The sequence below is a fragment of the Scyliorhinus torazame genome, chromosome 20, assembly GCF_047496885.1.
Source record: "Scyliorhinus torazame isolate Kashiwa2021f chromosome 20, sScyTor2.1, whole genome shotgun sequence".
NCBI lineage: Eukaryota > Metazoa > Chordata > Chondrichthyes > Carcharhiniformes > Scyliorhinidae > Scyliorhinus > Scyliorhinus torazame.
The window spans coordinates 31,342,532-31,447,058 of NC_092726.1; the positions used below are offsets into that span (position 1 = coordinate 31,342,532).

At 49.4% G+C, this 104,527-nt stretch overlaps 31 non-coding genes and 5 pseudogenes across 31 annotated transcripts; all 36 read left to right on the forward strand.

The window, feature by feature from the left end:
• Window positions 1-17,947: 17,947 nt before the first annotated feature.
• Window positions 17,948-18,137, forward strand: LOC140397899 (U2 spliceosomal RNA). The gene has a single exon (XR_011937321.1). It is a non-coding gene; the product is annotated as a U2 spliceosomal RNA (small nuclear RNA).
• Window positions 18,138-24,283: 6,146 nt separating this feature from the next.
• On the forward strand, window positions 24,284-24,472 carry LOC140397215 (U2 spliceosomal RNA). Its single transcript, XR_011936764.1, has one exon. It is a non-coding gene; the product is annotated as a U2 spliceosomal RNA (small nuclear RNA).
• A 787-nt stretch (window positions 24,473-25,259) lies between these two features.
• LOC140397641 (U2 spliceosomal RNA) lies at window positions 25,260-25,450 on the forward strand. Its single transcript, XR_011937074.1, has one exon. It is a non-coding gene; the product is annotated as a U2 spliceosomal RNA (small nuclear RNA).
• Window positions 25,451-26,232: 782 nt separating this feature from the next.
• Window positions 26,233-26,423, forward strand: LOC140397757 (U2 spliceosomal RNA). Its single transcript, XR_011937185.1, has one exon. It is a non-coding gene; the product is annotated as a U2 spliceosomal RNA (small nuclear RNA).
• A 784-nt stretch (window positions 26,424-27,207) lies between these two features.
• LOC140397455 (U2 spliceosomal RNA) lies at window positions 27,208-27,398 on the forward strand. The gene has a single exon (XR_011936892.1). It is a non-coding gene; the product is annotated as a U2 spliceosomal RNA (small nuclear RNA).
• Window positions 27,399-33,461: 6,063 nt separating this feature from the next.
• On the forward strand, window positions 33,462-33,643 carry LOC140397310 (U2 spliceosomal RNA). Its single transcript, XR_011936812.1, has one exon. It is a non-coding gene; the product is annotated as a U2 spliceosomal RNA (small nuclear RNA).
• A 784-nt stretch (window positions 33,644-34,427) lies between these two features.
• LOC140397628 (U2 spliceosomal RNA) lies at window positions 34,428-34,618 on the forward strand. The gene has a single exon (XR_011937061.1). It is a non-coding gene; the product is annotated as a U2 spliceosomal RNA (small nuclear RNA).
• Window positions 34,619-36,246: 1,628 nt separating this feature from the next.
• On the forward strand, window positions 36,247-36,429 carry LOC140397271 (U2 spliceosomal RNA). Its single transcript, XR_011936796.1, has one exon. It is a non-coding gene; the product is annotated as a U2 spliceosomal RNA (small nuclear RNA).
• Window positions 36,430-37,214: 785 nt separating this feature from the next.
• LOC140397796 (U2 spliceosomal RNA) lies at window positions 37,215-37,405 on the forward strand. Its single transcript, XR_011937224.1, has one exon. It is a non-coding gene; the product is annotated as a U2 spliceosomal RNA (small nuclear RNA).
• Window positions 37,406-43,546: 6,141 nt separating this feature from the next.
• On the forward strand, window positions 43,547-43,723 carry LOC140397185 (U2 spliceosomal RNA; annotated as a pseudogene).
• Window positions 43,724-44,508: 785 nt separating this feature from the next.
• Window positions 44,509-44,699, forward strand: LOC140397529 (U2 spliceosomal RNA). The gene has a single exon (XR_011936964.1). It is a non-coding gene; the product is annotated as a U2 spliceosomal RNA (small nuclear RNA).
• Window positions 44,700-45,484: 785 nt separating this feature from the next.
• On the forward strand, window positions 45,485-45,675 carry LOC140397458 (U2 spliceosomal RNA). The gene has a single exon (XR_011936895.1). It is a non-coding gene; the product is annotated as a U2 spliceosomal RNA (small nuclear RNA).
• A 6,143-nt stretch (window positions 45,676-51,818) lies between these two features.
• On the forward strand, window positions 51,819-52,002 carry LOC140397209 (U2 spliceosomal RNA). Its single transcript, XR_011936761.1, has one exon. It is a non-coding gene; the product is annotated as a U2 spliceosomal RNA (small nuclear RNA).
• A 5,809-nt stretch (window positions 52,003-57,811) lies between these two features.
• LOC140397900 (U2 spliceosomal RNA) lies at window positions 57,812-58,001 on the forward strand. The gene has a single exon (XR_011937322.1). It is a non-coding gene; the product is annotated as a U2 spliceosomal RNA (small nuclear RNA).
• Window positions 58,002-64,111: 6,110 nt separating this feature from the next.
• On the forward strand, window positions 64,112-64,286 carry LOC140397177 (U2 spliceosomal RNA; annotated as a pseudogene).
• A 785-nt stretch (window positions 64,287-65,071) lies between these two features.
• On the forward strand, window positions 65,072-65,262 carry LOC140397788 (U2 spliceosomal RNA). Its single transcript, XR_011937216.1, has one exon. It is a non-coding gene; the product is annotated as a U2 spliceosomal RNA (small nuclear RNA).
• A 6,143-nt stretch (window positions 65,263-71,405) lies between these two features.
• On the forward strand, window positions 71,406-71,584 carry LOC140397196 (U2 spliceosomal RNA; annotated as a pseudogene).
• A 785-nt stretch (window positions 71,585-72,369) lies between these two features.
• On the forward strand, window positions 72,370-72,560 carry LOC140397491 (U2 spliceosomal RNA). The gene has a single exon (XR_011936927.1). It is a non-coding gene; the product is annotated as a U2 spliceosomal RNA (small nuclear RNA).
• Window positions 72,561-73,346: 786 nt separating this feature from the next.
• LOC140397583 (U2 spliceosomal RNA) lies at window positions 73,347-73,537 on the forward strand. Its single transcript, XR_011937016.1, has one exon. It is a non-coding gene; the product is annotated as a U2 spliceosomal RNA (small nuclear RNA).
• Window positions 73,538-74,322: 785 nt separating this feature from the next.
• Window positions 74,323-74,513, forward strand: LOC140397311 (U2 spliceosomal RNA). The gene has a single exon (XR_011936813.1). It is a non-coding gene; the product is annotated as a U2 spliceosomal RNA (small nuclear RNA).
• A 786-nt stretch (window positions 74,514-75,299) lies between these two features.
• On the forward strand, window positions 75,300-75,490 carry LOC140397841 (U2 spliceosomal RNA). Its single transcript, XR_011937266.1, has one exon. It is a non-coding gene; the product is annotated as a U2 spliceosomal RNA (small nuclear RNA).
• A 785-nt stretch (window positions 75,491-76,275) lies between these two features.
• Window positions 76,276-76,466, forward strand: LOC140397446 (U2 spliceosomal RNA). Its single transcript, XR_011936884.1, has one exon. It is a non-coding gene; the product is annotated as a U2 spliceosomal RNA (small nuclear RNA).
• A 785-nt stretch (window positions 76,467-77,251) lies between these two features.
• Window positions 77,252-77,442, forward strand: LOC140397602 (U2 spliceosomal RNA). Its single transcript, XR_011937035.1, has one exon. It is a non-coding gene; the product is annotated as a U2 spliceosomal RNA (small nuclear RNA).
• A 786-nt stretch (window positions 77,443-78,228) lies between these two features.
• Window positions 78,229-78,419, forward strand: LOC140397584 (U2 spliceosomal RNA). Its single transcript, XR_011937017.1, has one exon. It is a non-coding gene; the product is annotated as a U2 spliceosomal RNA (small nuclear RNA).
• Window positions 78,420-79,204: 785 nt separating this feature from the next.
• LOC140397322 (U2 spliceosomal RNA) lies at window positions 79,205-79,395 on the forward strand. The gene has a single exon (XR_011936819.1). It is a non-coding gene; the product is annotated as a U2 spliceosomal RNA (small nuclear RNA).
• Window positions 79,396-80,181: 786 nt separating this feature from the next.
• Window positions 80,182-80,372, forward strand: LOC140397818 (U2 spliceosomal RNA). The gene has a single exon (XR_011937246.1). It is a non-coding gene; the product is annotated as a U2 spliceosomal RNA (small nuclear RNA).
• A 6,142-nt stretch (window positions 80,373-86,514) lies between these two features.
• Window positions 86,515-86,698, forward strand: LOC140397206 (U2 spliceosomal RNA). Its single transcript, XR_011936759.1, has one exon. It is a non-coding gene; the product is annotated as a U2 spliceosomal RNA (small nuclear RNA).
• A 786-nt stretch (window positions 86,699-87,484) lies between these two features.
• Window positions 87,485-87,675, forward strand: LOC140397537 (U2 spliceosomal RNA). Its single transcript, XR_011936972.1, has one exon. It is a non-coding gene; the product is annotated as a U2 spliceosomal RNA (small nuclear RNA).
• Window positions 87,676-88,460: 785 nt separating this feature from the next.
• Window positions 88,461-88,651, forward strand: LOC140397535 (U2 spliceosomal RNA). The gene has a single exon (XR_011936970.1). It is a non-coding gene; the product is annotated as a U2 spliceosomal RNA (small nuclear RNA).
• A 6,143-nt stretch (window positions 88,652-94,794) lies between these two features.
• On the forward strand, window positions 94,795-94,973 carry LOC140397197 (U2 spliceosomal RNA; annotated as a pseudogene).
• A 786-nt stretch (window positions 94,974-95,759) lies between these two features.
• LOC140397720 (U2 spliceosomal RNA) lies at window positions 95,760-95,950 on the forward strand. Its single transcript, XR_011937149.1, has one exon. It is a non-coding gene; the product is annotated as a U2 spliceosomal RNA (small nuclear RNA).
• A 785-nt stretch (window positions 95,951-96,735) lies between these two features.
• Window positions 96,736-96,926, forward strand: LOC140397833 (U2 spliceosomal RNA). The gene has a single exon (XR_011937260.1). It is a non-coding gene; the product is annotated as a U2 spliceosomal RNA (small nuclear RNA).
• Window positions 96,927-97,712: 786 nt separating this feature from the next.
• On the forward strand, window positions 97,713-97,903 carry LOC140397572 (U2 spliceosomal RNA). The gene has a single exon (XR_011937006.1). It is a non-coding gene; the product is annotated as a U2 spliceosomal RNA (small nuclear RNA).
• Window positions 97,904-98,688: 785 nt separating this feature from the next.
• On the forward strand, window positions 98,689-98,879 carry LOC140397357 (U2 spliceosomal RNA). The gene has a single exon (XR_011936828.1). It is a non-coding gene; the product is annotated as a U2 spliceosomal RNA (small nuclear RNA).
• Window positions 98,880-99,665: 786 nt separating this feature from the next.
• On the forward strand, window positions 99,666-99,866 carry LOC140397857 (U2 spliceosomal RNA; annotated as a pseudogene).
• A 784-nt stretch (window positions 99,867-100,650) lies between these two features.
• On the forward strand, window positions 100,651-100,841 carry LOC140397792 (U2 spliceosomal RNA). Its single transcript, XR_011937220.1, has one exon. It is a non-coding gene; the product is annotated as a U2 spliceosomal RNA (small nuclear RNA).
• Window positions 100,842-104,527: the final 3,686 nt, after the last annotated feature.

Consider the following 104,527-nt stretch of genomic DNA (forward strand, 5'->3'; position numbering starts at 1 on the left):
GGTCTGTTCCTGTGCTGTACGTGTCTTTATTCTTTTTCCTTATAAACAGTGCCCTAAAGTAAACGAAAGGCATTTGAACAGGGCCCTCCAGTAAATCATTACATTTAAACCGTGTCCTCCAGCAAACAAAATGTATTTAAACAGTACCCGACATAAATCAAGTGCATTTAAACAGTGCACCTACAGTGAATCAAATGTATTTAAACAGTGCCCTACAGTAACTCAAATGTATTTATACCGGAGCCTAAAGTAAATCAATCACATTTAAACAGTTCCCGACAGTAAACCAAATGTATTTAAACAGTGCTGTATAGTAAATCAAATGCATTTAAACAGTGCGCTACAGTAAATCAAATGTATTTCAACGGTGCCCGACACGAAAGCAAATGCATTTAAACAGTGCCCTACAGTAAATAAAATGCAGTTAAAGTGCCCTACTGAAAATCAAATGCATTTAAACAGTGTCCAACAGTAAACTAAAGACAGTTAAACAGTGCCTGTCACTAAATCTAATGCATTTAAACAGTACCCTACAGTAAATAAAATGCTGTTAAAGTACCCTACAGAAAATCAAATGCATTTAAACAGTGTCCAACAGTAAACTAAAGGCAGTTAAACAGTGCCCGTCACTAAATCTAATGTATTTAAACAGTGTCCTATCGGAAATCAAGTGCATTTAAACAGTGCCCAAATGGAAACCAAATGAATTTGAACAATGCGCTACATTAAAGAAAATGCTTTTAAACAGTGCTCGACAGTAAATCAAAGGCATTTAAACAGTGCGCTACAGAAAATCAAATACTTTAAAATAGTGCGCTACAGTGAACCAAATGCCTTCAAACAGTGCCTGACAGGAAACAAATAGCATTAACAGCGCATTACAGGAATTCAAATGTACTTAAAGAGGGTCCTGAAGTAAATTAAATGCATTTAAACAGTGCTCTACTGTAAATTAAATTTATTTAAACAGTGCCCTCCAGTAAATCAAACGTATTTAAACAGTGTCCTACAGCAAATCAGATGCATTTGAACAGTGCCCTACCGTAACCCAAATGCATTTAAACAGTGCCCTACGTTAAGTCAAATGCATTTAAACAGAACCCTACAGTAAAGAAAATGCATTTAAACAGTGTCCTGCAGTAACTCAAATGCATTTGAACAGTGTCCTACTGTAAATAAAATGCACTGAAGCAGTGCCCTACAGTAAATCAAATGCATTTAAACAGTGCCCTACCGTAACCCAAATGCGTTTGAACAGTGATCTACGTCAAATCAAATGCATTTAAACTGGACCCTCCAGTAAATAAAATGTATTTAAACAGTGCCCGACAGTAAATCAAAGATAGTTAAACAGGGCCCTGCAGAAAATCAAATGCATTTGAACAGTGCCCCCGAGTAAATCCAATGTATTTAAACAGTGTCCTACAGTAAGTCAAACACATTTAAACAGTGTCCTACAGTAAGTCAAACACATTTAAACAGTGCCCTACAGTAAATCAAGTGCTTTTAAATAGTGCCCGACAAAAACCAAATGCCCTTGAAGTGTCTTCCAGTAAATCAAACAAATTTAAACAGTGAAATAAAATGAAAATCGCTTATTGTCATACGTAGGCTTCAAAGGAAGTTACTGTGAAAAGCCCCTCGTCGCCACATTCCAATGCCTGTTCAGGGAGTCGTTACGGGAAATACGGAAAACAGTGCCCTGAAGGAAACCAAATGCATTCAACAGTGCACAACAAAAAATCAAATGTATTTAAACAGTGCCCTGCAGTCAATCAAATGCAGTTAAACAGCGCCTCAGAGTAAATAAATGCATTTCAACAGTGGCCTACAATAAACCAAATACGTTTATCCAGTGCACTACAGTAAATCAAATGCATTTAAACAGTGCCCTACAGTAAATCAAAAGCATTTAAACAGTGCCCTACAGTCAACCAAAGACATTTATACAGTGCACCACAGTAAATCAAATGTATTAAAAAAGTGCCCGACACTCAAGCAAATGCATTTAATCAGGGCCCTACAGCAAGCCAAACGTATTTAACCAGTGCCCTAATGTAAAATCACTTGGATTTAAACAGTGCCCTGAAGTAAATCAAATGCATTTAATAAGTGCCCTATAGCAACTCATATACATTTAAACAGTGCCCGACAGTTAACTGAGGCAGTTAAACAGTGCCCGTCACTAAATCTAATGTATTTAAACAGTGTCCTACAGGAAATGAAGTGCATTTAAACAGTGCCCAATTGGAAACCAAATGCCTTTAAACAGTGCCTTACAGTAAACAAATAGCATTAACAGCGCATTACAGGAATTCAAATGTACTTAAAGAGGGTCCTAGAGTAAATTAAATGCATTTAAACAGTGCTCGACTCTAAATCAAATGTCTTGAAACAGTTCTCTACTGTAAATCAAATTTATTTAAACAGTGCCCTCCAGTAAATCAAACGTATTTAAACAGTGTCCTACAGCAAATCAGATGCATTTAAACAGTGCCCTACCGTAACCCAAATGCATTTAAACAGTGCCCTACGTTAAGTCAAATGAATTTAACCAGAACCCTACAGTAAAGAAAATGCATTTAAACAGTGTCCTGCAGTAACTCAAATGCATTTAAACAGTGTCCTACTGTAAATAAAATGCACTGAAGCAGTGCCCTACAGTAAATCAAATGCATTTAAACAGTGTCCTACTGTAAATAAAATGCACTGAAGCAGTGCCCTACAGAAAATCAAATGCATTTAAACAGTGCCCTACCGTTACCCAAATGCGTTTGAACAGTGATCCACGTCAAATCAAATGCATTTAAACTGGACCCTCCAGTAAATAAAATGTATTTAAACAGTGCCCGACAGTAAATCAAAGATAGTTAAACAGGGCCCTGCAGAAATACAAATGCATTTGAACAGTGCCCCCGAGTAAATCAAATGTATTGAAACAGTGTCCTACAGTAAGTCAAACACATTTAAACAGTGTCCTACAGTAAGTCAAATGGTTTTAAATAGTGCCCGGCAAAAACCAAATGCCCTTGAAGTGTCTTACAGTAAATCAGACAAATTTAAACAGTGAAATGAAATGAAAATCGCTTATTGTCATAAGTAGGCTTCAAAGGAAGTTACTGTGAAAAGCCCCTCGTCGCCACATTCCGATGCCTGTTCGGGGAGTCGGTACGGGAAATACGGAAAACAGTGCCCTGAAGTAAACCAAATGCATTCAACAGTGCACAACAAAAAATCAAATGTATTTAAACAGTGCCCTAAGATAAACCAAATGCATTTAAACAGTGCCCTACAGTAAGTCAAATGCATTTAAACAGCGCCATGCAGAAAATCAAATGTATTTAAACAGTGCCCTGCGGAAAGTCAAATACATTTAAACAGCGCCCTACAGCAAATAAAATGCATTTAAACAGTGACCTACAGTATATCAATCGCATTTACAAAGTGCCCTCCAGTAAACCAAATGCTCTTAAATAGTGCCCTACAGTTTTTCAATCGCATATAAACCGTGCCTCAAAGTAAATAAATCACATTTAAACAGTTCCATGCAGTGTACCAAATGTTTTTAAACAGTGTTTTATAGTAAATCAAATGCATTTACAGTGCCCTGCAGTAAACCAAATGCATTTCAACTGTGCCCCACAGTAAATTAAATGTGCTTAAACAGTGCCATGCACAACACAAATGCAGTTGAACAGTGGCCCACACTCAATCAAATGCATTTAGAAAGTGCCCTGCAGTCAATCAAATGCAGTTAAACAGCGCCTCAGAGGAAATAAATGCATTTCAACAGTGGCCTACAATAAACCAAATACGTTTATCCAGTGCACTACAGTAAATCAAATGCATTTAAACAGTGCCCTACAGTCAACCAAAGACATTTATACAGTGCACCACAGTAAATCAAATGTATTAAAAAAGTGCCCGACACTAAAGCAAATGCATTTAATCAGGGCCCTACAGCAAGCCAAACGTATTTAACCAGTGCCCTAATGTAAAATCACTTGGATTTAAACAGTGCCCTGAAGTAAATCAAATGCATTTAAAAAGTGCCCTACAGTAAATCATATACATTTAAACAGTGCCCGACAGTTAACTGAGGCAGTTAAACAGTGCCCGTCACTAAATCTAATGTATTTAAACAGTGTCCTACAGGAAATGAAGTGCATTTAAACAGTGCCCAATTGGAAACCAAATGCCTTTAAACAGTGCCTGACAGTAAACAAATAGCATTAACAGCGCATTACAGGAATTCAAATGTACTTAAGGAGGGTCCTAGAGTAAATTAAATGCATTTAAACAGTGCTCGACTCTAAATCAAATGTCTTGAAACAGTGCTCTACTGTAAATCAGATTTATTTAAACAGTGTCCTGCAGCAAATCAGATGCATTTAAACAGTGCCCAACCGTAATCCAAATGCTTTTAAACAGTGCCCTACGTTAAGTCAAATGCATTTAAACAGAACCCTACAGTAAATAAAAAGCATTTAAACAGTGTCCTGCAGTAACTCAAATGCATTTAAACAGTGTCCTACAGTAACTCAAATGCATTCAAACAGTGCCCTACCGTAACCCAAATGCGTTTGAACAGTGATCTACGTACCCTCCAGTAAATAAAATGTATTTAAACAGTGTCCGACAGTAAATCAAAGATAGTTAAACAGGGCCCTGCAGAAAATCAAATGCATTTAAACAGTGCCCCCGAGTAAATCCAATGTATTTAAACAGTGTCCTACAGTAAGTCAAACACATTTAAACGGTGAACTGCAGTAAATCAAATGCATTTAAACAGTGCCCTACAGTAAATCAAATGCATTTAAACAGTGCCCTACAGTAAATCAAATGCATTTAAACAGTGCCCTATAGTAAATCAAATGCTTTTAAACAGTGCCCTAGAGAAAATCAAACGCATTTAAACAGTGCCCTACAGTAAATCAAATGCATTTAAACAGTGCCCTGCAGTAAATCAAATGCATTTAAACAGTGCCCTACAGTAAATCAAATGATTTTAAACAGTGCCCTACAGAAAATCAAACGCATTTAAACAGTGTCCTACAGTAAATCAAACACATTTAAACAGTGCCCTACAGTAAATCAAATGCTTTTAACCAGTGCCCTACAGTAAACCAAACGCATTTAAACAGTGCCCTACAGTAAATCAAATGCATTTAAACAGTGTCCTACAGTAAATCAAATGCATTTAAACAGTGCCCTCCAGTAAATCAAATGCTTTTAAACAGTGGCCTAGAGTAAATCAAACGCATTTAAACAGTGCCCTGCAGTAAATCAAACGCATTTAAACAGTGCCCTACAGTAAATCAAATGCTTTTAAACAGTGTCCTACAGTAAATCAAACGCATTTAAACAGTGCCCTGCAGGAAATCAAATGCTTTTAAACAGTGTCCTACAGTAAATCAAACGCATTTAAACAGTGCCCTCCGGTAAACCAAATGCATTTAAACAGTGCCCGACAGTAAATCAAATGTATTTAAACAGTGCCCTGCAGTAAATCAAATGCATTTAAACAGATTCCTGTAGTAAATCCAATGCATTTAAACAGTGCCCTGCAGTAAATCAAACGCGTTTAAACAGTGTCCTGCAGTAAATCAAACGCATTTAAACAGTGCCCTGCAGTAAATCAAACGCATTTAAACAGTGCCCTGCAGTAAATCAAATGCTTTTAAACAGTGTCCTACAGTAAATCAATCGCATTTAAACAGTGCCCTACAGTAAATCAAATGCTTTTAAACAGTGTCCTACAGTAAATCAAACGCATTTAAACAGTGCCCTGCAGGAAATCAAATGCTTTTAAACAGTGTCCTACAGTAAATCAAACGCATTTAAACAGTGCCCTACAGTAAATCAAACGCATTTAAACAGTGCCCTCCGGTAAATCAAATGCATTTAAACAGTGCCCTGCAGTAAATCAAACGCATTTAAACAGTGCCCTACAGTAAATCAAATGCTTTTAAACAGTGTCCTACAGTAAATCAAACGCATTTAAACAGTGCCCTGCAGGAAATCAAATGCTTTTAAACAGTGACCTACAGTAAATCAGACGCATTTAAACAGTGCCCTACAGTAAATCAAACGCATTTATACAGTGCACCACAGTAAATCAAATGTATTTAAAAAGTGCCCGACACTAAAGCAAATGCATTTAAACTGTGCTCTGAAGAAAATCAAATGCATTTAAACAGTGCCCTACAGTAAATCAAATGCTTTTAAACAGTGGCCTACAGTAAATCAAACGCATTTAAACAGTGCCCTGCAGTAAATCAAATGCATTTAAACAGTGCCCTGCAGGAAATCAAATGCTTTTAAACAGTGCCCTGCAGTAAATCAAACGCATTTAAACAGTGCCCTACAGTAAATTAAATGCTTTTAAACAGTGTCCTACAGTAAATCAATCGCATTTAAACAGTGCCCTGCAGTAAATCAAATGCATTTAAACAGTGCCCTACCGTAAATCAAATGCTTTTAAACAGTGTCCTACAGTAAATCAAACGCATTTAAACAGTGCCCTGCAGGAAATCAAATGCTTTTAAACAGTGTCCCACAGTAAATCAAACGCATTTAAACAATGCCCTACAGTAAATCAAACGCATTTAAACAGTGCCCTCCGGTAAATCAAATGCATTTAAACAGTGCCCGACAGTAAATCAAATGTTTAAACAGTGCCCTGCAGTAAATCAAATGCATTTAAACAGTGTCCTGCAGTAAATCAAATGCATTTAAACAGTGCCCTGCAGTAAATCAAATGCATTTAAACAGTGCCCTACAGTAAATCAAATGCATTTAAACAGTGCCCGACAGTAAATCAAATGTATTTAAACAGTGCCCTGCAGTAAATCAAACACATTTCAACAGTGCCCTACAGTAAATCAAATGCATTTAAACAGTGCCCTACGGTAAATAAAATGCTTTTAAATAGTGCCCGACAAAAACCAAATGCCTTTGAAGTGCATTACAGTAAATCAGACAAATTTAAACAGTGAAATGAAATGAAAATCGCTTATTGTCATAAGTAGGCTTCAAAGGAAGTTACTGTGAAATGCCCCTCGTCGCCACATTCCGATGCCTGTTCGGGGAGTCGGTACGGGAAATACGGGAAACAGTGCCCTGAAGTAAACCAAATGCATTTCAACAGTGCACAACAAAAAATGTAATGTATTTAAACAGTGCCCGACAGAAAATCCAATGTATTTAAACAGTGCCCTACAGTAAATCAAATGCATTTAAACAGTGCCCTACAGTAAACCAAATGCATTAAACCGCGCGCCAGAGTAAATAAAATGCATGAAAACAGCGGCCTACAATAAACCAAATACGTTTATCCAGTGCACTACAGTAAATCAAATGCATTTATACAGTGCACCACAGTAAATCAAATGTATTTAAAAAGTGCCCGACACTAAAGCAAATGCATTTAAACTGTGCTCTGAAGAAAATCAAATGCATTTAATCAGTGCCCTACAGCAAACCAAACGTATTTAACCAGTGCGCTGATGCAAAATCACTTGGAATTAAACAGTGCCCTGCAGTAAATCAAATGCATTTAAACAGTGCCCTACAGTAAATCAAATGCATTTAAACAGTGCCCTACAGTAAATCAAATACATTTAAACAGTGCCCGACAGTTAAATGAAGGTAATTAAACAGTGCCCGACATTAAATCAAATGTATTTAAACAGTGTACTACAGTAAATCAAAGGCACTTAAACAGTACTTTACAGTAAACCAAAGGCATTTAATCAGTGCCCTACTGTACATCAATCGCATTTAAACAGTGTCCTACAATAAACCAAATGCACTTAAATAGTGCCTACAGTACATCAATCTTATTTGTTCTGGGCCAGGGTTTAGAGATTCCCAAAGTGTATCATGAAGTTCACCTCACGCCCCTGACCCAGAACTTTTAATAGACTGTGGTATGGGGAGCACACGGCCCACTCTACAGGAGTGGTACAACAGAAATGGAAAATATATTTTAAATAACAAATCGATGTTTATTCTATGAATTTAAGTTAACCTTTTTAAAACATACAGTGAACTTCTTAGCAACCATTAATTCAACTACAACCCCCAAAGAATACAACACTAAGTAATGCTTACGCTGTCCTTTTAACATCCAGAAGACTTACAAAAAACAGAACCTTTAACAGAAGCACATCTGGTTAACGTCACTCCTGAAAACGTTTATAATTCTGACTTCACCAAATGATCAAGAGATAGACACTTCATGGCAGAGAGATCAAGAGTACACCTGCTCTGTCTGGCTTCTGCTCCAACACTGAAACTAAAACACACCCTGCAGCAAACAGCCTAAAACGAAAGTAAAAAGCTGCCAGACATCCCAGCTCCACCCATACTCTGACATCACTGATAAACACCCGTTTCTTAAAGGTTCATTTCTTAAACACCCATTTCTTAAAGGTACTCTCACATGACACCTCCGCCCAAGAAAAAATATAAACCATCAACTTCAAGATGGTTTCATTTTTCACCTTGTCACTATCCTTTAAGAAATGCACGAAGTAAACACACTTTTGCGTTTCTAAAAACAACACACGCAAACAGGGATAATAATATAGTCCATTTGTGTTCTTCTTCCTTCAACTGAAGCCCTTCTCGATTGACAGTCACTTTCAACATGAAATTTTACTTAAATGTTTAATGAAATTCACTCATGCCAAGAAATCGCATTATTTCCCTACGTTTGAGGGTATCGGAAACTTCGCAATGAAAGTGACTTGGGTTTTTCCAAATTCACTTTTGGCTAGGTTTATCACCAAACCCGCCTCCTGAAGTCGATCGAATAATTCCATCAGACGTTTCAACTGTTCTTTCCATGTCTGGCTGAAAACTATCAGATCGTCGATGTATACCACACGATTGGGTAATCCTGAAACAACTTTGTTAGTTAACCATTTAAACGTGGTTCGGCGTTTTTCATGCCAAATGGCATAACTTTGAATTGTTATATACCATCTGGAGTCACAAAAGCTGAAATCTCCTTCGCCCTTTCGGATAAAGGTACCTGCCAGCAACCCTTAAGTAAATCCAGTTTGGAAATAAAAGCTGATTGTCCCACTTTCTCAATGCAATTCTTCAAACGTGGGATAGGGTAAGAGCCCGTTCTTGTAACTGCATTAACCTTTCTATTGTCTACTCACAACTGTTGGGTACCGTCTGGTATTGGTATCATCACTATGGGCGAGCTCCATTGGCTGCAACCCACTTCAATTATGCCATTTTAAAGCATAATCACCATCTCTTTGTTAACCTGTGCCAATTTTAAAGGATTAAGTCTACATGGATGTCGTTTGATTGGAACAGCATTTCCCACATCTACATCATGTATAGCCATTTTAGTACTTCCCAATTTATGTCCACAAACTTGCCCATGTGATAACTTTCAGGTCAGTCCGTTTTTCCTCTGGAAGGTAACTCTACAATTTATCCCAATTTTTAAGAACATCCCCGTTTTACAATTTAATTTGAGGTGTGTCAAATTCACAGTCATCTGGATTTGGTTGGTCATTTTGAGTTAGAATCATTAAAACCTTTTTCTCTCCTTCCCTTTCCAAGCACCTTTTAAGCATATTCACATGACACACTCGGTGAGTCTTCCTTTTATCTGGTGTTGTTACCACGTAATTCATTTCACTTAATTTCCTTTCAATCTGATATGGTCCACAAAGCCTAGCTTTTAAAAGTTCACCTCCCACTTGGAACAATACTAAAGCTTGATCTCCACAGGCGAAACAACAAACTTTGGATTTCTTGTCCGCTACCCGTTTCATCGCATTTTGTGCAACTTTTAAATGTTGTCTAGCCAATTGACCTGCTCTATTTAATAGTTCCCTAAAATTTGCCACGTAATCCAATAATGTAATTTCTGATTACTCACGCACCAATTTTTCCTTACTCAATTTAAGTGACCCTCGTACCTCATGACGAAAGGTTAGTTCAAAAGACTAAATTTGGTTGACTCAGTAGGTGCATCCATAATTGCAAACAGTACGAATGGAATTTCGTTATCACAATCCTCTCAATTATCGTGACACTAAGCCCTCAACACTGTCTTTAATTTCTGACATTTACCTTTCTAATACTCCCTGCGATTCTGGGTGGACGCAGTTGATTTAAATTGTTTTATTCCGAAACTATCCATAACTTCTTTGATAATCAGGAGGTAAAATTTGACCCTTGATCCGGCTGTATTTCTGTGGGTCGTCTATTGCTAGTAAATAATTCAAGTAATTCCTCCAGAATCTTTTCAGCTGTAATATTACTGGATGGCCTCCGGAAACCTAGTAGACACCTCCATTATCGCCAAAAGATATTGATTCCAACATTTTGTTTTAGGAAGTTGTCCTACGCAATCAATTAGGACCCTTGGAAAAGGTTCCTCAAATGCTGCAACGGGTATTAAGGGCGCTGCTTTTATCACTGCTTGAGGTTTCCCTATCATTTGACATGTGTGACATGACTGACAACATTTAATTACATCTTTCTGGCGTACAGGCCAATAAAATTGTTTTTGTATTTTAGCTTAAGTTTTCCTTATTCCCAAATGACCTCCCACTGGAACCTCATGTGAAACTCGCAACACCTCCTTTCCATATCCAACGGCAATACTACTTGATGAACTTCTGCCCACTTTTCATCAGCCTGCATATGTAAAGGTCTCCATTTTCTCATCAAGCCATTACTTTTACGGTAATAAAACTCTGTTATACACTCTTCCGTGTATGTTTCTGATACATCCGTTTTATTTCTACACCTTTCTGTTGTAACTCTGCCAATTTTCCTGAACTAAAAATATCCGCCTCATCCTCCACCTTTGTCAACCATCTGATCAAAAATCCTTTCTGATAATTGCACTTCAACTTCATCTTCACTCTCTGAATTCCCCTCCTGTCTTAACCTGTGACTTTGCGACCTTGTAACTACAGAATCGGGAAAAATACTTCAACACTTCAGTTGTCTGATTTTCCTCTGGATTATCAACCACCGTGGGCATCACTCCCACCTGCGATTCAGCTATATCATTACCCAAGATAAACTGTAATCCTGGACAAGATAGTTTCTCTATTACTCCCACTAACACCTCACGCCTCTTCACTGGACTTTCCAACCTTACCTTATATAATTGAACACTACTCCTCTCACCCTGAATTCCACATATTACCACCTTTTCTGGCAGCATTCTTCCCAAACTACATAACTCCTCATCTCCTACCATTAAAGATTGATTAGCTCCCGTATCTCTTAAAATTGTGACTTCTTTACCTACTCCTCATGATACACATGAGTAACCTTTACCAACACAAGTAAATTCTTTAAAGAGATCTGGCACCATTTGATAAATCACCTCTTGATCAGGTGTACAATCTTTTGCAACTCCTTCGCTTCATTTGGGCTTTCCTTTACCACTTTAACTACCCCCACTGTCTTATCCTGTTTTACCACATCAGCCTTCCCAGCGCTTTTCTTCAAGCACCAACACTGTGACTTTACATGGCCAATTCATTGCAGTGAAAACATTTGAACCTTTTCATGTCTCTTCCACCCTCCTGGATTTTTACTCTGAGGTACACTCTCCTTATTATATCCCATCACATCACCTTTACTTTTACCACTTGAGTATTTCTCATGTCCCCAGTTTCTATCCCTCACAGGCTGAAACTGATGTCGGAAACCAAGCTTTGATTTATGAACTAATTCATAATCATCTGCCATTTTGCTGCTAATCTCGCAATTTTAACGCTCTGTTCATGCACATGAGTGCATACTGCATCAGGAATTCAATGTTAAACTCCTCCAAAAGTATAATTTCTCTGAGAGCTTTGTACGTTTGGTCTATTTTCAAATCCCTTATCCACCTATCAAAATTAATTTGTTTGAACCTTTCAAACTCCATGTATGTATGACCAAATTGTTTCTTTAATTTTCTAAACCTTTGTCAGTGAGCTTCGTGCCCGAGTTCATATGCACCGAAGATGGATTTTGTCACATCCTCATACGTCCCAGATACCTCCTGCGGTAGTGATGCAAACACTTCACTGGCTCTACCTTCCAGCTTTGTTTGAATCAGTAATACCCACATGTCCTGGGGCCATTTTATTTGTTTAGCCACCTTATCAAATTAAATGAAAAAGGCTTCTACCTCCTTCTCGTCAAACCTTGGCACTGCTTGGACATATTAAATAAAAATTCCACCAAGCCTTCAACTTTGACGCTCTTTCTCACTATCCTCATCACTATCATCCAACTGTACGTTTCCCTTTGCGTCTACCAATTTTAACTGACTGTCATGTTTCATGGCTATTTTCTGAAGTTCAAACTCTCTCTCTTTATTTTTTCCCCTGATCTGTATCTCCCTTTCTCTTTCTCTTTGTTCTGCTGGGGCTATTCTTCCTTTTCTACTTTCTTCTCTCACCTTTTCTATTTCTTCTCTCTCTCTCATTTATTTCCGTCTCTCTCCCTTTCTTATTCCTCTCTATCTCTTTCTTTCTCCCTTTCTTTTTCCTACAGCAAACTAAAGGCATTTAATCAGTGCCCTACAGTAAATCAAATGTACAGAAACAGTGCCCCAGAATAAATCCAAAGTATTTAAACAGTGCACTGCAGTAAATCAAATATTATTAAATAGCGCACAACAGTCCATCAATTGTATTTAAACAGTGCCCTCGAGTCAACTAAATGCATTTCAACAGTGCCCGACTGTAAATCAAATACATTTAAACAGTGCCCTAAGTTAAATCAAATGCATTTAAACAATGCCCTACAGTAAACCAAACGTTTTTGAACAGTGCTTTATAGTCAATCAAATGCATTTAAATAGTGCCCTGCAGTAAATGAAATGCATTTAAACAGTGACACAGTAAATCAAATGTATTTAAACAGGCGCTGCAATAAATCAAATGCGTTTAAACAGTGCCCTACCGGAAACTAAATGCATTTAAAAAGTGCCATGAAGTAAATCAAATGCATTCAAACAGTGCCCCACAGTGAGCCAAATATATTTAAATCGTGATTTATAGTAAATTAATTGCATTTAAACAGTACCTGACAGTCAATCAAAAGTAGTTAAATTTGCGCCCTAGAATAAATTAAATGCGTTTACACAGTGTCCGACACGAAATCAAACGCATTGAAACAATGCCCTACAGTAAGTCAAGTGCATTTAAACAGTGCCCGACAGCAAACTAAAGGCATTTAAACAGTGCCCTGCAGTAAATCAAATGCATTTAAACTGCCCGACAGTAAATCAAATGTATTTAAACAGTGCCCCAGAATAAATCCAAAGTATTTAAACAGTGTCCTGCAGTAAATCAAATATAATTAAATAACGCACAACAGTCCATCAAATGCATTTAAACAGTGCCCTCGAGTCAATTAAATGCATTTAAACAGTGCCCTACAGTAAATCAAATACATTTGAACAGTGGCCTAAAATAAATCAATTATATCTAAACGGTGCCAAATGTATTTAAACAGTTCTTTATAGTAAATTAAATGCATTTAAACAGTGCCGACAATAAATCAAATGTATTTAAACAGTGCCCCGACAGTCAATCAAATGCGTTTAAACACTGTGCAAGAGTAAAACAAATACTTTTAAACAGTGCACCACAGTAAATCAAATGCATTTAAACAGTGCCCTACAGTAAATCAAATGCATTTAAACAGTGCCCTCCAGTAAATCAAATGCATTTAAACAGTGCCCAACAGTAAATCAAATGCATTTTGTTCCCTACTGTAAACTAATTGAATTTAAACAGTGCCCGATATTCAAATGCATTTAAACATTGCCCTCCTGTAAATCAAAAGCATTTAAACAGTGTTCTACGTTAAATCAAATGCATTTAAACAGTGCCCTACAGTAAACCAAATGCATTTAAACAGTGACATAATAAATCAAATGTTTTTAAACAGGCGCTACAATAAATCAAATGCATTTAAACAGTATCCTACAGTAAATCAAATGCATTTAAACAGTGCCCTACAGTAAATCAAATGCATTTAAACAGTGCCCAGCAGTAAATCAAATGCATTTTGTTCCCTACAGTAAACTAATTGCATTTAAACAGCGCCTGATACTCAAATGCATTTAAACATTGCCCTCCTGTAAATCAAAAGCATTTAAACAGTGTTGTACGTTAAATCAAATGCATTTAAACAGTGCCCTATAGTAAACCAAATGCATTTAAACAGTGACATAGTAAATCAAATGTTTTTAAACAGGCGCTACAATAAATCAAATGCATTTTAACAGTATCCTACAGTGAACTAAATGCATTTTAAAAATGCCCTGCAGTGAATCAAATGCATTCAAACAGTGCCCTACAGTATACGAAATGCTTTTAAACAGTTTCTGACAGTTAACTAAATGTATTTAAAGAGTGCCCAACACTCAAATGCATATAAGAAGTGCCCTGCAGTAAATTACATGAATTTAAACAGTGCCCTGTTGTAAACCAAATGCGTTTAAATAGTGCGGTGAAGTAAATGAAATGCATTTAAACTGTGCCCTACAATAAATCAAACGCATTTTAACAGTGCCAATAGTAAATCAATGCATTTAAACAGTGCCCTACAGGAAATCAAATGCATTAATACAGTGCCCGACAGTAAACCAAATGCATTCAAACAGTGCCCTATAGTCAATCAAATGTATTTAAACAGTGGCCTACAGTCAAACGGACCTTATTTAAACAGAGCCTTACAGTAACACACCAATTAAAAGTGCCCTACTGTAATCGGACTTAAAATGTGCCCGATAATAAATCATGTTTTTAAACATTAAACATGTTTATGTAAAGCGAATTGCTTTGGAGACCTAAAAAACAACTTTCCCGAGGCCAGTATATGCCCTTCCAAAAACTGAACGGGATCCAGCCAAAATAATACTGTTCCATATTTCTATACAGCATATTAATTCTGCTCCATTTTAATATGCAGCCATATTAAAACGGCTCCATATTAATACTGTTCCATATTAATACTCTTCCACATTAATACTGTTCCATATTACTACTGTTCCATATTCGTGCTGCTTGATTTTAAGACCGTTACAAATGAGTACTGTTCCATATTAATGTCCAGCATATAAACATTGTTCCATATTAATAATCGCTCATATTATAACTTTTCCATATTAGTAGTGTTCCATATTAATACTGTTCTATATGATCACTGTTACATATTAATATCCAGCCATGTTAACGCTGTTCCATATTAGTACTGTTCCATATTAATATCTGGCCATTTTAATATCCGGCTATATTAACACTGTTCCATAGTAATACAGTTCCATATTAACATCCAGCCACATTCCATATTAATAATAATAATCTTTGTCACAAGTAGTCTTACATTAACACAACAACGAAGTTACTGTGAAAAGCCCTTCGTCGCCACATTCTGGCGCCTGTTCGGGTACACAGAGGGAGAATTCAGAATGTCCAATTCACCTAACAAGCACGTCTTTCTGGCCTTGTGGGAGGAAACCGGAGCACCCGCAGGAAATGCACGCAGACACCAGGAGAACATGCAGGCTCCGCAAAGAGAGTGACCCAAGCTAGGAATCAAATTTGGGACCCTGGAGCTGTGAAGATATGGTTCCATATTAATACTGTTCCATATTAGTACTGTTCCATATTAATATTCAGCCATATTAATACTATTCCATATTAATACGGTTCCAAGTTAATATGCAGCCATATTAATACTGCTCCATGTGAATAATGTTCCATATTAATATCCAGCCACATTAATGCTGTTCCATATCAATATGGTTCCATATTAATATGCAGCCAGATTAATACGTTTTGCTCAATGCCTGCTACCACGCCCCCCACATGGAGGTTGGACATGGCCCGACTTGCCCAGAATGCTTTGTGCAAGAAAATATCACAGGCCACAGATGACTATATTATTAATAACTAAAAGTCCCGCCCTTCACGCTCTGGGAGGCCACGAAGGCTGTGATCAGGAGTGAGATCATGGCCAAGAACGCACGTAGAGACAAGGTAGAGAGGGCGGCTAGGCGACAGTTGTGGACTCCATACTGGAGGTCGACAGGCGATACTCTGAGGGCCCGACCAAAGAACTCCTGGCGGAGAGGAAAAAGCTACAAATGGACTTTGATCTGCTCTCCACGAGGGAAGCATTGCAGCAACTCCGCCAGGTACGGGAGACCCTTTACGAACACGGAGATAAAGCCAGCCACTGCTGGTTCGCCAGCTGAGAAAGCAGGCAGCCACGGGGGTAATAGCTCAGATTAGAAGCAGCAGACCGAATCCAGTGGCAGAGCCAAAAAATGTCTACGAGGCATTTGAGACGTTCTACCGGGGGCTATTCACCTACAAGCCCTCAGCTTAGGGATGAAACAGTTCATCGATGGACGGGACACGCCAGTTGTGAGACAGGCTGAAAATGGGACTGGAAGCACCAGTAAAACTGGGAGAAGGATAGCGCAGTGGTGAGCCGTCGTTCCTCATGGTCCCGCCCGCCCCAAACATCCCTGTGACGATGGATGTGGCTGTCCTGCAACCCAGTTGTGTGTAGAAGCTGGGATTCGTCTTTCTGGAGCGCAGGAGGTTAGGGGGAATTTAAGCAAGTCTTCAACGTCATAAAGATTTTTTTTTAATGATAGAAATGGATAGATCCTCTGCCCCCAATTGCTCGACTGCATAAATCCCACCTTAGTTAGTGTCCCAATCCACCGGACTTTCCACAATACCATATCCAGCAATGCTCAGGAAGAATAATTGTTTTCCTATCCAGCCGACTGTTCTATATTGAAGAAGCTGGTGAACTTTAGAAGGACAATTCTGCCTTCCTATCCACACTGCTGTTCACACATCAGTGCACTACGTCGAGATATACTTTGGACTGACTTTTCTGTGTCATTTTTGGCTCTATTATTCATAAAAACAGATCAAGCTGAGCTGGACGAGATCTGCGTGTTCCCAGTGCACTCTGCTGAACACATCCAGATATCGTCTGGAGTAATATTTCGCTCTTCCGTTCTAACCTGGTGCTCCAACGGACACATGCACCTGCCCTGCAGCCGAACATGTATGTGTTTCATTTCCCAACCACTGTCCACACCCACTGACCCAAGCTGTACTTCAGAAGCCAATCTGCCTGTGCCATTCGCCTTGGATTGTTTCGAAATCCCACGTCAGGCTCGAATGCAGGTTACGATTCTTTATAGAATCATAGAATCCCTACAGAGCGGAAGGCGGGTCATTCGGCGCAACGCGTCTGCACCAGCCCTTAGAAAGAGCAACCTATTTAAGCCCACACCGCCACCCTATCCACATTCCCGCAACCCAAACTAACCTAAAGGGCAATTTAGCACGGCGAATCCACCTGACTTGCACATATTTGGACTCTGGGAGGAAAACAGAGAACCCAGAGGAAACCGTGTCAGAGAAAGTGCAAACTCCACATGGACAGACATCCGAGGCTGGAATTGAACCTGGGTTGCTGGCGCGCTGAGGCAAGCGTGCAAACTACTGTGACACCGGATTGCAGCCTCCTGGACTCTGCACTGCACAGATTCACCGTGTAGGACAATCTCTGGGGTCTCTGACATCCTCTTTTTTGTTTTACAATGAAATACACAGTTTTTAAAATTTAGAGTGGTCAATAATTTTTCCAATTTATGGTGGCTAATCCACCTACCTCTCACATCTTTGAGTTGTGGGGTGAGACTCACGCAGAACCGGGGAGAATGTGCAAACTCCACGCGGCCAGTGACCCGGGGCCGGGGTCGCAATGTGGACTGGGAACTTCAGGAAATTAGGAGAGCAAAAACGGTACATGAAAGGATACAGGCAGGTAAAATGAACGAACGTCCTAAGTAATTTTACCAGCTCATTAAGGGTAAAAGGACAACTCGGGAAATAGCCGGAAAACATGGGCTAACGCTTCTCGGCCTTTTGGTTCAGATCAAGTGTAGTATCTGTTCTTATCAGTTTAATATCTGGAATGTCCCCTTCGGGGGACCGAATATTAAATTGATTTTTGGGACACGGAGATGGTTCAGGGGCTTTCTTGCTCCGCTCCAGGCATCAACCTGGTCTTGCAATGTTTCCAGGAATGGTGCCTTCACCCCGCTTTGGGCACAAATAGTGCAAAAGCAGAAAATGGCGCAAAACCTGGCTTCCCCTCTCCTGTCTTGTCCAGTTGTCTCATCCTGACCAATTAAAAAATTTTCAGGCTCCAGAGCATTGCTAGCTTTTCTGCTGGCGGGCGCTTCGCGCACTAATGTCGTGAGCCTATGGGCTCGCGGACTTGCGGCAGCCAGGCTCCGTTTTCAGCTGATATGCCAAACAGATTTCCTGCTGCTTTTTACAGGCCACTCACCCTCACCCTCGGATGCCGACTTGCCTTCTCCTCACTTCAGTTACCACATCCCTTCATCCTGCACAACGGGGAAGTGTGGCGACAGACTGAACGGCATCCTGATTTGGATGTAGGTATACCTTCACGGCGTCTCTTTTCGTTCTCGTGACTCCACGACCAACACGCCAGGGTGGAGCTCAGGGAGACTAGACATTTCCCCCTGTTGGATTCCGCCAGTACTTGCTGCTTGCACGGATTGCCCTTTGTTCGGCAAAGGTGGAGATTTCTTCGACTCCCTCCGTTGGGTGTCACTGGGCCTTCACAGCGTCTCCATTTAATCTGGTGACGGCAGGGGGTGGCTTGCCAGACGATGCCTTCCTGTTGTGTTTTACTGGTTCTGCATGCACAGACTCCACCGTGCTCGGCCAAGCTGGAGGTCCCTTGACCAACAGTGACCGTAGACTAAAAGTTCCAAAGCACGGTCGAGCGCAGCAAGGTGCTCCTGAATGTCGGTGGACGAGGAGGACAAGAGCCATAGCCGGAAAATATTGGCTATCGCTTCTCGGCCTTCTGGCTGAGATCAAGTGTAGTCTCATTTGATCGAGGGAAGCTGAGGATCTCGATGACGATCGTGGATTGGAGAACTCGGAGGGATTGAAGTCGTTAAAAAGGAAACGTTTGGAGCCCGGCTGCTATTGGTGGATCTACACACTGGCCTAAACTTCTGGTTTAGGCCTAACGCCGATACAGTTCAGACCCAACGTACGAGCTATGGATGCAGCTGCATCCCGACCACCAGGCTGGGGAGTGCGAAACACTGTCCGAGTCACAGTGAAGAAAACGGAAGGAGAGTCACCTGTGGACAGGAAACATTTCGTGAAGAGGGTGCTGCTCGAGTGTTGAGGGTTTAAAGCAACAGAGATCTTCTGCTTGCAAAACTTCCCCAACAATGTTTGTTTTGATGTCACCTTCAAGAGCGTCGCAGCGTGCATCAAATTCTTGATTGTCTTCAAGGAAAATGGTAACCAGAGTCCCTTGTCGATCCTGACAGCGGATCCTCTGTTTACGCTACCGTCGCAGCGAAATCGGGTTGTTACACTGCACACGTACAACCCCCACGTCCCTGTGTCTGATGTGCCTACGTTCCTCGCCAGGTACGCTGAACTGAAAAGTGACAGCGTGCAAGTGAAAGACACCTTCGGCATCTGGACAAGTGAGCACCAGATCAAGGTGACTCTATGAACAGACAGCAAATGAACCATCCTGCATCCCCCCTCCAATTTCGCTATTGGAGTAAATCGTGGCTACCTCGACTACGTGGGACAGCCACGAGTATGCCACACCTGTGGCAAAACGGGGCATGTTGCAGCAAACTGCAGTGTGACCTTCTGCAAAAACTGCAGGCAGGAGTGACACATGATTAAGGAATGCAAGGAAGACAAGTACTGCAACCTGTGTGAGGAGGCCGGCCATCTTTTACAGGGCCTGCCCGAAACGCGGGGCGACATACGCTCAAATCATCAGCAGCAGAGTTAAAAAGGCGACCAGAGAGGAGGAGCATACAACCTCCGCCGAAAAAGACAGCACGGCTCAGAATGAGGAAAAGCAACAGAAGGGCCCCCAACAAAAAGAGGAGGCCCCAGCACCTCCTGACAACCCAGCCCCAGCCCCATCTGATGAGGAACACTCAATGGAAGAGGAAGAGGATGGGACAAAGAATAAAGAGCCCTGGGAAACAGTGAACAGGGACAAACGAAAGCGGAAACAAAAAAACAAACTGAAGAACCCCCCGAGGGGTAGTGGCAAAAAGCGACACCTCTCAGCCGGCGCACTTAGCGCCGACACCTCATCCGATGAGTGAAAACAGGACAAGAATCGGCCTCAAATAAACAGACAAAGCACCAACGTGGAACGGGAGGCACAGACCCCCCAGACCACCGACCGGGAAGAAAACAAGGTCACAGACCAACCCCCGATAGTAACGAGCAGCAACAACCCGGGTGAAGAACAGCCTGCAACCCCAACACCTACTGACTGCCACGACGAACCCCAGGGCTACACCCCCCCCGCCAATGCATCTGCATCAAAATCACGGGGCCAGTACGGACCAGAACAGCTTTCTCAGCCCTGCAACTGTGCTAAAGTTTGCGAGCACCACCGGCATGCTGGGGAACATCGAACAGCTGGAACAGCCAACTGTATAGACTCTGGACTCTTGAGACTGGTAAATCTATCTTTTTTATAATGGGTTTAAAAATTGCATCCATAAATGTGCGAAGCATCAAAGATACTTCGCGGTGTGTAGCCACACTCAACTATTTGGCAAATGTAAAAGCTGACCTACTGTTCCTGCAGGAGTGCGGAATTCCGCACCTCAGCAACTACAGGCGCTGGTCGAGCTGGTGGTCCCACGGGCCATCCATCTGGTCAGGAGGAAACGACTGCCGCTCCTCCGGCCTGGGTATTCTGCTGCGGGGAGGCAACTTCACCATCTCCGACGTTAAGGAGGTGGTGGGCGGGCGCCTCCTCGTAGCAGACGTGAAATACAAAAACACCCCTCTCAGACTTATTAATGTGTACGCCCCGGCCGTAAAAAGTGAGCGGCTGGCAGTTCTTCAGCAACTCCCACTGCTGTTGGCCACCTCCAAGCCGGTCATCCTGGGTGGTGACTTCAACTGCATCATCGATGCGGCTGGACGATCCAGCAAAGCCGACAGCAAACTGGACGCTACGTCCAGACTCCTGATGGAAACGGTAAAAGACGCCAAGCTGCTCGACGTCTGCAGCAACCCTGCAGACGGCGCGCAGCGTAGATACACGTGGTCACGGCCAGACGGGTCCGTCCGCTCCAGGATAGACTTCTTTTTTGTGTCCCGAGCTTTCACCGTCAGGTCCACCGACGTAACGCCGGTGTTCTTCTCTGACCACTGCCTCCTACTGGCCGACTGCCACCTGCAGGAAGACCAGGGGGTAGGCAGGTGGACGTGGAAGCTAAATGTAAAACTGCTGACCCCTGAGAACATCGAGGAACTCAGGAGGGATTACAAAGGTTGGAGAACCGTGAAACCCCTCTTTGAGGCCCCACATCTCTGGTGGGAAGCAATCAAGGGGAATATCAAGAGGTTTTTCATCCTCAAGGGCGTTCAAAAGGTGAGAGAGAGACGAGGGGTCATGTCCAGGCTCCAGAAAAGTATGCAAAATTTGCTCCAGCTGCTGTCGATGGGGGTGGATGTCAAGGAGGATCTCCAAGAGGTGAAGAGCCAGCAAGCCTCGCTCTAAACCTCGGAGGCCTCCAAGGTTATCTTCCGCTCCAGAGTCCGCTCCGTGGAGCAGGACGAAAAGTGCTCACGCTTCTTCTTCCAAAAGGTGCACAGAGACACCTCTGTGATCAGCAGCCTGAAGGAAGAAGATGGCTCTGAAAAGTCATCGCAGTCTGACATCCTGAGGATCAGCCAATCCTTTTATGCCGGACTGTATGACCTGAAGCCAACAGATAGCACTGTTTCCCAGACCTTCCTGTCGACTATCACGGAGGTCATAGGCGACAGCGAGCTGGAAAACCTGGACAAACCACTAACTCTGGACGAGCTGACAAAGGCCGCCAAGTCCTTCGAGACGAGTAAAACTCCCGGAAGCGACGGCTTACCGGTTGAGTTGTATTCGGCTCTGTGGGACTGGATGGGCCCAGACCTGCTGGAAGTGTACGAGAGTATGCTTCTGGAGGGCAGCATGTCAGAGTCCATGAGGAAAGGCATCATCACCCTCATCTACAAACAGAAGGGGGAAAGGGAAGAAATTCGAAATTGGCGACCCATTTCACTGTTGAATGTGGACTACAAAATTCTAGCAAAGGTCATCGCCAATCGGGTCAGGTCTGCTCTGGAGTCGGTGATCCACCCTGACCAGACCTGTGCTGTACCCGGCAGGAAGATCTCTGATAGCCTCGCGCTACTCAGGGATACGATCGCCTACGTGCAGGACAGGGGGGTGGACACTTGCCTCATCAGCCTTGACCAGGAGAAGGCTTTTGACAGAATATCGCACACCTACATGATGGATGTGCTCTCCAAAATGGGGTTTGGGGAGGGAATCCGCAATTGGATCAAACTGCTCTACACAAATATCTATAGCGCAGTCTCAATCAATGGGTGGGAATCAGAAAAGTTCCAGATCAGATCTGGAGTCAGGCAGGGCTGCCCTCTCTCCTCTGCCCTTTTTGTGTGCTGCATAGAACCTTTTGCCGAGTCCATCAGGAGGGATCCGGGTATAAGAGGAGTGACGATCCCAGGCAGTGGAGGCATGCAAGTCAAGGCCTCCCTGTACATGGACGACGTTGCCGTCTTCTGCTCAGATCCTGCGTCTGTACGCAGGCTCTTAACCACCTGCGACCAGTTTGAACTGGCCTCTGGAGCCAAGGTAAACCGGGGCAAGAGCGAGGCCATGTTCTTTGGGAACTGGGCCGACCGGTCCTTTGTCCCCTTCACTGTCAGGTCAGATTACCTGAAGGTGCTGGGGATATGGTTCGGAGCTGCTGGGGCGTGCACCAAAAACTGGGAGGAGCGCATAGGAAAGGTAAGACAGAAACTGGGCTGGTGGGAGCAACGCTCCCTCTCCATTGCGGGCAAAACCCTGGTCATCAGGTGTGAGGTACTCTCGGTGCTACTGTACGTGGCGCAGGTCTGGCCCATAACCCGACCCTACGCCACAGCAGTCACCCGGGCCATCTTCAAATTTACCTGGCGATCCAAGATGGACCGTGTCCGAAGGGACACCATGTACAAACCTCTGGAGAAGGGAGGGCGGAACGTACCCAACGCCTCCCTCATCCTGTTGGCCACCTTTGTGTCCAGCTGCATCAAGCTGTGCGTGGACCCCCAGTATGCAAACACCAAGTGTCACTACATACTGAGGTTCTACCTGTCCCCGGTGTTGCGAAGGATGGGCCTGGCCTCATTGCCGCGGAACGCTCCAAGTAGTTGGACCGTACCGTACCACCTGTCCTTTGTGGAAAAGTTTTTGAAAGAAAACACCTTTGACCACAAGGCAATGAAGCAGTGGTCAGCACGTAATGTCCTCGAGGCCCTCAGGGAAAAAGAGACCGTGGAGGACGTTGGATGGTTCCCTGAGCAGACTGCCAGAGTCATCTGGCAGAACACCTCATCACCAGAACTTTCAAACAAGCACCAAGACCTAGCTTGGCTGGTGGTGAGAAGGGCCCTCCCTGTCAGATTCTTCATGCACACCCGAAGGCTCTACACCAATGCACGCTGCCCTCGGAGTGGCTGTGGGGGAAATGAGACGGTCACACACCTCCTTGTGGAATGTGCCTTTGCAAAGAAGGTCTGGAGAGAGATGCAGTGGTATTTGTCAAGGTTTATCCCAAACAGATCTGTGACACAGGACTCTGTGCTCTACGGACTGTTTCCAGGGACACACATCGAGACAAATATCAACTGCTGCTGGAAGGTCATCAACTCGGTAAAAGACGCTCTTTGGTCTGCCCGAAACTTGCTGATCTTCCAGTGCAAAGAATTGTCCTCGACCGAGTGTTGCAGACTGGCACATTCCAAGGTCCAGGACTACGTGCTGAGGGACGCACTCAAGCTTGGGGAAGCTGCCGCCAAGGCGCAATGGGGAAAGACCACTGTGTAAAGTCTTTCCAGCAAATGTACACCGAGGGGCGGGTAACAGTGTAAAGCCCCTCGGTCGGGGCAACCAACACTACAATGTATAAAACAAACATGCCACTGTAAATATTTAAGAAGGAATGGTAATGTAAAGAGTGATATGTGTACGACAATATCAAAATTGAATGGAAGAAAGTCAAGGCAACATGTAACCCTGCCGGAAATGTACAGTCAAGACAATTTGAAATGTTTCTGTAACGCTCATGATAAATTTTTATGAATAAAGTATATTTTTTTGAATAAAAAAAAAAAAAAAAAAAAAATCTGTTCTTATCAGTTTAATATCTGATATGTCCTCAATCTGGGGACCGAATATTAAATTGATTTTTAGGACTCGGAGATGGTTCCGGGGCTTGCTCCTTCTGCTCCACGCATCAATCTGGTCTTGCAGTGCTTCCAGTAATGGTGCCCTCTCCCCGCTTTGGGGCGCAAAATGTATAAAAGCAGAAAATGCCGCAAAACCTGGCTTCTCCTTTTTCTCTCTTGTCCAGTTGTCTCATCCTGACCAATTTAAAGCCTTTCAGGCTCCAAAGCATTGCTAGCTTTTCTGCTGGCGGGAGCTTCGTGCACGAATGTTGCGAGCCGATGGACTCGCGGACTTGCGGCAGCCAGGCTCCGTTTTCAGCTGATATGCCACACAGATTTCCTGCTGCTTTTTACAGGCCACTCACCTTCACACTCGGATGCCGACTTGCCTACTCGTCACTTCAGTTACCACATACCTTCATCCTGCACAACGGGGAAGTGTGGCGACAGACTGAACGGCATCCAGTTTGGATGTAGGTATACCTTCACGGCGTCTCTTTTAGTTCTCCTGACTCCACGACCAACACGCCAGGGTGGAGCTCAGGGAGACTAGACATTGCCCTCTGTTGGATTCCGCCAGTAGTTGCTGTTTGCACGGATTGCCCTTTGTTCGGCAAAGGTGGAGATGACTTCGACTCCCTCTGTTGAGTGTCACTGGGCCTTCACAGCGTCTCCATTTCATCTGGTGACGACAGGGGACGGCTTGCCAGATGATGTCTTCGTGTTGTGTTTTACTGGTTCTGCATGCACAGACTCCACCGTGCTCGGCCAAGCTGGAGGTTTCTTGACCAACAGTGAGCGTAGACTAAAAGTTCCAAAGCACAGTCGAGCGCAGCAAGGTGCACCTGAATGTCGGTGGAAGAGGAGGACAAGAGCCATTGCCGGAAAATATGGGCTATCGCTTCTCGGCCTTTTGGCTCAGATCAAGTGTAGAATCTGTTCTTATCAGTTTAATATCTGATATGTCGTCAATCTGGGGACCGAATATTAAATTGATTTTTAGGACTCGGAGATGGTTCAGGGGCTTGCTCCTTCCGCTCCACGCATCAACCTGGTCTTGCAGTGCTTCCGGGAATGGTGCTCTCTCCCCGCTTTGGGGCGCAAAATGTATAATAGCAGAAAATGCCGCAAAACCTGGCTTACCCTTTTCTCTCTTGTCCAGTTGTCTCATCCTGACCAATTTAAGGCCTTTCAGGCTCCAAAGCATTGCTAGCTTTTCTGCAGGCGGGAGCTTCGTGCACGAATGTTGTGAGCCGATGGACTCGCGGACTTGCGGCAGCCAGGCTCCGTTTTCAGCTGATGTGCCACACAGATTTCCTGCTGCTCTTTACAGGCCACTCACCTTCACACTCGGATGCCGACTTGCCTTCTCCTCACTTCAGTTACCACATCCCTTCATCCTGCACAACGGGGAAGTGTCGCGACAGACTGAACGGCATCCTGTTTGGATGTAGGTATACCTTCACGGCGTCTCTTTTCGTTCTCCTGACTCCACGACCAACACGCTAGGGTGTAGCTCAGGGAGACTAGACATTGCCCCCTGTTGGATACCGCCAGTACTTGCTGCTTGCACGGATTGTCCTTTGTTCGGCAAACGTGGAGATTTCTTCCACTCCCTCCGTTGGGTGTCACTGGCCTTCACAGCGTCTCCATTTCATCTGGTGACGACAGGGGACGGCTTGCCAGACGATGTCTTCGTGTTGTGTTTTACTGGTTCTGCATGCACAGACTCCACCGTGCTCGGCCAAGCTGGAGGTTTCTTGACCAACAGTGAGCGTAGACTAAAAGTTCCAAAGCACAGTCGAGCGCAGCAAGGTGCACCTGAATGTCGGTGGATGAGGACAAGAGCCATTGCCGGAAAATATGGGCTATCGCTTCTCGGCCTTTTGGCTCAGATCAAGTGTAGTATCTGTTCTTATCAGTTTAATATCTGATATGTCCTCAATATGGAGACCGAATATTAAATTGATTTTTAGGACTCGGAGATGGTTCAGCGGCTTGCTCCTTCCGCTCCACGCATCAACCCGGGCTTGCAGTGCTTCCAGGAATGGTGCCTTCACCCCGCTTTGGGGCGAAAATGTATAAAAGCAGAAAATGCCGCAAAACCTGCCTACCCCTTTTCTCTGTTGTCCAGTTGCCTCATCTTGACCAATTTAAGGCATTTCAAGCTCCAAAGCATTGCTAGCTTTTCTGCTGGCGGGAGCTTCGTGCACTAATGTTGCGAGTCGATGGACTCGAGGACTTTCGGCAGCCAGGCTCCGTTTACAGCTGATATGCCGCACAGATTTCCTGCTGCTTTTTACAGGCCACTCACCCTCACCCTCGGATGCCGACTTGCCTTCTCCTCACTTCAGTTACCACATCCCTTCATCCTGCACAACGGGGAAGTGTGGCGACAGACTGAACGGCATCCTGTTTGGATGTAGGTATACCTTCACGGCGTCTCTTTTAGTTCTCCTGACTCCACGACCAACACGCCAGGGTGGAGCTCAGGGAGACTAGACATTGCCCTCTGTTGGATTCCGCCAGTACTTGCTGTTTGCACGGATTGCCCTTTGTTCGGCAAAGGTGGAGATGACTTCGACTCCCTCTGTTGGGTGTCACTGGGCCTTCACAGCGTCTCCATTTCATCTGGTGACGACAGGGGACGGCTTGCCAGACGATGTCTTCCTGTTGTGTTTACTGGTTCTGCATGCACAGACTCCACCGTGCTCGGCCAAGCTGGATGTCTCTTGACCAACAGTGAGCGTAGACTAAAAGTTCCAAAGCACAGTCGAGCGCAGCAAGGTGCACCTGAATGTCGGTGGATGAGGAGGACAAGAGCCATTGCCGGGAAATATGGGTTATCGCTTCTCGGCCTTTTGGCTCAGATCAAGTGTAGTATCTGTTCTTATCAGTTTAATATCTGATATGTCCTCAATCTGTGGACCGAATATTAAATTGATTTTTAGGAGTCGGAGATGGTTCAGGGGCTTGCTCCTTCCGCTCCACGCATCAACCTGGTCTTGCAGTGCTTCCAGGGATGGTGCCCTCACCCCGCTTTGGGGCGCAAAATGTATAAAAGCAGAAAATGCCGCAAAACCTGGCTTCTCCTTTTCTCTCTTGTCCAGTTGTCTCATCCTGACCAATTTAAGGCCTTTCAGGCTCCAAAGCATTGCTAGCTTTTCTGCTGGCGGGAGCTTCGTGCACGAATGTTGCGAGCCGATGGACTCGTGGACTTGCGGCAGCCAGGTTCCGTTTTCAGCTGATATGCCACGCAGATTTCCTGCTGCTTTTTACAGGCCACTCACCTTCACACTCGGATGCCGACTTGCCTTCTCCTCACTTCAGTTACCACATCCCTTCATCCTGCACAACGGGGAAGTGTGGCGACAGACTGAACGGCATCCTGTTTGGATGTAGGTACACCTTCACGGCGTCTCTTTTCGTTCTCCTGACTCCACGACCAACACGCCAGGGTGGAGCTCAGGGAGACTAGACATTGCCCTCTGTTGGATTCCGCCAGTACTTGCTGCTTGCACGGATTGCCCTTTGTTCGGCAAAGGTGGAGATTACTTCGACTCCCTCCGTTGGGTGTCACTGGGCCTTCACAGCGTCTCCATTTCATCTGGTGACGACAGGGGACGGCTTGCCAGACGATGTCTTCGTGTTGTGTTTACTGGTTCTGCATGCACAGACTCCACCGTGCTCGGCCAAGCTGGATGTCTCTTGACCAACAGTGAGCGTAGACTAAAAGTTCCAAAGCACAGTCGAGCGCAGCAAGGTGCACCTGAATGTCGGTGGACGAGGAGGACAAGAGACATTGCCGGAGAATATGGGCTATCGCTTCTCGGCCTTTTGGCTAAGATCAAGTGTAGTCACATTTGATCGAGAGAAGCTGAGGATTTCGATGTCGATTGGAGAACTCGGAGGGATTGAAGTCGTTAAAGAGGAAACGTTTGGAGCTTGGCTGCTATTGGTGGATCTACATGCTGGCCTAAACCTCGGGTTTATGCCTAACGCCAATACAGTTTCACACCCAACGTACGAGCTATGGATGCAGCTGCATCACGACCACCAGGCTGGGGAGTGCGAAACACTGTCCGAGTCACAGTAAAGAAAACGGAGGGAGAGTCACCTTTGGACCGGAAACACTTCGTGAAGCGGGTGCTGCTAGAGTGTTGTGGGTTTAAAGCAACAGAGATCTTCTGCTTGCAAAACTTCCCCAAGAATGGTTTCTTTGATGTCACCTTCAAGAGCGTAGCAGCGTGCATCAAATTCTTGAACGTCTTCAAGGAAAAAGGTAACCAGAGTCCCCTGTCGATCCTGACCGCGGAGCCTCTGTTTACGCTACCGGCGCAGCGAAACCGGGTTGTTACACTGCACACGTACAACCCCCACGTCCCTGTGTCTGATGTGCTCACGTTCCTCGCCAGGTACGCTGATCTGAAAAGTGACAGCGTGCAAGTGAAAGACACCTTCGGCATCTGGACAAGTGAGCACCAGGTCAAGGTGACCCTAAGAACGGACAGCAACGGAGCCATCCTGCATCCCCCCTCCAATTTCGCTATTGGAGTAAATCGTGGCTACCTCTACTACGTGGGACAGCCACGAGTATGCCACACCTGTGGCAAAACGGGGCATGTTGCCGCAAACTGCAGTGTGACCTTCTGCAAGAACTGCAGGCAGGAGGGACACATGACTAAGGACTGCAAGGAAGACAAGTGCTGCAACCTGTGTGGGGAGGCCGGCCATCTTTACAGGGCCTGCCCGAAACGCGGGGCGACATACGCTCAAATCATCAGCAGCGGAGTTAAAAATGCGACCAGAGAGGAGGTGCATACACCCTCCACCGAAAAAGACACCACGGTTCAGAATGAGGAAAAGCAACAGAAGGGCCCCCAACAAAAAGAGGAGGCCCCAGCACCTCCTGACAACCCAACCCCAGCCCCATCTGATGAGGAACACTCAATGGAAGAGGAAGAGGATGGGACAAAGAATAAAGAGCCCTGGGAAACCGTGAACAGGGACAAACGTAAGAGGAAACAAAAAAACAAACTGAAGAACCCCCTGAGGGGTAGTGGCAAAAAGCGACACCTCTCAGCCGGCGCACTTAGTGCCGACACCTCATCCGATGAGGGAAAACAGGACAAGAATCGGCCTCAGATAAAGAGGCAAAGCACCAACGTGGAACGGAAGGCACAGAACCCCCAGACCACCGACCGGGAAGAAAACAAGGTCACAGACCAACCCCCGATAGCAACGAGCAGCAACAACCCAGGTGAAGACCGGCCTGCAACCCCAACACCTACTGACTGCCACGACGAACCCCAGGGCTACACCCCCCCCCCCCCAATGCATCTGCATCAAAATCACGGGGCCAGTACGGACCAGAACAGTTTTCTCAGCCCTGCAACTGTGCTAAAGTTTGCGAACACCACCGGCATGCTGGGGAACATTCAACAGCTGGAACAGCCAACTGTATAGACTCTGGACTCTTGAGACTGGTACATCTATCTTTTTATAATGGGTTTAAAAATTGCATCCATAAATGTGCTAAGCATCAAAGATACTTCGCGGTGTGTAGCCACACTCAACTATTTGGCAAATGTAAAAGCTGACCTACTGTTCCTGCAGGAGTGCGGAATTCCGCACCTCAGCAACTACAGGCGCTGGTCGAGCTGGTGGTCCCACGGGCCATCCATCTGGTCAGGAGGAAACGACTGCCGCTCCTCCGGCCTGGGTATTCTGCTGCGGGGAGGCAACTTCACCATCTCCGACGTTAAGGAGGTGGTGGGCGGGCGCCTCCTCGTAGCAGACGTGAAATACAAAAACACCCCTCTCAGACTTATTAATGTCTACGCCCCGGCCGTAAAAAGTGAGCGGCTGGCAGTTCTTCAGCAACTCCCAATGCTGTTGGCCACCTCCAAGCCGGTCACCCTGGGTGGTGACTTCAACTGCATCATCGATGCGGCTGGACGATCCAGCAAAGCCGACAGCAAACTAGGCGCCACGTCCAGACTCCTGATGGAAACCGTAAAAGACGCCAAGCTGCTCGACGTCTGCAGCAACCCTGCAGACGGCGCGCAGCGTAGATACACATGGTCACGGCCAGACGGGTCCGTCCGCTCCAGGATAGACTTCTTTTTTGTGTCCCGAGCTTTCACGGTCAGGTCCACCGACGTAACGCCGGTGTTCTTCTCTGACCACTGCCTCCTACTGGCCGACTGCCACCTGCAGGAAGACCAGGGGGTAGGCAGGGGGACGTGGAAGCTAAATGTAAAACTGCTGACCCCTGAGAACATCGAGGAACTCAGGAGGGATTACAAAGGTTGGAGAACCGTGAAACCCCTCTTTGAGGCCCAACATCTCTGGTGGGAAGCAATCAAGGGGAATATCAAGAGGTTTTTCATCCTCAAGGGCGTTCAAAAGGTGAGAGAGAGACGAGGGGTCATGTCCAGGCTCCAGAAAAGTATGAAAAATTTGCTCCAGGTGCAGTCGATGGGGGTGGGTGTCAAGGAGGATCTCCAAGAGGTGAAGAGCCAGCAAGCCTCGCTCTAAACCTCGGAGGCCTCCAAGGTTATCTTCCGTTCCAGAGTCCGCTCTGTGGAGCAGGACGAAAAGTGCTCACGCTTCTTCTTCCAAAAGGTGCACAGAGAGACCTCTGTGATCAGCAGCCTGAAGGAAGAAGATGGCTCTGAAAAGTCATCGCAGTCTGACATCCTGAGGATCAGCCAATCCTTTTATGCCGGACTGTATGACCTGAAGCCAACAGATAGCACTGTTTCCCAGACCTTCCTGTCGACTATCACGGAGGTCATAGGCGACAGCGAGCTGGAAAACCTGGACAAACCACTAACTCTGGACGAGCTGACAAAGGCCGCCAAGTCCTTCGAGACGAGTAAAACTCCCGGAAGCGACGGCTTACCGGTTGAGTTGTATTCGGCTCTGTGGGACTGGATGGGCCCAGACCTGCTGGAAGTGTACGAGAGTATGCTTCTGGAAGGCAGCATGTCAGAGTCCATGAGGAAAGGCATCATCACCCTCATCTACAAGCAGAAGGGGGAAAGGGAAGAAATTCGAAATTGGCGACCCATTTCACTGTTGAATGTGGACTACAAAATTCTAGCAAAGGTCATCGCCAATCGGGTCAGGTCTGCTCTGGAGTCGGTGATCCACCCTGACCAGACCTGTGCTGTACCCGGCAGGAAGATCTCTGATAGCCTCGCGCTACTCAGGGATACGATCGCCTACGTGCAGGACAGGGGGGTGGACACTTGCCTCATCAGCCTTGACCAGGAGAAGGCTTTTGACAGAATATCGCACACCTACATGATGGATGTGCTCTCCAAAATGGGGTTTGGGGAGGGAATTCGCAATTGGATCAAACTGCTCTACACAAACATCTATAGCGCAGTCTCAATCAATGGGTGGGAATCAGAAAAGTTCCAGATCAGATCTGGAGTCAGGTATAAGAGGAGTGACGATCCCAGGCAGTGGAGGCATGCAAGTCAAGGCCTCCCTGTACATGGACGATGTTGCCGTCTTCTGCTCGGATCCTGCGTCTGTACGCAGGCTCTTGACCACCTGCGACCAGTTTGAACTGGCCTCTGGAGCCAAGGTAAACCGGGGCAAGAGCGAGGCCATGTTCTTTGGGAACTGGGCCGACCGGTCCTTTGTCCCCTTCACTGTCAGGTCAGATTACCTGAAGGTGCTGGGGATATGGTTCGGAGCTGCTGGGGCGTGCACCAAAAACTGGGAGGAGCGCATAGGAAAGGTAAGACAGAAACTGGGCTGGTGGGAGCAACGCTCCCTCTCCATTGCGGGCAAAACCCTGGTCATCAGGTGTGAGGTACTCTCGGTGCTACTGTACGTGGCGCAGGTCTGGCCCATAACCCGACCCTACGCCACAGCAGTCACCCGGGCCATCTTCAAATTTATCTGGCGATCCAAGATGGACCGTGTCCGAAGGTACACCATGTACAAACCTCTGGAGAAGGCGAGGGCGGAACGTACCCAACGCCTCCCTCATCCTGTTGGCCACCTTTGTGTCCAGCTGCATCAAGCTGAGCGTGGACCCCCAGTAAGCAAACACCAAGTGTCACTACATACTGAGGTTCTACCTGTCCCCGGTGTTGCGAAGGATGGGCCTGGCCTCATTGCCGCGGAACGCTCCAGGTAGTTGGACCGTACCGTACCACCTGTCCTTTGTGGAAAAGTTTTTGAAGGAAAACACCTTTGACCACAAGGCAATGAAGCAGTGGTCAGCACGTAATGTCCTCGAGGCCCTCAGGGAAAAAGAGACCGTGGAGGACGTTGGATGGTTCCCTGAGCAGACTGCCAGAGTCATCTGGCAGAACGCCTCATCACCAGAACTTTCAAACAAGCACCAAGACCTAGCTTGGCTGGTGGTGAGAAGGGCCCTCCCTGTCAGATTCTTCATGCACACCCGAAGGCTCTGCACCAATGCACGCTGCCCTCGGAGTGGCTGTGGGGGAAATGAGACGGTCACACACCTCCTTGTGGAATGTGCCTTTGCAAAGAAGGTCTGGAGAGAGATGCAGTGGTATTTGTCAAGGTTTATCCCAAACAGATCTGTGACACAGGACTCTGTGCTCTACGGACTGTTTCCAGGGACACACACCAAGACAAATATCAACTGCTGCTGGAAGGTCATCAACTCGGTAAAAGACGCTCTTTGGTCTGCCCGAAACTTGCTGATCTTCCAGTGCAAAGAATTGTCCTCGACCGAGTGTTGCAGACTGGCACATTCCAAGGTCCAGGACTACGTGCTGAGGGACGCACTCAAGCTTGGGGCAGCTGCCGCCAAGGCGCAATGGGGAAAGACCACTGTGTAAAGTCTTTCCAGCAAATGTACACCGAGGGGCGCGTAACAGTGTAAAGCCCCTCGGTCGGGGCAACCAACACTCCAATGTATAAAACCAACATGCCACTGTAAATATTTAAGAAGGAATGGTAATGTAAAGAGTGATATGTATACGACAATATCAAAATTGAATGGAAGAAAGTCAAGGCAACATGTAACCCTGCCGGAAATGTACAGTCAAGACAATTTGAAATGTTTCTGTAATGCTCATGACAAATTTTTATGAATAAAGTATATTTTTTTGAAAAAAAAAAAAAAAAAATCTGTTCTTATCAGTTTAATATCTGATATGTCCTCAATATGGAGACCGAATATTAAATTGATTTTTAGGACTCGGAGATGGTTCAGAGGCTTGCTCCTTCCGCTCCACGCATCAACCTGGGCTTGCAGTGCTTCCAGGAATGGTGCCTTCACCCCGCTTTGGGGCGGAAATGTATAAAAGCAGAAAATGCCGCAAAACCTGCCTACCCCTTTTCTCTGTTGTCCAGTTGCCTCATCTTGACCAATTTAAGGCATTTCAAGCTCCAAAGCATTGCTAGCTTTTCTGCTGGCGGGAGCTTCGTGCACTAATGTTGCGAGTCGATGGACTCCAGGACTTTTGGCAGCCAGGCTCCGTTTTCAGCTGATATGCCGCACAGATTTCCTGCTGCTTTTTACAGGCCACTCACCCTCACCCTCGGATGCCGACTTGCCTTCTCCTCACTTCAGTTACCACATCCCTTCATCCTGCACAACGGGATACTGTTGCGACAGACTGAACGGCATCCTGTTTGGATGTCGGTATACCTTCACGGCGACTCTTTTCGTTCTCCTGACTCCACGACCAACACGCCAGGGTGGAGCTCAGGGAGACTAGACATTGCCCTCTGTTGGATTCCGCCAGTACTTGCTGCTTGCACGGATTGCCCTTTGTTCGGCAAAGGTGGAGATTACTTCGACTCCCTCCGTTGGGTGTCACTGGGCCTTCACAGCGTCTCCATTTCATCTGGTGACGACAGGGGACGGCTTGCCAGACGATGTCTTCGTGTTGTGTTTACTGGTTCTGCATGCACAGACTCCACCGTGCTCGGCCAAGCTGGATGTCTCTTGACCAACAGTGAGCGTAGACTAAAAGTTCCAAAGCACAGTCGAGCGCAGCAAGGTGCACCTGAATGTCGGTGGACGAGGAGGACAAGAGCCATTGCCGGAAAATATGGGCTCTCGCTTCTCGGCCTTTTGGCTCAGATCAAGTGTAGTATCTGTTCTTATCAGTTTAATATCTGATATGTCATCAATCTGGGGACCGAATATTAAATTGATTTTTAGGACTCGGAGATGGTTCAGGGGCTTGCTCCTTCCACTCCACGCATCAACCTGGTCTTGCCGTGCTTCCAGGAATGGTGCCCTCTCCCCGCTTTGGGGCGCAAAATGTATGATAGCAGAAAATGCCGCAAAACCTGGCTTACCCTTTTCTCTCTTGTCCAGTTGTCTCATCCTGACCAATTTAAGGCCTTTCAGGCTCCAAAGCATTGCTAGCTTTTCTGCTGGCGGGAGCTTCGTGCACGAATGTTGTGAGCCGATGGACTTGCGGCAGCCAGGCTCCGTTTTCAGCTGATATGCCACACAGATGTCCTGCTGCTCTTTACAGGCCACTCACCTTCACACTCGGATGCCGACTTCCCTTCTCCTCACTTCAGTTACCACATCCCTTCATCCTGCACAACGGGGAAGTGTGGCGACAGACTGAACGGCATTCTCTTTGGATGTAGGTATACCTTCACGGCGTCTCTTTTCGTTCTCCTGACTCCACGACCAACACGCTAGGGTGGAGCTCAGGGAGACTAGACATTGCCCCCTGTTGGATACCGCCAGTACTTGCTGCTTGCACGGATTGTCCTTTGTTCGGCAAAGGTGGAGATTTCTTCCACTCCCTCCGTTGGGTGCCACTGGCCTTCACAGCGTCTCCATTTCATCTGGTGACGACAGGGGACGGCTTGCCAGACGATGTATGCAAACACCAAGTGTCACTACACACTGAGGTTCTACCTGTCCCCGGTGTTACGATGGGCCTGGCCTCATTGCCGCGGAACGCTCCAAGTAGTTGGACCGTTCCGTACCACCTGTCCTTCGTGGAAATGTTTTTGAAGAAAAACACCTTTGACCACAAGGCAATGAAGCAGTGGTCAGCACGTAATGTCCTCGAGGCCCTCAGGGAAAAAGAGACCGTGGAGGACGTTGGATGGTTCCCTGAGCAGACTGCCAGAGTCATCTGGCAGAACGCCTCATCACCAGAACTTTCAAACAAGCACCAAGACCTAGCTTGGCTGGTGGTGAGAAGGGCCCTCCCTGTCAGATTCTTCATGCACACCCGAAGGCTCTGCACCAATGCACGCTGCCCTCGGAGTGGCTGTGGGGGAAATGAGACGGTCACACACCTCCTTGTGGAATGTGCCTTTGCAAAGAAGGTCTGGAGAGAGATGCAGTGGTATTTGTCAAGGTTTATCCCAAACAGATCTGTGACACAGGACTCTGTGCTCTACGGACTGTTTCCAGGGACACACACCGAGACAAATATCAACTGCTGCTGGAAGGTCATCAACTCGGTAAAAGACGCTCTTTGGTCTGCCCGAAACTTGCTGATCTTCCAGTGCAAAGAATTGTCCTCGACCGAGTGTTGCAGACTGGCACATTCCAAGGTCCAGGACTACGTGCTGAGGGACGCACTCACGCTTGGGGCAGCTGCCGCCAAGGCGCAATGGGGAAAGACCACTGTGTAAAGTCTTTCCAGCAAATGTACACCGAGGGGCGGGTAACAGTGTAAAGCCCCTCGGTCGGGGCAACCAACACTCCAATGTATAAAACAAACATGCCACTGTAAATATTTAAGAAGGAATGGTAATGTAAAGAGTGATATGTGTACGACAATATCAAAATTGAATGGAAGAAAGTCAAGGCAACATGTAACCCTGCCGGAAATGTACAGTCAAGACAACTTGAAATGTTTCTGTAATGCTCATGACAAATTTTTATGAATAAAGTATATTTTTTTGAAAAAAAAAAAAAAAAAAATCTGTTCTTATCAGTTTAATATCTGATATGTCCTCAATATGGAGACCGAATATTAAATTGATTTTTAGGACTCGGAGATGGTTCAGGGGCTTGCTCCTTCCGCTCCACGCATCAACCTGGGCTTGCAGTGCTTCCAGGAATGGTGCCTTCACCCCGCTTTGGGGCGGAAATGTATAAAAGCAGAAAATGCCGCAAAACCTGCCTACCCCTTTTCTCTGTTGTCCAGTTGCCTCATCTTGACCAATTTAAGGCATTTCAAGCTCCAAAGCATTGCTAGCTTTTCTGCTGGCGGGAGCTTCGTGCACTAATGTTGCGAGTCGATGGACTCGAGGACTTTTGGCAGCCAGGCTCCGTTTTCAGCTGATATGCCGCACAGATTTCCTGCTGCTTTTTACAGGCCACTCACCCTCACCCTCGGATGCCGACTTGCCTTCTCCTCACTTCAGTTACCACATCCCTTCATCCTGCACAACGGGATACTGTTGCGACAGACTGAACGGCATCCTGTTTGGATGTCGGTATACCTTCACGGCGACTCTTTTCGTTCTCCTGACTCCACGACCAACACGCCAGGGTGGAGCTCAGGGAGACTAGACATTGCCCTCTGTTGGATTCCGCCAGTACTTGCTGTTTGCACGGATTGCCCTTTGTTCGGCAAAGGTGGAGATGACTTCGACTCCCTCTGTTGGGTGTCACTGGGCCTTCACAGCGTCTCCATTTCATCTGGTGACGACAGGGGACGGCTTGCCAGACGATGTCTTCGTGTTGTGTTTTACTGGTTCTGCATGCACAGACTCCACCGTGCTCGGCCAAGCTGGAGGTTTCTTGACCAACAGTGAGCGTAGACTAAAAGTTCCAAAGCACAGTCGAGCGCAGCAAGGTGCACCTGAATGTCGGTGGATGAGGAGGACAATAGCCATTGCCGGAAAATATGGGCTATCGCTTTTCGGCCTTTTGGCTCAGATCAAGTGTAGTATCTGTTCTTATCTGTTTAATATCTGATATGTCCTCAATATGGAGACCGAATATTAAATTGATTTTTAGGACTCGGAGATGGTTCAGGGGCTTGCTCCTTCCGCTCCATGCATCAACCTGGGCTTGCAGTGCTTCCAGGAATGGTGCCTTCACCCCGCTTTGGGGCGGAAATGTATAAAAGCAGAAAATGCCGCAAAACCTAGCTTCCCCTTTTCTCTCTTGTCCAGTTGTCTCACCCTGACCAATTTAAGGCCTTTCAGGCTCCAAAGCATTGCTAGCTTTTCTGCTGGCGGGAGCTTCGTGCACGAATGTTGCTAGCCGATGGACTCGCGGACTTGCGGCAGCCAGGCTCCGTTTTCAGCTGATATGCCACACAGATTTCCTGCTCCTTTTTACAGGCCACTCACCCTCACCCTCGGATGCCGACTTGCCTTCTCCTCACTTCAGTTACCACATCCCTTCATCCTGCACAACGGGGAAGTGTGGCGACAGACTGAACGGCATCCTGTTTGGATGTAGGTACACCTTCACGGCGTCTCTTTTCGTTCTCCTGACTCCACGACCAACACGCCAGGGTGGAGCTCAGGGAGACTAGACATTGCCCTCTGTTGGATTCCGCCAGTACTTGCTGCTTGCACGGATTGCCCTTTGTTCGGCAAAGGTGGAGATTACTTCGACTCCCTCCGTTGGGTGTCACTGGGCCTTCACAGCGTCTCCATTTCATCTGGTGACGACAGGGGACGGCTTGCCAGACGATGTCTTCGTGTTGTGTTTACTGGTTCTGCATGCACAGACTCCACCGTGCTCGGCCAAGCTGGATGTCTCTTGACCAACAGTGAGCGTAGACTAAAAGTTCCAAAGCACAATCGAGCGCAGCAAGGTGCACCTGAATGTCGGTGGACGAGGAGGACAAGAGACATTGCCGGAGAATATGGGCTATCGCTTCTCGGCCTTTTGGCTAAGATCAAGTGTAGTCTCATTTGATCAAGAGAAGCTGAGGATTTCGATGACGATCGTGGATTGGAGAACTCGGAGGGATTGAAGTCGTCAACGAAGAAACGTTTGGAGCTTGGCTGCTATTGGTGGATCTACATGCTGGCCTAAACCTCGGGTTTAGGCCTAACGCCGATACAGTTTCACACCCAACGTACGAGCTATGGATGCAGCTGCATCCCGACCACCAGGCTGGGGCGTGCGAAACACTGTCCGAGTCACAGTGAAGAAAACGGATGGAGAGTCACCTTTGGACCGGAAACACTTCGTGAAGAAGGTGCTGCTCGAGTGCTGTGGGTTTAAAGCAACAGAGATCTTCTGCTTGCAAAACTTCCCCAAGAATGGTTTCTTTGATGTCACCTTCAAGAGCGTCGCAGCGTGCATCAAATTCTTGAACGTCTTCAAGGAAAAAGGTAACCAGAGTCCCTTGTCGATCCTGACTGCGGAACCTCTGTTTACGCTACCGGCACAGCGAAATCGGGTTGTTACACTGCACACGTACAACCCCCACGTCCCTGTATCTGATGTGCTCACGTTCCTCGCCAGGTACGCTGAGCTGAAAAGTGACAGCGTGCAAGTGAAAGACACCTTCGGCATCTGGACAAGTGAGCACCAGGTCAAGGTGACCCTAAGAACGGACAGCAACGGAGCCATCCTGCATCCCCCCTCCAATTTCGCTATTGGAGTAAATCGTGGCTACCTCTACTACGTGGGACAGCCACGAGTATGCCACACCTGTGGCAAAACGGGGCATGTTGCCGCAAACTGCAGTGTGACCTTCTGCAAGAACTGCAGGCAGGAGGGACACATGACTAAGGACTGCAAGGAAGACAAGTGCTGCAACCTGTGTGGGGAGGCCGGCCATCTTTACAGGGCCTGCCCGAAACGCGGGGCGGCATACGCTGAAATCATCAGCAGCGGAGTCAAAAAGGCGACCAGAGAGGAGGTGCATACACCCTCCACCGAAAAAGACACCACGGCTCAGAATGAGGAAAAGCAACAAAAGGGCCCCCAACAAAAAGAGGAGGCCCCAGCACCTCCTGACAACCCAGCCCCAGCCCCATCTGAGGAACACTCAATGGAAGAGGAAGAGGATGGGACAAAGAATAAAGAGCCCTGGGAAACCGTGAACAGGGACAAACGTAAGAGGAAACAAAAAAACAAACTGAAGAACCCCCTGAGGGGTAGTGGCAAAAAGCGACACCTCTCAGCCGGCGCACTTAGTGCCGACACCTCATCCGATGAGGGAAAACAGGACAAGAATCGGCCTCAGATAAAGAGGCAAAGCACCAACGTGGAACGGAAGGCACAGACCCCCCAGACCACCGACCGGGAAGAAAACAAGGTCACAGACCAACCCCCGATAGCAACGAGCAGCAACAACCCAGGTGAAGACCGGCCTGCAACCCCAACACCTACTGACTGCCACGACGAACCCCAGGTCTACACCACCCCCCCATTGCATCTGCATCAAAATCACTGGGCCAGTACGGACCAGAACAGTTTTCTCAGCCCTGCAACTGTGCTAAAGTTTGCGAGCACCACCGGCATGCTGGGGAACATTCAACAGCTGGAACAGCCAACAGTATAGACTCTGGACTCTTGAGACTGGTAAATCTATCTTTTTATAATGGGTTTAAAAATTGCATCCATAAATGTGCGAAGCATCAAAGATACTTCGCGGTGTGTAGCCACTCTCAACTATTTGGCAAATGTAAAAGCTGACCTACTGTTCCTGCAGGAGTGCGGAATTCCGCACCTCAGCAACTACAGGCGCTGGTCGAGCTGGTGGTCCCACGGGCCATCCATCTGGTCAGGAGGAAACGACTGCCGCTCCTCCGGCCTGGGTATTCTGCTGCGGGGAGGCAACTTCACCATCTCCGACGTTAAGGAGGTGGTGGGCGGGCGCCTCCTCGTAGCAGACGTGAAATACAAAAACACCCCTCTCAGACTTATTAATGTGTACGCCCCGGCCGTAAAAAGTGAGCGGCTGGCAGTCCTTCAGCAACTCCCACTGCTGTTGGCCACCTCCAAGCTGGTCATTCTGGGTGGTGACTTCAACTGCATCATCGATGCGGCTGGACGATCCAGCAAAGCCGACAGCAAACTACACGCTACGTCCAGACTCCTGATGGAAACGGTAAAAGACGCCAAGCTGCTCGACGTCTGCAGCAACCCTGCAGACGGCGCGCAGCGTAGATACACATGGTCACGGCCAGACGGGTCCGTCCGCTCCAGGATAGACTTCTTTTTTGTGTCCCGAGCTTTCACGGTCAGGTCCACCGACGTAACGCCGGTGTTCTTCTCTGCCCACTGCCTCCTACTGGCCGACTGCCACCTGCAGGAAGACCAGGGGGTAGGCAGGGGGACGTGGACGCTAAATGTAAAACTGCTGACCCCTGAGAACATCGAGGAACTCAGGAGGGATTACAAAGGTTGGAGAACCGTGAAACCCCTCTTTGAGGCCCCACATCTCTGGTGGGAAGCAATCAAGGGGAATATCAAGAGGTTTTTCATCCTCAAGGGCGTTCAAAAGGTGAGAGAGAGACGAGGGGTCATGTCCAGTCTGCAGAAAAGTATGCAAAATTTGCTCCAGCTGCAGTCGATGGGGGTGGATGTCAAGGAGGATCTCCAAGAGGTGAAGAGCCAGCAAGCCTCGCTCTACACCTCGGAGGCCTCCAAGGTTATCTTCCGTTCCAGAGTTGGCTCCGTGGAGCAGGACGAAAAGTGCTCACGCTCCTTCTTCCAAAAGGTGCACAGAGAGACCTCTGTGATCAGCTGCCTGAAGGAAGAAGATGGCTCTGAAAAGTCATCGCAGTCTGACATCCTGAGGATCAGCCAATCCTTTTATGCCGGACTGTATGACCTGAAGCCAACAGATAGCACTGTTTCCCAGACTTTCCTGTCGACTATCACGGAGGTCATAGGCGACAGCGAGCTGTAAAACCTGGACAAACCACTAACCCTGGACGAGCTGACAAAGGCCGTCAAGTCCTTCGAGACGAGTAAAACTCCCGGAAGCGACGGCTTACCGGTTGAGTTGTATTCGGCTCTGTGGGACTGGGTGGGCCCAGACCTACTGGAAGTGTCCGAGAGTATGCTTCTGGAAGGCAGCATGTCAGAGACCATGAGGAAAGGCATCATCACCCTCATCTACAAGCAGAAGGGGGAAAGGGAAGAAATTCGAAATTGGCGACCCATTTCACTGTTGAATGTGGACTACAAAATTCTAGCAAAGGTCATCGCCAATCGGGTCAGGTCTGCTCTGGAGTCGGTGATCCACCCTGACCAGACCTGTGCTGTACCCGGCAGAAAGATCTCTGATAGCCTCGCGCTACTCAGGGAAACGATCGCCTACGTGCAGGACAGGGGGGTGGACACTTGCCTCATCAGCCTTGACCAGGAGAAGGCTTTTGACAGAATATCACACACCTACATGATGGATGTGCTCTCCAAAATGGGGTTTGGGGAGGGAATTCGCAATTGGATCAAACTGCTCTACACAAACATCTATAGCGCAGTCTCAATCAATGGGTGGGAATCAGAAAAGTTCCAGATCAAATTTGGAGTCAGGCAGGGCTGCCCTCTCTCCTCTGCCCTTTTTGTGTGCTTCATAGAACCTTTTGCCGTCTCCATCAGGAGGGATCCGGGCATAAGAGGAGTGACGATCCCAGGCAGTGGAGGCATGCAAGTCAAGGCCTCCCTGTACATGGACGACGTTGCCGTCTTCTGCTCGGATCCTGCGTCTGTGCGCAGGCTCTTGACCACCTGCGACCAGTTTGAACTGGCCTCGGGAGCCAAGGTAAACCGTGGCAAGAGCGAGGCCATGTTCTTTGGGAACTGGGCCGACCGGTCCTTTGTCCCCTTCACTGTCAGGTCAGATTACCTGAAGGTGCTGGGGATATGGTTCGGAGCTGCTGGGGCGTGCACCAAAAACTGGGAGGAGCGCATAGGAATGGTAAGACAGAAACTGGGCTGGTGGGAGCAACGCTCCCTCTCCATTGCGGGCAAAACCCTGGTCATCAGGTGTGAGGTACTCTCGGTGCTACTGTACGTGGCGCAGGTCTGGCCCATAACCCGACCCTACGCCACAGCTGTCACCCGGGCCATCTTCAAATTTATCTGGCGATCCAAGATGGACCGTGTCCGAAGGGACACCATGTACAAACCTCTGGAGAAGGGAGGGCGGAACGAACCCAACGCCTCCCTCATCCTGTTGGCCATCCTTTGTGTCCAGCTGCATCAAGCTGTGCGTGGACCCCCAGTATGCAAACACCAAGTGTCACTACATACTGAGGTTCTACCTGTCCCCGGTGTTGCGAAGGATGGGCCTGGCCTCATTGCCGCGGAACGCTCCAAGTAGTTGGACCGTACCGTACCACCTGTCCTTTGTGGAAAAGTTTTTGAAGGAAAACACCTTTGACGACAAGGCAATGAAGCAGTGGTCAGCACGTAATGTCCTCGAGGCCCTCAGGGAAAAGGAGACCGTGGAGGACGTTGGATGGTTCCCTGAGCAGACTGCCAGAGTCATCTGGCAGAACGCCTCATCACCAGAACTTTCAAACAAGCACCAAGACCTAGCTTGGCTGGTGGTGAGAAGGGCCCTCCCTGTCAGATTCTTCATGCACACCCGAAGGCTCTGCACCAATGCACGCTGCCCTCGGAGTGGCTGTGGGGGAAATGAGACGGTCACACACCTCCTTGTGGAATGTGCCTTTGCAAAGAAGGTCTGGAGAGAGATGCAGTGGTATTTGTCAAGGTTTATCCCAAACAGATCTGTGACACAGGACTCTGTGCTCTACGGACTGTTTCCAGGGACACACACCGAGACAAATATCAACTGCTGCTGGAAGGTCATCAACTCGCTAAAAGACGCCCTTTGGTCTGCCCGAAACTTGCTGATCTTCCAGTGCAAAGAATTGTCCTCGACCGAGTGTTGCAGACTGGCACATTCCAAGGTCCAGGACTACGTGCTGAAGGACGCACTCAAGCTTGGGGCAGCTGCCGCCAAGGCGCAATGGGGAAAGACCACTGTGTAAAGTCTTTCCAGCAAATGTACACCGAGGGGCGGGTAACAGTGTAAAGCCCCTCGGTCTGGGCAACCAACACTCCAATGTACAAAAACAAACATGACACTGTAAATATTTAAGAAGGAATTGTAATGTCAAGAGTGATATGCGTACGACAATATCAAAATTGAATGGAAGAAAGTCAAGGCAACATGTAACCCTGCCGGAAATGTACAGTCAAGACAATTTGAAATGTTTCTGTAATGCTCATGATAAATTTTTATGAATAAAGTATATTTTTTGAAAAAAAAAAAAAATCTGTTCTTATCAGTTTAATATCTGATATGTCCTCAATCTGGGGACCGAATATTAAATTGATTTTTAGGAGTCGGAGATGGTTCAGGGGCTTGCTCCTTCCGCTCCACGCATCAACCTGGTCTTGCAGTGTTTCCAGGAATGGTGCCCTCTCCCCGCTTTGGGGCGCAATATGTATAAAAGCAGAAAATGCCGCAAAACCTGGCTTCCCCTTTTCTCTCTTGTCCAGTTGACTCATCCTGACCAATTTAAGGCCTTTCAGGCTCCAAAGCATTGCTAGCTTTTCTGCTGGCGGGAGCTTCGTGCACGAATGTTGTGAGCCGATGGACTCGCGGACTTGCGGCAGGCAGGCTCCGTTTTCAGCTGATATGCCACACAGATTTCCTGCTGCTCTTTACAGGCCACTCACCTTCGCACTCGGATGCCGACTTGCCTTCTCCTCACTTCAGTTACCACATCCCTTCATCCTGCACAACGGGGAAGTGTGGCGACAGACTGAACGGCATTCTCTTTGGATGTAGATATACCTTCACGGCGTCTCTTTTCGTTCTCCTGACTCCACGACCAACACGCGAGGGTGGAGCTCAGGGAGACTAGACATTGCCCCCTGTTGGATACCGCCAGTACTTGCTGCTTGCACGGATTGTCCTTTGTTCGGCAAAGGTGGAGATTTCTTCGACTCTCTCCGTTGGGTGTCACTGGCCTTCACAGCGTCTCCATTTCATCTGGTGACGACAGGTGACGGCTTGCCAGACGATGTCTTCCTGTTGCGTTTTACTGGTTCTGCATGCTCAGACTCCACCGTGCTCGGCCAAGCTGGATGTCTCTTGACCAACAGTGAGCGTAGACTAAAAGTTCCAAAGCACAGTCGAGCGCAGCAAGGTGCACCTGAATGTCGGTGGACGAGGAGGACAAGAGCCATTGCCGGAAAATATGGGCTATCGCTTCTCGGCCTTTTGGCTCTGATCAAGTGCAGTATCTGTTCTTATCAGTTTAATATCTGATATGTCCTCAATCTGGGGACCGAATATTAAATTGATTTTTAGGACTCGGAGATGGTTCAGGGGCTTGCTCCTTCCGCTCCACGCATCAACCTGGTCTTGCAGTGCTTCCAGGAATGGTGCCCTCTCCCCGCTTTGGGGCGCAAAATGTATAAAAGCAGAAAATGCCGCAAAACCTGGCTTCCCCTTTTCTTTCTTGTCCAGTTGTCTCATCCTGACCAATTTAAGGCCTTTCAGGCTCCAAAGCATTGCTAGTTTTTCTGCTGGCGGGAGCTTCGTGCACGAATGTTGCGAGCCGATGGACTCGCGGACTTGTGGCAGCCAGGCTCCGTTTTCAGCTGATATGCCACACAGATTTCCTGCTGCTTTTTACAGGCCACTCACCTTCACACTCGGATGCCGACTTGCCTTCTCCTCACTTCAGTTACCACATCCCTTCATCCTGCACAACGGGGAAGTGTGGCGACAGACTGAACGGCATTCTCTTTGGATGTAGGTATACCTTCACGGCGTCTCTTTTCGTTCTCCTTACTCCACGACCAACACGCTAGGGTGGAGCTCAGGGAGACTAGACATTGCCCCCTGTTGGATACCGCCAGTACTTGCTGCTTGCACGGATTGTCCTTTGTTCGGCAAAGGTGGAGATTTCTTCGACTCTCTCCGTTGGGTGTCACTGGCCTTCACAGCGTCTCCATTTCATCTGGTGACGACAGGTGACGGCTTGCCAGACGATGTCTTCCTGTTGTGTTTCACTGGTTCTGCATGCTCAGACTCCACCGTGCTCGGCCAAGCTGGATGTCTCTTGACCAACAGTGAGCGTAGACTAAAAGTTCCAAAGCACAGTCGAGCGCAGCAAGGTGCACCTAAATGTCGGTGGACGAGGAGGACAAGAGCCATTGCCGGAAAATATGGGCTATCGTTTCTCGGCCTTTTGGCTCAGATCAAGTGTAGTATCTGTTCTTATCAGTTTAATATCTGATATGTCCTCAATCTGGGGACCGAATATTAAATTGATTTTTAGGGCTCGGAGATGGTTCAGGGGCTTGCTCCTTCCGCTCCACGCATCAATCTGGTCTTGCAGTGCTTCCAGGAATGGTGCCCTCTCCCCGCTTTGGGGCGCAAAATGTATAAAAGCAGAAAATGCCGCAAAACCTGGCTTCCCCTTTTCTCTCTTGTCCAGTTGTCTCATCCTGACCAATTTAAGGCCTTTCAGGCTCCAAAGCATTGCTAGCTTTTCTGCTGGCGGGAGCTTCGTGCACGAATGTTGCGAGCCGATGGACTCGCGGATCTGCGGCAGCCAGGCTCCGTTTTCAGCTGATATGCCGCACAGATTTCCTGCTGCTCTTTACAGGCCACTCACCTTCACACTCGGATGCCGACTTGCCTTCTCCTCACTTCAGTTACCACATCCCTTCATCCTGCACAACGGGGAAGTGTGGCGACAGACTGAACGGCATTCTCTTTGGATGTAGGTATACCTTCACGGCGTCTCTTTTCGTTCTCCTGACTCCACGACCAACACGCTAGGGTGGAGCTCAGGGAGACTAGACATTGCCCCCTGTTGGATACCGCCAGTACTTGCTGCTTGCACGGATTGTCCTTTGTTCGGCAAAGGTGGAGATTTCTTCGACTCTCTCCGTTGGGTGTCACTGGCCTTCACAGCGTCTCCATTTCATCTGGTGACGACAGGTGACGGCTTGCCAGACGATGTCTTCCTGTTGTGTTTTACTGGTTCTGCATGCTCAGACTCCACCGTGCTCGGCCAAGCTGGATGTCTCTTGACCAACAGTGAGCGTAGACTAAAAGTTCCAAAGCACAGTCGAGCGCAGCAAGGTGCACCTGAATGTCGGTGGACGAGGAGGACAAGAGCCATTGCCGGAAAATATGGGCTATCGCTTCTCGGCCTTTTGGCTAAGATCAAGTGTAGTCTCATTTGATCGAGGGAAGCTGAGGATTTCGATGACGATCGTGGATTGGAGAACTCGGAGGGATTGAAGTCGTCAAAGAAGAAACGTTTGGAGCTTGGCTGCTATTGGTGGATCTACATGCTGGCCTAAACCTCGGGTTTAGGCCTAACGCCGATACAGTTTCACACCCAACGTACGAGCTATGGATGCAGCTGCATCCCGATCACCAGGCTGGGGCGTGCGAAACACTGTCCGAGTCACAGTGAAGAAAACGGATGGAGAGTCACCTTTGGACCGGAAACACTTCGTGAAGAAGGTGCTGCTCGAGTGCTGTGTGTTTAAAGCAACAGAGATCTTCTGCTTGCAAAACTTCCCCAAGAATGGTTTCTTTGATGTCACCTTCAAGAGCGTCGCAGCGTGCATCAAATTCTTGAACGTCTTCAAGGAAAAAGGTAACCAGAGTCCCTTGTCGATCCTGACTGCGGAACCTCTGTTTACGCTACCGGCACAGCGAAATCGGGTTGTTACACTGCACACGTACAACCCCCACGTCCCTGTATCTGATGTGCTCACGTTCCTCGCCAGGTACGCTGAGCTGAAAAGTGACAGCGTGCAAGTGAAAGACACCTTCGGCATCTGGACAAGTGAGCACCAGTTCAAGGTGACCCTAAGAACGGAATGCAACGGAGCCATCCTGCATCCCCCCTCCAATTTCGCTATTGGAGTAAATCGTGGCTACCTCTACTACGTGGGACAGCCACGAGTATGCCACGCCTGTGGCAAAACGGGGCATGTTGCCGCAAACTGCAGTGTGACCTTCTGCAAGAACTGCAGGCAGGAGGGACACATGACTAAGGACTGCAAAGAAGACAAGTGCTGCAACCTGTGTGGGGAGGCCGGCCATCTTTACAGGGCCTGCCCGAAACGCGGGGCGACATACGCTGAAATCATCAGCAAAGGAGTTAAAAAGGCGACCAGAGAGGAGGTGCATACACCCTCCACCGAAAAAGACACCACGGCTCAGAATGAGGAAAAGCAACAAAAGGGCCCCCAACAAAAAGAGGAGGCCCCAGCACCTCTTGACAACCCAACCCCAGCCCCATCTGATGAGGAATACTCAATGGAAGAGGAAGAGGATGGGACAAAGAATAAAGAGCCCTGGGAAACAGTGAACAGGGACAAACGAAAGCGGAAACAAAAAAACAAACTGGAGAACCCCCCGAGGGGTAGTGGCAAAAAGCGACACCTCTCAGCCGGCGCACTTAGCGCCGACACCTCATCCGATGAGGGAAAACAGGACAAGAATCGGCCTCAAATAAAGAGGCAAAGCACCAACGTGGAACGGAAGGCGCAGACCCCCCAGACCACCGACCGGGAAGAAAACAAGGTCACAGACCAACTCCCGATAGTAACGAGCAGCAACAACCCAGGTGAAGACCGGCCTGCAACCCCAACACCTACTGACTGCCACGACGAACGCCAGGGCTACATCACCCCCCCAATGCATCTGCATCAAAATCACGGGGCCAGTACGGACCAGAACAGCTTTCTCAGCCCTGCAACTGTGCTAAAGTTTGCGAGCACCACCGGCATGCTGGGGAACATCGAACAGCTGGAACAGCCAACTGTATAGACTCTGGACTCTTGAGACTGGTAAATCTATCTTTTTTATAATGGGTTTAAAAATTGCATCCATAAATGTGCGAAGCATCAAAGATACTTCGCGGTGTGTAGCCACACTCAACTATTTGGCAAATGTAAAAGCTGACCTACTGTTCCTGCAGGAGTGCGGAATTCCGCACCTCAGCAACTACAGGCGCTGGTCGAGCTGGTGGTCCCACGGGCCATCCATCTGGTCAGGAGGAAACGACTGCCGCTCCTCCGGCCTGGGTATTCTGCTGCGGGGAGGCAACTTCACCATCTCCGACGTTAAGGAGGTGGTGGGCGGGCGCCTCCTCGTAGCAAACGTGAAATACAAAAACACCCCTCTCAGACTTATTAATGTGTACGCCCCGGCCGTAAAAAGTGAGCGGCTGGCAGTTCTTCAGCAACTCCCACTGCTGTTGGCCACCTCCAAGCCGGTCATCCTGGGTGGTGACTTCAACTGCATCATCGATGCGGCTGGACGATCCAGCAAAGCCGACAGCAAACTAGACGCTACGTCCAGACTCCTGATGGAAACGGTAAAAGACGCCAAGCTGCTCGACGTCTGCAGCAACCCTGCAGACGGAGCGCAGCGTAGATACACATGGTCACGGCCAGACGGGTCCGTCCGCTCCAGGATAGACTTCTTTTTTGTGTCCCGAGCTTTCACGGTCAGGTCCACCGACGTAACGCCGGTGTTCTTCTCTGACCACTGCCTCCTACTGGCCGACTGCCACCTGCAGGAAGACCAGGGGGTAGGCAGGGGGACGTGGAAGCTAAATGTAAAACTGCTGACCCCTGAGAACATCGAGGAACTCAGGAGGGATTACAAAGGTTGGAGAACGGTGAAACCCCTCTTTGAGGCCCCACATCTCTGGTGGGAAGCAATCAAGGAGAATATCAAGAGGTTTTTCATCCTCGAGGGCGTTCAAAAGGTGAGACAGGGACGAGGGGTCATGTCCAGGCTCCAGAAAAGTATGCAAAATTTGCTCCAGCTGCAGTCGATGGGGGTGGATGTCAAGGAGGATCTCCAAGAGGTGAAGAGCCAGCAAGCCTCGCTCTACACCTCGGAGGCCTCCAAGGTTATCTTCCGTTCCAGAGTCCGCTCTGTGGAGCAGGACGAAAAGTGCTCACGCTTCTTCCTCCAAAAGGTGCACAGAGAGACCTCTGGGATCAGCAGCCTGAAGGAAGAAGATGGCTCTGAAAAGTCATCGCAGTCTGACATCCTGAGGATCAGCCAATCCTTTTATGCCGGACTGTATGACCTGAAGCCAACAGATAGCACTGTTTCCCAGACCTTCCTGTCGACTATCACGGAGGTCATAGGCGACAGCGAGCTGGAAAACCTGGACAAACCACTAACTCTGGACGAGCTGACAAAGGCCGCCAATCCTTCGAGACGAGTAAAACTCCCGGAAGCGACGGCTTACCGGTTGAGTTGTATTCGGCTCTGTGGGACTGGATGGGCCCAGACCTGCTGGAAGTGTACGAGAGTATGCTTCTGGAAGGCAGCATGTCAGAGTCCATGAGGAAAGGCATCATCACCCTCATCTACAAGCAGAAGGGGGAAAGGGAAGAAATTCGAAATTGGCGACCCATTTCACTGTTGAATGTGGACTACAAAATTCTAGCAAAGGTCATCGCCAATCGGGTCAGGTCTGCTCTGGAGTCGGTGATCCACCCTGACCAGACCTGTGCTGTACCCGGCAGGAAGATCTCTGATAGCCTCGCGCTACTCAGGGATACGATCGCCTACGTGCAGGACAGGGGGGTGGACACTTGCCTCATCAGCCTTGACCAGGAGAAGGCTTTTGACAGAATATCGCACACCTACATGATGGATGTGCTCTCCAAAATGGGGTTTGGGGAGGGAATTCGCAATTGGATCAAACTGCTCTACACAAACATCTATAGCGCAGTCTCAATCAATGGGTGGGAATCAGAAAAGTTCCAGATCAGATCTGGAGTCAGGCAGGGCTGCCCTCTCTCCTCTGCCCTTTTTGTGTGCTGCATAGAACCTTTTGCCGAGTCCATCAGGAGGGATCCGGGGACAAGAGGAGTGACGATCCCAGGCAGTGGAGGCATGCAAGTCAAGGCCTCCCTGTACATGGACGACGTTGCCGTCTTCTGCTCGGATCCTGCGTCTGTACGCAGGCTCTTGACCACCTGCGACCAGTTTGAACTGGCCTCTGGAGCCAAGGTAAACCGGGGCAAGAGCGAGGCCATGTTCTTTGGGAACTGGGCCGACCGGTCCTTTGTCCCCTTCACTGTCAGGTCCGATTACCTGAAGGTGCTGGGGATATGGTTCGGAGCTGCTGGGGCGTGCACCAAAAACTGGGAGGAGCGCATAGGAAAGGTAAGACAGAAACTGGGCTGGTGGGAGCAACGCTCCCTCTCCATTGCGGGCAAAACCCTGGTCATCAGGTGTGAGGTACTCTCGGTGCTACTGTACGTGGCGCAGGTCTGGCCCATAACCCGACCCTACGCCACAGCAGTCACCCGGGCCATCTTCAAATTTATCTGGCGATCCAAGATGGACCGTGTCCGAAGGGACACCATGTACAAACCTCTGGAGAAGGGAGGGCGGAACGTACCCAACGCCTCCCTCATCCTGCTGGCCACCTTTGTGTCCAGCTGCATCAAGCTGTGCGTGGACCCCCAGTATGCAAACACCAAGTGTCACTACATACTGAGGTTCTACCTGTCCCCGGTGTTGCGAAGGATGGGCCTGGCCTCATTGCCGCGGAACGCTCCAAGTAGTTGGACCGTACCGTACCACCTGTCCTTCGTGGAAAAGTTTTTGAAGAAAAACACATTTGACCACAAGGCAATGAAGCAGTGGTCAGCACGTAATGTCCTCGAGGCCCTCAGGGAAAAGGAGACCGTGGAGGACGTTGGATGGTTCCCTGAGCAGACTGCCAGAGTCATCTGGCAGAACGCCTCATCACCAGAACTTTCAAACAAGCACCAAGACCTAGCTTGGCTGGTGGTGAGAAGGGCCCTCCCTGTCAGATTCTTCATGCACACCCGAAGGCTCTGCACCAATGCACGCTGCCCTCGGAGTGGCTGTGGGGGAAATGAGACGGTCACACACCTCCTTGTGGAATGTGCCTTTGCAAAGAAGGTCTGGAGAGAGATGCAGTGGTATTTGTCAAGGTTTATCCCAAACAGATCTGTGACACAGGACTCTGTGCTCTACGGACTGTTTCCAGGGACACACACCGAGACAAATATCAACTGCTGCTGGAAGGTCATCAACTCGGTAAAAGACGCTCTTTGGTCTGCCCGAAACTTGCTGATCTTCCAGTGCAAAGAATTGTCCTCGACCGAGTGTTGCAGACTGGCACATTCCAAGGTCCAGGACTACGTGCTGAGGGACGCACTCAAGCTTGGGGCAGCTGCCGCCAAGGCGCAATGGGGAAAGACCACAGTGTAAAGTCTTTCCAGCAAATGTACACCGAGGGGCGCGTAACAGTGTAAAGCCCCTCGGTCTGGGCAATCAACACTCCAATGTATAAAACAAACATGTCACTGTAAATATTTAAGAAGGAATTGTAATGTAAAGAGTGATATGTGTACGACAATATCAAAATTGAATGAAAGAAAGTCAAGGCAACATGTAACCCTGCCGAAAATGTACAGTCAAGACAATTTGAAATGTTTCTGAAATGCTCATGATAAATTTTTATGAATAAAGTATATTTTTTTGAAAAAAAAAAAAAAAAAAAATCTGTTCTTATCAGTTTAATATCTGATATGTCCTCAATCTGCGGACCGAATATTAAATTGATTTTTAGGACTCGGAGATGGTTCAGGGGCTTGCTCCTTCCGCTCCACGCATCAACCTGGTCTTGCAGTGCTTCCAGGAATGGTGCCCTCTCCCCGCTTTGGGGCGCAAAATGTATAAAAGCAGAAAATGCCGCAAAACCTGACTTCCCCTTTTCTCTCTTGTCCAGTTGTCTCATCCTGACCAATTTAAGGCCTTTCAGGCTCCAAAGCATTGCTAGTTTTTCTGCTGGCGGGAGCTTCGTGCACGAATGTTGCGAGCCGATGGACTCACGGACTTGTGGCAGCCAGGCTCCGTTTTCAGCTGATATGCCACACAGATTTCCTGCTGCTTTTTACAGGCCACTCACCTTCACACTCGGATGCCGACTTGCCTTCTCCTCACTTCAGTTACCACATCCCTTCATCCTGCACAACGGGGAAGTGTGGCGACAGACTGAACGGCATCCTCTTTGGATGTAGGTATACCTTCACGGCGTCTCTTTTCGTTCTCCTGACTCCACGACCAACACGCTAGGGTGGAGCTCAGGGAGACTAGACATTGCCCCCTGTTGGATACCGCCAGTACTTGCTGCTTGCACGGATTGTCCTTTGTTCGGCAAAGGTGGAGATTTCTTCGACTCCCTCCGTTGGGTGTCACTGGCCTTCACAGCGTCTCCATTTCATCTGGTGACGACAGGTGACGGCTTGCCAGACGATGTCTTCCTGTTGTGTTTTACTGGTTCTGCATGCTCAGACTCCACCGTGCTCGGCCAAGCTGGATGTCTCTTGACCAACAGTGAGCGTAGCCTGAAAGTTCCAAAGCACAGTCGAGCGCAGCAATAGCGCACAACAGTCCATCAATTGTATTTAAACAGTGCCCTCGAGTCAATTAAATGCATTTCAACAGTGCCCGATTGTGAATCAAATGCATTTAAACAGTGCCCGAAGTTAAATCAAATGCATTCAAACAATGCCCTACAGTAAACCAAACGTTTTTGAACAGTGCTTTCTAGTAAATCAAATGTATTTAAATAGTGCCCTACAGTAAATGAAATGCATTTAAACAGTGACACAGTAAATCAAATGTATTTAAACAGGCGCTGCAATAAATTAAATGCGTTTAAACAGTGCCCTACCGGAAACTAAATGCATTTAAAAAGTGCCATGAAGTAAATCAAATGCATTCAAACAGTGCCCGACAGTGAGCCAAATATATTAAATCGTGATTTATAGTCAATTAATTGCATTTAAACAGTGCCTGACAGTAAATCAAAAGTATTTAAATTTGCGCCTTGGAATAAATTAAATGCGTTTACACAGTGTCCGACACGAAATCAAACGCATTGAAACAATGCCCTCCAGTAAGTCAAGTGCATTTAAACAGTGCCCGGCAGCAAACTAAAGGCATTTAAACAGTGCCCTGCAGTAAATCAAATGCATTTAAACTGCCCGACAGTAAATCAAATGTATTTAAACAGTGCCCCAGAATACATCCAAAGTATTTAAACAGTGTACTGCAGTGAATAAAATATAATTCAATAGCGCACAACAGTCCATCAAATGTATTTAAACAGTGCCCCAGAATACATCCAAAGTATTTAAACAGTGTACTGCAGTAAATCAAATATAATTAAATAGCGCACAACAGTCCATCAAATGCATTTAAACATTGCCCTCGAGTCAATTAAATGCATTTAAACAGTGCCCTACAGTAAATCAAATGCATTTGAACAGTGGCCTAAAATAAATCAATTATATCTAAACGGTGCCAAATGTATTTAAACAGTTCTTTATAGTAAATTAAATGCATTTAAACAGTGCCGACAATAAATCAAATGTATTTAAACAGTGCCCCGACAGTCAATCAAATGCGTTTAAACACTGCGCAAGAGTAAAACAAATACTTTTAAACAGTGCACCACAGTAAATCAAATGCATTTAAACAGTGCCCTACAGTAAATCAAATGCATTTAAACAGTGTCCTACAGTAAATCAAATGCATTTAAACAGTGCCCAACAGTAAATCAAATGCATTTTGTTCCCTACAGTAAACTAATTGCATTTAAATAGTGCCCGATACTCAAATGCATTTAAACATTGCCCTCCTGTGAATCAAAAGCATTTAAACAGTGTTCTACGTTAAATCAAATGCATTTAAACAGTGCCCTACAGTAAACCAAATGCATTTAAACAGTGACATAGTAAATCAAATGTTTTTAAACAGGCGCTACAATAAATCAAATGCATTTAAACAGTATCCTACAGTGAACTAAATGCATTATTAAAATGCCCTGCAGTGAATCAAATGCATTCAAACAGTGCCCTACAGTATACGAAATGCTTTTAAACAGTTTCTGACAGTTATCTGAATGCATTTAAAGAGTGCCCAACACTCAAATGCATATAAGTAGTGCCCTACAGTAAATTAAATGAATGTAAACAGTGCCCTGTTGTAAACCAAATGCGTTTAAATAGTGCGGTGAAGTAAATGAAATGCATTTAAACTGTGCCCTACAATAAATCAAACGCATTTTAACAGTGCCCATAGTAAATCAATGCATTTAAACAGTGCCCTACAGGAAATCAAATGCATTTATACAGTGCCCTACAGTAAACCAAATGCATTTAAACAGTGCCCTATAGTCAATCAAATGTATTTAAACAGTGCCCTACAGTCAAACGGACCTTATTTAAACAGAGCCTTACAGTAACACACCAATTAAAAGTGCCCTACTGTAATCGGACTTAAAATGTGCCCGATAATAAATCATGTTTTTAAACATTAAACATGTTTATGTAAAGCGAATTGCTTTGTAGACCTAAAAAACAACTTTCCCGAGGCCAGTATATGCCCTTCCAAAAACTGAACGGGATCCAGCCAAAATAATACTGTTCCATATTTCTATCCAGCATATTAATTCTGCTCCATTTTAATATGCAGCCATATTAAAACGGCTCCATATTAATACTGTTCCATATTAATACTCTTCCACATTAATACTGTTCCATATTAATACTGTTCCATATTCGTGCTGCTTCATTTTAAGACCGTTACAAATGAGTACTGTTCCCTATTAATGTCCAGCATATAAACATTGTTCCATATTAATATTCGCTCATATTATAACTTTTCCATATTAGTAGTGTTCCATATTAATACTGTTCTATATGATTACTGTTACATATTAATATCCAGCCATGTTAACGCTGTTCCATATTAGTACTGTTCCATATTAATATCTGGCCATTTTAATATCCGGCTATATTAACACTGTTCCATACTAATACAGTTCCATATTAACATCCAGCCACATTCCATATTAATAATAATTATCTTTGTCACAAGTAGTCTTACATTAACACAACAACGAAGTTACTGTGAAAAGCCCTTCGTCGCCACATTCTGGCGCCTGTTCGGGGACACAGAGGGAGAATTCAGAATGTCCAATTCACCTAACAAGCACGTCTTTCGGGCCTTGTGGGAGGAAACCGGAGCACCCGCAGGAAATGCACGCAGACACCGGGAGAACATGCAGGCTCCGCAAAGAGAGTGACCCAATCTAGGAATCAAATCTGGGACCCTGGAGCTGTGAAGATATGGTTCCATATTAATACTGTTCCATATTAGTACTGTTCCATATTAATATTCAGCCATATCAATACTATTCCATATTAATACGGTTCCAAGTTAATATGCAGCCATATTAATACTGCTCCATATGAATAATGTTCCATATTAATATCCAGCCACATTAATGCTGTTCCATACCAATATGGTTCCATATTAATATGCAGCCAGATTAATACGTTTTTGCTCAATGCCTGCTACCCCGCCCCCCACATGGAGGTTGGACATGGCCCGACTTGCCCAGAATGCTTTGTGCAAGAAAATATCACAGGCCACAGATGACTATATTATTAATAACTAGAATGGGGAAGTCCCGCCCTTCACGCTCTGGGAGGCCACGAAGGCTGAGATCAGGGGTGATATCATGGCCAAGAACGCACGTAGAGACAAGGTAGAGAGGGCGGCTAGGCGACAGTTGTGGACTCCATACTGGAGGTAGACAGGCGATACTCTGAGGGCCCGAACAAAGAACTCCTGGCGGAGAGGAAAAAGCTACAAATGGACTTTGATCTGCTCTCCACGAGGGAAGCATTGCAGCAACTCCGCCAGGTACGGGAGACCCTTTACGAACACGGAGATAAAGCCAGCCACTGCTGGTTCGCCAGCTGAGAAAGCAGGCAGCCACGGGGGTAATAGCTCAGATTAGAAGCAGCAGACCGAATCCAGTGACGGAGCCAAAAAATGTCTACGAGGCATTTGAGACCTTCTACCGGGGGCTATTCACCCTCAAGCCCTCAGCTTAGGGATGAAACAGTTCATCGATGGACGGGACACACCAGTTGTGAGACAGGCTGAAAATGGGACTGGAAGCACCAGTAAAACTGGGAGAAGGATAGCGCAGTGGTGAGCCCTCGTTCCTCATGGTCCCGCCCGCCCCACACATCCCTGTGACGATGGATGTGGCTGTCCTGCAACCCAGTTGTGTGTCGAAGCTGGGATTCGTCTTTCTGGAGCGCAGGAGGTTATGGGGAATTTAAACAAGTCTTCAACGTAATAAAGATTTTTTTTTAATGATAGAAATGGATAGATCCTCTGCCCCCAATTGCTCGACTGCATGAATCCCACCTTAGTTAGTGTCCTAATCCACCGGACTTTCCACAATACCATATCCAGCAATACTCAGGAAGAATAATTGTTTTCCTATCCAGCCGACTGTTCTATATTGAAGAAGCTGGTAAACTTTAGAAGGACAATTCTGCCTTCCTATCCACACTGCTGTTCACACATCAGTGCACTACGTCGAGATATACTTTGGACTGACTTTTCTGTGTCATTTTTGGCTCTATTGTTCATAAAAACAGATCAAGCTGAGCTGTACGAGATCTGCGTGTCGCCAGTGCACTCTGCTGAACACATCCAGATATAGTCTGGAGTAATATTTCGCTCTTCCGTTCTAACCTGGTGCTCCAACGGACACATGCACCTGCCCTGCAGCCGAACATGTATGTGTTTCATTTCCCAACCACTGTCCACACCCACTGACCCAAGCTGGACTTCAGAAGCCAATCTGCCTGTGCCATTCGCCTTGGATTGTTTCGAAATCCCACGTCAGGCTCGAATGCAGGTTACGATTCTTTATAGAATCATAGAATCCCGACAGAGCGGAAGGCGGGTCATTCGGCCCAACGAGTCTGCACCAGCCCTTAGAAAGAGCAACCTATTTAAGCCCACACCGCCACCCTATCCACATTCTCGCAACCCAAACAAACCTAAAGGGCAATTTAGCACGGCGAATCCACCTGACTTGCACATATTTGGACTGTGGGAGGAAAACAGAGAACCCAGAGGAAACCGTGTCAGAGAAAGTGCAAACTCCACATGGACAGACATCCGAGGCGGGAATTGAACCTGGGTTGCTGGCGCGCTGAGGCAAGCGTGTAAACTACTGTGACACCGGATTGCAGCCTCCTGGACTCTGCACTGCACAGATTCACCGTGTAGGACAATCTCTGGGGTCTCTGACAGCCTCTTTTTTGTTTTACAATGAAATACACAGTTCTTAAAATTTAGAGTAGTCGATTATTTTTCCAATTTATGGTGGCTAATCCACCTACCTCTCACATCTTTGAGTTGTGGGGTGAGACTCACGCAGAACCGGGGAGAATGTGCAAACTCCACGCGGCCAGTGACCCGGGGCCGGGGTCGCAATGTGGACTGGGAACTTCAGGAAATTAGGAGAGCAAAAACGGTACATGAAAGGATACAGGCAGGTAAAATGAACGAACGTCCTAAGTAATTTTACCAGCTCATTAAGGGTAAAAGGATAACTCGGGATATAGCCCGAAAACATGGGCTATCGCATCTCGGCCTTTTGGTTCAGATCAAGTGTAGTATCTGTTCTTATCAGTTTAATATCTGGAATGTCCCCTTCGGGGGACCGAATATTAAATTGATTTTTGGGACACGGAGATGGTTCAGGGGCTTTCTTGCTCCGCTCCAGGCATCAACCTGGTCTTGCAATGTTTCCAGGAATGGTGCCTTCACCCCGCTTTGGGCACAAATAGTGCAAAAGCAGAAAATGGCGCAAAACCTGGCTTCCCCTCTTCTGTCTTGTCCAGTTGTCTCATCCTGACCAATTAAAAAATTTTCAGGCTCCAGAGCATTGCTAGCTTTTCTGCTGGCGGGCGCTTCGCGCACTAATGTCGTGAGCCTATGGGCTCGCGGACTTGCGGCAGCCAGGCTCCGTTTTCAGCTGATATGCCAAACAGATTTCCTGCTGCTTTTTACAGGCCACTCACTCTCACCCTCGGATGCCTACTTGCCTTCACCTCACTTCAGTTACCACATCCCTTCATCCTGCACAACGGGGAAGTGTGGCGACAGACTGAACGGCATCCTGATTTGGATGTAGGTATACCTTCACGGCGTCTCTTTTTGTTCTCCTGACTCCACGACCAACACGCCAGGGCGGAGCTCAGGGAGACTAGACAATGCCCTCTGTTGGATTCCGCCAGTACTTGCTGCTTGCACGGATTGCCCTTTGTTCGGCAAAGGTGGAGATTTTTTCGACTCCCTCCGTTGGGTGTCACTGGGCCTTCACAGCGTCTCCATTTAATCTGGTGACGACAGGGGGCGGCTTGCCAGACGATGTCTTCCTGTTGTGTTTTACTGGTTCTGCATGCACAGACTCCACCGTGCTCGGCCAAGCTGGAGGTCTGTTGACCAACAGTGACCGTAGACTAAAAGTTCCAAAGCACAGTCGAGCGCAGCAAGGTGCTCCTGAATGTCGGTGGACGAGGAGGACAAGAGCCATAACCGGAAAATATTGGCTATCGCTTCTCGGCCTTTTGGCTGAGATCAAGTGTAGTCTCATTTGATCGAGGGAAGCTGAGGATTTCCATGTCGATCGTGGATAGGAGAACTCGGAGGGATTGAAGTCGTCAAAGAGGAAACGTTTGGAGCCCGGCTGCTATTGGTGGACCTGCATAGGCCTAACGCCGATACAGTTCAGACCCAACGTACGAGCTATGGATGCAGCTTCATCCCGACCACCAGGCTGGGGAGTGCGAAACACTGTCCGAGTCACAGTGAAGAAAACGGAATGAGAGTCACCTGTGGACAGGAAACATTTCGTGAAGAGGGTGCTGCTCGAGTGTTGAGGGTTTACAGCAACAGAGATCTTCTGCTTGCAGAACTTCCCCAACAACGTTTTTTTTGATGTCACCTTCAAGAGCGTCGCAGCGTGCATCAAATTCTTGATTGTCTTCAAGGAAAAAGGTAACCAGAGTCCCTTGTCGATCCTGACTGCGGATCCTCTGTTTACGCTACCGTCGCAGCGAAATCGGGTTGTTACACTGCACACGTACAACCCCCACGTCCCTGTGTCTCATGTGCCGACGTTCCTCGCCAGGTACGCTCAGCTGAAAAGGACAGCGTGCAAGTGAAAGACACCTTCGGCATCTGGACAAGTGAGCACCAGGTCAAGGTGACTCTATGAACAGACAGCAAATGAACCATCCTGCATCCCCCCTCCAGTTTCGCTATTGGAGCAAATCGTGGCTACCTCTACTACATGGGACAGCCACGAGTCTGCCACACCTGTGGCAAAACGGGGCATGTTGCAGCAAACTGCAGTGTGACCTTCTGCAAAACCTGCAGGCAGGAGTGACACATGACTAAGGAATGCAAGGAAGACAAGTCCTGCAACCTGTGTGAGGAGGCCGGCCATCTTTACAGGGCCTGCCCGAAACGCGGGGCGACATACGCTCAAATCATCAGCAGCGGAGTTAAAAAGGCGACCAGAGAGGAGGTGCATACACCCTCCACCGAAAAAGACACCACGGCTCAGAATGAGGAAAAGCAAGAGAAGGGCCCCCAACAAAAAGAGGAGGCCCCAGCACCTCCTGACAACCCAGCCCCAGCCCCATCTGATGAGGAACACTCAATGGAAGAGTAAGAGGATGGGACAAAGAATAAAGAGCCCTGGGAAACAGTGAACAGGGACAAACGAAAGAGAAAACAAAAAAACAAACTGAGGAACCCCCCGAGGGGTAGTGGCAAAAAGCGACACCTTTCAGCCGGCGCACTTAGCGCCGACACCTCATCCGATGAGGGAAAACAGGACAAGAATCGGCCTCAAATAAACAGACAAAGCACCAACGTGGAACGGGAGGCACAGACCCCCCCAGACCACCGACCGGGAAGAAAACAAGGTCACAGACCAACCCCCGATAGCAACGAGCAGCAACAACCCAGGTGAAGACCGGCCTGCAACCCCAACACCTACTGACTGCCACGAGGAACCCCAGGAATACACCCCCCCCCCCCCCAATGCATCTGCATCAAAACCACGGGGCCAGTACGGACCAGAACAGCTTCCTCAGCCCTGCAACTGTGCTAAAGTTTGCGAGCACGACCGGCATGCTGGGGAACATCGAACAGCTGGAACAGCCAACTGTATAGACTCTGGACTCTTGGAACTGGTAAATCTACCTTTTTATAATGGGTTTAAAAATTGCATCCATAAATGTGCGAAGCATCAAAGATACTTCGCGGTCTGTAGCCACACTCAACTATTTGGCAAATGCAAAAGCTGACCTACTGTTCCTGCAGGAGTGCGGAATTCCGCACCTCAGCAACTACAGGCGCTGGTCGAGCTGGTGGTCCCACGGACCATCCATCTGGTCAGGAGGAAACGACTGCCGCTCCTCCGGCCTGGGTATTCTGCTGCGGGGAGGCAACTTCACCATCTCTGACGTTAAGGAGGTGGTGGGCGGGCGCCTCCTCGTAGCAGACGTGAAATACAAAAACACCCCTCTCAGACTTATTAATGTGTACGCCCCGGCCGTAAAAAGTGAGCGGCTGGCAGTCCTTCAGCAACTCCCACTGCTGTTGGCCACCTCCAAGCCGGTCATCCTGGGTGGTGACTTCAACTGCATCATCGATGCGGCTGGACGATCCAGCAAAGCCGACAGCAAACTAGACGCTACGTCCAGACTCCTGATGGAAACGGTAAAAGACGCCAAGCTGCTCGACGTCTGCAGCAACCCTGCAGACGGCGCGCAGCGTAGATACACATGGTCACGGCCAGACGGGTCCGTCCGCTCCAGGATAGACTTCTTTTTTGTGTCCCGAGCTTTCACGGTCAGGTCCACCGACGTAACGCCGGTGTTCTTCTCTGACCACTGCCTCCTACTGGCCGACTGCCACCTGCAGGAAGACCAGGGGGTAGGCAGGGGGACATGGAAGCTAAATGTAAAACTGCTGACCCCTGAGAACATCGAGGAACTCAGGAGGGATTACAAAGGTTGGAGAACCGTGAAACCCCTCTTTGAGGCCCCACATCTCTGGTGGGAAGCAATCAAGGGGAATATCAAGAGGTTTTTCATCCTCAAGGGCGTTCAAAAGGTGAGAGAGAGACGAGGGGTCATGTCCAGGATCCAGAAAAGTATGCAAAATGTGCTCCAGCTGCAGTCGATGGGGGTAGATGTCAAGGAGGATCTCCAAGAGGTGAAGAGCCAGCAAGCCTCGGATGCCTCCAAGGTTATCTTCCGTTCCAGAGTCCGCTCCGTGGAGCAGGACGAAAAGTGCTCACGCTTCTTCTTCCAAAAGGTGCACAGAGAGACCTCTGTGATCAGCAGCCTGAAGGACGAAGATGGCTCTGAAAAGTCATCGCAGTCTGACATCCTGAGGATCAGCCAATCCTTTTATGCCGGACTGTATGACCTGAAGCCAACAGATAGCACTGTTTCCAAGACCTTCCTGTCGACTATCACGGATGTCATAGGCGACAGCGAGCTGGAAAACCTGGACAAACCACTAAATCTGGACGAGCTGACAAAGGCCGCCAAGTCCTTCGAGGCGAGTAAAACACCCGGAAGCGACGGCTTACCGGTTGAGTTGTATTCGGCTCTGTGGGACTGGATCGGCCCAGACCTGCTGGAAGTGTACGAGAGTATGCTTCTGGAAGGCAGCATGTCAGAGTCCATGAGGAAATGCATCAACACCCTCATCTACAAGCAGAAGGGGGAAAGGGAAGAAATTCGAAATTGGCGACCCATTTCACTGTTGAATGTGGACTACAAAATTCTAGCAAAGGTCATCGCAAATCGGGTCAGGTCTGCTCTGGAGTCGGTGATCCACCCTGACCAGACCTGTGCTGTACCCGGCAGAAAGATCTCTGATAGCCTCGCGCTACTCAGGTATACGATCGCCTACGTGCAGGACAGGGGGGTGGACACTTGCCTCATTAGCCTTGACCAGGAGAAGGCTTTTGACAGAACATCACACACCTACATGATGGATGTGCTCTCCAAAATGGGGTTTGGGGAGGGAATTCGCAATTGGATCAAACTGCTCTACACAAACATCTCTCTCGCAGTCTCAATCAATGGGTGGGAATCAGAAAAGTTCCAGATCAAATCTGGAGTCAGGCAGGGCTGCCCTCTCTCCTCTGCCCTTTTTGTGTGCTGCATAGAACCTTTTGCCGAGTCCATCAGGAGGGATCCGGGCATAAGAGGAGTGACGATCCCAGGCAGTGGAGGCATGCAAGTGAATGCCTCCCTGTACATGGACGACGTTGCCGTCTTCTGCTCGGATCCTGCGTCTGTGCGCAGGCTCTTGACCACCTGCGACCAGTTTGAACTGGCCTCGGGAGCCAAGGTAAACCGGGGCAAGAGCGAGGCCATGTTCTTTGGGAACTGGGCCGACCGCTCCTTTGTCCCCTTCACTGTCAGGTCAGATTACCTGAAGGTGCTGGGGATATGGTTCGGAGCTCCTGGGGCGTGCACCAAAAACTGGGAGGAGCGCATAGGAAAGGTAAGACAGAAACTGGGCTGGTGGGAGCAACGCTCCCTCTCCATTGCGGGCAAAACCCTGGTCATCAGGTGTGAGGTACTCTCGGTGCTACTGTACGTGGCGCAGGTCTGGCCCATAACCCGACCCTCCGCCACAGCAGTCACCCGGGCCATCTTCAAATTTATTTGGCGATCCAAGATGGACCGTGTCCGAAGGGCCACCATGTACAAACCTCTGGAGAAGGGAGGGCGGAACGTACCCAACGCCTCCCTCATCCTGTTGGCCACCTTTGTGTCCAGCTGCATCAAGCTGTGCGTGGACCCCCAGTATGCAAACACCAAGTGTCACTACATACTGGGGTTCTACCTGTCCCCGGTGTTACGATGGGCCTGGCCTCATTGCCGCGGAACGCTCCAAGTAGTTGGACCGTACCGTACCACATGTCCTTCGTGGAAAAGTTTTTGAAGAAAAACACCTTTGACCACAAGGCAATGAAGCAGTGGTCAGCACGTAATGTCCTCGAGGCCCTCAGGGAAAAGGAGACCGTGGAGGACGTTGGATGGTTCCCTGAGCAGACTGCCAGAGTCATCTGGCAGAATGCCTCATCACCAGAACTTTCAAACAAGCACCAAGTCCTAGCTTGGCTGGTGCTGAGAAAGGCCCTCCCTGTCAGATTCTTCATGCACACCCGAAGGCTCTGCACCAATGCACGCTGCCCTCGGAGTGGCTGTGGGGGAAATGAGACGGTCACACACCTCCTTGTGGAATGTGCCTTTGCAAAGAAGGTCTGGAGAGAGATGCAGTGGTATTTGTCAAGGTTTATCCCAAACAGATCAGTGACACAGGATTCTGTGCTCTACGGACTGTTTCCAGGGACACACACCGAGACAAATATCAACTGCTGCTGGAAGGTCATCAACTCGGTGAAAGACGCTCTTTGGTCTGCCCGAAACTTGCTGATCTTCCAGTGCAAAGAATTGTCCTCGACCGAGTGTTGCAGACTGGCACATTTCAATGTGCAGGACTACGTGCTGAGGGACGCACTCAAGCTTGGGGCAGCTGCCGCCAAGGCGCAATGGGGAAAGACCACTGTGTAAAGTCTTTCCAGCAAATGTACACCAAGGGGCGCGTCACAGTGTAAAGCCCCTCGGTCTGGGCAACCAACACTCCAATGTATAAAACAAACATGCCACTGTAAATATTTAAGAAGGAATTGCAATGTAAAGAGTGATATGTGTACGACAATATCAAAATTGAATGAAAGAAAGTCAAGGCAGCATGTAACCCTGCCGGAAATGTACAGTCAAGACAATTTGAAATGTTTCTGTAATGCTCATGATAAATTTTTATGAATAAAGTATATTTTTTTGGAAAAAAAAAATCTGTTCTTATCAGTTTAATATCTGATATGTCCTCAATCTGGGGACCGAATATTAAATTGATTTTTAGGACTCGGAGATGGTTCAGGGGCTTGCTCCTTCCGCTCCACGCATCAACCTGGTCTTGCAGTGCTTCCAGGAATGGTGCCTTCACCCCGCTTTGGGGCGAAAATGTATAAAAGCAGAAAATGCCGCAAAACCTGCCTACCCCTTTTCTCTGTTATCCAGTTGCCTCATCCTGACCAATTTAAGGCATTTCAAGCTCCAAAGCATTGCTAGCTTTTCTGCTGGCGGGAGCTTCGTGCACTAATGTTGCGAGCCGATGGACTCGAGGACTTTCGGCAGCCAGGGTCCGGTTTCAGCTGATATGCCGCTCAGATTTCCTGCTGCTTTTTACAGGCCACTCACCCTCACCCTCGGATGCCGACTTGCCTTCTCCTCACTTCAGTTACCACATCCCTTCATCCTGCACAACGGGGAAGTGCGGCGACAGACTGAACGGCATCCTGTTTGGATGTAGGTATACCTTCACGGCGTCTCTTTTCGTTCTCCTGACTCCACGACCAACACGCTATTGTGGAGCTCAGGGAGACTAGACATTGCCCCCTGTTGGATACCGCCAGTACTTGCTGCTTGCACGGATTGCCCTTTGTTCGGCAAAGCTGGAGATTACTTCGACTCCCTCCGTTGGGTGTCACTGGGCCTTCAGAGCGTCTCCATTTCATCTGGTGACGACAGGGGACGGCTTGCCAGAGGAAGTCTTCGTGTTGTGTTTTACTGGTTCTGCATGCACAGACTCCACCGTGCTCGGCCAAGCTGGAGGTTTCTTGACCAACAGTGAGCGTAGACTAAAAGTTCCAAAGCACAGTCGAGCGCAGCAAGGTGCACCTGAATGTCGGTGGACGAGGAGGACAAGAGCCATTGCCGGAAAATATGGGCTATCGCTACTCGGCCTTTTGGTTCAGATCAAGTGTAGTATCTGTTCTTATCAGTTTAATAGCTGATATGTCCTTAATCTGGGGACCGAATATTAAATTGATTTTTAGAACTCGGAGATGGTTCAGGGGCTTGCTCCTTCCGCTCCACGCATCAACCTGGTCTTGCAGTGCCTTCAGGAATGGTGCCCTCTACCCGCTTTGGGGCGCAAAATGTATAAAAGCAGAAAATGCTGCAAAACCTGGCTTACCCTTTTCTCTCTTGTCCAGTTGTCTCATCCTGACCAATTTAAGGCCTTTCAGGCTCCAAAGCATTGCTAGCTTTTCTGCTGGCGGGAGCTTCGTGCACGAATGTTGAGAGCCGATGGACTCGCGGACTTGCGGCAGCCAGGCTCCGTTTTCAGCTGATATGCCACACAGATTTCCTGCTGCTTTTTACAGGCCACTCACCTTCACACTCGGATGCCGACTTGCCTTCTCCTCACTTCAGTTACCACATCCCTTCATCCTGCACAACGGGGAAGTGTGGCGACAGACTGAACGGGATCCTCTTTGGATGTAGGTATACCTTCACGGCGTCACTTTTCGTTCTCCTGACTCCACGACCAACACGCTAGGGTGGAGCTCAGGGAGACTAGACATTGCCCCCTGTTGGATACCGCCAGTACTTGCTGCTTGCACGGATTGTCCTTTGTTCGGCAAAGGTGGAGATTTCTTCGACTCCCTCCGTTGGGTGTCACTGGCCTTCACAGCGTCTCCATTTCATCTGGTGACGACAGGTGACGGCTTGCCAGACGATGTCTTCCTGTTGTGTTTTACTGGTTCTGCATGCTCAGACTCCACCGTGCTCGGCCAAGCTGGATGTCTCTTGACCAACAGTGAGCGTAGACTAAAAGTTCCAAAGCACAGTCGAGCGCAGCAAGGTGCACCTGAATGTCGGTGGACGAGGAGGACAAGAGCCATTGCCGGAAAATATGGGCGATCGCTTCTCGGCCTTTTGGCTAAGATCAAGTGTAGTCTCATTTGATCGAGAGAAGCTGAAGATTTCCATGTCGATCGTGGATTGGACAACTCGGAGGGATCGAAGTCGGCAAAGAGGAAACGTTTGGAGCTTGGCTGCTATTGGTGGATCTACATGCTGGCCTAAACCTCGGGTTTAGGCCTAATGCCGATACAGTTTCACACCCAACGTACGAGCTATGGATGCAGCTGCATCCCGACCACCAGGCTGGGGAGTGCGAAACACTGTCCGAGTCACAGCAAAGAAAACGGAGGGAGAGTCACCTTTGGACCGGAAACACTTCGTGAAGAGGGTGCTGCTCGAGTGTTGTGGGTTTAAAGCAACAGAGATCTTCTGCTTGCAAAACTTCCCCAAGAATGGTTTCTTTGATGTCACCTTCAAGAGCGTTGCAGCGTGCATCAAATTCTTGAACGTCTTCAAGGAAAAAGGTAACCAGAGTCCCCTGTCGATCCTGACTGCGGAACCTCTGTTTACGCTACCGTCGCAGCGAAATCGGGTTGTTACACTGCACACGTACAACCCCCACGTCCCTGTGTCTGATGTGCTCACGTTCCTCGCCAGGTACGCTCAGCTGAAAAGTGACAGCGTGCAAGTGAAAGACACCTTCGGCATCTGGACAAGTGAGCACCAGGTCAAGGTGACCCTAAGAATGGACAGCAACGGAGCCATTCTGCATCCCCCCTCCAATTTCGCTATTGGAGTAAATCGTGGCTACCTCTACTACGTGGGACAGCCACGAGTATGCCACACCTGTGGCAAAACGGGGCATGTTGCCGCAAACTGCAGTGTGACCTTCTGCAAGAACTGCAGGCAGGAGGGACACATGACTAAGGACTGCAAGGAAGACAAGTGCTGCAACCTGTGTGGGGAGGCCGGCCATCTTTACAGGGCCTGCCCGAAACGCGGGGCGACATATGCACAGATCATCAGCAGCGGAGTCAAAAAGGCGACCAGAGAGGAGGAGCATACACCCTCCACCGAAAAAGACACCACGGTTCAGAATGAGGAAAAGCAACAGAAGGGCCCCCAACAAAAAGAGGAGGCCCCAGCACCTCCTGACAACCCAACCCCAGCCCCATCTGATGAGGAACACTCAATGGAAGAGGAAGAGGATGGGACAAAGAATAAAGAGCCCTGGGAAACCGTGAACAGGGACAAACGAAAGAGAAAACAAAAAAACAAACTGAAGAACCCCCTGAGGGGTAGTGGCAAAAAGCGACACCTCTCAGCCGGCGCACTTAGTGCCGACACCTCATCCGATGAGGGAAAACAGGACAAGAATCGGCCTCAGATAAAGAGGCAAAGCACCAACGTGGAACGGAAGGCACAGACCCCCCAGACCACCGACCGGGAAGAAAACAAGGTCACAGACCAACCCCCGATAGTAACGAGCAGCAACAACCCAGGTGAAGACCGGCCTGCAACCCCAACACCTACTGACTGCCACGACGAACCCCAGGGCTACACCCCCCCCCCATTGCATCTGCATCAAAATCACTGGGCCAGTACGGACCAGAACAGTTTTCTCAGCCCTGCAACTGTGCTAAAGTTTGCGAGCACCACCGGCATGCTGGGGAACATTCAACAGCTGGAACAGCCAACTGTATAGACTCTGGGCTCTTGGAACTGGTAAATCTATCTTTTTATAATGGGTTTAAAAATTGCATCCATAAATGTGCGAAGCATCAAAGATACTTCGCGGTGTGTAGCCACACTCAACTATTTGGTAAATGTAAAAGCTGACCTACTGTTCCTGCAGGAGTGCGGAATTCCGCACCTCAGCAACTACAGGCGCTGGTCGAGCTGGTGGTCCCACGGGCCATCCATCTGGTCAGGAGGAAACGACTGCCGCTCCTCCGGCCTGGGTATTCTGCTGCGGGGAGGAAACTTCACCATCTCCGACGTTAAGGGGGTGGTGGGCGGGAGCCTCCTCGTAGCAGACGTGAAATACAAAAACACCCCTCTCTGACTTATTAATGTGTACGCCCCGGCCGTAAAAGGTGAGCGGCTGGCAGTTCTTCAGCAACTCCCAATGCTGTTGGCCACCTCCAAGCCGGTCATCCTGGGTGGTGACTTCAACTGCATCATCGATGCGGCTGGACGATCCAGCAAAGCCGACAGCAAACTAGACGCCACGTCCAGACTCCTGATGGAAACGGTAAAAGACGCCAAGCTGCTCGACGTCTGCAGCAACCCTGCAGACGGCGCGCAGCGTAGATACACATGGTCACGGCCAGACGGGTCCGTCCGCTCCAGGATAGACTTCTTTTTTGTGTCCCGAGCTTTCACGGTCAGGTCCACCGACGTAACGCCGGTGTTCTTCTCTGACCACTGCCTCCTACTGGCCGACTGCCACCTGCAGGAAGACCAGGGGGTAGGCAGGGGGACGTGGAAGCTAAATGTAAAACTGCTGACCCCTGAGAACATCGAGGAACTCAGGAGGGATTACAAAGGTTGGAGAACCGTGAAACACCTCTTTGAGGCCCCACATCTCTGGTGGGAAGCAATCAAGGGGAATATCAAGAGGTTTTTCATCCTCAAGGGCGTTCAAAAGGTGAGAGAGAGACGAGGGGTCATGTCCAGGCTCCAGAAAAGTATGCAAAACTTGCTCCAGCTGCAGTCGATGGGGGTGGATGTCAAGGAGGATCTCCAAGAGGTGAAGAGCCAGCAAGCCTCGCTCTACACCTCGGAGGCCTCCAAGGTTATCTTCCGTTCCAGAGTCCGCTCCGTGGAGCAGGACGAAAAGTGCTCACGCTTCTTCTTCCAAAAGGTGCACAGAGAGACCTCTGTGATCAGCAGCCTGAAGGAAGAAGATGGCTCTGAAAAGTCATCGCAGTCTGACATCCTGAGGATCAGCCAATCCTTTTATGCCGGACTGTATGACCTGAAGCCAACAGATAGCACTGTTTCCCAGACCTTCCTGTCGACTATCACGGAGGTCATAGGCGACAGCGAGCTGGAAAACCTGGACAAACCACTAACTCTGGACGAGCTGACAAAGGCCGCCAAGTCCTTCGAGACGAGTAAAACTCCCGGAAGCGACGGCTTACCGGTTGAGTTGTATTCGGCTCTGTGGGACTGGATGGGCCCAGACCTGCTGGAAGTGTACGAGTGTATGCTTCTGGAAGGCAGCATGTCAGAGTCCATGAGGAAAGGCATCATCACCCTCATCTACAAACAGAAGGGGGAAAGGGAAGAAATTCGAAATTGGCGACCCATTTCACTGTTGAATGTGGACTACAAAATTCTAGCAAAGGTCATCGCCAATCGGGTCAGGTCTGCTCTGGAGTCGGTGATCCACCCTGACCAGACCTGTGCTGTACCCGGCAGGAAGATCTCTGATAGCCTCGCGCTACTCAGGGATACGATCGCCTACGTGCAGGACAGGGGGGTGGACACTTGCCTCATCAGCCTTGACCAGGAGAAGGCTTTTGACAGAATATCGCACACCTACATGATGGATGTGCTCTCCAAAATGGGGTTTGGGGAGGGAATTCGCAATTGGATCAAACTGCTCTACACAAACATCTATAGCGCAGTCTCAATCAATGGGTGGGAATCAGAAAAGTTCCAGATCAGATCTGGAGTCAGGCAGGGCTGCCCTCTCTCCTCTGCCCTTTTTGTGTGCTGCATAGAACCTTTTGCCGAGTCCATCAGGAGGGATCCGGGTATAAGAGGAGTGGCGATCCCAGGCAGTGGAGGCATGCAAGTCAAGGCCTCCCTGTACATGGACGACGTTGCCGTCTTCTGCTCGGATCCTGCGTCTGTACGCAGGCTCTTGACCACCTGCGACCAGTTTGAACTGGCCTCTGGAGCCAAGGTAAACCGGGGCAAGAGCGAGGCCATGTTCTTTGGGAACTGGGCCGACCGGTCCTTTGTCCCCTTCACTGTCAGGTCAGATTACCTGAAGGTGCTGGGGATATGGTTCGGAGCTGCTGGGGCGTGCACCAAAAACTGGGAGGAGCGCATAGGAAAGGTAAGACAGAAACTGGGCTGGTGGGAGCAACGCTCCCTCTCCATTGCGGGCAAAACCCTGGTCATCAGGTGTGAGGTACTCTCGGTGTTACTGTACGTGGCGCAGGTCTGGCCCATAACCCGACCCTACGCCACAGCAGTCACCCGGGCCATCTTCAAATTTATCTGGCGATCCAAGATGGACCGTGTACGAAGGGACACCATGTACAAACCTCTGGAGAAGGGAGGGCGGAACGTACCCAACGCCTCCCTCATCCTGTTGGCCACCTTTGTGTCCAGCTGCATCAAGCTGTGCGTGGACCCCCAGTATGCAAACACCAAGTGTCACTACATACTGAAGTTCTACCTGTCCCCGGTGTTGCGAAGGATGGGCCTGGCCTCATTGCCGCGGAACGCTCCAAGTAGTTGGACCGTACCGTACCACCTGTCCTTTGTGGAAAAGTTTTTGAAGGAAAACACCTTTGACCACAAGGCAATGAAGCAGTGGTCAGCACGTAATGTCCTCGAGGCCCTCAGGGAAAAAGAGACCGTGGAGGACGTTGGATGGTTCCCTGAGCAGACTGCCAGAGTCATCTGGCAGAACGCCTCATCACCAGAACTTTCAAACAAGCACCAAGACCTAGCTTGGCTGGTGGTGAGAAGGGCCCTCCCTGTCAGATTCTTCATGCACACCCGAAGGCTCTGCACCAATGCACGCTGCCCTCGGAGTGGCTGTGGGGGAAATGAGACGGTCACACACCTCCTTGTGGAATGTGCCTTTGCAAAGAAGGTCTGGAGAGAGATGCAGTGGTATTTGTCAAGGTTTATCCCAAACAGATCTGTGACACAGGACTCTGTGCTCTACGGACTGTTTCCAGGGACACACACCGAGACAAATATCAACTGCTGCTGGAAGGTCATCAACTCGGTAAAAGACGCTCTTTGGTCTGCCCGAAACTTGCTGATCTTCCAGTGCAAAGAATTGTCCTCGACCGAGTGTTGCAGACTGGCACATTCCAAGGTCCAGGACTACGTGCTGAGGGACGCACTCAAGCTTGGGGCAGCTGCCGCCAAGGCGCAATGGGGAAAGACCACTGTGTAAAGTCTTTCCAGCAAATGTACACCGAGGGGCGGGTAACAGTGTAAAGCCCCTCGGTCTGGGCAACCAACACGCCCATGTATAAAACAAACATGCCACTGTAAATATTTAGGAAAGAATTGTAATGTAAAGAGTGATATGTGTACGACAATATCAAAATTGAATGGAAGAAAGTCAAGGCAACATGTAACCCTGCCGGAAATGTACAGTCAAGACAATTTGAAATGTTTCTGTAATGCTCATGATAAATTTTTATGAATAAAGTATATTTTTTTGAAAAAAAAAAAAAAATCTGTTCTTATCAGTTTAATATCTGATATGTCCTCAATCTGGGGACCGAATATTAAATTGATTTTTAGGACTCGGAGATGGTTCAGGGGCTTGCTCCTTCCGCTCCACGCATCAACCCGGTCTTGCAGTGCTTCCAGGAATGGTGCCCTCTCCCCGCTTTGGGGCGCAAAATGTATAAAAGCAGAAAATGCCGCAAAACCTGGCTTCCCCTTTTCTCTCTTGTCCAGTTGTCTCATCCTGACCAATTTAAGGCCTTTCAGGCTCCAAAGCATTGCTAGCTTTTCTGCTGGCGGGAGCTTCGTGCACGAATGTTGCGAGCCGATGGACTCGCGGACTTGCGGCAGCCAGGCTCCGTTTTCAGCTGATATGCCACTCAGATTTCCTGCTGCTTTTTACAGGCCACTCACCTTCACACTCGGATGCCGACTTGCCTACTCCTCACTTCAGTTACCACATCCCTTCATCCTGCACAACGGGGAAGTGTGGCGACAGACTGAACGGCATCCTGTTTGGATGTAGGTATACCTTCACGGCGTCTCTTTTAGTTCTCCTGACTCCACGACCAACACGCCAGGGTGGAGCTCAGGGAGACTAGACATTGCCCTCTGTTGGATTCCGCCAGTAGTTGCTGTTTGCACGGATTGCCCTTTGTTCGGCAAAGGTGGAGATGACTTCGACTCCCTCCGTTGGGTGTCACTGGCCTTCACCGCGTCTCCATTTCATCTGGTGACGACAGGTGACGGCTTGCCAGTCGATGTCTTCCTGTTGTGTTTCACTTGTTCTGCATGCTCAGACTCCACCGTGCTCGGCCAAGCTGGATGTCTCTTGACCAACAGTGAGCGTAGACTAAAAGTTCCAAAGCACAGTCGAGCGCAGCAAGGTGCACATGAATGTCGGTGGACGAGGAGGACAAGAGCCATTGCCGGAAAATATGGGCTATCGCTTCTCGGCCTTTTGGCTCAGATCAAGTGTAGTATCTGTTCTTATCAGTTTAATATCTGATATGTCCTCAATCTGGGGACCGAATATTAAATTGATTTTTAGGACTCGGAGATGGTTCAGGGGCTTACTCCTTCCGCTCCACGCATCAACCTGGTCTTGCAGTGCTTCCAGGAATGGTGCTCTCTCCCCGCTTTGGGGCGCAAAATGTATAAAAGCAGAAAATGCCGCAAAACCTGGCTTCCCCTTTTCTCTCTTGTCCAGTTGTCTCATCCTGACCAATTTAAGGCCTTTCAGGCTCCAAAGCATTGCTAGCTTTTCTGCTGGCGGGAGCTTCGTGCACGAATGTTGCGAGCCGATGGACTCGTGGACTTGCGGCAGCCAGGCTCCGTTTTCAGCTGATATGCCACTCAGATTTCCTGCTGCTTTTTACAGGCCACTCACCTTCACACTCGGATGCCGACTTGCCTACTCCTCACTTCAGTTACCACATCCCTTCATCCTGCACAACGGGGAAGTGTGGCGACAGACTGAACGGCATCCTGTTTGGATGTAGGTATACCTTCACGGCGTCTCTTTTAGTTCTCCTGACTCCACGACCAACACGCCAGGGTGGAGCTCAGGGAGACTAGACATTGCCCTCTGTTGGATTCCGTTAGTAGTTGCTGTTTGCACGGATTGCCCTTTGTTCGGCAAAGGAGGAGATGACTTCGACTCCCTCTGTTGGGTGTCACTGGGCCTTCACAGCGTCTCCATTTCATCTGGTGACGACAGGGGACGGCTTGCCAGATGATGTCTTCGTGTTGTGTTTTACTGGTTCTGCATGCACAGACTCCACCGTGCTCGGCCATGCTGGAGGTTTCTTGACCAACAGTGAGCGTAGACTAAAAGTTCCAAAGCACAGTCGAGCGCAGCAAGGTGCACCTGAATGTCGGTGGAAGAGGAGGACAAGAGCCATTGCCGGAAAATATGGGCTATCGTTTCTCGGCCTTTTGGCTCAGATCAAGTGTAGTATCTGTTCATATCAGTTTAATATCTGATATGTCCTCAATCTGGGGACCGAATATTAAATTGATTTTTAGGACTCGGAGATGGTTCAGGGGCTTGCTCCTTCCGCTCCACGCGTCAACCTGGTCTTGCAGTGCTTCCAGGAATGATGCCCTCTCCCCGCTTTGGGGCGCAAAATGTATAAAAGCAGAAAATGCCGCAAAACCTGGATTCCCCTTTTCTCTCTTGTCCAGTTGTCTCATCCTGACCAATTTAAGGCCTTTCAGGCTCCAAAGCATTGCTAGCTTTTCTGTTGGCGGGAGCTTCGTGCACGAATGTTGTGAGCCGATGGACTCGCGGATTTGCGGCAGCCAGGCTCCGTTTTCAGCTGATATGCCACACAGATTTCCTGCTGCTCTTTACAGGCCACTCACCTTCACACTCGGATGCCGACTTGCCTTCTCCTCACTTCAGTTACCACATCCCTTCATCCTGCACAACGGGGAAGTGTGGCGACAGACTGAACGGCATTCTCGTTGGATGTAGGTATGCCTTCACGGCGTCTCTTTTCGTTCTCCTGACTCCACGACCAACACGCTAGGGTGGAGCTCAGGGAGACTAGATATTGCCCCCTGTTGGATACCGCCAGTACTTGCTGCTTGCACGGATTGTCCTTTGTTCGGCAAAGGTGGAGATTTCTTCGACTCTCTCCGTTGGGTGTCACTGGCCTTCACAGCGTCTCCATTTCATCTGGTGACGACAGGTGACGGCTTGCCAGACGATGTCTTCCTGTTGTGTTTTACTGGTTCTGCATGCTCAGACTCCACCGTGCTCGGCCAAGCTGGATGTCTCTTGACCAACAGTGAGCGTAGACTAAAAGTTCCAAAGCACAGTCGAGCGCAGCAAGGTGCACCTGAATGTCGGTGGACGAGGAGGACAAGAGCCATTGCCGGAAAATATGGGCTATCGCTTCTCGGCCTTTTGGCTCAGATCAAGTGTAGTATCTGTTCTTATCAGTTTAATATCTGATATGTCCTCAATCTGGGGACCGAATATTAAATTGATTTTTAGGACTCGGAGATGGTTCAGGGGCTTGCTCCTTCCGCTCCACGCGTCAACCTGGTCTTGCAGTGCTTCCAGGAATGATGCCCTCTCCCCGCTTTGGGGCGCAAAATGTATAAAAGCAGAAAATGCCGCAAAACCTGGCTTCCCCTTTTCTCTCTTGTCCAGTTGTCTCATCCTGACCAATTTAAGGCCTTTCAGGCTCCAAAGCATTGCTAGCTTTTCTGTTGGCGGGAGCTTCGTGCACGAATGTTGTGAGCCGATGGACTCGCGGATTTGCGGCAGCCAGGCTCCGTTTTCAGCTGATATGCCACACAGATTTCCTGCTGCTCTTTACAGGCCACTCACCTTCACACTCGGATGCCGACTTGCCTTCTCCTCACTTCAGTTACCACATCCCTTCATCCTGCACAACGGGGAAGTGTGGCGACAGACTGAACGGCATTCTCTTTGGATGTAGGTATACCTTCACGGCGTCTCTTTTAGTTCTCCTGACTCCACGACCAACACGCCAGGGTGGAGCTCAGGGAGACTAGACATTGCCCTCTGTTGGATTCCGCCAGTAGTTGCTGTTTGCACGGATTGCCCTTTGTTCGGCAAAGGTGGAGATGACTTCGACTCCCTCTGTTGGGTGTCACTGGGCCTTCACAGCGTCTCCATTTCATCTGGTGACGACAGGGGACGGCTTGCCAGATGATGTCTTCGTGTTGTGTTTTACTGGTTCTGCATGCACAGACTCCACCGTGCTCGGCCAAGCTGGAGGTTTCTTGACCAACAGTGAGCGTAGACTAAAAGTTCCAAAGCACAGTCGAGCGCAGCAAGGTGCACCTGAATGTCGGTGGAAGAGGAGGACAAGAGCCATTGCCGGAAAATATGGGCTATCGTTTCTCGGCCTTTTGGCTCAGATCAAGTGTAGTATCTGTTCATATCAATTTAATATCTGATATGTCCTCAATCTGGGGACCGAATACTAAATTGATTTTTAGGACTCGGAGATGGTTCAGGGATTTGCTCCTTCCGCTCCACGCGTCAACCTGGTCTTGCAGTGCTTCCAGGAATGGTGCCCTCTCCCCGCTTTGGGGCGCAAAATGTATAAAAGCAGAAAATGCCGCAAAACCTGGCTTCCCCTTTTCTCTCTTGTCCAGTTGTCTCATCCTGACCAATTTAAGGCCTTTCAGGCTCCAAAGCATTGCTAGCTTTTCTGCTGGCGGGAGCTTCGTGCACGAATGTTGCGAGCCGATGGACTCGCGGACTTGCGGCAGCCAGGCTCCGTTTTCAGCTGATATGCCACTCAGATTTCCTGCTGCTTTTTACAGGCCACTCACCTTCACACTCGGATGCCGACTTGCCTACTCCTCACTTCAGTTACCACATCCCTTCATCCTGCACAACGGGGAAGTGTGGCGACAGACTGAACGGCATCCTGTTTGGATGTAGGTATACCTTCACGGCGTCTCTTTTAGTTCTCCTGACTCCACGACCAACACGCCAGGGTGGAGCTCAGGGAGACTAGACATTGCCCTCTGTTGGATTCCGCCAGTAGTTGCTGTTTGCACGGATTGCCCTTTGTTCGGCAAAGGTGGAGATGACTTCGACTCCCTCCGTTGGGTGTCACTGGCCTTCACCGCGTCTCCATTTCATCTGGTGACGACAGGTGACGGCTTGCCAGTCGATGTCTTCCTGTTGTGTTTTACTGGTTCTGCATGCTCAGACTCCACCGTGCTCGGCCAAGCTGGATGTCTCTTGACCAACAGTGAGCGTAGACTAAAAGTTGCAAAGCACAGTCGAGCGCAGCAAGGTGCACCTGAATGTCGGTGGACGAGGAGGACAAGAGCCATTGCCGGAAAATATGGGCTATCGCTTCTCGGCCTTTTGGCTCAGATCAAGTGTAGTATCTGTTCTTATCAGTTTAATATCTGATATGTCCTCAATCTGGGGACCGAATATTAAATTGATTTTTAGGACTCGGAGATGGTTCAGGGGCTTGCTCCTTCCGCTCCACGCATCAACCCGGTCTTGCAGTGCTTCCAGGAATGGTGCCCTCTCCCCGCTTTGGGGCGCAAAATGTATAAAAGCAGAAAATGCCGCAAAACCTGGCTTCCCCTTTTCTCTCTTGTCCAGTTGTCTCATCCTGACCAATTTACGGCTTTTCAGGCTCCAAAGCATTGCTAGTTTTTCTGCTGGCGGGAGCTTCGTGCACGAATGTTGCGAGCCGATGGACTCGCGGACTTGCGGCAGCCAGGCTCCGTTTTCAGCTGATATGCCACACAGATTTCCTGCTGCTTTTTACAGGCCACTCACCTTCACACTCGGATGCCGACTTGCCTTCTCCTCACTTCAGTTACCACATCCCTTCATCCTACACAACGGGGAAGTGTGGCGACAGACTGAACGGCATTCTCTTTGGATGTAGGTATACCTTCACGGCGTCTCTTTTCGTTCTCCTGACTCCACGACCAACACGCTAGGGTGGAGCTCAGGGAGACTAGACATTGCCCCCTGTTGGATACCGCCAGTACTTGCTGCTTGCACGGATTGTCCTTTGTTCGGCAAAGGTGGAGATTTCTTCGACTCTCTCCGTTGGGTGTCACTGGCCTTCACAGCGTCTCCATTTCATCTGGTGACGACAGGTGACGGCTTGCCAGACGATGTCTTCCTGTTGTGTTTCACTTGTTCTGCATGCTCAGACTCCACCGTGCTCGGCCAAGCTGGATGTCTCTTGACCAACAGTGAGCGTAGACTAAAAGTTCCAAAGCACAGTCGAGCGCAGCAAGGTGCACATGAATGTCGGTGGACGAGGAGGACAAGAGCCATTGCCGGAAAATATGGGCTATCGCTTCTCGGCCTTTTGGCTCAGATCAAGTGTAGTATCTGTTCTTATCAGTTTAATATCTGATATGTCCTCAATCTGGGGACCGAATATTAAATTGATTTTTAGGACTCGGAGATGGTTCAGGGGCTTGCTCCTTCCGCTCCACGCATCAACCTGGTCTTGCAGTGCTTCCAGGAATGGTGCTCTCTCCCCGCTTTGGGGCGCAAAATGTATAAAAGCAGAAAATGCCGCAAAACCTGGCTTCCCCTTTTCTCTCTTGTCCAGTTGTCTCATCCTGACCAATTTAAGGCCTTTCAGGCTCCAAAGCATTGCTAGCTTTTCTGCTGGCGGGAGCTTCGTGCACGAATGTTGCGAGCCGATGGACTCGCGGACTTGCGGCAGCCAGGCTCCGTTTTCAGCTGATATGCCACTCAGATTTCCTGCTGGTTTTTACAGGCCACTCACCTTCACACTCGGATGCCGACTTGCCTACTCCTCACTTCAGTTACCACATCCCTTCATCCTGCACAACGGGGAAGTGTGGCGACAGACTGAACGGCATCCTGTTTGGATGTAGGTATACCTTCACGGCGTCTCTTTTAGTTCTCCTGACTCCACGACCAACACGCCAGGGTGGAGCTCAGGGAGACTAGACATTGCCCTCTGTTGGATTCCGTTAGTAGTTGCTGTTTGCACGGATTGCCCTTTGTTCGGCAAAGGAGGAGATGACTTCGACTCCCTCTGTTGGGTGTCACTGGGCCTTCACAGCGACTCCATTTCATCTGGTGACGACAGGGGACGGCTTGCCAGATGATGTCTTCGTGTTGTGTTTTACTGGTTCTGCATGCACAGACTCCACCGTGCTCGGCCAAGCTGGAGGTTTCTTGACCAACAGTGAGCGTAGACTAAAAGTTCCAAAGCACAGTCGAGCGCAGCAAGGTGCACCTGAATGTCGGTGGAAGAGGAGGACAAGAGCCATTGCCGGAAAATATGGGCTATCGTTTCTCGGCCTTTTGGCTCAGATCAAGTGTAGTATCTGTTCATATCAGTTTAATATCTGATATGTCCTCAATCTGGGGACCGAATATTAAATTGATTTTTAGGACTCGGAGATGGTTCAGGGGCTTGCTCCTTCCGCTCCACGCGTCAACCTGGTCTTGCAGTGCTTCCAGGAATGATGCCCTCTCCCCGCTTTGGGGCGCAAAATGTATAAAAGCAGAAAATGCCGCAAAACCTGGCTTCCCCTTTTCTCTCTTGTCCAGTTGTCTCATCCTGACCAATTTAAGGCCTTTCAGGCTCCAAAGCATTGCTAGCTTTTCTGTTGGCGGGAGCTTCGTGCACGAATGTTGTGAGCCGATGGACTCGCGGATTTGCGGCAGCCAGGCTCCGTTTTCAGCTGATATGCCACACAGATTTCCTGCTGCTCTTTACAGGCCACTCACCTTCACACTCGGATGCCGACTTGCCTTCTCCTCACTTCAGTTACCACATCCCTTCATCCTGCACAACGGGGAAGTGTGGCGACAGACTGAACGGCATTCTCGTTGGATGTAGGTATGCCTTCACGGCGTCTCTTTTCGTTCTCCTGACTCCACGACCAACACGCTAGGGTGGAGCTCAGGGAGACTAGACATTGCCCCCTGTTGGATACCGCCAGTACTTGCTGCTTGCACGGATTGTCCTTTGTTCGGCAAAGGTGGAGATTTCTTCGACTCTCTCCGTTGGGTGTCACTGGCCTTCACAGCGTCTCCATTTCATCTGGTGACGACAGGTGACGGCTTGCCAGACGATGTCTTCCTGTTGTGTTTTACTGGTTCTGCATGCTCAGACTCCACCGTGCTCGGCCAAGCTGGATGTCTCTTGACCAACAGTGAGCGTAGACTAAAAGTTCCAAAGCACAGTCGAGCGCAGCAAGGTGCACCTGAATGTCGGTGGACGAGGAGGACAAGAGCCATTGCCGGAAAATATGGGCTATCGCTTCTCGGCCTTTTGGCTCAGATCAAGTGTAGTATCTGTTCTTATCAGTTTAATATCTGATATGTCCTCAATCTGGGGACCGAATATTAAATTGATTTTTAGGACTCGGAGATGGTTCAGGGGCTTGCTCCTTCCGCTCCACGCGTCAACCTGGTCTTGCAGTGCTTCCAGGAATGATGCCCTCTCCCCGCTTTGGGGCGCAAAATGTATAAAAGCAGAAAATGCCGCAAAACCTGGCTTCCCCTTTTCTCTCTTGTCCAGTTGTCTCATCCTGACCAATTTAAGGCCTTTCAGGCTCCAAAGCATTGCTAGCTTTTCTGTTGGCGGGAGCTTCGTGCACGAATGTTGTGAGCCGATGGACTCGCGGATTTGCGGCAGCCAGGCTCCGTTTTCAGCTGATATGCCACACAGATTTCCTGCTGCTCTTTACAGGCCACTCACCTTCACACTCGGATGCCGACTTGCCTTCTCCTCACTTCAGTTACCACATCCCTTCATCCTGCACAACGGGGAAGTGTGGCGACAGACTGAACGGCATTCTCTTTGGATGTAGGTATACCTTCACGGCGTCTCTTTTAGTTCTCCTGACTCCACGACCAACACGCCAGGGTGGAGCTCAGGGAGACTAGACATTGCCCTCTGTTGGATTCCGCCAGTAGTTGCTGTTTGCACGGATTGCCCTTTGTTCGGCAAAGGTGGAGATGACTTCGACTCCCTCTGTTGGGTGTCACTGGGCCTTCACAGCGTCTCCATTTCATCTGGTGACGACAGGGGACGGCTTGCCAGATGATGTCTTCGTGTTGTGTTTTACTGGTTCTGCATGCACAGACTCCACCGTGCTCGGCCAAGCTGGAGGTTTCTTGACCAACAGTGAGCGTAGACTAAAAGTTCCAAAGCACAGTCGAGCGCAGCAAGGTGCACCTGAATGTCGGTGGAAGAGGAGGACAAGAGCCATTTCCGGAAAATATGGGCTATCGTTTCTCGGCCTTTTGGCTCAGATCAAGTGTAGTATCTGTTCATATCAGTTTAATATCTGATATGTCCTCAATCTGGGGACCGAATACTAAATTGATTTTTAGGACTCGGAGATGGTTCAGGGATTTGCTCCTTCCGCTCCACGCGTTAACCTGGTCTTGCAGTGCTTCCAGGAATGATGCCCTCTCCCCGCTTTGGGGCGCAAAATGTATAAAAGCAGAAAATGCCGCAAAACCTGGCTTCCCCTTTTCTCTCTTGTCCAGTTGTCTCATCCTGACCAATTTAAGGCCTTTCAGGCTCCAAAGCATTGCTAGCTTTTCTGTTGGCGGGAGCTTCGTGCACGAATGTTGTGAGCCGATGGACTCGCGGATTTGCGGCAGCCAGGCTCCGTTTTCAGCTGATATGCCACACAGATTTCCTGCTGCTATTTACAGGCCACTCACCTTCACACTCGGATGCCGACTTGCCTTCTCCTCACTTCAGTTACCACATCCCTTCATCCTGCACAACGGGGAAGTGTGGCGACAGACTGAACGGCATTCTCGTTGGATGTAGGTATGCCTTCACGGCGTCTCTTTTCGTTCTCCTGACTCCACGACCAACACGCTAGGGTGGAGCTCAGGGAGACAAGACATTGCCCCCTGTTGGATACCGCCAGTACTTGCTGCTTGCACGGATTGTCCTTTGTTCGGCAAAGGTGGAGATTTCTTCGACTCTCTCCGTTGGGTGTCACTGGCCTTCACAGCGTCTCCATTTCATCTGGTGACGACAGGTGACGGCTTGCCAGACGATGTCTTCCTGTTGTGTTTTACTGGTTCTGCATGCTCAGACTCCACCGTGCTCGGCCAAGCTGGATGTCTCTTGACCAACAGTGAGCGTAGACTAAAAGTTCCAAAGCACAGTCGAGCGCAGCAAGGTGCACCTGAATGTCGGTGGACGAGGAGGACAAGAGCCATTGCCGGAAAATATGGGCTATCGCTTCTCGGCCTTTTGGCTAAGATCAAGTGTAGTTTCATTTGATCGAGGGAAGCTGAGGATTTCGATGAAGATCGTGGATTGGAGAACTTGGAGGGATTGAAGTCGCCAAAGAAGAAACGTTTGGAGCTTGGCTGCTATTGGTGGATCTACATGCTGGCCTAAACCTCGGGTTTAGGCTAACGCCGATACAGTTTCACACCCAACGTACGAGCTATGGATGCAGCTGCATCCCGACCACCAGGCTGGGGCGTGCGAAACACTGTCCGAGTCACAGTGAAGAAAACGGATGGAGAGTCACCTTTGGACCGGAAACACTTCGTGAAGAAGGTGCTGCTCGAGTGCTGTGGGTTTAAAGCAACAGAGATCTTCTGCTTGCAAAACTTCCCCAAGAATGGTTTCTTTGATGTCACCTTCAAGAGCGTCGCAGCGTGCATCAAATTCTTGAACGTCTTCAAAGAAAAAGGTAACCAGAGTCCCTTGTCGATCCTGACTGCGGAACCTCTGTTTACGCTACCGGCACAGCGAAATCGGGTTGTTACACTGCACACGTACAACCCCCACGTCCCTGTATCTGATGTGCTCACGTTCCTCGCCAGGTACGCTGAGCTGAAAAGTGACAGCGTGCAAGTGAAAGACACCTTCGGCATCTGGACAAGTGAGCACCAGGTCAAGGTGACCCTAAGAACGGACAGCAACGGAGCCATCCTGCATCCCCCCTCCAATTTCGCTATTGGAGTAAATCGTGGCTACCTCTACTACGTGGGACAGCCACGAGTATGCCACACCTGTGGCAAAACTGGCCATGTTGCCGCAAACTGCTGTGTGACCTTCTGCAAGAACTGCAGGCAGGAGGGACACATGACTAAGGACTGCAAGGAAGACAAGTGCTGCAACCTGTGTGGGGAGGCCGGCCATCTTTACAGGGCCTGCCCGAAACGCGGGGCGACATACGCTGAAATCATCAGCAGCGGAGTTAAAAAGGCGACCAGAGAGGAGGTGCATACACCCTCCACCGAAAAAGACACCACGGCTCAGAATGAGGAAAAGCAACAAAAGGGCCCCCCAAAAAAAGAAGAGGCCCCAGCACCTCCTGACAACCCAACCCCAGCCCCATCTGATGAGGAACACTCAATGGAAGAGGAAGAGGATGGGACAAAGAATAAAGAGCCCTGGGAAACAGTGAACAGGGACAAACGAAAGAGGAAACAAAAAAACAAACTGAAGAACCCCCCGAGGGGTAGTGGCAAAAAGCGACACCTCTCAGCCGGCGCACTTAGCGCCGACACCTCATCCGATGAGGGAAAACAGGACAAGAATCGGCCTCAAATAAAGAGGCAAAGCACCAACGTGGAACGGAAGGCACAGACCCCCCAGACCACCGACCGGGAAGGAAACAAGGTCACAGACCAACCCCCGATAGTAACGAGCAGCAACAACCCAGGTGAAGACCGGCCTGCAACCCCAACACCTACTGACTGCCATGACGAACGCCAGGGCTACATCACCCCCACAATGCATCTGCATCAAAATCACGGGGCCAGTACGGACCAGAACAGCTTTCTCAGCCCTGCAACTGTGCTAAAGTTTGCGAGCACCACCGGCATGCTGGGGAACATCGAACAGCTGGAACAGCCAACTGTATAGACTCTGGACTCTTGAGACTGGTAAATCTATCTTTTTTATAATGGGTTTAAAAATTGCATCCATAAATGTGCGAAGCATCAAAGATACTTCGCGGTGTGTAGCCACACTCAACTATTTGGCAAATGTAAAAGCTGACCTACTGTTCCTGCAGGAGTGCGGAATTCCGCACCTCAGCAACTACAGGCGCTGGTCGAGCTGGTGGTCCCACGGGCCATCCATCTGGTCAGGAGGAAACGACTGCCGCTCCTCCGGCCTGGGTATTCTGCTGCGGGGAGGCAACTTCACCATCTCCGACGTTAAGGAGGTGGTGGGCGGGCGCCTCCTCGTAGCAGACGTGAAATACAAAAGCACCCCTCTCAGACTTATTAATGTGTACGCCCCGGCCGTAAAAAGTGAGCGGCTGGCAGTTCTTCAGCAACTCCCACTGCTGTTGGCCACCTCCAAGCCGGTCATCCTGGGTGGTGACTTCAACTGCATCATCGATGCGGCTGGACGATCCAGCAAAGCCGACAGCAAACTAGACGCTCCGTCCAGACTCCTGATGGAAACGGTAAAAGACGCCAAGCTGCTCGACGTCTGCAGCAACCCTGCAGACGGCGCGCAGCGTAGAAACACATGGTCACGGCCACACGGGTCCGTCCGTTCCAGGATAGACTTCTTTTTTGTGTCCCGAGCTTTCACGGTCATGTCCACCGACGTAACGCCGGTGTTCTTCTCTGACCACTGCCTCCTACTGGCCGACTGCCACCTGCAGGAAGACCAGGGGGTAGGCAGGGGGACGTGGAAGCTAAATGTAAAACTGCTGACCCCTGAGAACATCGAGGAACTCAGGAGGGATTACAAAGGTTGGAGAACCGTGAAACCCCTCTTTGAGGCCCCACATCTCTGGTGGGAAGCAATCAAGGGGAATATCAAGAGGTTTTTCATCCTCAAGGGCGTTCAAAAGGTGAGAGAGAGACGAGTGGTCATGTCCAGGCTCCAGAAAAGTATGCAAAATTTGCTCCAGCTGCAGTCGATGGGGGTGGATGTCAAGGAGGATCTCCAAGAGGTGAAGAGCCAGCAAGCCTCGCTCTACACCTCGGAGGCCTCCAAGGTTATCTTCCGTTCCAGAGTCCGCTCCGTGGAGCAGGACGAAAAGTGCTCACGCTTCTTCTTCCAAAAGGTGCACAGAGAGACCTCTGTGATCAGCAGCCTGAAGGAAGAAGATGGCTCTGAAAAGTCATCGCAGTCTGACATCCTGAGGATCAGCCAATCCTTTTATGCCGGACTGTATGACCTGAAGCCAACAGATAGCACTGTTTCCCAGACCTTCCTGTCGACTATCACGGAGGTCATAGGCGACAGCGAGCTGGAAAACCTGGACAAACCACTAACTCTGGACGAGCTGACAAAGGCCGCCAAGTCCTTCGAGACGAGTAAAACTCCCGGAAGCGACGGCTTACCGGTTGAGTTGTATTCGGCTCTGTGGGACTGGATGGGCCCAGACCTGCTGGAAGTGTACGAGAGTATGCTTCTGGAAGGCAGCATGTCAGAGTCCATGAGGAAAGGCATCATCACCCTCATCTACAAACAGAAGGGGGAAAGGGAAGAAATTCGAAATTGGCGACCCATTTCACTGTTGAATGTGGACTACAAAATTCTAGCAAAGGTCATCGCCAATCGGGTCAGGTCTGCTCTGGAGTCGGTGATCCACCCTGACCAGACCTGTGCTGTACCCGGTAGGAAGATCTCTGATAGCCTCGCGCTACTCAGGGATACGATCGCCTACGTGCAGGACAGGGGGGTGGACACTTGCCTCATCAGCCTTGACCAGGAGATGGCTTTTGACAGAATATCGCACACCTACATGATGGATGTGCTCTCCAAAATGGGGTTTGGGGAGGGAATTCGCAATTGGATCAAACTGCTCTACACAAACATCTATAGCGCAGTCTCAATCAATGGGTGGGAATCAGAAAAGTTCCAGATCAGATCTGGAGTCAGGCAGGGCTGCCCTCTCTCCTCTGCCCTTTTTGTGTGCTGCATAGAACCTTTTGCCGAGTCCATCAGGAGGGATCCGGGTATAAGAGGAGTGACGATCCCAGGCAGTGGAGGCATGCAAGTCAAGGCCTCCCTGTACATGGACGACGTTGCCGTCTTCTGCTCGGATCCTGCGTCTGTACGCAGGCTCTTAACCACCTGCGACCAGTTTGAACTGGCCTCTGGAGCCAAGGTAAACCGGGGCAAGAGCGAGGCCATGTTCTTTGGGAACTGGGCCGACCGGTCCTTTGTCCCCTTCACTGTCAGGTCAGATTACCTGAAGGGGCTGGGGATATGGTTCGGAGCTGCTGGGGCGTGCACCAAAAACTGGGAGGAGCGCATAGGAAAGGTAAGACAGAAACTGGGCTGGTGGGAGCAACGCTCCCTCTCCATTGCGGGCAAAACCCTGGTCATCAGGTGTGAGGTACTCTCTGTGCTACTGTATGTGGCGCAGGTCTGGCCCATAACCCGACCCTACGCCACAGCAGTCACCCGGGCCATCTTCAAATTTATCTGGCGATCCAAGATGGACCGTGTCCGAAGGGACACCATGTACAAACCTCTGGAGAAGGGAGGGCGGAACGTACCCAACGCCTCCCTCATCCTGTTGGCCACCTTTGTGTCCAGCTGCATCAAGCTGTGCGTGGACCCCCAGTATGCAAACACCAAGTGTCACTACATACTGAGGTTCTACCTGTCCCCGGTGTTGCGAAGGATGGGCCTGGCCTCATTGCCGCGGAACGCTCCAAGTAGTTGGACCGTACCGTACCACCTGTCCTTTGTGGAAAAGTTTTTGAAGGAAAACACCTTTGACCACAAGGAAATGAAGTAGTGGTCAGCACGTAATGTCCTCGAGGCCCTCAGGGAAAAGGAGACCGTGGAGGACGTTGGATGGTTCCCTGAGCAGACTGCCAGAGTCATCTGGCAGAACGCCTCATCACCAGAACTTTCAAACAAGCACCAAGACCTAGCTTGGCTGGTGGTGAGAAGGGCCCTCCCTGTCAGATTCTTCATGCACACCCGAAGGCTCTGCACCAATGCACGCTGCCCTCGGAGTGGCTGTGGGGGAAATGAGACGGTCACACACCTCCTTGTGGAATGTGCCTTTGCAAAGAAGGTCTGGAGAGAGATGCAGTGGTATTTGTCAAGGTTTATCCCAAACAGATCTGTGACACAGGACTCTGTGCTCTACGGACTGTTTCCAGGGACACACATCGAGACAAATGTCAACTGCTGCTGGAAGGTCATCAACTCGGTAAAAGACGCTCTTTGGTCTACCCGAAACTTGCTGATCTTCCAGTGCAAAGAATTGTCCTCGACCGAGTGTTGCAGACTGGCACATTCCAAGGTCCAGGACTACGTGCTGAGGGACGCACTCAAGCTTGGGACAGCTGCCGCCAAGGCGCAATGGGGAAAGACCACTGTGTAAAGTCTTTCCAGCAAATGTACACCGAGGGGCGCGTAACAGTGTAAAGCCCCTCGGTCTGGGCAACCAACACTCCAATGTACAAAAAAAACTGGCACTGTAAATATTTAAGAAGGAATTGTAATGTAAAGAGTGATATGTGTATGACAATATCAAAATTGAATGAAAGAAAGTCAAGGCAACATGTAACCCTGCCGGAAATGTACAGTCAAGACAATTTGAAATGTTTCTGTAATGCTCATGATAAATTTTTATGAATAAAGTATATTTTTTTGAAAAAAAAAAAAAAAAAAAATCTGTTCTTATCAGTTTAATATCTGATATGTCCTCAATCTGGGGACCGAATATTAAATTGATTTTTAGGACTCGGAGATGGTTCAGGGGCTTGCTCCTTCCGCTCCACGCATCAACCAGGTCTTGCAGTGCTTCCAGGAATGGTGCCCTCTCCCAGCTTTCGGGCGCAAAATGTATAAAAGCAGAAAATGCCGCAAAACCTGGCTTCCCCTTTTCTCTATTGTCCAGTAGTCTCATCCTGACCAATTTAAGGCCTTTCAGTCTCCAAAGCATTGCTAGCTTTTCTGCTGGCGGGAGCTTCGTGCACGAATGTTGCGAGCCGATGGACTCGCGGACTTGCGGCAGCCAGGCTCCGTTTTCAGCTGATATGCCACACAGATTTCCTGCTGCTTTTTACAGGCCACTCACCTTCACACTCGGATGCCGACTTGCCTACTCCTCACTTCAGTTACCACATCCCTTCATCCTGCACAACGGGGAAGTGTGGCGACAGACTGAACGGCATCCTGTTTGGATGTAGGTATACCTTCACGGCGTCTCTTTTAGTTCTCCTGACTCCACGACCAACACGCCAGGGTGGAGCTCAGGGAGACTAGACATTGCCCTCTGTTGGATTCCGCCAGTACTTGCTGTTTGCACGGATTGCCCTTTGTTCGGCAAAGGTGGAGATGACTTCGACTCCCTCTGTTGGGTGTCACTGGGCCTTCACAGCGTCTCCATTTCATCTGGTGACGACAGGGGACGGCTTGCCAGAGGATGTCTTCGTGTTGTGTTTTACTGGTTCTGCATGCACAGACTCCACCGTGCTCGGCCAAGCTGGAGGTTTCTTGACCAACAGTGAGCGTAGACTAAAAGTTCCAAAGCACAGTCGAGCGCAGCAAGGTGCACCTGAATGTCGGTGGAAGAGGAGGACAAGAGCCATTGCCGGAAAATATGGGCTATCGCTTCTCGGTCTTATGGCTCAGATCAAGTGTAGTATCTGTTCTTATCAGTTTAATATCTGATATGTCCTCAATCTGGGGACCGAATATTAAATTGATTTTTAGGACTCGGAGATGGTTCAGGGGCTTGCTCCTTCCGCTCCACGCATCAACCTGGTCTTGCAGTGCTTCCAGGAATGGTGCCCTCTCCCCACTTTGGGGCGCAAAATGTATAAAAGCAGAAAATGCCGCAAAACCTGGCTTACATTTTTCTCTCTTGTCCAGTTGTCTCATCCTGACCAATTTAAGGCCTTTCAGGCTCCAAAGCATTGCTAGCTTTTCTGCTGGCGGGAGCTTCGTGCACGAATGTTGTGAGCCGATGGGCTCGCGGACTTGCGGCAGCCAGGCTCCGTTTTCAGCTGATATGCCACACAGATTTCCTGCTGCTCTTTACAGGCCACTCACCTTCACACTCGGATGCCGACTTGCCTTCTGCTCACTTCAGTTACCACATCCCTTCATCCTGCACAACGGGGAAGTGTGGCGACAGACTGAACGGCATTCTCTTTGAATGTAGGTATACCTTCACGGCGTCTCTTTTCGTTCTCCTGACTCCACGACCAACACGCTAGGGTGGAGCTCAGGGAGACTAGACATTGCCCCCTGTTGGATACCGCCAGTACTTGCTGCTTGCACGGATTGTCCTTTGTTCGGCAAAGGTGGAGATTTCTTCGACTCTCTCCGTTGGGTGTCACTGGCCTTCACAGCGTCTCCATTTCATCTGGTGACGACAGGTGACGGCTTGCCAGACGATGTCTTCCTGTTGTGTTTTACTGGTTCTGCATGCTCAGACTCCACCGTGCTCGGCCAAGCTGGATGTGTCTTGACCAACAGTGAGCGTAGACTAAAAGTTCCAAAGCACAGTCGAGCGCAGCAAGGTGCACCTGAATGTCGGTGGACGAGGAGGACAAGAGCCATTGCCGGAAAATATGGGCTATCGCTTCTCGGCCTTTTGGCTCAGATCAAGTGTAGTATCTGTTCTTATCAGTTTAATATCTGATATGTCCTCAATCTGGGGACCGAATATTAAATTGATTTTTAGGACTCGGAGATGGTTCAGAGGCTTGCTCCTTCCGCTCCACGCATCAACCCGGTCTTGCAGTGCTTCCAGGAATGGTGCCCTCTCCCCGCTTTGGGGCGCAAAATGTATAAAAGCAGAAAATGCCGCAAAACCTGGCTTCCCCTTTTCTCTCTTGTCCAGTTGTCTCATCCTGACCAATTTAAGGCCTTTCAGGCTCCAAACCATTGCTAGTTTTTCTGCTGGCGGGAGCTTCGTGCACGAATGTTGCGAGCCGATGGACTCGCGGACTTGCGGCAGCCAGGCTCCGTTTTCAGCTGATATGCCACTCAGATTTCCTGCTGCTTTTTACAGGCCACTCACCTTCACACTCGGATGCCGACTTGCCTACTCCTCACTTCAGTTACCACATCCCTTCATCCTGCACAACGGGGAAGTGTGGCGACAGACTGAACGGCATCCTGTTTGGATGTAGGTATACCTTCACGGCGTCTCTTTTCGTTCTCCTGACTCCACGACCAACACGCCAGGGTGGAGCTCAGGGAGACTAGACATTGCCCTCTGTTGGATTCCGCCAGTAGTTGCTGTTTGCACGGATTGCCCTTTGTTCGGCAAAGGTGGAGATGACTTCGACTCCCTCTGTTGGGTGTCACTGGGCCTTCACAGCGTCTCCATTTCATCTGGTGACGACAGGGGACGGCTTGCCAGATGATGTCTTCGTGTTGTGTTTTACTGGTTCTGCATGCACAGACTCCACCGTGCTCGGCCAAGCTGGAGGTTTCTTGACCAACAGTGAGCGTAGACTAAAAGTTCCAAAGCACAGTCGAGCGCAGCAAGGTGCACCTGAATGTCGGTGGAAGAGGAGGACAAGAGCCATTGCAGGAAAATATGGGCTATCGCTTCTCGGCCTTTTGGCTCAGATCAAGTGTAGTCTCATTTGATCGAGGGAAGCTGAGGATTTCGATGACGATCGTGGATTGGAGAACTCGGAGGGATTGAAGTCGTCAAAGAAGAAACGTTTGGAGCTTGGCTGCTATTGGTGGATCTACATGCTGGCCTAAACCTCGGGTTTAGGCCTAACGCCGATACAGTTTCACGCCCAACGTACGAGCTATGGATGCAGCTGCATCCCGACCACCAGGCTGGGGCGTGCGAAACACTGTCCGAGTCACAGTGAAGAAAACGGATGGAGAGTCACCTTTGGACCGGAAACACTTCGTGAAGAAGGTGCTGCTCGAGTGCTGTGGGTTTAAAGCAACAGAGATCTTCTGCTTGCAAAACTTCCCCAAGAATGGTTTCTTTGATGTCACCTTCAAGAGCGTCGCAGCGTGCATCAATTTCTTGAACGTCTTCAAGGAAAAAGGTAACCAGAGTCCCTTGTCGATCCTGACTGCGGAACCTCTGTTTACGCTACCGGCACAGCGAAATCGGGTTGTTACACTGCACACGTACAACCCCCACGTCCCTGTATCTGATGTGCTCACGTTCCTCGCCAGGTACGCTGAGCTGAAAAGTGACAGCGTGCAAGTGAAAGACACCTTCGGCATCTGGACAAGTGAGCACCAGGTCAAGGTGACCCTAAGAATGGACAGCAACGGAGCCATCCTGCATCCCCCCTCCAATTTCGCTATTGGAGTAAATCGTGGCTACCTCTACTACGTGGGACAGCCACGAGTATGCCACACCTGTGGCAAAACGGGGCATGTTGCCGCAAACTGCAGTGTGACCTTCTGCAAGAACTGCAGGCAGGAGGGACACATGACTAAGGACTGCAAGGAAGACAAGTGCTGCAACCTGTGTGGGGAGGCCGGCCATCTTTACAGGGCCTGCCCGAAACGCGGGGCGACATACGCTCAAATCATCAGCAGCGGAGTTAAAAAGGCGACCAGAGAGGAGGTGCATACACCCTCCACCGAAAAAGACACCACGGCTCAGAATGAGGAAAAGCAACAGAAGGGCCCCCAACAAAAAGAGGAGGCCCCAGCACCTCCTGACAACCCAACCCCAGCCCCATCTGATGAGGAACACTCAATGGAGGAGGAAGAGGATGGGACAAAGAATAAAGAGCCCTGGGAAACAGTGAACAGGGACAAACGAAAGCGGAAACAAAAAAACAAACTGAAGAACCCCCTGAGGGGTAGTGGCAAAAAGCGACACCTCTCAGCCGGCGCACTTAGTGCCGACACCTCATCCGATGAGGGAAAACAGGACAAGAATCGGCCTCAAATAAAGAGGCAAAGCACCAACGTGGAACGGGAGGCACAGACCCCCCAGACCACCGACCGGGAAGGAAACAAGGTCACAGACCAACCCCCGATAGCAACGAGCAGCAACAACCCAGGTGAAGACCGGCCTGCAACCCCAACACCTACTGACTGCCACGACGAACCCCAGGGCTACACCCCCCCCCAATGCATCTGCATCAAAATCACGGGGCCAGTACGGACCAGAACAGCTTTCTCAGCCCTGCAACTGTGCTAAAGTTTGCGAGCACCACCGGCATGCTGGGGAACATCGAACAGCTGGAACAGCCAACTGTATAGACTCTGGACTCTTGAGACTGGTAAATCTACCTTTTAATAATGGGGTTAAAAATTGCATCCATAAATGTGCGAAGCATCAAAGATACTTCGCGGAGTGTAGCCACACTCAACTATTTGGCAAATGTAAAAGCTGACCTACTGTTCCTGCAGGAGTGCGGAATTCCGCACCTCAGCAACTACAGGCGCTGGTCGAGCTGGTGGTCCCACGGGCCATCCATCTGGTCAGGAGGAAACGACTGCCGCTCCTCCGGCCTGGGTATTCTGCTGCGGGGAGGTAACTTCACCATCTCCGACGTTAAGGAGGTGGTGGGCGGGCGCCTCCTCGTAGCAGACGTGAAATACAAAAACACCCCTCTCAGACTTATAAATGTGTACGCCCCGGCCGTAAAAAGTGAGCGGCTGGCAGTCCTTCAGCAAATCCACTGCTGTTGGCCACCTCCAAGCCGGTCATCCTGGGTGGTGACTTCAACTGCATCATCGATGCGGCTGGACGATCCAGCAAAGCCGACAGCAAACTAGACGCTACGTCCAGACTCCTGATGGAAACGGTAAAAGACGCCAAGCTGCTCGACGTCTGCAGCAACCCTGCAGACGGCGCGCAGCGTAGATACACATGGTCACGGCCAGACGGGTCCGTCCGCTCCAGGATAGACTTCTTTTTTGTGTCCCGAGCTTTCACGGTCAGGTCCACCGACGTAACGCCGGTGTTCTTCTCTGACCACTGCCTCCTACTGGCCGACTGCCACCTGCAGGAAGACCAGGGGGGAAGGCAGGGGGACATGGAAGCTAAATGTAAAACTGCTGACCCCTGAGAACATCGAGGAACTCAGGAGGGATTACAAAGGTTGGAGAACCGTGAAACCCCTCTTTGAGGCCCCACATCTCTGGTGGGAAGCAATCAAGGGGAATATCAAGAGGTTTTTCATCCTCAAGGGCGTTCAAAAGGTAAGAGAGAGACGAGGGGTCATGTCCAGGCTCCAGAAAAGTATGCAAAATTTGCTCCAGCTGCAGTCGATGGGGGTGGATGTCAAGGAGGATCTCCAAGAGGTGAAGAGCCAGCAAGCCTCGCTCTACACCTCGGAGGCCTCCAAGGTTATCTTCCGTTCCAGAGTCCGCTCCGTGGAGCAGGACGAAAAGTGCTCACGCTTCTTCTTCCAAAAGGTGCACAGAGAGACCTCTGTGATCAGCAGCCTGAAGGAAGAAGATGGCTCTGAAAAGTCATCGCAGTCTGACATCCTGAGGATCAGCCAATCCTTTTATGCCGGACTGTATGACCTTAAGCCAACAGATAGCACTGTTTCCCAGACCTTCCTGTCGACTATCACGGAGGTCATAGGCGACAGCGAGCTGGAAAACCTGGACAAACCACTAACTCTGGACGAGCTGACAAAGGCCGCCAAGTCCTTCGAGACGAGTAAAACTCCCGGAAGCGACGGCTTACCGGTTGAGTTGTATTCGGCTCTGTGGGACTGGATGGGCCCAGACCTGCTGGAAGTGTACGAGAGTATGCTTCTGGAAGGCAGCATGTCAGAGTCCATGAGGAAAGGCATCATCACCCTCATCTACAAACAGAAGGGGGAAAGGGAAGAAATTCGAAATTGGCGACCCATTTCACTGTTGAATGTGGACTACAAAATTCTAGCAAAGGTCATCGCCAATCGGGTCAGGTCTGCTCTGGAGTCGGTGATCCACCCTGACCAGACCTGTGCTGTACCCGGCAGGAAGATCTCTGATAGCCTCGCGCTACTCAGGGATACGATCGCCTACGTGCAGGACAGGGGGGTGGACACTTGCCTCATCAGCCTTGACCAGGAGAAGGCTTTTGACAGAATATCGCACACCTACATGATGGATGTGCTCTCCAAAATGGGGTTTGGGGAGGGAATTCGCAATTGGATCAAACTGCTCTACACAAACATCTATAGCGCAGTCTCAATCAATGGGTGGGAATCAGAAAAGTTCCAGATCAGATCTGGAGTCAGGCAGGGCTGCCCTCTCTCCTCTGCCCTTTTTGTGTGCTGCATAGAACCTTTTGCCGAGTCCATCAGGAGGGATCCGGGTATAAGAGGAGTGGCGATCCCAGGCAGTGGAGGCATGCAAGTCAAGGCCTCCCTGTACATGGACGACGTTGCCGTCTTCTGCTCGGATCCTGCGTCTGTACGCAGGCTCTTGACCACCTGCGACCAGTTTGAACTGGCCTCTGGAGCCAAGGTAAACCGGGGCAAGAGCGAGGCCATGTTCTTTGGGAACTGGGCCGACCGGTCCTTTGTCCCCTTCACTGTCAGGTCAGATTACCTGAAGGTGCTGGGGATATGGTTCGGAGCTGCTGGGGCGTGCACCAAAAACTGGGAGGAGCGCATAGGAAAGGTAAGACAGAAACTGGGCTGGTGGGAGCAACGCTCCCTCTCCATTGCGGGCAAAACCCTGGTCATCAGGTGTGAGGTACTCTCGGTGTTACTGTACGTGGCGCAGGTCTGGCCCATAACCCGACCCTACGCCACAGCAGTCACCCGGGCCATCTTCAAATTTATCTGGCGATCCAAGATGGACCGTGTACGAAGGGACACCATGTACAAACCTCTGGAGAAGGGAGGGCGGAACGTACCCAACGCCTCCCTCATCCTGTTGGCCACCTTTGTGTCCAGCTGCATCAAGCTGTGCGTGGACCCCCAGTATGCAAACACCAAGTGTCACTACATACTGAGGTTCTACCTGTCCCCGGTGTTGCGAAGGATGGGCCTGGCCTCATTGCCGCGGAACGCTCCAAGTAGTTGGACAGTACCGTACCACCTGTCCTTTGTGGAAAAGTTTTTGAAGGAAAACACCTTTGACCACAAGGCAATGAAGCAGTGGTCAGCACGTAATGTCCTCGAGGCCCTCAGGGAAAAAGAGACCGTGGACGACGTTGGATGGTTCCCTGAGCAGACTGCCAGAGTCATCTGGCAGAACGCCTCATCACCAGAACTTTCAAACAAGCACCAAGACCTAGCTTGGCTGGTGGTGAGAAGGGCCCTCCCTGTCAGATTCTTCATGCACACCCGAAGGCTCTGCACCAATGCACGCTGCCCTCGGAGTGGCTGTGGGGGAAATGAGACGGTCACACACCTCCTTGTGGAATGTGCCTTTGCAAAGAAGGTCTGGAGAGAGATGCAGTGGTATTTGTCAAGGTTTATCCCAAACAGATCTGTGACACAGGACTCTGTGCTCTACGGACTGTTTCCAGGGACACACACCGAGACAAATATCAACTGCTGCTGGAAGGTCATCAACTCGGTAAAAGACGCTCTTTGGTCTGCCCGAAACTTGCTGATCTTCCAGTGCAAAGAATTGTCCTCGACCGAGTGTTGCAGACTGGCACATTCCAAGGTCCAGGACTACGTGCTGAGGGACGCACTCAAGCTTGGGGCAGCTGCCGCCAAGGCGCAATGGGGAAAGACCACTGTGTAAAGTCTTTCCAGCAAATGTACACCGAGGGGCGGGTAACAGTGTAAAGCCCCTCGGTCTGGGCAACCAACACGCCCATGTATAAAACAAACATGCCACTGTAAATATTTAGGAAAGAATTGTAATGTAAAGAGTGATATGTGTACGACAATATCAAAATTGAATGGAAGAAAGTCAAGGCAACATGTAACCCTGCCGGAAATGTACAGTCAAGACAATTTGAAATGTTTCTGTAATGCTCATGATAAATTTTTATGAATAAAGTATATTTTTTTGAAAAAAAAAAAAAAATCTGTTCTTATCAGTTTAATATCTGATATGTCCTCAATCTGGGGACCGAATATTAAATTGATTTTTAGGACTCGGAGATGGTTCAGGGGCTTGCTCCTTCCGCTCCACGCATCAACCCGGTCTTGCAGTGCTTCCAGGAATGGTGCCCTCTCCCCGCTTTGGGGCGCAAAATGTATAAAAGCAGAAAATGCCGCAAAACCTGGCTTCCCCTTTTCTCTCTTGTCCAGTTGTCTCATCCTGACCAATTTAAGGCCTTTCAGGCTCCAAAGCATTGCTAGCTTTTCTGCTGGCGGGAGCTTCGTGCACGAATGTTGCGAGCCGATGGACTCGCGGACTTGCGGCAGCCAGGCTCCGTTTTCAGCTGATATGCCACTCAGATTTCCTGCTGCTTTTTACAGGCCACTCACCTTCACACTCGGATGCCGACTTGCCTACTCCTCACTTCAGTTACCACATCCCTTCATCCTGCACAACGGGGAAGTGTGGCGACAGACTGAACGGCATCCTGTTTGGATGTAGGTATACCTTCACGGCGTCTCTTTTAGTTCTCCTGACTCCACGACCAACACGCCAGGGTGGAGCTCAGGGAGACTAGACATTGCCCTCTGTTGGATTCCGCCAGTAGTTGCTGTTTGCACGGATTGCCCTTTGTTCGGCAAAGGTGGAGATGACTTCGACTCCCTCTGTTGGGTGTCACTGGGCCTTCACAGCGTCTCCATTTCATCTGGTGACGACAGGGGACGGCTTGCCAGTCGATGTCTTCCTGTTGTGTTTTACTGGTTCTGCATGCTCAGACTCCACCGTGCTCGGCCAAGCTGGATGTCTCTTGACCAACAGTGAGCGTAGACTAAAAGTTGCAAAGCACAGTCGAGCGCAGCAAGGTGCACCTGAATGTCGGTGGACGAGGAGGACAAGAGCCATTGCCGGAAAATATGGGCTATCGCTTCTCGGCCTTTTGGCTCAGATCAAGTGTCGTATCTGTTCTTATCAGTTTAATATCTGATATGTCCTCAATCTGGGGACCGAATATTAAATTGATTTTTAGGACTCGGAGATGGTTCAGGGGCTTGCTCCTTCCGCTCCACGCATCAACCCGATTTTGCAGTCCTTCCAGGAATGGTGCCCTCTCCCCGCTTTGGGGCGCAAAATGTATAAAAGCAGAAAATGCCGCAAAACCTGGCTTCCCCTTTTCTCTCTTGTCCAGTTGTTTCATCCTGACCAATTTACGGCCTTTCAGGCTCCAAAGCATTGCTAGTTTTTCTGCTGGCGGGAGCTTCGTGCACGAATGTTGCGAGCCGATGGACTCGCGGACTTGCGGCAGCCAGGCTCCGTTTTCAGCTGATATGCCACACAGATTTCCTGCTGCTTTTTACAGGCCACTCACCTTCACACTCGGATGCCGACTTGCCTTCTCCTCACTTCAGTTACCACATCCCTTCATCCTACACAACGGGGAAGTGTGGCGACAGACTGAACGGCATTCTCTTTGGATGTAGGTATACCTTCACGGCGTCTCTTTTCGTTCTCCTGACTCCACGACCAACACGCTAGGGTGGAGCTCAGGGAGACTAGACATTGCCCCCTGTTGGATACCGCCAGTACTTGCTGCTTGCACGGATTGTCCTTTGTTCGGCAAAGGTGGAGATTTCTTCGACTCTCTCCGTTGGGTGTCACTGGCCTTCACAGCGTCTCCATTTCATCTGGTGACGACAGGTGACGGCTTGCCAGACGATGTCTTCCTGTTGTGTTTCACTTGTTCTGCATGCTCAGACTCCACCGTGCTCGGCCAAGCTGGATGTCTCTTGACCAACAGTGAGCGTAGACTAAAAGTTCCAAAGCACAGTCGAGCGCAGCAAGATGCACATGAATGTCGGTGGACGAGGAGGACAAGAGCCATTGCCGGAAAATATGGGCTATCGCTTCTCGGCCTTTTGGCTCAGATCAAGTGTAGTATCTGTTCTTATCAGTTTAATATCTGATATGTCCTCAATCTGGGGACCGAATATTAAATTGATTTTTAGGACTCGGAGATGGTTCAGGGGCTTGCTCCTTCCGCTCCACGCATCAACCTGGTCTTGCAGTGCTTCCAGGAATGGTGCCCTCTCCCCGCTTTGGGGCGCAAAATGTATAAAAGCAGAAAATGCCGCAAAACCTGGCTTCCCCTTTTCTCTCTTGTCCAGTTGTCTCATCCTGACCAATTTAAGGCCTTTCAGGCTCCAAAGCATTGCTAGCTTTTCTGCTGGCGGGAGCTTCGTGCACGAATGTTGCGAGCCGATGGACTCGCGGACTTGCGGCAGCCAGGCTCCGTTTTCAGCTGATATGCCACTCAGATTTCCTGCTGCTTTTTACAGGCCACTCACCTTCACACTCGGATGCCGACTTGCCTACTCCTCACTTCAGTTACCACATCCCTTCATCCTGCACAACAGGGAAGTGTGGCGACAGACTGAACGGCATCCTGTTTGGATGTAGGTATACCTTCACGGCGTCTCTTTTAGTTCTCCTGACTCCACGACCAACACGCCAGGGTGGAGCTCAGGGAGACTAGACATTGCCCTCTGTTGGATTCCGCCAGTAGTTGCTGTTTGCACGGATTGCCCTTTGTTCGGCAAAGGTGGAGATGACTTCGACTCCCTCTGTTGGGTGTCACTGGGCCTTCACAGCGTCTCCATTTCATCTGGTGACGACAGGGGACGGCTTGCCAGATGATGTCTTCGTGTTGTGTTTTACTGGTTCTGCATGCACAGACTCCACCGTGCTCGGCTAAGCTGGAGGTTTCTTGACCAACAGTGAGCGTAGACTAAAAGTTCCAAAGCACAGTCGAGCGCAGCAAGGTGCACCTGAATGTCGGTGGAAGAGGAGGACAAGAGCCATTGCCGGAAAATATGGGCTATCGCTTCTCGGCCTTTTGGCTCAGATCAAGTGTAGTATCTGTTCATATCAGTTTAATATCTGATATGTTCTCAATCTGGGGACCGAATATTAAATTGATTTTTAGGACTCGGAGATGGTTCAGGGGCTTGCTCCTTCCGCTCCACGCGTCAACCTGGTCTTGCAGTGCTTCCAGGAATGATGCTCTCTCCCCGCTTTGGGGCGCAAAATGTATAAAAGCAGAAAATGCCGCAAAACCTGGCTTCCCCTTTTCTCTCTTGTCCAGTTGTCTCATTCTGACCAATTTAAGGCCTTTCAGGCTCCAAAGCATTGCTAGCTTTTCTGTTGGCGGGAGCTTCGTGCACGAATGTTGTGAGCCGATGGACTCGCGGATTTGCGGCAGCCAGGCTCCGTTTTCAGCTGATATGCCACACAGATTTCCTGCTGCTCTTTACAGGCCACTCACCTTCACACTCGGATGCCGACTTGCCTTCTCCTCACTTCAGTTACCACATCCCTTCATCCTACACAACGGGGAAGTGTGGCGACAGACTGAACGGCATTCTCTTTGGATGTAGGTATACCTTCACGGCGTCTCTTTTCGTTCTCCTGACTCCACGACCAACACGCTAGGGTGGAGCTCAGGGAGACTAGACATTGCCCCCTGTTGGATACCGCCAGTACTTGCTGCTTGCACGGATTGTCCTTTGTTCGGCAAAGGTGGAGATTTCTTCGACTCTCTCCGTTGGGTGTCACTGGCCTTCACAGCGTCTCCATTTCATCTGGTGACGACAGGTGACGGCTTGCCAGACGATGTCTCCCTGTTGTGTTTCACTTGTTCTGCATGCTCAGACTCCACCGTGCTCGGCCAAGCTGGATGTCTCTTGACCAACAGTGAGCGTAGACTAAAAGTTCCAAAGCACAGTCGAGCGCAGCAAGATGCACATGAATGTCGGTGGACGAGGAGGACAAGAGCCATTGCCGGAAAATATGGGCTATCGCTTCTCGGCCTTTTGGCTCAGATCAAGTGTAGTATCTGTTCTTATCAGTTTAATATCTGATATGTCCTCAATCTGGGGACCGAATATTAAATTGATTTTTAGGACTCGGAGATGGTTCAGGGGCTTGCTCCTTCCGCTCCACGCGTCAACCTGGTCTTGCAGTGCTTCCAGGAATGGTGCCCTCACCCCGCTTTGGGGCGCAAAATGTATAAAAGCAGAAAATGCCGCAAAACCTGGCTTCCCCTTTTCTCTCTTGTCCAGTTGTCTCATCCTGACCAATTTAAGGCCTTTCAGGCTCCAAAGCATTGCTAGCTTTTCTGCTGGCGGGAGCTTCGTGCACGAATGTTGCGAGCCGATGGACTCGCGGACTTGCGGCAGCCAGGCTCCGTTTTCAGCTGATATGCCACTCAGATTTCCTGCTGCTTTTTACAGGCCACTCACCTTCACACTCGGATGCCGACTTGCCTACTCCTCACTTCAGTTACCACATCCCTTCATCCTGCACAACAGGGAAGTGTGGCGACAGACTGAACGGCATCCTGTTTGGATGTAGGTATACCTTCACGGCGTCTCTTTTAGTTCTCCTGACTCCACGACCAACACGCCAGGGTGGAGCTCAGGGAGACTAGACATTGCCCTCTGTTGGATTCCGCCAGTAGTTGCTGTTTGCACGGATTGCCCTTTGTTCGGCAAAGGTGGAGATGACTTCGACTCCCTCTGTTGGGTGTCACTGGGCCTTCACAGCGTCTCCATTTCATCTGGTGACGACAGGGGACGGCTTGCCAGATGATGTCTTCGTGTTGTGTTTTACTGGTTCTGCATGCACAGACTCCACCGTGCTCGGCCAAGCTGGAGGTTTCTTGACCAACAGTGAGCGTAGACTAAAAGTTCCAAAGCACAGTCGAGCGCAGCAAGGTGCACCTGAATGTCGGTGGAAGAGGAGGACACGAGCCATTGCTGGAAAATATGGGCTATCGCTTCTCGGCCTTTTGGCTCAGATCAAGTGTAGTATCTGTTCATATCTGTTCATATCAGTTTAATATCTGATATGTCCTCAATCTGGGGAACGAATATTAAATTGATTTTTAGGACTCGGAGATGGTTCAGGGGCTTGCTCCTTCCGCTCCACGCGTCAACCTGGTCTTGCAGTGCTTCCAGGAATGATGCTCTCTCCCCACTTTGGGGCGCAAAATGTATAAAAGCAGAAAATGCCGCAAAACCTGGCTTCCCCTTTTCTCTCTTGTCCAGTTGTCTCATTCTGACCAATTTAAGGCCTTTCAGGCTCCAAAGCATTGCTAGCTTTTCTGTTAGCGGGAGCTTCGTGCACGAATGTTGTGAGCCGATGGACTCGCGGATTTGCGGCAGCCAGGCTCCGTTTTCAGCTGATATGCCACACAGATTTCCTGCTGCTCTTTACAGGCCACTCACCTTCACACTCGGATGCCGACTTGCCTTCTCCTCATTCAGTTACCACATCCCTTCATCCTGCACAACGGGGAAGTGTGGCGACAGACTGAACGGCATTCTCTTTGGATGTAGGTATACCTTCACGGCGTCTCTTTTCGTTCTCCTGACTCCACGACCAACACGCTAGGGTGGAGCTCAGGGAGACTAGACATTGCCCCCTGTTGGATACCGCCAGTACTTGCTGCTTGCACGGATTGTCCTTTGTTCGGCAAAGGTGGAGATTTCTTCGACTCTCTCCGTTGGGTGTCACTGGCCTTCACAGCGTCTCCATTTCATCTGGTGACGACAGGTGACGGCTTGCCAGACGATGTCTTCCTGTTGTGTTTTACTGGTTCTGCATGCTCAGACTCCACCGTGCTCGGCCAAGCTGGATGTCTCTTGACCAACAGTGAGCGTAGACTAAAAGTTCCAAAGCACAGTCGAGCGCAGCAAGGTGCACCTGAATGTCGGTGGACGAGGAGGACAAGAGCCATTGCCGGAAAATATGGGCTATCGTTTCTCGGCCTTTTGGCTCAGAGCAAGTGTAGTATCTATTCTTATCAGTTTAATATCTGATATGTCCTCAATCTGGGGACCGAATATTAAATTGATTTTCAGGACTCGGAGATGGTTCAGGGGCTTGCTCCTTCCGCTCCACGCATCAACCCGGTCTTGCAGTGCTTCCAGGAATGGTGCCGTCTTCCCGCTTTGGGGCGCAAAATGTATAAAAGCAGAAAATGCCGCAAAACCTGGCTTATTCTTTTCTCTCTTGTCCAGTTGTCTCATCCTGACCAATTTAAGGCCTTTCAGGCTCCAAAGCATTGCTAGCTTTTCTGCTGGCGGGAGCTTCGTGCACGAATGTTGCGAGCCGATGGACTCGCGGACTTGCGGCAGCAAGGCTCCGTTTTCAGCTGATATGCCACTCAGATTTCCTGCTGCTTTTTACAGGCCACTCACCTTCACACTCGGATGCCGACTTGCCTACTCCTCACTTCAGTTACCACATCCCTTCATCCTGCACAACGGGGAAGTGTGGCGACAGACTGAACGGCATCCTGTTTGGATGTAGGTATACCTTCACGGCGTCTCTTTTAGTTCTCCTGACTCCACGACCAACACGCCAGGGTGGAGCTCAGGGAGACTAGACATTGCCCTCTGTTGGATTCCGCCAGTAGTTGCTGTTTGCACGGATTGCCCTTTGTTCGGCAAAGGTGGAGATGACTTCGACTCCCTCTGTTGGGTGTCACTGGGCCTTCACAGCGTCTCCATTTCATCTGGTGACGACAGGGGACGGCTTGCCAGATGATGTCTTCGTGTTGTGTTTTACTGGTTCTGCATGCACAAACTCCACCGTGCTCAGCCAAGCTGGAGGTTTCTTGACCAACAGTGAGCGGAGACTAAAAGTTCCAAAGCACAGTCGAGCGCAGCAAGGTGCACCTGAATGTCGGTGGAAGAGGAGGACAAGAGCCATTGCTGGAAAATATGGGCTATCGCTTCTCGGCTTTTTGGCTAAGATCAAGTGTAGTCTCATTTGATCGAGGAAAGCTGAGAATTTCGATGACGATCGTGGATTGGAGAACTCGGAGGGATTGAAGTCGTCAAAGAAGAAACGTTTAGAGCTTGGCTGCTATTGGTGGATCTACATGCTGGCCTAAACCTCGGGTTTAGGCCTAACGTCGATACAGTTTCACACCCAACGTACGAGCTATGGATGCAGCTGCATCCCGACCACCAGGCTGGGGCGTGCGAAACACTGTCCGAGTCACAGTGAAGAAAACGGATGGAGAGTCACCTTTGGCCCAGAAACACTTCGTGAAGAAGGTGCTGCTCGAGTGCTGTGGGTTTAAAGCAACAGAGATCTTCTGCTTGCAAAACTTCCCCAAGAATGGTTTCTTTGATGTCACCTTCAAGAGCGTCGCAGCGTGCATCAAATTCTTGAACGTCTTCAAGGAAAAAGGTAACCAGAGTCCCTTGTCGATCCTGACTGCGGAACCTCTGTTTACGCTACCGGCACAGCGAAATCGGGTTGTTACACTGCACACGTACAACCCCCACGTCCCTGTATCTGATGTGCTCACGTTCCTCGCCAGGTACGCTGAGCTGAAAAGTGACAGCGTGCAAGTGAAAGACACCTTCGGCATCTGGACAAGTGAGCACCAGGTCAAGGTGACCCTAAGAATGGACAGCAACGGAGCCATCCTGCATCCCCACTCCAATTTCGCTATTGGAGTAAATCGTGGCTACCTCTACTACGTGGGACAGCCACGAGTATGCCACACCTGTGGCAAAACGGGGCATGTTGCCGCAAACTGCAGTGTGACCTTCTGCAAGAACTGCAGGCAGGAGGGACACATGACTAAGGACTGCAAAGAAGACAAGTGCTGCAACCTGTGTGGGGAGGCCGGCCATCTTTACAGGGCCTGCCCGAAACGCGGGGCGACATACGCTCAAATCATCAGCAGCGGAGTTAAAAAGGCGACCAGAGAGGAGGTGCATACACCCTCCACCGAAAAAGACACCACGGCTCAGAATGAGGAAAAGCAACAAAAGGGCCCCCCAAAAAAAGAAGAGGCCCCAGCACCTCCTGACAACCCAACCCCAGCCCCATCTGATGAGGAACACTCAATGGAAGAGGAAGAGGATGGGACAAAGAATAAAGAGCCCTGGGAAACAGTGAACAGGGACAAACGAAAGCGGAAACAAAAAAAAAAACTGAAGAACCCCCCGAGGGGTAGTGGCAAAAAGCGACACCTCTCAGCCGGCGCACTTAGCGCCGACACCTCATCCGATGAGGGAAAACAGGACAAGAATCGGCCTCAAATAAAGAGGCAAAGCACCAACGTGGAACGGAAGGCACAGACCCCCCAGACCACCGACCGGGAAGGAAACAAGGTCACAGACCAACCCCCGATAGTAACGAGCAGCAACAACCCAGGTGAAGACCGGCCTGCAACCCCAACACCTACTGACTGCCATGACGAACGCCAGGGCTACATCACCCCCACAATGCATCTGCATCAAAATCACGGGGCCAGTACGGACCAGAACAGCTTTCTCAGCCCTGCAACTGTGCTAAAGTTTGCGAGCACCACCGGCATGCTGGGGAACATCGAACAGCTGGAACAGCCAACTGTATAGACTCTGGACTCTTGAGACTGGTAAATCTATCTTTTTTATAATGGGTTTAAAAATTGCATCCATAAATGTGCGAAGCATCAAAGATACTTCGCGGTGTGTAGCCACACTCAACTATTTGGCAAATGTAAAAGCTGACCTACTGTTCCTGCAGGAGTGCGGAATTCCGCACCTCAGCAACTACAGGCGCTGGTCGAGCTGGTGGTCCCACGGGCCATCCATCTGGTCAGGAGGAAACGACTGCCGCTCCTCCGGCCTGGGTATTCTGCTGCGGGGAGGCAACTTCACCATCTCCGACGTTAAGGAGGTGGTGGGCGGGCGCCTCCTCGTAGCAGACGTGAAATACAAAAGCACCCCTCTCAGACTTATTAATGTGTACGCCCCGGCCGTAAAAAGTGAGCGGCTGGCAGTTCTTCAGCAACTCCCACTGCTGTTGGCCACCTCCAAGCCGGTCATCCTGGGTGGTGACTTCAACTGCATCATCGATGCGGCTGGACGATCCAGCAAAGCCGACAGCAAACTAGACGCTACGTCCAGACTCCTGATGGAAACGGTAAAAGACGCCAAGCTGTTCGACGTCTGCAGCAACCCTGCAGACGGCGCGCAGCGTAGAAACACATGGTCACGGCCAGACGGGTCCGTCCGTTCCAGGATAGACTTCTTTTTTGTGTCCCGAGCTTTCACGGTCAGGTCCACCGACGTAACGCCGGTGTTCTTCTCTGACCACTGCCTCCTCCTGGCCGACTGCCACCTGCAGGAAGACCAGGGGGTAGGCAGGGGGACGTGGAAGCTAAATGTAAAACTGCTGACCCCTGAGAACATCGAGGAACTCAGGAGGGATTACAAAGGTTGGAGAACCGTGAAACCCCTCTTTGAGGCCCCACATCTCTGGTGGGAAGCAATCAAGGGGAATATCAAGAGGTTTTTCATCCTCAAGGGCGTTCAAAAGGTGAGAGAGAGACGAGGGGTCATGTCCAGGCTCCAGAAAAGTATGCAAAATTTGCTCCAGCTGCAGTCGATGGGGGTGGATGTCAAGGAGGATCTCCAAGAGGTGAAGAGCCAGCAAGCCTCGCTCTACACCTCGGAGGCCTCCAAGGTTATCTTCCGTTCCAGAGTCCGCTCCGTGGAGCAGGACGAAAAGTGCTCACGCTTCTTCTTCCAAAAGGTGCACAGAGAGACCTCTGTGATCAGCAGCCTGAAGGAAGAAGATGGCTCTGAAAAGTCATCGCAGTCTGACATCCTGAGGATCAGCCA